This window comes from Micrasema longulum, unplaced genomic scaffold, assembly GCF_059751315.1.
Source record: "Micrasema longulum isolate JH-2025_06_02 unplaced genomic scaffold, ASM5975131v1 h1tg000883l, whole genome shotgun sequence".
NCBI lineage: Eukaryota > Metazoa > Arthropoda > Insecta > Trichoptera > Brachycentridae > Micrasema > Micrasema longulum.
The window spans coordinates 467,363-611,541 of NW_028278075.1; the positions used below are offsets into that span (position 1 = coordinate 467,363).

The 144,179-nt window shown below is 30.9% G+C and overlaps 3 protein-coding genes across 5 annotated transcripts; 1 reads left to right on the top strand and 2 right to left on the bottom strand.

Annotated features, from left to right (window-relative positions):
- The first annotated feature begins 4,276 nt into the window (after positions 1-4,276).
- Positions 4,277-12,070, top strand: LOC148278419 (uncharacterized). Its single transcript, XM_088231417.1, has 5 exons — positions 4,277-4,335; positions 5,413-5,459; positions 7,825-8,315; positions 9,551-9,754; positions 11,019-12,070. Exons 2-5 carry the CDS (start codon positions 5,426-5,428, stop codon positions 11,301-11,303), a joined length of 1,014 nt encoding a protein of 337 aa, XP_088087543.1. The 5' UTR covers positions 4,277-4,335; positions 5,413-5,425; the 3' UTR covers positions 11,304-12,070.
- A 10,982-nt stretch (positions 12,071-23,052) lies between these two features.
- mtg (mind the gap) lies at positions 23,053-116,055 on the bottom strand. Of its 3 annotated transcripts, XM_088231432.1 has the most exons (6): positions 115,592-116,015; positions 43,954-44,076; positions 35,058-35,203; positions 30,790-31,895; positions 28,185-28,371; positions 23,053-26,125 (listed from the first exon to the last, which is right to left on the bottom strand). In XM_088231432.1, the coding sequence occupies exons 1-6, from the start codon at positions 115,644-115,646 to the stop codon at positions 25,136-25,138; spliced, it is 2,607 nt and encodes an 868-aa protein (XP_088087558.1). In that variant the 5' UTR covers positions 115,647-116,015; the 3' UTR covers positions 23,053-25,135. The 3 variants fall into 3 exon arrangements, 2 of the variants coding, with proteins under 2 accessions (XP_088087558.1, XP_088087560.1); XM_088231434.1 differs by lacking the exon at positions 43,954-44,076 and having other exon boundaries at positions 115,592-116,055; XR_015823211.1 differs by lacking the exons at positions 23,053-26,125; positions 28,185-28,371 and adding an exon at positions 30,217-30,509 and having other exon boundaries at positions 30,691-31,895; positions 115,592-115,999.
- LOC148278421 (uncharacterized) lies at positions 100,062-104,141 on the bottom strand. The gene has a single exon (XM_088231414.1). It carries the CDS (start codon positions 100,833-100,835, stop codon positions 100,062-100,064), a length of 774 nt encoding a protein of 257 aa, XP_088087540.1. The 5' UTR covers positions 100,836-104,141.
- Positions 116,056-144,179: the final 28,124 nt, after the last annotated feature.

The window sequence follows — 144,179 nt, forward strand, 5'->3', positions numbered from 1 at the left end:
TCAGAATTCAGAAATTTCTGAATTTCTATGTTAATTTTGTCAATATACAGTAATTAATTATTGTTTTCATAAACAAAATAAACCTTAATGTCATGTACATTATAAAGTAAACAAAAATAATAATGTGTGCTTGAGACTGAACTACAGAAATTGATTATATCGTTAATATTATGATAATACTAACAATTGAAACGCAATTTTTTAAAAGAGTTATTCGTTTATTGACCAAAACCATTACTTTTTGTATGAGTAAAACCGAAAGGAAGGCCCACAGTCTTTAAAATAATTTTGGGTATGTGGAGGAAGTTCTTAAAACAAAGGTGACTAAAGCTTGTTCTCGAGCGGAGACCGAGGAATACAAGGCTCCAGGGACGCCCACCAATGAAATGGTAGGATTATATTTCACGCAGAAAAAGCAGAAGAGACAAGGGGAGGCATGTGCCCCGCAGTGAACCATCAAGTTCTTATTATTATGATAATTATATTATTTTACATAAAGCCTAATAATTTGTGATAACCAAGACGTTTATCAGTTACGTACTAAGAAGGTAAATACCGAAACGATTGGATAATGGAATCATTTTCATAATGCTAGCACCTGTTTACGCGTGCTGATTTATAGCATTATGTATTGCAGATTGTGCATAATAATTGTACGGTACTAATCTTATAATTGATTCTCATAAATAACTTAGTTACAAATTCGCTCGCACCCAAGCAAATGAAGAATGCAGTTTTTCGTGTTAAATCACGAAAAATTTATAATTATAATTATAATCCAGAGTGTTTTTGACTCGATGGCTCTATTTAGGTAACAATCGTGAAAAAATCTATGAAATGGTGACGAGTCCACTTCGTTTCACCTAGCAAAGGAAGCATGCCTTCATGGAAGCATCGTTTACTACTTTAGTCTCCTACTGACGATTGCAATCAACCATAATTAATAAATTCAGATCTGAGTGGACAATGTTCTGGCAGGATTCTTCAACTGGGTTGTTTTATAGAAGTATCAAACGCTTCCCGGTTTAGAATTGAAAAGCAATCAAAATTTTATATCAAGATTGAGAATTGGGCATTGTCATGTTGCCTCACACTTATCGAGAATACGTGTCTTTACTTCAGCAATGTGCCTTTGTGAAAATGAAGATTAGACATTAGATCGACTGTTTTTAGAATGTCCCCTCAACGACAGAAGCGAATTCCTTCTTTAAAAAATATTTGTGAAGAATACAATATGTTTCCTCTTAACGTTAAATTTTTAATCGCCTAGGATGATTTAAATACTTATTTACTTCTGACTCAATTCTTAAGGATAAATAATAAAAATTTGTTCAATCTTATTCAAAGGAGATCACCCAGATTAGGCAAATTTTTATTTTGCCGGCAACAAATATAAACGCATTATTAAAATATAACTCATTATTATAAACATTTTTTATTACTTAACCAAAGTCAATTCTCTGATATTATATTTAGGATTGAATATTAAGCCTCAAAGTATCACTCGGCATAGATGTCAAGCAGTTTTTTTTTGTTTAAAGTATTATATAAAGTGGTGTAATAGTAGTTAATTGCGTTTAGGTCTCGCTCGTGTATAAAAAAGCTCTGGGGGAAAATAAAAATAATCATTGTATTGAATATTTCAATGTTATCCTCTACAATTCTCCTGATCTAACTAATATATCTACTAACCCTTCATCAGGAATGTTTATGACAGGCAGGTGCCTCCCATACCCCGTGTACCATACCATACACATCACATGGTAGCAGCAGCCGATAGTTCTTTTGCTATTATGGCAGGAGCAATAATAGTGCGCGATAGCTTGTCTGCCTGTGAAAGCTTTACACATTACATGTTCGTAAATGGACATGCCGGTACTGGATTTTAGTTCGAAGTATATAGAGATCCCCTTCAGAATATATGTTTTGAATTTGAATGTTATCTCACAGAACTTAGACTTAGAACTTTAGGGACATACTTATTAGATTAGGTTTATATTAAGAAATAACTTTACCCGGTTTAACTATTTATAACCGATTTATAAAAAATATTTATTACCTAGAATAACAATTCACAGGTTATGCCATGCTTAATTTTTTTAAACAGTCAACACGAATATGTGCGCGTGCGCAGTAACTTTTATAACAACACAAACAAACGTCAAAGTCAAATCGAGACTACTGTCAGTGTAAGAAGGAACATGGAAAAAACCGTTAGAAAAATAAATCAAATTTAGGAAAAAGAGGAGAAGTTAAAAACGAATTCTATGGTTTATTTGTGTTTCTTATTTTATCACAATTAATGAAAACACATACAAACATATAACATTTCAGATATTATTAAAATAAATTATTAAAAATCGCATTAAGAAGGTCGCAGGACTTCGAAATTGTTTAAAAATATTAAAAAATCTGATAAACTATACATTTTTATTACCGAAAAATACGACTTTTGACAGATCGCGTGCTTATTCCAGCGTCATACCACATAATGTGCAGGTTTAAGTTTCTATGGTCGTTATCCCAGATGTGATTTTTCTCAAGCCTGGTTGTTCTGTAATGTAATTTACCACTTTAATTGGGCCTCCTGGCCTGTTGTGGTGCAAAAAAAATGAAATGAAAATGAAAAATTTAAACCGAGTTTAACTCTATGCGAGGTTTACAAATAATATTTTTTGCTATATCATCATTATTCTACCGCTATTTCCAAGCTTAACTTTATACCCGATTATAAGTAAGGCCCCATGTCTCATAATAAAAAGGGTTTATTTTGTTTTACTCTATTATAATATTTAATTTAATTTAGATGGCCGGCACTTTCAAAATTAGCCCAAAAATGTATGGAGGCTGGTGATTTCTTTTGATTTGCCAAATCTAAATAAGACTAATTGAACGTCCCCATTTCCTTTGAGCCCATAATGTCATGTGATGTTTACGTTTAATTAAGGCGGTAATAATATTTTATTTTCACATAACTTTTTTATATTAATTTTAAACATCTTACATTATATGTTTTTTTTCGGAATAACCTTTTTTTTTGTCGTTTCATTAAAGCGTATATTTTTTACTTTTTATTCTTGTTTTAGATGGCTAAAATCACTGGCAAACGAGTGGAGGCGTATAAAAAAAAAGTCCACCTCGAAGGACTGTGACTATTATTTGAAGGTCCCAGTTTCGGTACCTGAGTATTGCCAAATTGTAAATTGTTACAGATACCCCCTAGTCTGTGCTGGACCTCTTTGTGCTTTTTGAAATACATCATGCGAACAATGAGCGAAGAATAATCTGTGTTCTTTATAGTTTGCTCCCATGTATGCAAAACGAAGCATCGTTTTATTGTGTTGGTGATAAAATTAAATTGTTAATAATTTTATAAATGCTTTAAATATATTACAACAAAGATGAAGAACATTAAATAGCAAGAAATATGTAAGTTCCTATGTATTATCAAGGTTTTGGGTGTTTTTCTTAAAAATGCATTGCCCTCTAATTGGGCGGTTTAAGTGGCCACTTTACAAATTGTGTAAAATTCATCATTCTGCATGTGTTGAAAATTTTACATTTCCTCAACTCTTCCATCTGTTGACTAACTTACTGAGTAAAATAGCTAAAACCTTTATCATGTGCTATCATATAACCATTCTTCATATTTTTTTGTTTTTTTTATTTTGTTTCTAAATAAAAGACTGTGATCTCTGTTTTAGAAGCTTTTTTTATTTTTTTCTGTAGTAAATATGTAAATTACACACATTAACATCATTGTCATTTATTGCTTGTAAAAGTATCATGTTATTTCATAGTGAGTTTTTTTTTTGCTAAAGAAATATTTGCGTTCTTATGATTTACCCAAATATTTTATTTTAAAGAGGAATTATCAACGAGTTGTAAATAACTCACTATTACAAATGGGAATCAAGTTGGAGTAGAGTGGGCTTCGAACCATAGACCTTTGATCCGTGCGACTGAGATACTAGCCACAGGACCACAACCCGACTCGTGTCTAGACGTTAAAAGCATCATTATGACAATCGCAGTTTACATGAAAAAATCTTTACCGTCCACTCGCAGACAACGGATTTAATTTACCAACACCAGTAAGCGCTGGTCAATGAATGACTAATACAGTGAAAAGTGTAGTGATAGTCTAACTACATAAATTGGACAAAGAAATTTCTTATCGCTCTAGGTGGGGGAGATTGTTTCCACTGGGGGTAGTAGACTTACGATTCATATAAATACTCAAGACACGGTCAAAATACTATCTTGTTCCGTCGTTCAATCAGCGAAGGTGTTTAGTGCCTTCAGTATTTTAAGCACAAGTGAACATTTTGGAAGGTTTAAATATTTATTTTTAATAGTGATTTCAATAGCATATTCGTAAAAAGTGATACAACTCATAGGCTACCATATCCTTTATAAAGGGGGTTCTCTATATTAGTTGAAATATCCATACAAACTCATTTTCTCTTCGTTTTCAAAATAATATACCACATGCAGTAAAGAACTAATAAAAAGACATAATATTTTTTGAGACACCGACATATTTGTTTTTCAATATTATAAAAAAACTACAATGAACTTCCTACAAGAAATTTGTAGAAATCATTTGAACGAATCATAAAATACTTATAAAATTTACATAGACAGCTTTTTAAAAATGAAAATGAAACACATTTAATCCATAAAATTACTAACGCATTTCCATCGGTTTTCATTTGAATCCCTCCTTCTTAAAAATAATTTTTAGCTGACTTATAACTACAACAATTTCTGTTTAATTTACAAAGCAGCATTTTTGTGAACATTATTTAAAATGCGCTGTACGTTTGTGATTTTAATTAATCAAAGAAAATAATTTTTAATGGTGGCAATAAATCAAAAATCCTAAAACAGGATAAACCATTTACGCATTTTTTTAATGCTCTCTTTCGATTTTTGTGTTATTAGGTTTTTTTATCTGAAATAAGACGGGTTGAATTGAAATCTGTAAATTAAAATAAAGTTAGATTAAACTTTTCGCCTCGTGGTGTAATAGTCAGCGCGTTTGCCTACCATGCAAGGGGTCTCAGGTTCCATTACCGATATGGTTGAAGTGAAATATTTTTTTAAAACGGTCTTTTTACACTAGAATACTTCATAGTCCCTGGACTGGTACTTGAAACCTGAGACTGATCATCTTACCTTCATAGCGCAAAAATGATCAATATACGCTGCAAATGATGTACCTTTGGGTACGAAAAGGGGTTGATAAATGTTATAAATGCAACTTAAAATATGGGTAATAATCCAACATTTTTTTGTATTTTTAACAGAAAAAAACCTTGCTCTAAAAATAATCATATTATCTAAAATAAACATGTAATTATATACTTTTTTTTTGTATTTATATTAAATATTTTTTAATTATTCTAGCTTGACAGTCATCATGAAGTTATTCATTGTAATATTCGTATGTTTAAGTAAGTAAAATTTACGTTATTATTAGTAATTAAAAATTGTTTTGAATGAATCGTTTTAAGGTCGTATTTAATTAAATTATTCACATTTTTATCCTACCGATGTATCATTTCCATTTTACGCATACGCAAGAATGATTAATCGATTTTTGAATATCTGTATCAAATTATACAATTTGATTCAATTTAATAAGCCACTTTCATTTTGGTAGTGTTTAATGATAAAGCATCGCCTATCGCAATTACTATAGACTTTCTGTTATTAATATGTCGGTTTAAGATTGACTAGCTTTCAATGATTCGTAAAATAATTTTAAATTACTGTTACATTTAATCACATAACAAGTTGAGTGTTAAAAAAAAATGTGACCTCTCGATTTCGATAGAATTGACATAATTTTCGTTCTAAAAAATACATTAGTAATAAAAAGTGCGTTTAGTTTTTTTTTTTAATTTATTTAACTTTTTGTAAGTAATGTTAATTGTACATTAGCGGAATTATTGCCAAACGGCTATTTCTTCCAACCAACCAATAAAATAAAAGTTTTACTTTTATAATTCAATTTGCAAAACATATTTAATGGAAAATAAAAGAAAAATCTCAAGACAGAAATAATCGTACTTGTTAATATAGTACGTAAAAGAGCTTTTGGGGAAAGATATAACTTTTACAAGTTTCTACTATTTGTTGAAAGCAGAAGAATATATTTACCCCAAATGTATTATCAAATTGGAGAATTGTAGTGTACTAACGGACCTGACAGACGTTTTCCTGCCATAACGTTGGCTTACCTGCTATAAGCTGGTTAACCAATCCTATTTTTGATATTCGAATTTTTTATAAACTATATTTTTGATATATTCGGCATTAAGTTCGACATTTCAATCTTTTCGTTTCGTCATTAGGTGATTTGCTGTTGCCCAAAGCAAAATAAAAAAAAAAGTGGAATATCACCAGTCGTATACATATTTTTTCTTTACGTGTGATGAATTATTAATATTCAAAAATTGAATTTAAGTAGGTACCTAGGTACTTGTTTATGGTTGAATTCCAAAACATAAAATAAATCTTTTTTAGATATGGAATTCTTTTTGCAAATGTCAAACTCCGCTCTTCTCGCCAACAGGGGTGCAATTATGTAGGAATACGATTTTCAAAATGTTTTAAATGCCAGTTAATTTTTTTTAGTATTACCAAAAATCCAGTAAAAATTATAAAAATGGGGAGAAATTATAACGAATTTAAGGAAACAATCTGATTGAGATCCAGAAAAAACTAATGCTGTTTGTAAACATTCAAAACCAAACCTTTTTTTTATACACAAAAAAACAACATCCTTCCATTTTTTTGTCCATGCATTCTCCTCGAACGTAACCCTGGTATATCGATGAATAAAACATTTATACTCCTAACTTCTTTTTTTACATATTAGATTAAAGATTTTAATATTTACGAACACGCGTTGCGCAAAGATCTACATTTCTCTGAAAACCCCACTTAAATCGGTTAAGTCGTTTAGGAGGAGTTCAGTGACATCACACGTGAAGAAGAATTGTGTATATAAAGATGGCATAAAAAAATCCGTGAGCTGTCGATATAAGTTAATCCCGTACTATAGTTCCTCAGTAAGGAAAGCGTGGTGTATACAAATAGCCTAATCATTGTATTTGGACTACGTAGATGTTATTATAAATAAGAAGGCTCTCTTAAAACAATTCATTCCAATTTATTTAAGATTCTTTAGATTTAATTTAGTTACAATGCTAATATGGCAAAAAGTAAGACGTATTTTGTTTTTGGGTGATTCTTTTTTTTCCATTTTTAAAAAATACATAATAATGATATAAACTTCTAATTTACTAGTTTACGCAATTCAGTAGTCAGATGGCAGAAGGGACCATCTGTAATTTTTAAAATTGTTCAGGAGAGCTGAAATATGTCTCAATTTCAAGACTATTTACAAACCAAAATATTTCAATAATAAATTACCATTTTAAATGACGCAGATTTAAAAAAAATAAATCTGCGTGTATTTACTGAAATATTAATTAAAACGTTAGAAAACTGAAACATAGACAAAAATACAGATGGTCCCTTCTGCTATCTGACTACCGAATTATTCTATCATAATTTAGTGTCCTCTATCGTCCAGAATATTTTTTATCTTAAAAAAGATCATTAAAAAAAAAGCTGGCTTCATTTATCGTAAAACAGAAAAAAGACCTATTTATCATTACTTATTTTAACATAATAAGTTAAATTCATTGTACGAGTAAGAAGGTATTTTGGTCACATTTTTTTGCACTCAATCAAACTTAACCTCAGCATTTTTCTTGTTTTTAATACTATTCCGTATGCTCCTCGAAGATGTGGTGGCGTTCGCCAAACCTCCTCCCAAGAGATCCAGCGGGAGCTCTTCCAAGGCAGCGCAGACCAAGGACAACGACTACGAATACGAGTTCGGATCCCCCGTGGCCCAGGCTTCCATCAACCACTTCGACTCCTTCATTCACTCAGCGGGAGGAAACGTCGGAAGCGGAAAGAAAGGCTACAGCGCTGGAAGTGGGCTGAGGTCCATCGCTCAGGGCTCTGCAGACCAAGCCAATACCGCTGTAGCCAATCAGCATGCTGCTGCTAAACAAGCCGCCTATGTGGCAAAGAACACCTTGGCTCAATCGGCCGCTCAGGCTTCTGCCACTGCTCAAGCCGCCCTGGCTGGAAAGCAGGTTATTCTCGGCGGGTTGGAACAGCAAGTAAGAGACGCCAAGGTTGGTCTAGATGGTGAAACCATGCAACTCCAGTCAGCCCAGAGAGCAGCCAACGCTGCGGCGGCGTCAGCTCAACAAGCTGCTCACCAGGTAACGCATTTTTAAACTTTACGCGTTTTCACCTTAAATTTGTTACCATCGTTTCCTCACTTATTATCGATTTTTGTTCTTCACGTTTTCCAACTTAAGATAACATTTCATAAATTCTTCCCACCCCAACTTAAAATTTGACTAAAAGTAATTAAAATAACAATTTTATCGACTATAACCAAAAAACACATTTTTATTTTATGATCGTGTGTCATGATTTATCAAATCTCATCATACACTTCAATTTAAAATGGTGAATTTAAGTTCACATTTTGAACATTATTTTATTTCACACAAAAAATCTACTACAATAAAAGTCAAGAGCCTTTGCGTTTGAATTTTTGAGCTGTTGCTAAAAAGCTCTTTTTATCCTGCGTGTATTTTCTGTGCCGTGCGTCCAATTATTGTCGACGTTTTTGGTACGCATTGCATGTCCAATTCATTTATCATATTACTGCGCTTTATCAATTACGCAGTGAGAAATTTTAAAGATAAGGAAGAAAGATCATGTAATGCGTTTACTTCTAAAAAATCTTGCGGCTTGTTCCGCTTTCGATTGCTACAGAAATTTTGTCTGCATGAATAGTTCCATAGCAACTAAACCATGACTCCTTTAAATCTTCATCAATTATTCAATTTATTCGTTCCGTTTTATTTAACCGCTGCGCTGTAAGTCACATAATATATTTGTTCTCAACCTAATTTGTTAATGACATAATAACGGTTGAATCAAATTATTTTGAAAAAAGTGGATTGTAATATTCCAGCGCTATTTATCTTTTTCAATAAATAAAACGCTTTTGTTACCATTTTTGTTTTGATTCATCACTTACATTGTTTTCTTTCATATTCTATTTCAAATCGCAAATTTTACAGATTTCAATAAACCAAGCTCAATAAACATTTCCATATATGCTGAATCTGCATTATTTTTACTACTCTAAAAAAAACTACTCATAGCCATTTCGTTCTTGCAGCCGCTTTTTATCATCTGTATCTATTTTATGATATTATTTATTGTTTTGTTTTTTGTTTCACCATCTCTCCCTGCTATTTTGAGTATTTTGGGTTCATTTTTTTATTGGCATATCCCATTTTCGCTAGTTGTTTTCATTTGACTATTTCTTAGTCATATAGTTTAATTTTTCATCACCCTGTATATTTTGCTATTTTTTTAGTTCTTACTTTGGTTCTCATTAGCGCTAGGGTATTCAGCTCATTTTTCTCTTCCGCAGGTGAACGTGATCCAAGCTGCCTTGAACGCCGCTCAAGCGACCCAGGAGAATGCTCAGAATGCAGCTAGTGAAGCCGCAGGAGAACTCGCCGCGCAACAAGCCATGGTTGGAGCTGCCAAGCAGAGATTAGCTACCCTGACAGAACAGCTTCATGGAGCAAGAATCGACTTCGAAGCTACTCAGGCTGCTGCCCTCAACGCTCAGGTAAAACAAACTAAACATTTAAGTAAAATACCTTTTTTATATCTTCATATGAAATCAAACTCATAATTATATTGTGCCTGGTAGCCAAATCCGCTAAATACACACACAAACCATATGACTAAAAAAATGAAAGAAAAGAAACAAATCCAATTTTCTGTAGTACGACGCATGTCGGCGTTTTTTCTAACTAGTTTTCATCAAAAATGTTCTTAGAAAATCGTACACAACAATCCTACCACTTTACATAGACATTTGATAAAGATCTCACATTGAAACGCATAAAATTATTTTTAATCGGCTATGTTACATAATGATTATGATATAATCAACGATAACAATCAATTTCACCAATCAAATTGATGTTGTATTTTAAAATTTGCACATTAATCGATTAATTTCTAATAATACTTCGGTAATCCATTTGTTCGCCAAGCCGTGACGAATCGGAAACTATAATGGTGACAAAAACGATTTTTACTCTCAATTTGATAAACAAAAGCTTCGAAAATATGAACTCATTGTAGCGAGTATCATTTACCAATTAGCCATAAAAATAGCTGTTAAAAGCAAGCAATTATATTTAACACACATTTTGTCTTCGTACATTTTTAACAAAGTTAATTATTTTGGCCAAGGCAACTTTAACAGTTCCAATATTTTTTCAGTAAATATCGGAATTTAATTAAAATGTAATGCATTCTCGTACATATACTGTGCACTTGCTTTGTCTATTTTTATTCTAAATAAACAAGTGATATGAAGTACTCGTAAAACGTACACGTTTTCAATTGCTTGTTCAAAACTCGTTGTAAAGTCCTAAGACAATTGAAAACATATTATGCTGCGATCTAGTATAATATTTTTAATGGTCTAATAACTATTAAAAAAACGTTTTCTTCAGACGAAAAAGTTTTATTGTTTCAGCGCACTCACAAAACATAATGACAAATTTATAAAAACATTTATCCGTTGTATGTACGATTGTAAATACCTCTTTAAAAAATTCTGTTAAATCCAGTGCATAATTAATCCACACTTGTCTTTATTAAAGTGTTTTTAATACCGTGTATTTTTTCGTAGACTTTTGATATTTTTTCACAAAAATATTAATATGGCTCTAATATATCCAATCTAGCATTCAAAATTTACACATTTAACCTACATTTTTTGTCTGTAAAAATGCAAGCAGAATTAGTGTACACCAGATGTTAGTCAATAAAATTAAGGTATTTTATGTGTGACAATTTTGTTATTTGTTTCGTAGCTCTCTGCTCAACAAGCCCAATCTAACGCTGCTGAAGCCGCCGCTAAGGCTGCCGCTGCCGCCGCCGCTGTCGATGCTGCGCAGGCGGCTAAGGGCGCCGGCCACGGCCACAGCGGAGGCGGAGGTGGCGGCGGACACGGAGGCCACGGGGGCCACGGGGGCCACGGCGGACACTCCGGACACTCCGGCCACCACGCCCCCCCGCAGTACGACGACTACAGCGCCCTGGCCGGCGATGACGCCAGAGACTATGGATACAAACTTCAGACAAGCTTCCACTATTGATCACCTTGGAAGGAACTAGGTCTTAGTAACACGAGCAAGATATCCATTAGAGGTTTCCTATTCATTTAGTGGACTGCGGTTTCCACACCGAATCAATCGAAACTTGCAACAGATTGCATAAATCCCTCAAAAAACAACTTAAATATGTCGCAGATATAATTTACACTCGCGTAAAAACCTGCCTCGGATTATTGCAAAACTCTGTGAAACAATATTTTTTCTAGGCTAACTTTCGTACTTGCCGATCTTAAGCCTGGTAGCAATTTAACGCCAGCTCAATCAATTGGTTATATAGAAATTAGATCTGTTTTTCAGGAATAATTTTTATTTGCAACAGTTATTCTCGATTGCACGGTGCAATAACTACGTTTTAGTTCCGCATGCCCAAACTAAACGAATCAGGAAACTTGAACGGATGTCGAAACATTGCTCTTATTAAAATATGTTTATTGTTTAAGTATTGTTTTAGATTTTTTGTTACCAATCGCCCTGTTATTAGCCATTTAAAGAGTTGTATAAGTTGTTATAAAAAGGAAATATTTATTTACCTGATTTACTGAATTTCGGAACCAAATTATCTAAAATGCAACTTCTTGTATTTTTTGTTATTGCTTTATATTATATCACTAAGGTTTTTGTTATTTTTATGGCTCCGCTAAGTTGAATTATTTTTTTGTAAAATATAAAAATATGCCATAATATTGTTATATAATGTATATTCTTAGAGCTTCATTAACTTCAGCACATCTCATTGTTATTTTCGTGTTATCATAACAAATTGTTGTTTTTGTAATTAATCTGTCTTTTTGTTGATTATTTTTGTGCTAAGTTTGTGAAACCTTTGTGAAATTTACTGTTTTTTTTATTAAAATATTTTTTTCAAAATACGTTTTATATTTTATCATCATCATCATCATCATCATCATCATTCCCTTTCCACACCCAATGGTGCATAGGGCACTGCATTGGTACACCAATCGCAGCGTATGTTGATCATTTTTGTTACATAAAGGTAAGATGGTCAGTCTTACGCTTAAGGTACCAGTCTAGGGACTATGAAATATTCTAGTGAAAAACACCTTTTTAAATAATATTTCATATCAACCATGTCGGGAATTGAAACTGAGACCCGTTGCATGGTAGGCAAATTCGCTGACCATTACACCACGAGGCGACAATTTTATATTTTTTATACCAAATGTTAACCAAATATCATAATTAATTTATATTTTATACAAAATGTTTACTAAATATTAAAACATATTACTTTGTTTATTTTTGTATATTAATGATAAGTATTTTACTACATTTTATTTTCAATACATTTATACAACTATTCTAATCACTTTTAATATTTAATTTATTGAAGAATTTATCCAGCAAACGTGCCAATACACATTTTGTGTTTTTAATCTTAAACCAATGTAAAGTATTAAAACTCAGAATAAAAAAATACAATAAAACTAAAAATAAAAATATTTATGAGATATTGATTAACAAAATAAAACAAATAATAGTGGTTCAGCTGATGGAAGTACAGAACATAAATATTTTCATACTAATAAATTTTGATTAAAATTATAAATAATTCTTAAGTTACAAAACTATGCGGTTGGCAGACTTTGTTCTAAGCTATAAACGTAGGTACACAAATTATTTATTTCGTATGCGTATTTCAATTTCAATATCGTTTTATGCATCTACTGATTTGCATTTTAAAATAGTAACTAACAAAAAGGTACCCACGTACAATGAGAACAATAAAATTTGATTTGTTTTTGTTTACCTACTTTTTTATGAAGAAACGCTGCACTTCATTATTCAACAAATGTAATAGTTCTAAACAGAAAAATGCTTTTAAAACAACATAAAAATTATGGTTGTTTCATGTAAGTATTTAAAAAAAGCCTAGAAACCCTCTCGAGAGTTTCAAGAAATCTAGAATAATAATTATTTTTACAGAAGTAGAGATCCATATTATATTATATAAAGAATCCTTGACGTATGCAGAATGGCGTAAAGTGAAACGGAATAAGGCTATTTCTGTTTATCCTCGTCGGTATCTCCAGTTGGTGACAACCTCAGAGTAATAATGCGTAACCTAGAGAGGAACCCAAACGTAGGAAAACCATTCTATGACTATTGGGTATTAAGTTAGCTACAGTTTGCAGCAAAACAATGGGCCGTACTCAGGTCGAGAGTTGCCAAATGGATATTAATTTGCATTGTAATTATTTTTAAATATGTACCTGTGTATTTATCATTGCAGGGTTATTCCAATCTATTTTCTATAATTCGCCTATAAACTCTCTATTTTATAAAACTGAAAATACATGTTTGTGTTTTTTTTCAAATTTTATTTATTTATTTATTTTATTCACGATATATTTATGTTAATTTATTAATACATAAATCCCAACTCCATTGAACCAAAGTCCTGTGTTGAGTTTTTTTTTTCAATTCAATTAATTTATTTTTAATATAACATATTCATTATAAACATATATTTAATACGTACATATTATAAAAAGAAAATAAAAATACACGAATCAGACTCATGTCAAAGTAGAAGGAGAATCCTGCTCCGAAAAACCCCTTCGTATACATGGAACAGATCAATATCCAGAGAGATGTTGTTCAGCATAACGGTAGCCCTTCCAACAGGCATAACCATAGGCAGGTTGGCCCTGAATATCGGAATATGAAACAATCTATGATGGCGCTGTCTTAGGTACAAACATACAAACCAATGCTCATCATACTCTCAGAATTATCGATTATACTGCGCATTTGTTTGTTTGTCCGTCACATCTCCGAAATGGCGAGTCGTATTTTCTAGGTTAACGTTGCTATTTTCGAGTAAAATTTTAATCGACCACTACTCGATAAAAACTCAAACTTTATATGGATGCCTAGTGCGGCCCTAACATATTGCCCATAATCAACTGTCATTATCAACAGTAAACATACTTCAATTTACAAATTTATCTCCCAAATTGAGAAAAAATAGTATCTGAAGTAAATATGTTGATATGATGAAAGTTTTTAAGCAACATGTCGGGACAATAAATGCCAAAAATCAATGTTAATCATGGGAAAATATTCGGAATCAATTACCTGTGAAAAGTGACTCCTTTAACTCCTTTGACTGCTGCAAAACAAACATACTGTACATTTCACCATAGTCGATTTTTATTTATTATAACGTAAATTTCCAATTTATTTACAAACAAAGCCAAGCACAACTACAAAAGCATCCGATCGAACTGTTATGTTTATGTTGTCAAATAAAACAAAATAACCACCAATTGATTGCTAGCCAACAAACCAACATTGCTTGCGTTCTATGAAACATAGTGATAGGGCTTCTCTCTAGGTTACGCATTATTACTCTGAGGTGACAACTTTTTTGGTTATGCTGGAATTCGGGACCATAAAGAAACGTTTGAATAAAGACTATGTGGAATTATATATCCATCCCTACCTCCGCATCCATGACAAAGCTCAGTTCGACTGGCAAAATCCTTTGGTCCCAGGTTGGTGTGTGGGAACAATAGCGCTGATGACTTCGTCAAAAAATAATAATTGTTAAACAATATTTTGAGTTTGTCCAAATTTTTGTAGACAAGGACTGGATTCAACTCCCTGGGAAGCTGTTAATATTAACATATTACAACAGAGATGAAGAACATTTAAGAGAAGGTAATATAGAAGTCTAGGCATCTATTGACAGGTCATAAGCCCTGTAGATGCCTAGACTTCTATATTACCTTCTCTTAAATGTTCTTCATCTCTGTTGTAATATGTTAATAATTGTTAATAATAAGTTGATTTTCAAGACCTCCTCCAAACATCAAATGAAACACAAGCCTTCAATTACCCGAATTTATTGTTTGTCATTGCCATTCCTTTTCCGCAACTAATGGTGCATAGGGCACTGCATTGGTACACCAATCACCATCAACCAAGTATCTTGATCATTTTTGTTACATGAAGGTGAGATGATCAGTCTTACGCTTCAGAACTATGAAATATTCCAGTGTGAAAACACCAGTTTATAAATATTTCATATCAACCATGTCGGGAATCGAACCCGAGACCTCTTGCATACCTACCATGGTAGGCTAACGAGCTGATATTTATTGTTACAAAAGTAAATTTGAACAAGCCGTTATGGTGCAATTAATATGTACAATTTCGAACAATAGATAGTAAAGTGGTAATGTGATCATTTATCTGTAAAAAATATTATACAGTTGTTATGCATTTACAGTTGTATTGATTTCTATATCTACCTAGATGAGTTACTATTGTTGTTCATAGTGAACATCATTACATAATCTTAGTTTAAGATATAAGAAATTGACAACAAATTTAAGTAGGATGGGATAACCTCTGGAATAAAAATAACCGAAATGATACTTTATGAGATTGCATAATTCTAAACGTAAGTTCAAATAATTTAAGAATACTGTATTGTATTGTATTGTGATTTTTTCATAATTTTCTTCGTATTTCCTTATAGGCGTTGATGTTATTAAATTAAATACCCGTCTTCTAGTTATATGCTTGTTATCTTTTTGTTGAATCGCAAAAAAGGTGGGTAATAATAAATCCTAATTTAATTTTCAAATTATAATATATTTTCAGCATAAATGTTGTTAGTTTTTTATATTTCTGCACCTCTTAATTCTTTTTTTGCTATAAGGACCGGATGAGTTGGGAAAAGTTTTTAATGAATTTCGGTAAAAAATTGTTCATTCTAAAATATTCAGTAGTTAAGTAAGGGAAATTCAATACATTAAGTCTACTTAAACAAAAATAAATAAACTAGTTCAATTATTTTTAGGTCTAAAGACTACTAAAATAAAAAAAATATGTAAAAGGTTTTTTAAAAAGTGCGGGTAGATCTGAAATGGAATAAAACTAGTTGTGTGTGTTTATTTGCATAGACCTGTGACTTCAAGATACTCCACAAGAAAAACTCTAGCGGGGTCAAATCGCATGACCTTGGTGGCCAATTCAGATCACCCCTGCGAGAGATAACCTTACCCTCAAATTGTTTATCGGAATGTCAATCGTGGCGTCCGCTGTATGGCACGTAGCGCCATCTTGCTGAAACCACATGTCGTCTAGGTCTATATGGTTCAATTTGGAACATAAGCAATTGGTTATCATCGTTCTGTAGCGCTCGCCGTTGACGGAGACCGCCTCACCAACGTCGTTTTCGAAGAAGTACGGACCAATGACGCTGCCGGCCCAAAATTCACGCCAAACGGTAACTTTTTGAGGATGCATTAGCACTTGGTGAACTTTGCACGCACCCACGGGTTGGTTTATTAACACAGCCATTCATCCAAAAATGCACCTCTTCGTTAAAAAATATTTTTCGTTAAAAATTGGGGTCGTCTTCCAAACGATTCAAGGCCCAGTCAGCGAACAAACGGCGTTGTCTATGGTCATGAACTTTAAGCTCCTGGGTTAGTTGGATCTTTTACAGGTGCAGTTCCGACGCAATATTCACCTAGTTGAAGTCTGCGAAAGGCCGAGTTCTTGTGCACGGCGAGAAATCGATTGCTTTGGGTTTCGCTGTACACTTTCACTGACAGCGGCGATTTTCTCCACACCGGTTTTGCGTTCCTTGAACGTAAGAAAGTTGACTTATTGATTATTGAACCAGCCGTCTCAAAATCGGTCAACAAACGTTAAAGAGTTGACTGTGAAGGGCCACCACGTCCACCGTGAAATGCAACGCATGCGCAACGTTTGCACTAACGAACACTCATTTTGATAATAAAATTTTATTATTTGAACGTGCTGTTCAATTGTGTAACTTGCCGTGGTGATTTGACATAAGTAACTGAATAATAATAAAAATATTTGACAGATGTCATCAAAAGAAAATGGCCTCCAAGGGCCATCAAAATCTACCCGCGGTAATTGAAAAACCTTTTTTAAAAAAACAACACTAATATCTGGACATAAAAAAACATAAGTTAACTAAACACACCTTTAACAATCGATTTAATCTTTGTGTTTTTTGATTTTCGTTAGGTTAGTAAACCTTGAGAAAGAAGGTTGTTTAGTTTTGAAACCGGTCGGTGGAAAAAAAGGTAGTGGTTAAAAACAAAGTTGTTACATTTATTTTATTATTTGTTTTTCATTTAAATTACTTATAATTTTTTTTTAAAACTTTAGTAATGCACGTTCAATTCGGAGATATTTTCAACTAAGCATACAGCAAAGAAAAAGGTCGAATTAAAACTGTCGCTAGGAAACAGGGAGGTGTCTAAAGTCATAAAAATCAACGGGGCTCAATAGCCAGGTAATCAATTGTTTAAAGCGTATTCCCAAAAAAAATATTTTTCGAATCCACGTTGGGCACTTATGGCCGAGAAATTGGCTAGAAAATCCGTAGTGCGACGTGCAGTCGCCGAGATAAAAATAAAACAATTGGTGACAAGCAACCACAAATAACGCGAGAACAACTAATGATTTTAAAGGTCCTTTAAAGCGTTCTAATATTGAAATGTATTATTTGGTTTAATTTAGCGACGAATGTGCGAAACTATCACTTTCCGCTAATTAGAAAAAGTCAACCATCAGGCTGTGCTGGTACTAGAGCGATTACGCGACGAATGCACCACTTAAGCGTTACCGAAACTAAATCTGTTTAATATAATTCTGTTTTAAACCAATCAATAGGCTCTTATTCTGTAATATTGTGAAACGCAATACTTTGTATATATTTATTTAAAACTTTTTCTACAGTACTTCTTCTTACACTGACAGGTTAACAGCTATTTAGCAACTGTTTCAAACGAATAAAATTTATGTTTTTTTTTTTTTGGAACAATAAATAACACTTGAACCTCTTTTTATACCGGGAATACGTTCCACGCAGTGCTGTGTGAAAAAAACATTGAAAAAAAGAATGATAGATGTTTCATTGTATAAAAATCATTTTATGATTATGGTTTCCTTCTATCAAAATCATTTGATGATTTAAAACAAAAATCTTAGTGCAATCGGACAACAAATCAGTAGTCGCATATATCTCCAAGAAAAGAGGCACCAAATCCATAACACTCTTAAATCTGACCCAAGACCTCCTGACCCTTGCAGACGAGTGGGATATCTCGCTGACAGCGCAGTTTCTTCCCGGAAAATACAACGGCGACGCAGATCACCTGTCTCGGGGAAAAACATCTCCGGAATGGCACCTTTTACCAGCAGCAACCGAACTAATTTTCAATCACTTCGGACAACCCGATATAGACCTGTTCGCTTCCAAAACGGCACACGTGACTTCAACATATGTTTCAAGAGATTGCACAGACTCGTGCGCAATCTTTCAGAACGCTTTCAGTCAATGTTGGGATTACAATCTTGCCTGGATTTTTCCCCCGCCAAACTTAATACCACGAATTCTAGCACACCTGAACAAGGCAACCGGAACCTTTCTCCTTGCAGTCCCGAGGTGGCCGAGGGCGTTCTGGCGACCAGACTTAATACGCCGATCATTAGCACCGCCATTGAAAATAGCCAACTTGGAATCTGTACTAATTGACACATCAACCAGCAAACCTCCACCCAAAATCCAAGAACTGGAAATAGAAGTATGGAAAATTGGGGGTGGGACAGCGTTTTGAACAGATGGAATCCAGAAGAGAAGAATTTACTTCTATCAGGATGGCGAACTTCGACAATAAATACTTATAAGCCAGCTTGGGACAGATGGTGCCGCTGGGCATCAAAGAACAATTTCCATCCTAACAAACCTACTGCAAACCAGGTGGCCAGGTACTTGGCACAGTTGTTTATTGAGGAGAAATTGTCATATAACACTATACTAGTGCATAAGTCAGCAATAGCAACGTTCTGTAACCCAACGGCTGAAGAAAGTCTTAGTTCAATTTTTTTAGTAAAACATACCCTGAAAGCGATAGCTATGGCAAAATCTACTCTTCCAAAATCTCCAATCTGGAATCCACAGATTGTAAAAGACTGGCTATGTAAAAATAGTCCTAAATTAAACTCCCTATACGAGATCTCCTGTAGAGTGGCAACACTATTACTGCTCTCATCGGGACGGAGAGTACACGACTTGATGTTGCTAAATATCTCGGAAGGGAACCTGCAGGACGAAGGTACTTCCATTATCCTACATCCGTCTTTCGGATCAAAGACAGACACCCGGTCACACCAGCAATCCAGCTGGAAACTTTTAGAATCACCGGAACCCAACATAAACCCGGTCTTTTGGATAAGAAAACTAGTAGAATTGTCAAAGGATCGGAGATCGGAAGCAGATAACCTCAAAAGCCTGTTTATAAGCACTAGGGGCCCCGTAAAAGCTGCTACAAGAACCATTATAGGAGGATGGATAAAGACCACACTGAAAATGGCTGGAGTGGAAGCTACTCCCGGCAGTACACGTTCAGCGGTCGCATCCCTCAATTGGTTAGAAAACTACCCAATTGATAATATATTAGAGAGAGGAAACTGGAAAACTGAAAATACCTTCAGAAAATATTATCAAAGAGAGTTGCTAAATCATACAGTCTCAAAAGGTTCCTCTCTAGCAAGCCTGTTTCAACCGGTTAATATCAAATAAAGGCGTCACCCGGTCACCAGGAGATAACAGACAGATCTCTCATAATATGGACTCCAGAAATCAATTCAGAACACATAATATTGGAGTTTTACCTACCATTAAAACTCTTATTATGTTTCTATTGATTTCTGGAGTCCAGGTAACACCTACCTGGTGCATTATGAGCTTTATGAAAAAACAAAATCCATGGATGACCGGGATACCAAATTGGCGGAAACGGACAGAGCGACCATAGATTAAGACATTGACCCAGGAATAGACGATACGAAACCACAGACAACGGGAAAGAAAATGAACGCTTCTCCCTGTAAATGCCTAGACTTCCATATTCCCTTCTCGAAAACTTTTTCCCTCTCTGTTGAAATAAATTTAAATATAAAACAAAAATGTTTAACATTTATTTATTTTATTTTACAATTTTTATTTTATTTTGTTTAGCCTTAAAATAGCACAAACATAGTACGAGTACATGAATGTCCTAATATTAACTTATATCTAATTATACTTAGTTTTTCACCTACTAATTATTAACATTTCTAAACACTGTATACTTGAAAACTATAACAAAAAATATTGAAGAGAACAAAACATTTTCAATTTCTATTTTTAGGAAGAACCAGAAGATTTGTTCATATGTGATCATGTAAAACCGCCTACAGCACAATTACTAAACTACACACCGCAGCAGCACATTATCCTATTAAACCACAACAAATTTGAAAAAATTTCACCATATTACAAAACAAAGCTCCAAGAATAATCCCGAGAAAAGTACAAAAGGGTAGTCGATGCTAAATGACTTAATTAAAGTATTTACTCATTGTTAACTGAGAAAATCCTTCAATTCAATGTATTGAATACCAGGAAATTAATATAAAACTAGTGAATTAGAAAATTAATACAAAGCATTCTCTGGTTAGGATAGTCTCCACCTATCATCACTTAGCCTATTCTAAGATGCAGATTCTTTAAATATTTTAAAGTATTAGTAGTTCTTAATTTGGTAATGTATCCGAAATAAAACAAGTTTATTGGATTATAATTCTACTTTATTTTTTATAAAATATACAAAGGGTAAGTTAGTTTGTTTGAAAATGTCCTAACAAGACAAAACGCGTCACAATGTACCCTTTGTATATTTTATAAAAAATAAAGTAAAATTATTATCCAATAAACTTGTTTTATTTTGGATACATTACCAAATTAAATATGGAATTCTACCAATTGTCTGCATACACAATAAATAAGTAGTTCTATACAAATATAACAATAACGAAAAAAACTACTTAATTATAAATGCGTAGCTAACTAAATATAAGAATTTAGTAATTATTTTATTTTTTTACTTATTCTTTTATTATTTTTATTTTTATTTTGAATCTTGAAATAGGGCACACATAAACATATTCTTACATAAGAATGCAAACATGTGCTCTAATAAAAACAATGTATTTTTTCATTTCAATTATTTATGAAGATGCCCATTAGAGGGTGAAAGCGCTAATTGGTCAAAATAAATAAGTGGAAGTGTACCAAGTATTTTTTTGATTAATAACTTATATGTAAATATAAGTTATTAAATTATTACAAAAAACAATGTACAAATATATTTAATTTAAAAGTTATTTTACGCATATTTGTTAACCTTCTGTTTAATTTCTTTTTTTTCATTATAAAGGTTTTTTCTGCCGTATATCAAATATAATTGTGTGAATTTTTGACGGTCATTTATAAAAAAGGCATCCACATTTTTTGAGATTTTAATAATCCGTTTTATTGAAATCATTCAGGAGAAAAAAGTGGGAATAATATCTCGATTATCAAATTGGCAGTCAAAACAATGAGGAACTTCAGCCCTACGAGAAATTGGATACATAAAATGCTTTCTTTCGCGCGGTAAAAATTAGAGCATTAAATAGAGGAAAAATATTTATATAAAAACGAACTACTTTGAACGACGTCACTAGTTCTTCCAAATCAACCAATGATTTAGAGTCATGAAAGATTTCCGGCTTACGAAAAGGACCAATCGGCAGAACTGGTAGAGAAGAAGCGAAAGAGAACTTGAGATGTCACACGCGAAGTAATTTAAAAAAAAAAACTGAACTTTGGAAGTTCATAGCGCCGATAATACGATGCCCAAAAAAAATATTTTTAAATATTGGCCTAGTTGGCCTAGTGGCCTAGCCTTACAACAAATTCAGTAGTTAATAAAAACCCCTGACTTTTTTTACTGCCTATTGCTATGCATTAGTAATCGTGTAAAGACTTAACTTTTTCCACTTGGTCTGCGTACTGCGTGTAATAATCATTATTCCACAATTCTGCGGTGCACATAGTGGGAAGAATATTTACTATCTAACGGTAAACGCATAAATCTCTTTACAATGAAATTAACAAAGAAAAGTGCTTTTACGCTTTATGTTGTAAAACTTAGTATGTTCTGTCACAGATGGCGCTAGTGTAATTATTTTTATTTCGTATTTTGTTTTATAACAATTATTACTTGGAACTGTTTCATTTTCTCGTTGACTAGTTAAAACATGGTGCTAAAAGTACGAACTGAATCTAGAATGTTAGAGAATTAAAAGATACTACTATACTTATTTTATATTAACATATTATCTTATATATGATATATTTTGTTACATTTCACTCGCACTGAATGTTTTTTTAGTGCTTTAAAAACATTTATTACACTTTTGACAGAACACGTGCGAGAACTGGAATTTTAATTCAAATTTTATTCAACAATTTTACCCTGGTGGATAATTTTGAAATAAATTATGAATAACAGTACGTATTGACTAGTCGCGGAGTGATAAAAATGTTTGAAATCTCTTTTGTGCTCCGATTATTATTAATTTTAAAAACATCATTGTATTTAGTTTGTATATCACTTATAATGTGTTTGAATATGCACTTTTTTTTTATTTTTACATATTTAAATAATGTATTATATATGTTGTGGTGTTTTTTTAAAAATATGATCACTTACCATTTATGTTTTATGAGTGTTATTTTTGTAAATATACATTTTTCTTTTTACATAACAAAAAAAAAAACTTTTTGTTGAAATCGCATGTTTCATTCAAATAAACCTACTTCAAACATTAAAATAATAAAATAGTATTTATTTCAAAGTATATTTATTTTTTCACAATATTATTATGTATATACATTATAAATGAGCAAATAATTAGGTGTGTTATCCTTTCTTATGTCAAAATCAATGAATTGAGATTAGTGATTCAAATAATAACTATATTTTGGGCAAGAGGAAAGACGATGCATCACTTACATTACAATTCAATATAAAGTAGATTTTGTTGAGAAAAAAAACAATTTATTTTCGGGTACAATAATAATGTATTTTCACTTTGAGTTAACAATTCTGCAACTCGGGTCTGAAAGGGCCAAAGCCGTGAATCACAACATTACAGGATAGTAATTTTACATTTGTTTTGTGACGTAATAATAAACTTTTTTAAATTTCAATCAATAAAAAAAACCCTGACCACAAATTATATGTGTCAACATAAATTTGTTAAATTTCTATATATTTTTGATTGGCATCCACCTTCTACAAAATGTTGGTAAAAAAAAAATTACATAGGACATTGGCCCTTTTAGACCCAAGGCACATAATTTTTATTACTAAAACAGAGATGGAAAACATTTTTAACAAGGAAAATGGTTGTCTAGATTTCTTGATAATTACAGCGTTTATGACTGACTTTAGTGTTACACACTATTTAAAATTAACCATTCAGCCTATGTTTTAATAAATATTATTTCCATTTAATAATACAAACATGTAGTCAAAATATTGATTATATATATTAAATAATAAGTACACAAATTAATTTGCGTTTTCAGGCTTTAGCTTGTAAATGAAATAATTTGGATAAATAAATTCAGGTTTCGGCTCTTTTACTTCACAAAAAAAAACAAATGGATATTGATAAACTCCCTACTAAAGTACAAAATTTGTTTGATTTGTTTTTGACGAAAGGAAATAGATAAAAAAAACATAAAGGAGTCTTCAATAAAAAAAATCTGGCTTTCGAACCTTGCCGTCCTTACCCACATTTAAATTAATATATATAAATAAACTTATTGATAAATTAAAAAAGTGGATTAATCCAAATGAAAAGTTATTAATTAAGAAATGGCAAAAAAATATTTACAGTGTTAAAACTAGGAGATATAAATAATACGTAAGTTTTGTTTCCTAATTACATACAGTCCATTGAAATCTTCAAAAACCTTTGATTACATGAGTTATAAATATGTGCGTAGCAAAAAGTTTTACACCCAAATCATTTCAATGTGCTTGCTTACACGAGCAACAAGTATATGTTTGTTTGGTTCACCGACAGGCACTAAAACATTTAATTACATTAGCTTTCTAAGAATTCGAAATCTCTGTACATTTTACATGCATAGTTTTTTTCCTACGTGACAGTTCAATTCGTATATCGTATTATTGATTCTACTTTAATTATTTGGAAGAATATTTTTTTTATTTTTTAATTGTTTTTTTATAAATACGTTATAAACAATAACTGGTGTTGCGCAAAAACTGATTATAAAAATATGTTTATGTACTAGGTGTTTAAAAAATAACAGAAACGAATTAGGAAAAATAACCACGATGGAGATTTAATTTTTATTGCTCGACTTTTGCGAAGCTACTTAGATCTATGAATGTTAAATGTAATATTTTAATTACAAGAAATTGATTTTAAAAATCGGTTTTAAACTAAATTGCTTGTATTTTTTATCTCAGTTTACCATTTTGTTTAAGAAATATAAAGGTAATATTTATTATTTATTCCCTACCTAACCAAATCTATCAATATATTTACATAACGAAACTGTGCCAATTTGATTAGCCAAACCTCTAACATTCACTCAGAAACTACAACATAAGAACATCACTTATTATAGAAATAAATATTTACAAAGTTTCAGTGATAATCAATAATGATAGTAATTAAGATCCTGGTTATTTTCAAATTGTCCAGTTTTATTACGACATAATTATATCACTGAGTTTAGAGTCCATCACCGAAGTATCAATAAACCAACAGTTGATCAAATCAGTATTTAAATAATTATTTCACGGCTGACTTCACAAATTTTGTGTCCTTGATACACTGATTTAATGGACTAAAAACAATAATCATTTATTTATGTTTCCTTTTTTATTTCACGTGAAATCTTGTTTTTTCTGTCCTATGATAGCTTCATCCATTTTAGCTATAGTAACATCTGCAGCTTCTCGACTTGGTGTTATAATGTGACTGTTTGATTTCCCTACTGGCCCTTCAACATTTAACTTTTTATTTAGTTTAAATGTCTGTCTGCTGTCCTTGCTGTCCACGACTTCTTCACTCGCTCTTTCTGAGCGGTGTCTTTGCAGATTTAAATCAGTTGATTCGACTGATTCCTTATTATCTTTGTTTGAGTCTGACACTATAATAATAGGTCTTTTGGTTGAATAATTTATTCTTTTTCTTGTTGTGTTTCTTGCTTTTGGTGTTTGTATAGTGGGTTTTTCTGTACTTGGGGTATTTTCCGCAGCTGCCATGTTGTTTGTTTTTTCGGCATTTGCACTTGTAGTTAACTGAGGCGATCCTCGCTTATTCTCGTTTGAACTTTGTCTTCTATGATTAGCAATCACCTGTCTATGCTTTCTGTCTGCTTCAGCCTTCTCTACCTTTTCCGCACCATTGTTATCAGTCTCGGGTATATCACTGGAAAGTGAGTTTATTTCGACAACATCCACGGGAGTAAATCGTTTACTGTTTCTTTGCGCTTGGTCCACGTTTGAGCGATTCGATTTACTTTCAATAATCTCAACCTTCGGTAATTCCATATGCGACTGGGTCTGCAAAATTTTGACTGCGTTGCGAACGCCTTCTTTATTTTCGGTTATTTGAGATGACCTTTGCAAGGTGTTGCTTTGTTCATCTCCTTGTACCTCTTTTTTGTAAGAAGAGAAAAATGTTAAAGCTTTCATTAGTTGATAGCTTTTCGAGATTGGAATGTTCGAGTCGTAAAGTTGTTTAGAACTTTTGCAATCTACGTAGAACCACCAGTTGCACTTCAAAATGGTTTGATCAAAAAGCGTTGACTCTGGGCAGAGGAAAGATTTCATAATAAGGCCTTCATCTGTCAAAGCGCACACATGGAAGACCTGAAAAAAAAATATAAATTAATAAATAAATCACTCTTAACCACAATAAAGAATTTAAAGGTATCAGTTTACTAGCACAAAAGCAATAAAAATATATATATGGGCAGTGTTTCTGTCATCATTACTTCGTCATAAAAATTTCATAAATTGAAATCGTATCTATCGTCTTCAAAAAGCATAAACAAAACTTCGCTTTCTCTATCAATAAAACATGAAGCCATCTGTAAAATATACTTTATTATCTAACCTCTAGATCATTAATAACATGTCAGATTTATTTTAGATGTTACATAGTTCGTGACATCAAAGATGAAGAAGCGCTTTTGGATATATACTATTAGATCTACGTTTGAGTGATGACCCGGTTTCGACACTTTCTATTTGGACATCAAATATGGACGCATGTACAAATTACTCGTGTAAATAGACCCAAGTATGGGTGAACAATGTAAACTCTGCTAATTGTTTACAGTTAGCAAGATTTTATTAAAATATGTATGTAAATTATTTAAAAACAAATTGATTTTTTATTTAACCGATTTTGAAGTAAAACTATTTCATCATATTTAATTGGTGTGAGAGCAAATAATATTGATTCTCCAACATAATACAACAGAGATGAAGAACATTTTTTTTATTTTTTTTTTTTATACGCCTCCACGAAGAACATTTTAGATAAGGAAATATAGAAGTCTTAGAATCTACAGGGCTTATGACCTGTCGTTGGCTGGTTTAAGTGGCCACTTTACGCCTATATTTGAACATTTATATTCCTTCAATTCTTTCGTCTGTTGACGAGTAGTCACTTAAACCAACCAATGACAGGTCATTGGCCCTGTAGATGCCTAGACTTCTACATCCTTTCTCTAAAATGTTCTCAATCTCTGTTGTATTATGTTAATATTAACAGCCCCCTAGGGGGTTGAATCCAGTCCTTGTCCTACTGTATACGTTCATTAAAACTACTCAAATATATGAACCTTTGAACAGTAAAAGGTTTGGACAATCATCATATCTCTGGCAATAAAAAATATGAAAATTACCTAAAAATACATTTTGTTTAGATTTTTATCAGCTGGCTACACATTTCTGTCAAACTTGTAATTACTCATAAAACGTGTTTGTTATTGTGAATTGAATTTATTTGTAACATTAAGTAAGTTTTAATGCTATTTTTTAACGACGTGATTAAGTCTGGCTTTTACTATTTATACAAATATATGTTACATATGTACGGTTGAAAGAGTTATTTATTTGTTTAAGCATCTGCTTGTTGCAAAAGATTGTTGAAATTTAAATTACAGATTTTTAGTATACTAATGGACTGATTCTTGAGAGTAGAAAGAAGACGTAGATAGTTTTCAATATTACAATTGGTATGCCATTACAGAGGAATCCAATTCATTAGATCCTAAAGAATTTTATCTGCATCCAAAACAAAAGTTCTAAATAATTAATTTTATCACCTACCGACTTACCAATGTTTTTTTTTTATTTGTATTCTCTAATGACAATGCATAATTATTGATACTATTGTATTATTTCTTTTAAGCTAGAATCTGCTTTTATTTCCACCTGTCTATAGATACACTACAATAGCTTTAAAATAAAATGGGTGATATTACCGATATTTCTAGCATTGTAAAAAATAGTGAGCTATAACAGAAATAAAAAATATTTATCTCTAACGTAAAAAAGATATAAGTACTTAAGGGTACACCGCATGCCCCTACTCAATATACTCCATCATTAGGTGCAGATAAACTGTTTGAGAAAAAATGATTATTTGAAAAATAAAAACCGCTAATTTAATCATTCATCTCTTGGCTGCCATCTGAAGCGTAAGACTGATCATCTTAATTTCCATTTATCAAAAATAATTCAGATACGCACCAATGCAGTACCCTGTGAACCACTGGGTGTGACAGGAGTATGAATCATCAGGAGGATGATGATTTCATTTGATTTCATTTAAATATAAAAGAAATGTTAGTGTTCCTTTATTTTAATTTATTACATATATTTAAAACCCGCTTTTTAATTAGGTAAATAAAATTACCATGCAACCCAAGTCTTCGTCACCATATAACCCTGGGAAGTGTTTCTGGTCACCACAATAGAAAGATGTCTCTGGGAGTTCGACTTTCGATACGAAGTTGTCATCAAAGTTTTTATCATATCCAACAGGATAATATTCCTTGGGAGCGTTCATCACCTTTTGGGCAGGATCCTGGTACTTGTTATGTCTGTAATACATATTCAAAAAGTCAACAAAATAGTGCATGCATTAATTTTCGTAATGACACACCAGTCAAATAAAACATGGTTTATTAAGAAATCAATATAAGTTGAGCCAATTCATAAATTCACATTTAATTTTTTTAAATCACGAAATGCTAAGATCTGATATAAATAAAATTTCTTAAATAATGACCTTACGCATTGTTCAATAAATTTATTTTATTTATTTATTTAACACTTTAAATACATGTACAATATATATCCATATAAGGGCGGGCATATTGCCTTAAGGCAATTTCTTCCTACCTATCCAATATAATATTGTCCTAATATGTATAGTCGAATAAGAAAACAAGGGTTACTCATACAAGCATTACTACTACCCATTCTATGACTGATTTAACCTGTGAACAACTCGATAAACTTGAACTACTTCAGAATACGTGCATAAGGTTTATTTTTGGTCTTAAGAAATATGACCACATGATCGAAGGCAACTGAAATGGCTTAAAATTAGACAGCGGAGAAACTATCACTCCCTCTCACTTCTATTCAATGTACTTCATAGTCCTAACGCTCCTTATAGGAGGTATATTACCTCCGCGAAAAATTTCAACGCTTATCAGTTCATAGTTTACCTCTTCGTTCTAATTCTCAAGGCACTCTCTTAGTACCCATCCACAATTCCTCTTTCTCCTCTAACTCATATAGTGTGCGGCTCGACTGTGGAATCATCTCCCATCCAACACCAAAGATGTTACAGTATCTCTGTTTAAATCACGTCTGAAGAATCATATTGCTCTTCCTTAATCTCTTCTTCTTTCCTGTTTTCTCTTTTTTCCTTTTACCCATTGAGTAAAGGTATCGATGTAAGATATTTTTTTATAAATACATTTACTTCTATTTTTATATACGTACCTTCATCTTTTTTTTATTATTAAATATACGAGTTTTGCAACCTGACTTAAAAAAAAGAAACTTTTATTTTATTGGTTGGTTGGAAAAAATTGCCATTTGGCAATAAGCCCGCCAATGTACAATTCATATTATGTAAAAAAAGTTTAATAAATAAAATTACAAATAAAATAAATTCGGTCTTTATACCAGTCTAAAAATAAAATTTACCAAAATGCAAACTAACGCGAAAATTCAGTGATTTCTTTTCATTTGTTAATAGACTATCAAACTAACTCGACTTTAAAAAAAATATGGATCATCGAATTATCTTATGATTTTTTTAAGTTTTCCTATTTCAAATTAACTCCGCCTGTGACGTCACAAGTTATGTTCTCTACGGCGAGTTCTGGTGATTGGTGAATTGGCTTTCCGTAAACCGGAAATCTATCAAAACACTATCATCGGTTGATTCACAAGAACTCGTGACGTCATTAAAAGTAGTCTATTTTTATTAAAACCATTTTAAGAATTTTTTTCATACATTTTCTAGAAACTTCGCAGTACAATTAAAAGTTCTATTTTTTTTCGCTTGAGAGAAAACATTTTTTTATATCTAATTTCCCGTAACACTAAACTTCCTCGTTACAGACAATGTAAAGTCTCGGAGCCCAAGTGGATTAGGATTCAACGTTAAAAAATTAAATTAAATACTGATGTATCAAATTACAATACCTAAACAAAAATTCAAAAGATATATGATATGGAAAACTGTAAATAAATGGGATTCTTGGTTAACGATTTTAGAAGCTGCCTCCATGTTACGATGGAAATTAAAAATGTGATGTTCGACCAGCATTGGAAAAATTATTAATAGGAATGAAGACTTAAAAAGACTAAGTTATCTGAAAGTTTAGGTAAACGATACAATATAAGGTATCTTTTCCTATCCTAGCTTTATTTTTTTTATTTCCAGGATCACTAAAACAAGCAACGGCAGGTTTCTCTTTTTAGATTACAATTTAGTGACAATATATTGCACGTTTATGCTCATGAATAATAATAGCTATTAAATTATAATACTAAATGGTGTTCTACCAATATCTGTTAAAACTTTTGAATTTGTTGAAATATACCTTATATTAACTGTAATTTATTCAGAATGAATACCACTTTCACGAAAAAAATACTGATCGACAGTTTTTGATGTTTTATTTATATTTATTATGTAAATAGAACACGAGTGATACTTTAATCCACAAATTTGGAATATCCAGTGACCGGTTTCATCGCTTTCGCGACATCTTCGAGACTGGTATCTTTATTAAAGAGTTAAATGTATTTAAGCGATGAAAAAGGTCACTGGATATTCCAAATTTGTGGATTAAAGTATCACTCGTGTTTTATTTATATAATAAATAACAATGAACTTCCATCAAGAATTTTCACTTACAAACATAAATGTTTTATTTATATGTTTTTTATGCCTAGAATAATATTTTAATGTAAAAAAACTGTTCAAAACCTACCTTTTTGGCGGTGGTGGTGGTGGTGGTGGTGGGGGTGGTGGAGGAAGGGGTGTCGTAGAAGTGGTCGAAGTAGAAGTTGTACTCGGAGGAGTGTTTAGCATTTGGCTAATGAGCTGTTGTTGCCTCAGCTTGATTGCCGCCTCGATTGCTTCAACTGACAAGTTTGTAGCTTTAGAAATGGCCAATATTTTTTCATATAGTGTGCCTTGCGCTGGATAGTCAGACACGGAATTTTGATTTCCCACTGTATTATATTGCACCATATGATCAATCTTGGGTGTCAGTTTGGTAGCTTGGTTATAAGATAGATGGTTTTGAAGCTGAGCGTAATTATTGGACTGATACTGAGCAGGGAAAGCAAATGCGGGTCCTTGGTCTTTATGTAGAGAAATAGAATTTTGAGAAAATGAAGCTGCAGTTGGATATCTGTTCATCATCGAAGGCCCCATCGGAATCTGAACGGAATTTTTATACGACTGAGGTGATACAACGGACACACTACCAATTGATTGAGGAGAATCATCAACCCGAATCGAAGTACCAGTGGATAATCTTGAAATAGATGATGGCATCGCTTGGAATGATGGATACTGTGGTGATGTACCAACAATAACCGGTGCTTGAATAGTTCTCAAACCTTGATCAGAGGAACTAGAATATCCATTATTTTTGACTGGCTGTCCGATATTAACAACTCTCATCGGTGCAGCTGATACGTTGACGAAATTCGATTTTGGAACTTGTCCCATTCTGTTCAGATTCTGTTTTGGTTTCTGATCATAAGTGATAGATGATGTCTTGACAATGCCTTGAGATGCAATTGGATACTGTGCGTATATATTTTTTGATGCGACAGTTGGTACTGGGGCCATCATATCCTGAGCTGGTGGAATTGGTTTGAATGGAGGCACAGCTAATGGTGCTGGATTGCTTAGTGACAGTTGGCGCATTGAATGTGAGCGGCCCGTTTGTATAGCATTATCTTCAATTGCTACCACTACGGCTGGTGAAGTGTCTGCTACGCTTATTGTCGTTGATGGAGCTGTCGTTGTTGAAGATGATGGTATGCGTACAGTCAGGCGATTCTTTGGTTTTTGCACTTTTTCCTGGAAACAAACAATAAGAATGATCCTTTTGATCGGTAAAAATAGTAAATATTTATTTTTATTTTGTCACTAGCTATTATTTTTAAGACTTTCATTGCTCATTTAGTTCTTGTATTATTGATATTTAAAATCTCCGTCAACCAAATGACTTAGGTAGAATTTAGTTTTTAATTTTTTTTTTTTTAATGGTTATTTTTTGCCCAAGAGGCCAAGAGGCCCTATTACAGTGGTGAATTAAAGCACAAAACACTCAGTCTTGTAAAAATATTTTTTTGTTCTGACTGGGAATCGTACCCAGAACTTTCTGTGCGTGAGTCAAACGTCTTAACCACTACACCACGGAAACCACCTCAAAAAACTCTACTCCCGTATCTGCTTTTATAAAATAAAAAAATACAAAAATAAAAAAATACCAAAAGCAGTTATTTTAAAAATAGCGTTGACCGTATTTTGCGGACAATAAGACGCATCGGACCATAAGACAGATCCTAATTCTTGGTTCAGTTTTCAGAGTAAAAAAGTGCATCTTATGGTCCGAAAAATACGGTAGAATGTTTATCAAATACGAGAAGGTACGTCTTAATACATTTTTCCTCACCAGTTTAAGGTCAACGTAGTCATAATGTTCTTTGTACATAAAGTATTCACTTTCTTTATTTGGTTTTAAAATAATACAAACAAAATTATGAATTAACTTAAATCTAACTATCCATAAAGAATTTATTATTAATATTGGTAATTTTTTCACAATTAACTCCATTTTAAAATATAAATTAAAACATAAGAACTTTATTTTTTTATGTTACACGATAGAAAACACTTTGCGATGTCATTGCGACAGTCAAATGTTAACTGTTTTAATGTACAAGTGCTAATTTTTAAAATGATTAATGGATTAGGAGAGCGAAGATCATTTTAACACAATAAGAAATGCCTTATTTTGTTCGGTAATTATATTCCCTTTCATATGTTTAAACCATTCAGGTTAAAAGCTAATCAAAAAGAGAAACTTGTGAGATGTATCAGTCTGAGCAATAAACAGCGACATTGTTGTAAACCATTCATGAATATTTCGAAATGCTAAAACGATTTCCGTCATATCTCTTCATTCAAACGTGTACATTATATAGGTGGTAACTATGCTATTCACGACAATCAAATGTCATAGCATAAATTGGTTGCTAAATCATCTTTGACAATTGGGAATGTCTACCAGTACCCATTAAAAATGACAAGGCGAAGAAGTAATTAACGACTTTTAATTTTTTGATTAATGACCTGACATCATGTCATGAAAAATCTGCACAGATTTCGAATTGATGACAGCATATTGAATCTTCATCCATAAGTTCATTTTTAAAAATGATTTGTTAATTGTCTTTTGTAAAAAAATATTTACTAGTGTTGTATATATTGCTCATGCATATTAAACTATTTCCGAGAAAGTGGAAGTGACATATTTTAAAAATTATAAATAAATAGTGGCCAATCGGACATAAGACAATTTATAAATATACATAAATTAAAAACTTTGTTATTAGTGTCATAAGCATTAATTATATTAAAAGAAAACTACTAAAGTTCACGTCCATGGCTGATAGTTCATTGACAGCTCACGTCTGAACTATGAGACGTGAATCAGATCATTTCGCATGTCTTGTTCTTTTTTCGTAGGTTCGTTCGTGTATTACTTCGCTCTCGTCTCCGCTGCATAATATCATCTGACTAACTTGCAAAACTCCAATCTCCAAAAAAAAAAATTTACAGGAGGGTGAAAAAACAGCGTACTTTGTTGAAATTATACTGTTTTTCCGCCTTCCGATTTTTTTTTTTTGAAAATCGGAGTTTTGTAAGTTAGTCAGACGATATGAACGATCACTTCGTAACTTCTATGCTAACTATCCTGACATGGGGGACACACGGGAGTTAGCCGCAGACAGAGAGGCTTGTTAAAGTTATCTGTCATAGTACGTTTTTTTTTTTAAATATTTATTGAAATCTAAAGTCATATACACAATGATGCAGTTATAATATAATAATATTTACTTAATACTATACTGAAATTGATTTCCATCATTAACAATGTGTCATAAGTTATATTATAGAATAATCTAAATTGAACAATAAATTTGAACATCATTTGTATTATTAAGGATAATTTATGTAGCGCCATTTTAGTAATGCGCTTCACAAACTGATAATTTAAATAAATTAATTCATTTTTTTACTTTTTAAATTTGTAATTCAAGTAAAACAATTTGCTTTGTTATCACAAGATGGATGGATACGGATTTATCCAAATGATTTAAAGAACAAGTGGGTTTTAAGGTTTTTCCGAAACATCATTTGGCTCTCACAGTTTCGCACTTCTGCTGGGAGAGCATTCCACGTTATAGGGCCTGCGAGCGCAAATGCGCGTTCACCGAGCTTAGTGCGCTGTTTGCGTAGAGGTATAATAACTTTTCCTCTCGACGTATGTAGCTGATCTAAGCGCAAGGTGTCTGTCAGCTTGTTCATCTGGAATCCAAAGTTCCCTTAGATATTCCGGAGCAGAGTTATGCAGTGACTTATACATAAGATAACAGAGTTTGTACTCCATCCTCTGTGGAAAACGTAGCCAGTGTAATTCATTCAATGCAGGCTGTAGGCGAGTCATTTTATTCATTGGTAGACCTGCGTAGTATATACATATACCTGCGTACAAAATACAAATGCCTTTGTAAATTTAAAATAAAAATATTCAGCATTGTTCTTACGTTTGTCCAACATTTTTTTAAACTTTGTCTAAGGATTCTGAATTAAAAAAAACCTTTTTTTTCATTTGAATTAGAACTCTTAAAGAGGTATCTTTTAATAAATACAACTCCGTGAAAATGGCCTTCAAAATTGAAAAAAAATTGTTGATCATGAAAACGCAAATATGGCGGCCTCCGTGGTGTTCCGGGTTCGATTTCCGGTGAGAATTCAAAAATTTAATGTGCTTTTTCTCAAGCCAGGGTGTTCTGTGCTGTAATTCACCACTGTGATTAGGCCTCCTGGCTTGTTATGGTGCAAAAAATGTTTTGGAAAAATCCTTATCTTATTTCTGAGCTCTTCCGACATGTATTAAGTATGTAAATAATCTTATTTCAGGCGTTAATACAAAATAAATAACACGCTTACTCGTTGTTGCTGTTGCGGTACCATTAAGGTACCAAGGCTGTTTGCTGGCACAGGTACTCCATTTCTAGAAGCGACAGACCTTCGTTTGCTGGTGTCCAAGTTAGTCAGTGACTGACCAAATCCAAGCTCATCGCCCACGCTGAAACCTACAATAGAAAAAGGAAGTCAACATTAGTCATAGTGTTATATATACCGGTATTTTGCATAAAACACCATATGAATATCTAAATGGCTTCTTGGTGCTATGTATTTTTTATTTTGCTATTTTCATAAGGAAAATCCATGTTAGCTTTCCTTTATTCCATGGTATTCACTTTTACCTCAGATTTACCTAAAACCAACATTTTTTTATCCTTATAGATTGAAAATGGATTATAAGTTTTCTGCAAGAAAGCTTAACAGAATAATGATGCGATTGTTATCGAATGCATAAAACGATCAATCAAACACTTGATAGTCGATAAGCAAAAAGTAATAAAATATAGTTTTCTTCATAGATTATATCTTAATGACAAGTATAATGAAGAAGTTCAATGCTACAGGAAATTTTCTAATTTCTAATCAGAGATAGAAAATATTTTCTTTTAATTAGCATTTTATTTTACGGCGAAGTTTCTCTTAAATTTATGAGAATGATTTTAATACAAAACTACTTTAAATGACGTGACAAGTTCTTCTAAATCAACCAATGCTGGAGTGTTGTAATAGATTTCTGATTTTCGGGAAGCCTACCCACCAATCAGGACCACTTACTAAAATACTAGTGACGTCACGCACGGAGTAATCAAATAAAATATTTTTGGTTTAGTTTGAAAGTTTATTAACAAACATGTTTTTTAAAACCAGTGAATTTTCTCATTACGTATTTGCCTTACCTTCTGTTCATTTCTGTGTAATCCATTTTATTATTTTGTAAATTTGATTATGTTTACTACAATATATATTTTTTGTGTTTTTTTCATATTAAGTATTATTATGTTATGTTCCAACACAGACACAACCTAAAGAACTTTAATGAGTTCATAAATATAATTTGTATACCGTGCGCCCGAAGACAGCAAATAAAAATAGCAATTTGTGGTTTTTTTATGGTTCTAATTCCCATAATAAACAGTTTATCAACAAAAAAACAGTAAGGACACGCAAATGTAAAATAACTAGGCTGAGAAAAAAAAATCCTGGCTCATGCCATAATCTGAGGAGAAAATGTGGGAATACGTTTGTATGAAAAAAAATCAGACTGTGTTTCCTCTTAAGCCAAAACATTATTTAGTATACCTACTTACAAAACTTTTCTTCATAATGCTTTTACACAACCATAAAACAGGTTTAGTTTTCTTAAATAAAACAATATTGACCTATTAATACACATAATGGACCTTAAGCCCTCTAAAATTATATCACTCGACTTATGCCCAAACGATCAGTCAAGTCCAACGCGTATTTACTCGTTTTTTGACCACCAGCTGAGTTTTGACCTGAGCTTGACATTGAAACCAAAACGCCTGATTGCATCTTGAAAGCGTGTAAAAATCGTTCAAATAAACGTAAAAAATATGTTGTAACTTTTAATTTGTAAGTAGGTACCTAGGTTCTTGTTTTTGATTGAATTCTATAACTTACAAAAATAAATATTAAGTATTTAATTATTTTTTCAAATGTAATGTTAAAGTTAAAATGACAATAGGGGTGAAGTAAGTGTACAAATACGGTTTTCAAAAATGTATTAAATGTCAGTTAATATACTTTTAGTATAACCAAAAATCCAATAAGAGGAAAAAAATGGGTAGAAATTGTAACCAATTTATGGAAATAATCTTATGGAATCCATTAGAAATGAATTTTAACATTCAAATACAATTTTTTTATATTAAAAAATACATTCTCCCATTTTTTTAGTATTAAGAATGCACCTCTGGTTGTTCTATAAATAAAATATTTACGCTGCTAACTTTTTTCTGTACATTAAATCGAAGATTTTAAGAGCTATAAAAATGTCTAACGTAAAGCCCTTAATTTACAAAAAACTCTCCGAACGTAAATTGGTCCACTAGTTACCTAGTCTATTGAGAACACACATACGTACGTTGCCTTTTTTACATATATATATGCAAAATGAAACTTAATTTGAAATAAATAAATTAGTATATAGAAAGAGAGATATGTTTGTAAAATAAACAGGGTTGTGGTGTTCTATCTACTCGTACCAATGCCGTTCAAAGATGGTGTTTTGTTTTTGTTGCAAAGTAATTTATATTTTCATCATTACTTTATTCGTCACCTGTGTGTTGTTTTTTTTAAATAATATATTCTTTTTCGTGTATTTTATTAAGTGAGAATTGCATTTTTTCTTGACACTAATATATTATTCTATGCTATCCTGTAATCAAACTAAATAAAAATACATATGTGTATGAAAGTAAGAGTTTTGCAATCATTAAACCATAATCGTGATATTCTTTTTCTTTCATGTGTCTCATTATGAACTCTTGAAAAATTTTAGAGTGCGTGCTATCATCACAAAAATACAAGCACGTCGTGAAACTGAAACCAATATTACGAATGTTTAAGTTAGACAATGATTATGTAAGAAATGATCATAATTCCGTTATCACCTAATACCTTAAAGAGCAATCATGTGTAATATCTATCAAGGCAAAATGATTAGTGTAACGCTTAAGGCGCTGGTACAGGGACTATGAAATATTGCAAATTATCAAATAAATTCAACTCATTAGCTATTCCATGAATCGAGCGTGGATCTTAGACATTGTATGCAAACCCACAAACCAGTACAAGGCGAACTGTTCTTCATTCATTTTCCTATTTCATGAATTTTATCGAAAAATTGTCATTGAGTCGAAAACACACTTTCACGGTAATTAATTTAAAGGGTATTTTTACACTGCAATATTTCTCAGACTCTTATCCTGATGCGTTTTTTTTTTCAATTTAATTTATTTAACTTGTTGTACATACGTTGTACATACGTATTTATACATTAATGGACTTATTACCAAATGACAATTTCTTCCAACTAATTAATAATAAATCGTATAATATGGAAATATCATATACTTCGAATACCAATAAAAATATTTAAGGTGGATTTAGAAAAATTCATTGTATTTTCAGAATCAATATGGGTATTATGGATAACTTTTGATTTAAAAAATAAAATTGTTTGAAAATGTGTCTCCGCAATATCACGACATGCTTATCCTTGACAATTGTCGACGTCCTATTTAAATTAAAACGGTCACAAACAAAGGTAAAAATTTGACCGAATCGTGACGTACTGAAGGCAAAGCCATGCAATGAACCGTTTTCGCGGGAATCTAAAAATATTGGCGAAAGCGTTTGGAATACTGACCCAGGACGCGAAGTAGCGTGCAAGAACTTTCATCCCGCCTTGGTACTAGCGATATGGATATATATGTTTTAATAAATGTAAAGAGATATCCGTTATCGTTAATTGCATTAAAACTGCAAATGCACTAATGACAGCTGCATCAGCTTACATTAAATAATCGCCTTTAATGGAATGCCGTATGCACCACACGACCTCATCTAGTTCGTGAGCAAGGACAAGTCCCTTTCTATTCGCATCAATAATAAATCGCGTATTATACAATATAAACAATTATGCAATCAATTAACTTGTAATTGAATGCAGAATATGTAATACACAATATACACATACAATGTTTTCTATAAATTAAAGCAAAAATCTATTTTACACAACTAAATTATTATATAACCGCTAAAAATTTGAATGTCTTATAATTTTTTTACATAAATTCAACAGTGTTAAATTATTTTTATACCTTTAATTTAATATAGGTTAGCAATAAAAATATTTACTTCATCACGAATAATTTATTATAAATAATAAACTATAAATACGTATTGGTCGGTGTAAAATCGCAAAAAAAATGTTGCATGCCGACTGACGAACCGACCTTATCAAGATTTTCAGCATAAAAAATATTTTCAAATTTGTACTTTTGAATTCCCGCAAAAACGGTCATTTCATTGGTCACGCTCATGAAAAATACGTCATGATTCATGTTCATTTGTTTCTGACCATTCAAATTTGATTAAAACATTGTCACGAATTTTGACATCACGTTTTTCTAGTGAAGTATTTAAAAAAATATATATATGATAACATTTCTCCACAATATTCATTTTGCTTTCGAAAATACAATTAATTATTCTAAATCCATTTCATATATTTTTATAGGTATTCGGAGTATGTGATATTTCTCAATTTGAGAACAAAATTAAAATGGAAAACGAAAATAAAGCAAAACGCTGTTCAGAAAAATAACATTTCATTTTTGTGTTCTCGCCAGGAAGCGAAACCGGAATCTTTCGTACTTGGGTCAAGCGTCTTAGCTATTACACTACGGAGGCCGCCAATTGCTAGAAATCGAACCCAGGTGGTAAACAAACGAGCCAACTACTGCAGTAGTTATATATTAAACATTTACATACGAAACACTATTTTTGTATATTTGTTCATTTGGAAGTAAAAAGAGATATATTTTAAATAACTTGTTACTTTTATGTCAAAATGGTTACTTTCTTTGTTGATTATTTTTGTTTTTTTTTATAAAAAATACATAGCAAAAGTTTACCTCCACTAAAATTTTTTTAAATGTCTCGTTTTCCTAAGCTAACGGGTAGTTTTTACTAATGGCCTTTAATTCAATTTTAATATTGCTTTCTTATTTCACTTTACACACCTAATTAGAGTCAAAGGTTCATTTAAGAAACTTATTACGTACGCATTTCAACGTTACTTTTATTGAATAAATTGACTGACACATCAATTAAGGTTTTAAAAAAATACAGAATACAAAATGAATTGTAATATTCAGAAACCCCATAAGTCAACAAAGACGTTTTTGAGGTATCGACTAAAAACTGTTCACTGGCTGTTTTATGTATGCTTTCTTTTTTTAAAATTTCGTAAAAAAATATGTGCATTATTTTTTTTATAAAAACTTGTTTGACCAAAAAAAGTGGTTTGACTTGTGGCATTTAGTTGATAAAAATTACCATTAAAATATACGTTGGGATTGTATACAATAAATACAATCGGGCCGTCGATAGGTTGTTTTAAATCTAGCTCATGAAAACTGCACTTTCGAAAATAAAATTAAAATATGTGATCACATAATTCAGTTCCAACAATTTTATGAGGCGCGAGACTTTTTCTTTTCATATGTACCTACTTAAAAAATATTTACTTTTTTTTTTTAAATTAAAATTTCTTGTGCATAACGGTAAAAGTAACGATGCTTCAATATTTTAGTCATTATATTTTTAATAAATATTTACAAATACTCACATTAAAAATGCTTATAATAATGTAAACCAAAAAAATGATTTGATGTTTGTTTGATATTGTTGTTTTGTAATTTTGCTGAATATATTTTCCACCCACCGAATTAACGGCGATATTCTTTTTAATATTTGTATGACCTTAAAATTTAAAAAGGCAGTAAAGTACAATACGTTTTTTTTCACGTAAATTCAAGAAATAATTGTGGCATAATTTTAGTTATGCTATTGTGTTACTTGAATTACTTCAAACTTGATAGCTCAAGTAAATGAATTTTAAGTTGTGTCTTTGTTTTCGTGGATGTTAGTTTACAGAGCAGGTGTGTGTGTAACTGCTCTCCTGCAAAATTTAGTTTTTTGATTTGTGGCATTATTATCTTTAGGGTGCGATGTGTAAAAAACATTATTTTTTATTGGTATGTTATGTTTGCTGAAGTAAAGCTTGGATTTATTTGAAAGCTATATATTTGCTTCCTAAATAACAGATTTTAACATTTGTTGAAACAGATGTGTATCAATCATTTTTTTACTTTATTTTATGGTTGAGTAATCATGGAAAATTATATTGGACAATAAATAAAATAAAATAAATGTTTCGCATAAATAAACCTGTGAAATTTAAATTAAACATCATTTAATAAATTACTCTATGTTCATATAATATAAAATATATAAATGATTTTTTTTTTTCAAAAATAAATCCACTAGATATAACGATATACTCATATCTAGTAGATTTCTTTTATTTTACATAGTAAAATTCAGTAGATTCCGACGTAAAAAATGAACCAAAATATTAAGAGTTTATCCAAATGTTTACAGTCAAGAATCAAATTAAAATATTTTCAACTGTTGTCTAGCAGGCAAATTTATTCAGGAAAACGAATGTCAACCGCATTTTTAAGGTTTCAGATCTTAAGCGTCACAAAAATTAACAAGTGGAATAATTAAGATATGTGGATGTTTACAAAAAAGCAGAATGATAAATTATACCAGACAGTGTGTTTAATGGCAACTTAAAATAGGCAATGACAATTCATAAGTCTTGTAAATGCCTAGATGTCTATATTTCTTAGTCTTAAATATTCTTCATATCTGTTGTAATATGTTTAAAAGAAAAAAATTATAAAAGATTGGGTTACCGTTTTTTTATTTATTTTATTCAAATAACTTCATTCAGTAGAAAATGCGTAAATTTATTGCGTACATACAATATACTCGTATAGTTATTTATTACCAGGGAATATTTATTATACTCAAGCACTTGAACATTAACACAGATGTCTTCTGGTTAGGTTAAAAGGTGTTGCAACAGAGAGGGAAAACATTTTCGAGAAGGTAATATGGAAGTCTAGGCATTTACAAGGCTCGTGACCTGTCATTGGCTGGTTTAAGTGTCCACTTTACACACTGTACAACATTCACCATTCTGGTGAGTCAGTTTCCATCTAATACGGCTTATTCTATTAAAGTTTTTGTGTTTTGAATTCTAAGTAATTCTATACCAATATTCAAAGACTTATTAAATAGTACAGAGGATATTACAACAATCAAAATAACAAGCTTCATCGACCTGTTTTTTTACAACTGAAGAACTGAAAAGAAATGCATTTTTCTATAAGATATATCGATGGCTCCATTCCATAAAGCGGTAACTAGAAATTACACATGAAATATAATATAGACAATGGTTACTAGTTCTAGGAGAAAAGTTATTTATGAATATTATCAGATAGACAATTTTTTATTTTTTTATTTAAATAATATAATTATACATTTTTACAGTTTTAAAAATTTTAATTGTTATATTTTTACTAGAACAAAAATCCTAGCAAGTCACTTTCTGTAGCCTGTTGGTATTTTAAATATGTCCAAATGCTTGCAGACTGGCTGGACTTCCTCCTTAGGGAGTTTTTCATATTTAAATTTGTTGCAACTGAGAGAGAAAATATTTTTGAGAAGGGAATATGGAAGGAAATCCAGCCAGTCTGCAAGCATTTGGACATACTCAAAACATTATTGAATTAACTACCCGGTAAAAGGAGACGTATAAAAATTGTAAAATTGTTTTCAGGCGTTGCCTAGTAGGTGAATTGGTTCAGCCAGATGAATCTCACCCACATGATAAATGTTTCAGCTCTTTTACTTCACAAAATTCAACAGATCGAAGAGTTGAGAAAATGTGGATGAACAAACATAGTGAATGTGAATGTTATTCAGTGTGTGAAGTGGCCACTAAAACCAGCCAATGACAGGTCATTAGCACTGTAATAGCTTAGACTTCCATATTCTTTTCTCAAAAATGTTTTCCCTCTCTGTTGCAACAGCTAACAACAGCTAACTGACTGTAATGTTTATTTACATATTTCCATAAGAAAATATATTTTGTCTAACAGGAGAAAACCAATAATTTTTAAGAGTTATACTTTTGTAAAATAAAAATAAAAGTGAAAAAAAATTATAATGTGAAATACAAATTAAATTTCACCTTTTTGACTAGTCGTGGAACTGAGCCATCGATATATACAATCATGTAAAGTAATAAAATAAATGAAGTAAAAAAATCACCTTCAGAAATAAAAAAGGATAAAATATTTTTAATACATACCTTTTTAAAACCACCACCCCGATAATTATTATAATACTGTAGAAACCACTTATCTTCAGAGTGCATTGTTAGATACTAGATTTTGTTAGTTATAAAGGAAAAAGTATATATATGCTTTAGTATCCTTATAGTATTTTCTTTAAATCAATATTAATTCATTATTTACACTATTTGTGTTTTAAAAATTGCATGCTTAAAATTGTTTCACTGATTAAAAAGGTTAACCATTTTTTAAAGTTATAATTGCACTGTAACAGATTATCAATGAATTAAAGTCCTCAATTGATCATATGTAATATTTGTATTTGTTTTCGTTTTACTAATTAATAAAAAATATATTACCAAACTATGATTGCATCGTAATTGATTTGAGAGACGCACTTTTCAACAAACTAGTTATGGCCCAGTGGGTCGCTAAAAAATATAAATGTGAAATTTTTATAAATCAAAAATAAGTTTATTTTTTGTAGTTGGATTATGAAATGATTCTTTACATTTAAAATTTTAGTTAAAATCATAATCACATAAGTCCCGTTACAAAATGTTTATTTTACTAATGTTTGTAATTATTACATAGATTAACATAATACAAAAGAGATGAAGAACATTTAAGAGAAGGTAATATAGAAGTCTAGGCATCTACAGGGCTTATGACCAGTCCTTGTCTACAAAAATTTGGACAAACTCAAAATATTGTTATTATATAGATGTTTTCATTTTATAAATATTTGTTTATTTTTACAAAACATAAGTTTGTTATTACAGTTTTTACATTACCTTCTTAGATTTCTAAACACATAACTTAGTATTAAATAAATAAGTATCTCTATTTTTTTTCAAATTAGAATTTATGGCTCGCACTCCTCATTGTTGTTGGTATAACTTAATTAGGCAATGAATTTGGTTAATTTAAACTATTTTGAAAATATGGTTTACCTAAACCTACGTGTGCCTTGATTCCACCCAAGTTTCGGACCCTGAACAGGCCGGATTTTTTGAAAGCACAATCCAATGTAAATCCGAAGTCCGAGTTTAGCACACAAGTCGCCTTCACGCGACCTGGAACAACAAACGCGTCTTTTAGTATCCCACATTGTATAACAAACTTAATATCCCGAAGCTTTTAAGCCACGCGATAACTGATTTAAAATGAATGCATTGAGTTTATTGCAAATGACGAAATGATGGTTGTGATTGTGATTTTGTGGGGAAATTTTGCATGAAAATGGATACGATATTAATGTTAACACTATTATTTATTATTTTCTAATTAAAACTGCGAGCAAACCTTTACAGATTATTAAAAAGGTGCTTATTTACTTTATTTTTCCGTGTCCTTATTATATTCAACCAATTACGAATATTTGTAGCTTTTCAGAAAATTGATTCTAAATTACATTCAACGTACTTGCAAACGGAGAAATTAAAATGTGATTTTAAATTTAGGGTTTAGTAGAATAAGTTATATTAGGCGCTACTAATGTCAATTATTATTTTGATTAATAAGTCAATTATTTTGTTCAAAATCACTTGATTTCTAAAGGAACTATTCCATTGTCCAGAAATACAAATAAACGCACTAAATAAATTTATTTTATTGGTCTAAAATTGCTCACACCGTGTGTTATGTGCCAATGAAGTAGCAAACAAAGAAGGATTAATCGATGCCCACTAGATCAATTAACAAGACATGAAGATGGCATTATTATTTTTTTTATTCAAAAGACATTTTATTTAAACTAAGTATTACGCCAGAGTGACGTAGTAAAAACGTGAGGTTTAATTCTAATTGCCTCTCGAGGGACAGCGTTTGGGTTTATAGAATGAAATTTTTGGTCCAATGGAGGGGTAGGTTAATGCAAAAAATATTTGATTTTATTCTTCCCACGCGACATCCTGAGATTCAAGCAAAATTCTATTTCTCATGCACTGTTTTTCAGATGAATACCATTAGCGACCCTTTTTATATAAAAATACACGATTTTCTTAAGTGGTTTAACCTGATGGCTAAACGCAAAATGCATCTGAATTCTGGGTATATTACATCCTGTGTAGTACGTAATTTCTACCATCAGCTAACTAAATACAATATGTACTATGTAAGTACATGACACGTGTTCAGTATCTATATGTGAACAAAATATACATGCAGGTATTTATTATATGTATAAATTATATTTAAAATGTGAAATCACGTAGGTGATTTAAATATACATTGTTTGATTCTATGCAGAACATTTGTCATTTTTTTACTTATTTAAAAACAGTATATTTATACTCCTAAACATAAATTTTAAATTGCTTAAAAGATATGTTTAGAATTCAGTAACTGAAATTTTTTTGTAAAACTGAATTTTTTTTATCAAGCTACAAATATATTCTTATAGATTTCATTACTTTCCATGTACATTAATAATAATAAAAAATAAAACAGAATATGGAAATAATAAAAAAATAGACAAAAAAGGAAATACCGCATAGAGACAGCTCTTCAAATGTAATTGCGAATTTTTTTTTTCGCTGCTAAGAGACACCTGATTTTTATTTTTTTTCTTCAATGAGTACCTTTACTAGATTCCACTTTATAAAAGACTAAATTGTAAAAACTTCTCAACATGTTTTTCCATATTAAAAAGTTTTTTTTAAACGGTATTAACTCAATATTTTCCTGAACTCAACTAATTTATGTTATGGTGTAATGAGAACAACATTCATCACCTGTTAAAACTAATTGAAAGGTTAAATTTTAAATATTTTTCCATGATTGAATATTATAGCTGATCTCACGTCCGGTATTATTGTAAGCCGCAGAAATTACCCGTTTGTTCATCTGGTTATTACGGGTTCAATTCTCGGCGTTTAATTATAGGAGTAATCAAGTAATAATTAGAATCACTGTTGTAAATATTATTATAAGCAAAGTGCCAGAGATGCAATTTAAAGATCAAAGCTTAGGATTAAGTAGAACGAAGATCAACGATGAAACAAAGATCAAAATAGGGGGTTTAGATTTAATGTACGTTTTTAATGAGGTGTTGTTTTAATGCGCTGTCTTTTAAAAATATTTCATCAAAGCTTTATTTACCTTTTAATGGATCAAAAGCTTTTAAAAAATTAGAAGAAATGCCAAAGTCATAAACTTGGACCTGTTTAATTTTTTATTGAAAATTATTGAATTGAATCCTTAAACACTACTGGCAATCACAACTGATAGGTTCGATAAATACTTAGTAGTTTTATAATGAAAACTCCGATACTTCGTACAGCAATTGTATTAGAGAGTTTAATATAATTAAAATAATGTTATGTGCCGATGTAGTAGCCCACAGAGAAGGATTATTTTAAGTCAATTGACAAGACACGAAGATGTTGTATATTAATTTTATTATTTAAAAGACCTTACGAAAAGCCATTATACTGTTACACTTAAAAGCTACCGTATTTATCAAAACTAAGTATTACGTCAGAGAGACGTAATAACCACTAGAGATTACATTTCTAATTCCTCTACAAAGGACTGTGTATGTATTTATATAATGCAAGTTTTGTTCCTATGGAGGGGTAGGTTTGATACAAAAAATTGGTACATTTATTCTTCCCACGAGACATCCTAAGATTTCCTTTTAAATAAAAATACATGAGTTCTGCATTGCGTAAGATGTTTATATTGGTCCCAGAGGGCTTTACCAGATGGTTAAGTGCCAAATGCATCAGAACTCTGGGTATACTACTTCCTGTAGGGAACATAATTTATACCACCAGCTAACTAAATACATCACATACTATGTAAGTACATAACAATAGCAAGGACTTGTGACCGATTAGGAAGGCAAAACCCGAATGAATAGAACCGGCCACCTCGCGTCATGGTACCGATCGCAACATAAACATATATAATATACCCATACATTACTATGTCAGGGCCAGTTCACTAACATATAATGCATGGACACGACACTATGTATATATTTATTTTTTTAGTGTTATTGTTTATCATTAAAGAGTCGTTAGTTCACATAGTTAGTATGTGGAAAATGGCACTTATAATTTGATTGATTCCCTTGCCAGCTCTGGATATTCTTATTTTCTCTATATCCGGAAGACGTCAATCTTATGCAAATTAAATTCCATTCAAAGCATTTCGTAAGAATTTTATAAATCTGACGCTTTTTTGTGCTCTCAAAAAGGAAAAAAAACTTTAGTGACGAAGCGAAACAAAATTTTGAGTCAAAACCGAAAATGAAACTTATTTAAATAAGTTAAAAGAGACTTTATAACGCCTAACATTGGGCGTTTTTATTATAAAACCATATGAACTAATTATAAATTAAATAAATGGCATAAATTAAATCACTAATATTCGTGACCTTTTTGGGTCGTTTTTATAAAGCTAACAACATTCATTGGCCAAAAGCCGAATCAAACTAAAGGTCACGGGTCACAAGTGACATGGTCGAGTCACAAGCCGGTAAAGGGATCAGTTCTACATTAAATATATAGGTCCGGGAACAATTAAATATTGAGTGCAAATAAACATTAAAATCAATATTTCAAATCCACCCTGCCAAGAAATGAACACAGGACTTCAAGAATGGTCGACGAACACGCAAACCACTATACAACGAGGTGGACTTATCTCCACTCGATTTCTTAATTGAGGATGTTTACGTGAAAGTAGCCATCGAGTCAAAAATGCTCATACGGCATTCTTGTTCATCTTTCATTCTTATCAGAACTCTATTTTTTATCCGCCCGGACACAGATTACTAACGATTGAACTTGAGTTCTTATAGAAATTTTAAGTACCTATATCCAAATGGTTTTAGCTAAGTAAGTAGTTTAGTGAAATATTACACAATGTGTAAAGTAATCCTTCAAACAGGTCGTAAGCTCTGTAAATGCCTATATTTCCATATCCCTACCTAAATTTTTTCTCCGTCTCTGTTATAACAGCCTGAATATCTATTACTATATAACAAAAGAGCATTTCGGGTGGTAAATTAAAAATTATTAAATATTGCTGTAAAAACGTAAAGACCATTTATCTGATGATGATTGAAATATATTGCAGATGAAAAAGAAAAACATTTTATAGAGGGGAATATGTAAGTTTAGGTATTTACAGGATTTAGGACATGTAATTGGCTGGTTTATATAACAGGTGGGCGTTTCGGTTATTTAAATGAAGATGCAGTAACTGCAGGTTTATTCTATCACAATTTCGTTTCGTAAATTCGTTTGTTCGTCATATATCCATCTTATTCAAACGCAATTACAACCATATTTCGCTCTCGTTCCTTCTTATTCGATACGAATGAATTTACGAAACGAATTATAACTGAAACCAGTATAAGGCCACAGTTACCGTTTCACAAATTAAACTGATTTGATTAGAATGTTCGGCATCCAACTTAATAATTTTTCTGCTTACTGATAAATTACTAAAATCACTACCAAGTACTTTTTATTAATTACTTTACATGTACACACCCTATTTGCCTAATAAAAAAAGCGGTAAATTGGAAAAGAAATTAAACATATATTTATATAATTATACAAAAAATATCTGTACAAATTTGTTCGACCAGTCTGTTTTTTTTTTATTTGCATTAAGATATTGTTTTTAGCAACAAGCATGACAAAGTGCATATGTTTTTTAATTTAAAGTTTAATAAATAAATATACAAAAATAACAATTTAAATCTCAGCAAATTAATTCATATTCATAATTCTTATTTCCGAACTTCACGGTGCATAAGGCACTGCACTGGTAAATCAACTGCAGCGTATCTTGATCATTTTTGTTACAAGGTAAGATGATAAACCTTACGCTTCAGGTACTATTCGAATATAAAACACGGCTGTAAATAAATATTTAAGTCTCGAATTTAAACACCAATCACATGCATGCATCGTAAAACCAATACCTCGCATGTTTCACTTGATTTAATGTTGGTCAAATCGATAATATCAAAAGCAATCTAAATAAAAAACATCAATTCAACGGACGGTTAATGAATCATTTAAACGATGTTCCAGTTTGGTTTACGTGTTTTTTCGTATCCCCATAATGCATGTTCGATCGATCGTTATCGAAAAGATATCGGATGCAATTTCGGAATGGTCTACCACAAATTATACGTTATAAAGATATGTGCCTCTGGCAAAATATGGTTACTCTGAGTAGGGCCGTAGCTGTAACTAGGGGGAAAACTAAACGAAAATACCATATTACTGTATTCACGTAGTAATCGGAGAAACGCAGGAATGTAGAGAAAGCAAGGTCTGTATGCCAAGAGTCAAGATAGATTAGAGTGTTGTTCGACTCTTTCTGCCTACCCCTATGGAGAAACAGCGTAATGGTTTTGTGTCTGTGGGTCTGTCTATATTATTAAGTATCAGCCTTTTTTACAATAAGTACATTTTGTTATTTGTGTATATAATCAGACATCCAGAAACTACGAAATAATTATATTAAAACTAATTTTTTAAATTTTTTTTTTTTTATTTAAATTTTATTGATAAACACACGTTTAACAAAATGTTTTCACTTTTAAAATTCACATTCTACTGTTAATAATAATATTTTTAACATCTTTTGTAAAGGTTGTCTGAGTCTTTTGTTTAGTTTTGTCTGATAGTTTATTGTATAATTTCAGTCCATGGTTTATAAGTCTCGATTGTCCTTTTCTCGTTTTAAAAGATTTTATATGATAATTTTCTGATATTTTCGTATTGTGTTCATGTTTACTGCAGTTTTTTTCAAGTTTTAATTCTTCGTCTACAATTACATCAGTGGCTAATTTATGAATAAATTTTAAAGATTCTAGTTTAAAGAGTTCAGTTACGTTTAATTGTTTAGTTTGTTCAAAAAGTTCTTTAGTTGCTGTTAGATAGGGAAGGTCATATACTAACTTTAACAATTTATTTTGCTGTCTTTGTAGTCTGTTTATGTCATTTTGATTTCCTGTTCCCCATAGTAGTTGCATATAACATATTTTAGTTTTTACATATGCTTCATACATTTTTTTTTCCTTTATTGGAACAAAGTTTTTGATTTAAAAAATAGACTCGATATATATCGTGTCGTCCTTTCCAAGAATCTAGTACGGTGCCTTAAAAAAATATGAGATGCCAGCCAATTTTGATAAATAGGTTTTTTTTTATTAATTAAAAAAGTTGTTGATAAATGTGTCTAAAATTACAAATGGTTTGTACAAACATAATTAATAATGACGTTTATACCTATCTAATAGAGTGAAAACTCGTGTTTGGAGAGGGAATTTTTTTTATTTTTATACATTATAAAGTAAACAAAGTTTTCAAATATATTTTGTCCCGATAAACTATCCAATAATAGTTTGTCATCGGGTGCTCAGACATTCGATTTACATTTATTATTATCTGTATATATGTATGTATGTTATGTTTTGTAATATATTTATTTTAGATAGATTTACAAATAAAATTTAAACACCTTAACAAAAAAACAATATGCATACAAAAATTATTTCAAAAACACAACATTATTATAAAATCTAGACGCTTTCCAATGACACTCTATCTACCTATAATATGGATGTTTGTTTTTAACAAAAATCATCGTCATCCCACGAAACGATGCGATAGACCCAGCATCCTAATCCCTTTGGTAACTCATTAAACATCTTAGGTCCTTTATGATACAGATTGTTTTGAGTTGCCTGGAATCTTGTTTTGGGGAATCTGAAACCTTCACCTCCCCTCGTAGGATACCGATGAATTTTGTTATTAAGCCGATCATTACAAAACATTTTATTCTTATATATATATATATATATATATATATATATATATAAATATATATATAAATATATATATAAATATATATATAAATATATATAAATATATATATATATATATATATATATATATATATATATATATATATATGGGGTTCAAACTGTCAGTAGGGTCACAGTGAGTCACATCTAGCTGGATGGTGTGATTCTATAAAATGCTGCAAACGCCCAGTTGCATTCCACCGGTAACACTACTGACTAGTCCTACTCGTTAGCGTCCACGTCGCGAACCCCGGACAATGGGATCACACTCATAACGGTGTGATCGCAGCAAATAACGAGAGGATAAAAGGCGAGTTTCTGGCGCCTGCAAACCAGAACCAACCAGCTAAGGGAAGGTAACCCCGACAGAAATATCCACCAGAGAAGGCAACGGGAAACCACTCTGGTCATCTTTTCCCAGGAATCACTATGGCGAATACATACAATAAGCAGTTTTCCTGGCTGCGGAGTAGCGCAGGACCGAGATGCTATCGCTGTAGTGATCGCCAACGTCGGGGAATCTGACAAGGCACCTCAAGAAGAAGATATATATATATGTATTCTATTTTATTTTCGTTTAATTTTTACTATCTAAAACAGATTCCTTAAAATAAAAAATGATTTTCTAAAAATACACAATTTTCTACTATATTGAGTTAAAGATAGGGTTAGTCTCAGGTGGTTTTTTTATTTTTATTTAGAATGAAACGTTTTTATACTAGCTATTGATTTTGAGATTTCTGGAAGATTGTTAAAGTTTTTTTCACAAAATATGGATATTGATTTAAAACGCAATTGTATTGCATCTGTGTAAAGTTAAATTATTTGGAAATTTAGAGTTTCGAGAAGATGAGCTTTGTTTTTCTGTCAGCCAGAAAAAAAACTGCACGTCGGACTACTTTTGCCCAACTAAAGTCAACAAAATGACCTTTCGCTGTCCTGTTTTCCGCAACCCAAAAATAAACCGATTTAGTTACTTTTTTAAGAAGAATATCAGAATAAAATATTCAGTGTTGGTATTTTTTCCGTTTGCCAAAAAAAAGTATTTCCTGTTATGAGAAAGACTTACTTTTTTTTGTACATATTTTACATGTCATAAATTTATATATTTCGGAAGAATATTAAACACAGAAAAATAATTCCTTCACCTTTGACAATGACACTATTTCTTGCCCTTGTTATATATTCATGTCCCTTAGCAGAGGGCCAAACCAAATTATTTTTCTTGTTTATTTATATAAAGCCTGTAATTCAACTTTTGTGTGTACTTTTATGCTACATTTGATTTATTAATAACCTGTGTCTTCGTAAATAAATAAACGTATATCTGTTTCAAATACGATTCAGAAAAAATATTTTACGTTATTATTAGTTCAAAAAAAAATCGATAATTAAAAAAAAAATATTTTTATGATAGCTCTTTTGATCCCAATTAAGAACAAAATTATCGTATAAGTATAAATAGCTCGAGAATCGATAATTAAGGAGAAAAAACATTTTTGAGAGGGGAATATGGAGTTCTAGGCATTATGACCTGGCATTGGCTTGTTAAAGTGACCACTTTATACACCATGTAACATTGACTATTCTGCCTATATTTGAAGATCCATTTTTCCTTTACTCTTCCTTCTGTTAATCTATATAAAGTGGGTCAGATTCATCAGGCTGAACTATTTCACCTACTTAACAATGCCTGAAAATACTTTTTGAATATTAAACTTCTTGTGCCGCTTTTCTGCAAACATTTGGACATACTCAAAATATCGTAGATTAAACTCCAGATTTTTTTTTTGACCTAAATTAAAAAACAAATTTATTTTACAAATGCGATTTTAAACACAATTTGGAAAAAAACTTTCCTTATATAAATTGAAATAAAAATTGTATTTTTTAATATTAAATTACTATTTAAATCGAATAAATTTTGAAAAAAATGTATATTCAATTTTTATTTATTTATATAACTTTTTGTACATAAAGTTATTTATACATTGGCGGGCTTATTGCCAAATGGCAATTCCTTCAAACCAACCAATTTACTTATTTAATTTACTGTCGGTCTTGTGGTGTAGTGATTAACGCGTTTGCTTACCATGCAAGAGGTCTCGGGTTCGGTTCCCGACATAGTTGTCAAAAAATATTTATTTAAAAGGGTGTTTTTACACTAGAATATTTCATTGACCCTGGACTGGTACCTGAAGCGTAAGACCGATCATCTTACCTTCATGTAACAAAATGATCAAGATACACTGCAATTGGGGAACCAATGCAATGCCCTGTGCACCATTAGGTGCGAAAAGGGAATGATGACGATGATGAATCTCAGTTAATTAAGAGTCAACTTTAAAGTATTACAATTTTGTATTTTTTTTTTTATATATAAGTATACATTACTACTAAATACATTTTTTATATGAATTCACTACGTATATTTACATTTACGTTTCCCATTAAGTAAAAGAATCAACAATAATTCTTGTGTACATAATGGGAAGTGACGTCTTACCATAATTTGAATATTTTATTTTTAATTATTAATATTTTTAAGATAACATTTAAAATGTTTCTAATCAAAGCTACACAAATAACAATTATAAATATATACTGTTACTTCTTCTTTTAATATATTGTATTCCTGACTGCACTTTTTATTTTCTTTATTCATTTCATTAAAGAAAAATATTCCTTTGTAAATATAATATAATGATGTGCTGTTGTTGCGCTTTATTTTGGCATTAAGTTGTTACCACTTGTTCTAGATCGCGTACTTACGTTTTGTGACGTAGAAATACTACTCTTTATTTTGTCTAATGGATTTGAAGCAAACAATTCTTGTTATAGCTCATAGCTCATGTGTCTGTGTCATATAATTGCTCGTCCCATCTCAACACAGGGCTTTAAGTCCCATGGAGTTGGGACTTATTGTCTCAAATAATGCACAATAAACTTATGTATGTAAATAAATAAATAAACGATTTTATATTTAAGAACCTAAATTATTTAAATAATAGAACAGTGGAAAAAGTAGTGGGTTTTTAAAAAATAACTTAGATAATAAATTTTTCAATTATTTCGACGGGTAAAATATTTATTTTAAAAGCATCACTTCATCCGATTTTTCCATACTGCAATATGGATTGGGCTAATGCAAAGTAAATTGATCTTCATTTTTCGATAGTTAATATATTTCAATCTAATAAATACACATGTAAGTTTTCTCATTCTATTTCCAATATTATTTATTTGCTCCTTTTATTTCATATTTTTATCAATTATAATGCCTAAAAAAAATTTCAGTGTTTTTTTAAAATATTTTTTATTTATTAATTACATTATACATACATTTGTTAAGGACAGAGACACAGTTTTTAGCGACACAATCAGGAACGATCCATGTCTGTGAACTTGCTCCAACTCGCTAGAAAATCCGTGCTGAGTCGGGGCACTTGTAATGCATTCATAACCATACATTCACACACATATATACATATATATTCGCACATACATATTTATATTATATTTTATACATACATATACATATACATATAGTTTTGAACGAATAAACTCCAAAATCTTTTATCTACATCAAATCACAAAATATTTTAATGAAAGCTGTTTTGATTACAGTTCATAAAAAAGCTTTCTTGATATAACTAGCCCGAAAACCTTGTTTCGGTGTTAATTGAAGAAGTATGAATTTTTCGATAGTTGTTTTGAAGCCAATATCGGCATACTTGTGTGACCCAGGTCTGATGGCTTCCGGCTCCGTCTGCGGATTCCACAACTGACCCACATAGCATCATGTCGCTGGTCAATGTGACTATACACCAGTGGCTCTGAACTTGTTCCGTGAGCTCAGAGATTACTATTTCTTAAAAGCCACAAAATATTACGGAATATACAGGGCCGGTGCCCTTATCATGTCCCAGTTTCGTTTCGTAAGTTCATTCGTTTCTCATATATCCATCTCACTCCAACGCGTCAAACTGGTATTTTGCTCTTGTTCCCTCTCACAAGATACAAATTTATTTATGAATCGAATAAGTTACTGAATATTTATTTAAATATTTATATCTGATGATTATTCTACGTTGTCTTCTTCGGAATTTTATTATTAATTATTTATATTTTGTTTTTCTGGATTTTTATTCTATTGCATCACATGCTATTGTAGTTTTATTAATTTTACTATGTTTTTTTAAACACGGACACAGCCTAAAAAGCTTAAATAAATTCATGAATTTGTAAATGAGTGTAATTTTTAATGAATAAAGAAATAAGACCCCAGTTGTATTTATTATTATGAATTAATTGTTACGTTTTGCTATCTCTATTGTAATCGTTTTTTTTTCTTTATTCCCAACCGTATTACTACAAGTTTAAATTTGCTATTTATCAAATATTCTAAGAGCATCTATCGTTTCAATGTCCATAATATGTAGATTACTCAATCAGCAGCACAACTTGAATTATTTGTGTACATTCTTTGCTATAAATTGTTCTGCTTTTCGTAGATCTCTTCATCGATAAACACAGTTTGGGATAAAGAAGGATGGCATGGCTTCGCTTGAAGTCTTATACTTAGATAATGTTTTTTAAATAGTGTAAAGCATTCTTTCATTCTCCTTGTTTGTCTTTGCTACATGTACATATGAATGCTTTGTTTGTTCAGTTTCATGTATATATTCTTCTTCGTGTAAGTGTTACTTTAAATTTTCAAACATATGTATGCATATTTTCGTACGAATGTATGGATTTTACTTTATTCCGTCTCGATATGTACCGATGAAGATAGAAGATAGCGTTTGTAATATCACCCAGGTATTTTAACTTTCCGATTTCAGTTTTTAATAAAAAGTGTTGCTTTTAGTAGCTTTACGTACCAACAGTTTAGAACCACTGCTCAACTCTTTTTATATGCGTACCCATATTACCTGCTTGTCTGGTATCTCTAGCCTGTATCGGACTGACCCAAAGAAATAATGTTATCATTTTTTTATTGTATGGGTCGTTAAATGAACAATGAATCTCCCAAAGACATCAAAAGCAATATTGAATTGACAGCGCGTAATAAAAACTTTTTTCAATAGATGAAAAATAATCATTATCAAGCCTTAATACTACTGTTTTTTGTACTTATTCATTGATCATAGATACATTTTAATACGAAACATCAACTTCAGAGCGCTTCAAGGCGTAAATAAAGACTCTCTCACTAATATTGGCTATACCTTCAATTGTGACGTCCACCAGTATAATACGCGACAGAGTCAAAATATTCACGTACCTGGATCACGCACGACAAGGTATGGTCTAAGGTCTCTGCTGTACCTTGCTTGTAGTGAGTACAACAGGCTACCAGAATCCTATAGAATGTCAAAAAATGACTATATTCATAAAAAAAAATAGTACTTGAGGAGGTACGTGGAAGGTGAAATTTAGTTTTAAGTTCTTCTTTTTCCTTGAATATTCCTTTCTTACTGTGTGTAAATGTTTAATATTAATTTTTACTTTGTTTTTTTTAATTTTATTTGTATTATATACTTAACTTGCTATCTTATTTCAGTTTTGTGTACATATTATTACTTGTTACCATATTATTATTATTACCATACCTATATGTAAAGATTATTATGTCCCAAAATGAGTTCGTTGTAACTCCTGGGGGTACAAAAAAAAATTGTGTGGTTTAATAAAAAAAAAAAACAAAAAACAATTATTTTCTGACCATTTTCGCCAAGCAGGCTTAGCACTTAACGCTTTATACATTGTGTACATTACAAAAATATCACTTTTCTCAAACATTTTTGAAGTAAATAAAATATATGAAATACAGTCCAGTAAAAAATATTGCTAAGTATTTCAGTACGTTTGATTGATTTTTTATTCTGTTTCAATAATCCAACACCAACAAAAAAAGTACTTTTCAATATTTTATTTTTGATTTTTTTTTTAAAATTATTAAAAATATACGAAACTTAAATTATCTACGGTTTTAAATACTTTTTCACAACTCACTTTAATTTACTAGTCCTATAATTATGAATAACCTAAAAGTGGCAATCGAAATGCTGACCATTTCTCTAAAAACAAACAATAACTTCACTTTTAGAATACCTAGGTTTTTTATAGGTATACTTAATTCCGTTGAACTTACTACTATAATAAGCTGATAAAACACACCCCTAAACTTAAAGTATTTGTATATTTATAAATATTAGTATCCAAATTACATATAGACTGTCTGATATTTTCTATATTCCTAACATTAAAAGTGATCATCGGAAACATTCTACCATCCAAGATAAGAATTTTAATAGTCATCATCCAAGGCAAGAATTTTAAAAGTCATAATCCAAGACAAGAATGTTGATATTAATATATTTAACACCCCACACAATAAGTACAGAAGAGAACTTACATGCTTGATTTAGAAAAACAGAGAATAGACGTTTTGTCTCTTTATTTCTCGTCATCAAATCAAATGTAATTTTCCACTCTTACTTTCCTTCATTTATCCTTTACCACTCCGCATCAATTTATTTTTTTCCTTACCACTATCTTCTTGTTTTGTCCATATTTCATTTATTTTAATGTATAGTAAATTTATTCTTTATATGGCTTACCCACCACATACCGCACACCGCATCTGAGGACATAAGTCTCTTATGGCGGTGCCCACATACACGGAAAATTTGCTCGTTGTCAAACGAGAAAAGCTGCCCGAAGGAGCTCTCTGAAATCTGGTAGCCTTAGCATCTTTGTGCTGAAAGAAAGTAACCCAGAAGTACATAATATGTACTTCATTGGATTGAAAAGAGAGGGAAGTGAATTCTTCACTGACTGGGATTAAATTGATTGGACATGATCAATTCGCCGAAATGATTACAAAACTTTTTAAAAGCCTTAAAATTATTTTTAGAAGCCACCAGATCTGCATATCCGACAAGACCTATAACAGGGCCACGGATAGTGGCGAGAAGCTCCATTCGGTAATCATAGAGAAGGGGAAAGGGACAAGACCACTTTTATTCTTTATATAGTTTAAACCGTCGTCGTTTTATTTTTGTATAATTAAGTGAATACATGTTACTGGATGGTAGGATTTTTTATAGTTTTTGTTTATAACCATGTAACCTGTACATCTTTTTGTATTCTAAATAAATAAAATTACAATTCAACAATATTTTGGCTATGTCTAAATGCTCATTCCATATTACCTTCTCAAAAATGTTTTTTACCTCTGTTGAAATATACACATATAGGTATATCCATATTTAAAATTATTCCTTTCCATATTTTTTTTTAAATATTACTATTCAACTGGATTTTTTAATAATTTGATGTTTTATTCCAATATATTGTACATCTTATAAGTATTTATATTCTATTGTGTCATGGATAAATTACTATTGGGCAAGTTGGTACTCAATTGTATGTAGTAGCATAAAAACCAGAAAACAAAAAGTGAAAAAACGTATCTTTCTTCTTAGGCAACCGTTCTGAGCAAAAAGACAATACACTTGTACACAGATCGAGTTTCCGTCAATTTATGAAATAGTACTCGTACATTAACTAAATTGCGTTGTTAAGCATTTTCCGGATGCAGAAACTATTTTAAAAGTTACTTATCGTATTACGTATATGCTATTTATGCTACTTATGGATGTGGATATAGCATGATTATTATATTTTTTATTTGGCATTTTATGACAAAATCAAGTTGTATGTGTAAGTGGTATCAGTAGGGTATCCCCCCCGCAGGCAGCACAGCAAAAAGCGACAGCAAGGTGATCCACGATAACTCACTCGAATATTTTTATATTCACCCGAATGACAGCGGACCACCTCGCTATCACCGCTCACCATATCTCTTACAAGTATATATACATATACATAAAATATATACGTATCAACAGTAAAAAATAATGATGCATAAATAATATACTATGTTTCAGGGGCATTGCGCCTTGTTTTATATATCTAATTGATAAAGGTAGTTTAATATAGTTTTATTCCACTGCTTTTCTATTTTATGTATTCTTGTTTATTTATACTTTATAGAACTTACCCAACCAACTAATTATTTCATATTTAATATAAACCTTTAATTCTTTTATTTTTTTAGTATACCCAGATAAAAAAAAAATAGTACACAATTTTACTACTAAATACAATTTTTTATATAAATTTAATACAAATATTTACATAAACGTTCCCCATTTATTTTATTTCTTCAGGTTGCTCATTGTACATTTTGAAACCCTTATACAGTTTCACCACATACCGCATACCGCATCGGAGTACATAAGTTTCTTGGCGGTGCTCACTTACAAGCAAAAATATTGCTCGTTGCCAAACGATAAAAACGCTGCCCGAAGGAACTCTCTGCAATCCGGTAGCCTTAGAGTCAAACCTCACTATGGCGTCGCTCTACTTCAGTGGCGCTGCGCGACAAATTATTATATTAAGAGCCGCGCGTGTAGCGCAGCTGTAGTACGGTTTGTTTAATCCAAAACAGTGAAAGTAATATTTCGTGTTGCTGCGACGTGCTGCGCAGTGCCACTCTAGTACGATTTTACACCAGTGGTCCTGAAATAGGGTTATCCAGAACTACATAATATATGTGCTTCATTGGATTGAGGAAAAGAGGGAAACTTAATTGCCGCTGACTGTTAAATTGATTGGAAAAAAATATTTCACAGAAATAATTACATAACTTTTTAAAAGCTTTGAAATTCTTTTTGGAAGCCACCAAGGGACATTTTTTCACACATTTGACAATTTTCGAGTGTTCATGTCGATTGCTTTGTCAAATTGCTATTCTTGAAACAATCCAATTACAAAAAAAAAATGAAAAAGAGGCAACACTTACAAATACGTATTTATAGCTCGTCTGCTATTTTTTTTTATTCTGGTCAAACTTCTTCCTTTGGATATTTTGTGCTTGAAATATAATACAGTAACAATAGAAAATGTTTTACTGGGACACTGCAATATTCATAATTATCATTAGCCTTTGACATAACACTCATCTTCATGTTATACGAAATATTCCATATTTATTTAATAGATTTTAAAAGCATATTAATAGATTTTAAAAGCATATTACCTGATATATATAAAATATTTAAATATTTATCGATATGGTCTCCTAATTACGTATTTTGTCATTGACGTGCAATAAAATAATTTTAGAATCATTTTTAGTAAAACTTCATTTGATAAGCGATTGAAAATAAGTACAATTATATTTGTTGCACATTTTTTGATACACCAACATTAATTAATCAGTGTTTAAAATTTTAAGTTAAAATACGATAAAAATACTCATCCTTCAAACATGAATGGCAAGCGTTATACACGAAGAAAGTTTGGTAGCTGAAGTTATGATTTCGCATTCGTTTGTCAATGTCGAATGCTTTGGGGCACTCGAGATAAAGCCGTTTGGTTTTTGATCCACTTCATTTGCATGGATGATAAAAAATACAGTTGTTCGCCAATTTCTGGAAGTCGGATACGATTCTTAATACGAATGAGTTCAACATAAGGCTCCTGATCTGAATATCAGACAGAATTTATGAGCTCTTGAGCAATGACTTATGATACTCTTTTTCTCTTCATTGAGTAACCTTATCTTATTTTACCATTCATCATCAAATCTTAATCCTAGCTCGGTGGTGCATAGGACTCTGTATTGTATAGTACATTCAGAGTTTCTTGATTACGTATTACAGAAAGTAAAGGTAATCAGTCTCGCGCTTCAGGTGCTAATGCAGTGCTAGTGCCAGGGACATTGAAATATTGCAGTGTAAAACCATATTCATAACAAATATTTTATATTAACCCTTCCAGGTGTTGAATCCAGGATCTCAAGCATGGTAAGTGAACACTTCAACCACTACGAGGCTTTCATTTTTAGCTTGATTTCCTTTTCGGGATTTTTACCTGAGAGTAGCCATTGAGTGGAAAATACTCGTCCAGAATTTTCATCTGTAGTTTCATATTTTCATGGTAATGTAAGTTAAATTTTATTTGATTGAACTCCATAATTATTCGTTTTATTTATTGTGTATTCATAACTCTACTACACAAAGTTAATGCCGTATTAACAAATGAAAAAAAAGAATTCTAAATAAATCATCATTTTGTAGCAAAAAAAAGACAGATACATTTATTATGTGTAATACGATTACAATCTTACGGAAACTTTTTTTTTAAATGTCAATGATTTTTTTTATATTTAATAGACGAAGCTTAATTGTGTTACCTAATATCCTTTTTTCAATTAATATTCTGTTTGTGCTAATATAAAATACGAATCTTATGTTAATTCACTGAATCGCGTTGTTATTTCAAAATTATGCGGTTTGCCGTTCTATTTTCTAAATGTGAAATTTGCACATCTTTCATAAATAAAAATGACAACAGCGAAAACATTACAATTTTTATTAATTATTCGTTAAAATAAGAAATTATTACATCATATGCCAACACATATTATTTCCATTAAAAAAGTATTCATAGTTCTAACCCTGATGAGAAAAATCACTACAAAAGCCTACACTATCTTTTACCTTAATAATATTAAAGGTGTATCCAAAAGTTTGTAGATAAATTCTGGAATTCTCGCTGATGGAATTGATATCACTGTTTAATATTTTTTCAACAGTGGTGAAGCTTTTGAGAATAAGAAAGTCTTAGCATTTAAAAACCTTCAATCTGTCATCGGTTTGGTTAACTTTGCACACTGTAAAATTCGCCATTCTGCCTATAGTATGTTGGCTTTTAAACTAATGCATCCCCCTTTCTAACAATAGATGTCACTAGTTTTCTCCATACTCTCACCCCACAGTTAACCAACACGCACGAGAATGTAATTTTTAAACCGAAACAGAAATTCAACAAAAGTTTTTTCAAAAATATTTACAAAATAGTCTTAAATTAAAGTCTTGCTGAGTCGCATACATGCAACTCGTCAGCAGGTTCTTATAAATTACATCGATTATTTACACTTAACCTACATTAACAATAATTTTACTTGAAAAACAATTACATATTACATTATGAAAAATTAAAAACTATCACTAATACAAAAATACTATAGAAATCTTCTTCCTATGGGAATAATTATAAATATTAAACAATGTATAGAGTGAGTGTAACGATACCGATGACTTATTATGAGCTTCATGAATGCCTACAATTTAACGGTTTAATCTCTTACTATCTTACTTACGAAAAAATATCTTAAATCATATTAAAAATAGGCATAGTAAAAACAGTTAAGCCTTTTTTTAAAAACGTTATTTCTCCTTAACAGGTATTTGAAATGAAAGAACGAATACGGTATTGAATGTTTTGTGTCTAACTTTTGTTATTTAAACTATCGAAAAAATTTGAAAAGATTTCTAGTATAAATAGCCTTTCTAGGTTAAATACACTTACCAATATAATAATAGTTTTAGAAAACGTACTTTTCTTCTCATGTATTTGTGAATTTATCATTCAAAAGATGTGCCAAAGTACGAAGCTTTCTTATCACTAATACTCGTAGTTTTTTTTATCGCTTTCTCAATATGTGTATGACAATTGAAATAAATTTAATGGACGTGTTAACGAAGGTATAAAATATGACATAATTATCACAGTGATTAATTAGTAACGTTAACACCCTGGGCTTGAGAAAAATCACCTTTTGATTATACATAATGAAACCTAGATAAATAACACTTTTAAGAAGGGAATATCCTCTTTTCCTCTGTCTATATTCCCTTTTCCCATCAAAGGCTTGTACCGATAATGATTCATTTAAATATGTATATTTTTATACTCTATTTAAAAAAATAACCTATTTTTGCGGTGCCTAACCAGGTCTCCCCGACGTTGGCGAACACTACATCGAAATCATCTCGGTCCTGCGCTACTTCAAGGCCAAGAAAATTTCTTGTTGGATTTACTCGCTATAATGATTCCTGGAAAAGATGATCAGAGTGGTTTTCCACTGCCTTCTCTGGTGTATTTTTTTCTGTCGGGGTTACCTTCCCCTAGCTGGTTGGTTCTAGTTTGGAGGCGCCAGAAACTCGCCTTTCATCCTCTTGTTATTTGCTGTGATCACACCGTTATGAGTGTGATCCCGTTGCCCGGAGTTCGTGACGTGGACGCTAACGAGTTGGACTAGTCAGTAATGTTGCCGGTGGAATGCAACTGGGCATTTGCAGCATTTAACAAAAGCACACCCTCCAGCAAGATGTGACTCACTGCGACCCTTCTTCCCTAATGACAGTTCGAAACCTATACCAAATTAATTTAAGAGTCCTCTTCACTAGTGAAATCTATTCCAAGGAGGTTTGTACAGTGTTCAAAATTTTATTTACAGTGTTCACATGTCAGGCAAATATTTTTTTATTTTTTCTTTGCTAATTTGTTTCAGCCAAATTTTGATTTATTTTTGTGAATAATTTTTGTTATCCGTTAACTTATTTTTACGGGGAAGCATATTAAACACTTCGTATCATTAGTTTTGCTTTTATTATATTTTTTCTCACATACGCATACGTTTTAAAACTAAAATTATATGAATATACTAATTCATTTTATTGATTGGTTGAAAGAAATTGGCATTTGTCAAGAAGCCCACTAATGTACAAATATATGTAAACAAAAATGGTAATAAATAAAATATAAGTGTCTGGGCATTTACAGACATTACGACCAGTCATTAGCTTATTAAGTTATCATTTTACACACCGTGTAACATTAGTTACGATATATTTATGTGTACATTTTACAACTTGATTATTTAAAGTAATATAAAACTATAAAAGGCTCGTACAAATATATAAACATGACAAGATATTCGTATCCCGTATCCCGTATAAGTCAGCAGACTTATAATGTTACAATTTTGTTTCGTAAGTTCGGTCATTCATCATACATCCTACTCACTTTAACGCAATCGAAATCGTTTTTCGCTCTTGAATGAATTTACGAAACAAATTAGTTACAGAATAAGGCCTCAAGGGCGAATCGTCCATAAAAGTGATTATGCCCAGCTTAGCATTATATTTGACTATCCGTTATAATGTTTTAACATGTTTATAGTAACTTTATTTACAGAAGAACAAACAAATAATCGTTTTTTTTATTAAATCATTGCGACCGTTTATACTTTCCTCCAAAAAATAAATAAGGCCTGCCAGCAGCGAGCCAAGAAACTAGCTTATTATTCCAGCTTATTTCTTCATGCAAATAAATATGATGTATTTATTAACATCCTAAATTACGGTTGTTTCTTCTGAAAGTAAGCTTGAGGATTTTAAAATTCGCGATTTGAAAAACAGTATTTCGAACATCGTTTCTTAAGGGCAATTTTTCATTTAGTTGATACAGTTGACATATGATCACCATTACACGCCGTTTTTTGGATTATTATTTTAGAACAAATCAGCCAGTTAATATTTCGATCGTTGAAAATATAAGTACAGAATTCGTTATGGTATTATTATGGAGTTTTGTATTGAAATAATGGGAAATCTACAAATAATATATTGCGAAGTTAATAATAATCGTCGTTTGAGTTGATTTCATAGATGAGATATGTTGTTGTATCACAAAGAACCACAGAAAAAAGTAGCAATTATATATTACTTGCATATTATTGACTGTGATAGACATGAACATTTTTTGTAGCTTACCTATAAACAAAATTACCATTCGCTACTGGTACATCTATATCATTCTAATCCGATATTTTTTTTAATAATTCAAATATAGATTCACGTGAGTGTTTGAATTCTTATTTAGTTCCTTAATAATGTTTGTAGTTCAGTTTATGTATTTTTTCTGGCATCCCACGCTACAGAATAAACACTATTTGTGAATGAATAGTGAATACTTGACTTGGTGTCCTACTAAGGCCAGTTTAAGTAACCCCAATATTAAACCGTAAAGGTATAACAGGTCGTGCCATATCTGTATTACGAATATTAAAAATTAATTTATCTTTGTCGTAGGTACGTTAGACTTTCTTTATACTCGACTAGGAACATTGATGAAATATCAAATTATTAAAAAATACAGGTGTTCAAAATTGCTTAAGACTATTAACCATATTAGAGAGGTTTATTCAGAAAGCTTTACATTTATTACTTACGTGAGTAATAGTAATTTCTGAATCGTTAATTTTTCATTTTTACTGTCAAGAATAGATCGATAAGTTATTTTAATAATCCTACGTAGTTATTACGCGAAGGTTTTAAACGTTTTCTGGTCAAGAAATAAGATTTTTTTATTTTCTTAATGTTGAAAGAGGTACTAAACAAAAATTTTTTTTTCGTGGTCTATATTATGAATATTCTCAAAAGGTTGTGACGCAGATTAAAACAAATTATATTATAATTAGAAAGTTTTGTACTTGTATTATACTAACTTTATTAAACTAAGCATTCTTGTGTTTAGTTGGTGTATTTAATGCGAGAATGTGCTATTTAGGAATCAATCCTTTATCCTTTTTCAGTATTTTTGGAAAATATTAATTTATTTGGAGTTCATTTCGTAAAACAGATAAGTGATAATTTTAATAATAAAAAACAAACACTGATTTGCCTGTACTAATTAAGTTTTTCTTTTAATAATATAAATGAATAAAGAAGACTCAAATCTTTGATTGATTTTAAAAAGAAATATCTCTAAAAAAAATTACAAAGATGAAGGGAATGTTTTTTTTACCCACTTCGGCGAGTTATAGTGAACAAAATATATTTCAAATGGTTTATTTTTGAAAATCAAAACCACCTTACAAAAAGTATACAAATAAATGGGTATTTTAGGCGTTGCCTTGTCGATGAATTAATTCAGCCAGATGAATCTCACTACATCAATAAAAGTTTTCGGTTCTTTAACATCACAAAAACCAACGGATGGTGAATGGTAAATGTTAGGCGGTGTGCAAAGTGACCACTTAAACCAGTTTATCACAGATCATAAGCTCTCTGAATGCCTAGACTTCTATATTCCGTTCTCAAAAATATTTTCCTTCTCTGTTGCAATAAATTTGAATTTGAATGGTTTGGTCATCTAGACCGAATGGAAGACGAAAAAATTGTAAAATAGATATATATGGCGAGAATGAATGGTATCGTGAGACGAGGATGGCCCAAGAAGACGTGACATGATCAGATTAACCAAAATCTTTAGTCTGGTAATATCAAAAGCAGACAGAATAGACATGTGTGGCAGTTCATCCTTTCTGACTACTCTTACAGGAAAAATCGGGATAGTATTATTAGTAGTAGTAGTAGGTGAAATATGATAATATTAAAAATCAATAAAATACACGTAAGATATGAATTAATAATATGACGAAAATAAAATGGCCTATTGATCATATCATTTTGTAACTGCTTAATGAAATGAATTATTTTATTCATTATAATATGTGTAGTAGATTATTTAATCTGTCGTATTCTTTGAAGAATCAAAATAATTGTGATGTAAGATGTTATAAAATATATACATTTATATTCATCTATTAATTTCATCACAATTTTTTTAACATGTTTGTCTTTTAAGCAAATTCGTGAGACTTTTTGTTGACTAAAGAAATTACTTTCCTGTATCCAAAAATGCAGTTAATGGTGCCACTAAACATCTCGCATACAAATGCCTTATTAAGATTTCGATGAATTATTGGAGAGAAATGTCTTAGAATTTAAAAGTCAACATGTCCTCAATTGAGTTCTAACGCAAGGCGATTGTGATTTCTATTTGGGTTTTTGGAAGGCGTTTTCCTTTTACAGATTTGATAACGGTAATAATAGAGACTATATTTTTATTGCAATCTCATCCAAAATAAAACAAATTTGGTAAATATTTTATCGTGTTCAACATCGCCATGTTCGATGTCTACTAAAACCAACAATATTATATTGTGCAACTTTCCTGGAAATAAAAACATATTTTTGAAGGCAAAAGTAATGCGGTCTTTAAATATGGCATGAAACTTTTTTAGAAGTTTAATACCAAGGTGTTTTTAGCAATAGCCGTCATTTAAACTAAGTGCTTGGCCATAGTAGTAAGCGGTTTGCGGGATCGGTATGGGTCATTATGGACACCATACTTGTTACCATATGTTTGAGTTCACCGCGCCCGCGCCGCGTCGCAAAACGCTCGCCACTATGACTAAGCACTAAAGCTAGGGTTTCCTAGGACAGCGGTACCCGTATCTTAACGGCCGTAGTGAACGGTGATGCGGTGGACTGCCGTTTTAACGGTGACTAGAGTGTGGTTTCCTAGGAAAACAGTGTTAAACGGTGTTGATAACACCGTTTACATAGGAAACCACTCTCTCGGCACCGTTACGACGGCTATCCACCGCATCACCGTTCACTACGGCCGTTAAGATACGGGCACCGCTGTCCTAGGAAACCCTAGCTTAAGAGTTGTTTTTTACTTTGTTTTTTTGCAATTTATTAATAATTCCAGGTTAAACTAAAGAAATTATTTTAGTTAAATGTTAATTAGTAAACTAACTAATGTAATAAGAAGTATAACAATTATTATGTATTTTAAGACGTCGCTAAGTAGGTTTCTTAGAAAACTTGGATTATCTTACAGTGATTCAAGGAAGTTTTTCCATAAAGTGTGTAAAAGATTTAAGATAAATAATATCACGGAAGCAATAAAACTGGTCACTGGTTGTACCAATTTCCTGGATTTAAGTATTACTCCTTTATTTCTTCAGTAAATTCCATTGAACTTCCATTAAGATTTTTTTTTTCAAACTTTATCAGTCATCATCATTTATCAATCCGCATCTGATGGTGCATAGGGCGCTGCATTAGAAAAGTACATGCAATGTATCTCGATCATGTTTTACAGGAAGGCAAGATGATCATTCTTACACTGCAGGTGGCAATCCAGGGAAGTAAAAATTGTGCTTTGTAAAAACACCATAAAAACAAGTATTTCATTTTGACTCTACCACCAATCGGACCCAGGATCTCAAGCGTGGTAGATAAACACGCTAACCGCTACTTTTTTTTCTTTTTCTTTTTTGTACTCTATTTCCTTTTTTAGGATTTCAACCTGAGAGTAGCCGAGAATAATTTCCGCCTCGTAGTGTAGTGGTAGACGATTTTGCCTACCGTGCTTTAAACCATCGGTTCGATTCCTGAGAAGATCGACAAGAAATATAAATTTAATAGGTGGTTCTACACGGCAATATTTTATGTTCTTGGGGCATCTGAAGCGTAAGGACTTACCATACCTTCATGAAACAAATTATTAATATACGTTGCATATGAGTATACCAATGCGGTGGCCTATGCACTATTGGGTGAGGACAGGGGTATGATGATGTTGAAGGCATTTTTGTTAATTTCATTATATTTTGTTTTAGTTTATTAAGTTAATATTTATTTCTGTTTTCTGTATTATGAAAATATAAATTTAATTTATATGTTTCGAAAATGTTTTATTTATTTTTATGCTGATTTTTTTCGACGAGTTATTTTACCCCTCGCACCACAGTTGTTTCAAAACAACGCAAATATCTTGTATTATTTGTAAAAAAGACATTCGGAATTTTTTATAATAATGCCAGTACCTACACATAATAAAATAATAGGAATGTAATTATTTTCTTTAGTGAAAAAAAAAACAAATCGAATAAAAAAATGTTTCATAATGAGGACGGAGAAATTTTAAATAATCTCTAAAATTCTGTTTATCAATTTTGTATTTAGATTAAAAATTCATTACCCACCTCCTAGTCACGAGAAATTTTCAAATTAATTGTAATAGTATAAAATAAATGATTTTGTTTTGTGTACTATCAGATCTAAGGTCTTGTGAATTATTTTAATTAACCGAAACGATAAAACTCGTACGTCTTGATCGGGCCACAAAAATAATTAAAATTATCACGTGTGTTATATCTTTCTTGACTATGTTCATAATGATCATTACAATTAGTTATCTATACATTAAGTCAGCGGCTTCCAACCTTTCCGCGACTACTCTTCCTTGAAAAAAAATATTTTAAACGCCTCCCTACTTTTTATTTCATTTAAATATACAATCGAGCCATGACGGCTAAAATATATCGATAGCCAAATGTTACAATGTTGCAAAAAAAACATATTTTATATGTGAGTATCTCTTCTTATTAATTATTTAGAAAATTATTTTTTAGATAATCAAATTTTGCTCGCTATAATATGCATAAAAAATCCTTTTATACTCACGAATGTTATGAAATTTCATTTTTATAATTTTTGTTACTGCAATTTCATGTCAGTGCTATTTTGGGTAAAAATTTTTTTGTCTCAATTTTCATCAACTTAACTCTTTTTTGTATTTTTATTAATTATTTTATTTGTTTTTTTTTTGTTATATTAAAATGTAACATTTTTTGATAGGGTGTAAAAAATATATTTAAAAAAAACATGTTGTAATTCACTGTTTTTTATTGTTGCGTAACGATATGAGGTTCTAATTATTTGTAGGTAGATATAGGGACGAGGTTGTCAATTTTTTTAAAGTTCGAGATTAGCAATTAGCAAAAATTGGCAAATTTGCTTTCCTTCCATACTTTTACTTTTATTTGCTTTATAAATTATCTGTATATTTTTATTTTTAAATAATGCTTAAATTTTTATTTGTTTTTTTCATTATAAGTTTTTGTATTATTTAATTTAGTACTCAATCTTATTCGGCATATTATTTATTACTCATATTTCTTACTACAGTGTAGAGTGAGTTTATAGAAACAATATCTCAATTATCATTTTAATTTATAAATTTATTATTTTTCTATTGATTTCAATGATACTATTATTTTGTTTTTTTCAATACTTCCGTATTTTACTATTATACTTTTATTTTTTTTATTTCAATTAAACTGTTATTTTGTAAATTTGATTATGTATGAATCTTAATTTATGTAATGTATAATTTACATTTCAATATTTATTTATGATCATCTTTTCAAAATTGTATTCTTTGGAATTTTATTATCTATTACTTATTCCTTTTTTTCTGGATTGTTATTATATTGCATCACATGTCATTATATTTCAATCTAATGAATTTTACTATGTATTTTTTATTGTTAATTATTATGTCTTGACACGGGCACTGCCTAAAAAGCCTTAATAAGTTCACTTATATTTAAACGAATCTAATTTTGAATGAATAAATAAATAAACATATGAGAAAAAATTGTGTCCCTCCTGGTGACAGTCCGCACCTACCAGGGCCAGTATTACAATAGGAAGTTAACATTAAATTTTAATTTTATTTACAAAGTAAAATTAAGTTTTTTCCATGAAAAATAGAATATGTCTACAATGTTTTTAAATATTTACAATTATAGATTACTGATACTTACAATTTTCATACGAATACACAAATTGTTGTACATTTTATCGGTTTTGCTTTATACCGTCTCGACGTGTGCCGATGAAGATGGCGTTTGTTATCACCGCGACCGCCCAGGGACCTTATACTGGACTCATTCGTCTTTGGAATCATATGCAACTTCCGTAATTCGACGAGTGACAACATTCTTGAACCATCCATACGAATACAGTCGATTGAAAACCAATCGACTGACAATCGAATGCGACATCGTAACTTCAGCTGTCAAACTTCCTTCTTGTAAATAGCTCGGCATTTATGTTTGAATGACGAGTATGTATTTATGCTGTATTAAGCTTAAAATTTACAACACTGATCAATATTGTAATGATGACGTATAAACAAATGTGCAACAAATACAACTGTACTTATTTTCAATCCATTATCAAATAAAGTTTCACTAGAAACGTGGTTTTAAAATTATTTTATCTATTATAGAGATATATTCGTATAGTACTTTTACAATATGTTTTTAAAATCCATTAAATGCATATGAAATATTTATAATAACATTTAGATGTGTGTTAGATCAAAGGCTAATAATAATCATAAATGTTGCAGTGTCTCAGTAAAACATCTTCTTATATTTTTTCATAATATTCCATACACAAAATATGCAACGGAAGAAGTCTGACAAGAAACAATAAAAGTTTGCGTGTGGCAGGAGAGCCATAGACCATAGATAAATACGGATTTGTTAGTATTGTCACTTTCTCAGTCGTCTTAATAAGGCATAAGGCTCCAGGTTGGAAGCCGCTGCATCTTGTTTTTCTCCCCACGATTAAGATCATGGTTCTAATACGCAACTATAAAACGTAATGGGACAGAAAAAATAATGATTTGTTTTAATTGCTGTTTGTTTATCTTTTATGACTTAACGGCAGTTTCTATGGAGCCTTGGGTCAGGGGTCCAAGTCATCTGTGACAATGTGCTATGTAATACAAGAAACTAATTGTTTTACTATGGCGAATAACTATAATTATGTATAGAAATCGTATTTCGAAATATGTAACGTACTACATATAGCACTTTCTTATTTAAATTACTAAGTATCCAAAAAAAACAGTTTATTGGATTTTATTCCGATTGATTTTTTTTAAATATACAAGAGGATATATTGTGACGCGTTTTGTCTTGTTAGGACATTTTAAAACTAACTTAAATGTTAACAAAGTTTCCTTTTGTACTAAAAATAATTGCTATTTAATAATTGAGGATTTCTATACAAGCTATGGGATTTGCATAATTTATTTATTTATTTATTTATTTATTTATTTATTTATTTATTTACGGACAAAGTCCATTATAAACATTACAATTAAAAGAAATTTTTACAAAGGAATAAAAAAATATAAGGAACAGAAATAAGCAGCAAAGACAGATGATAGATTTTTTAGATTAAGTAAAAAGCATAGGCTAACTATACAGATTCTTTAGCTGATTTGTAAAGAAAGACATCCTTACACCATAATAATCAAGATCTTGATGATCGTTCACCCGCCTGATCATTCTGGGCAAAGGCGACTGTGCACCATAATTGGTCCTGTAGTGACCGAGGAAAAGCATTTCATTATTTCTTAGTCTACGGGTGGGAACGTTAAAAAGAATCTTTTGCAAAATTTCAGGGGCATCAATGAGACAGTTCATAATTTTATACATGCAGATTATATCTGCAATGCATCTGCGTTTTTCAAGACTTGATATGCTTAAAAACCTCTCCATATCAGAATATGAATAGTCTCCTCTTTCCAATCCCATCTTCCATGCAATTTTTCTTATAAAACGATGTTGAACTGATTCAAGGCGCTTGATATGAACAGCATAATGAGGGGACCAGATTACAGATGCATATTCAAGAATAGGGCGAACTAAAGAGCAATAAAGTGTTTTAAGTGTAAGCATACTTTGGAAATCAGACGTAGTTCTATTAATAAAGCCTAAAATTTTTAAGGATCTGTTTACTATATTATCAAAGTGTTCCAGAAAAGTTAGTTTATTATCTAGGATCACTCCAAGATCTCTTATAGAGGTGACAATCGAAAGAACTTGGCCATTAAGTTTATAATCAAAAATAAAAGGATGTTTACATTTATGGTATGAAATAATTTTGCATTTATCGATGTTAAGTTCCATGTTATTAGTTTTGCACCAAGTATGAAATGCATTTATGTCTTCTTGGAGTCTGACACAGTCATCAATATTTTTAATTAGCTTAAGTATCTTGTTATCGTCAGCAAAAAGCCAGAATTTTGTAAAAGAAAAAACATTAGCAGCATCATTAACAAACAGATTAATGGAAGGCCTTCCCCAATATACCCATAATGTACCTAATAAAATATACTCAGTATACCTTAATTAATTTACTTACATTGGCTTGTATAGAAATCCTCAATCATTAAACAGCAATTATTTTTAGTAAATAAGAAAACTTTGTAAATATTTCTATTAGTTTGAAAACGTCCCTATAATACATACATGATTTTAAAAATGAAATCGAATTGAAAGCCAATAAACGTGTTTTATTTTGGATCCATAACCAAATTTCAAATGTAATTCTACCAATTATCTGCATACATAATAAATAAACTTTCATACTTGTCATCTGTCTTGTCGATTGCTCTATTTAAATTACAAGTTAAAAAATCTTTTTTTACTTATCTTCTTTAATTAATAATTTTAATGAATGTCATATTTAACCATATAATTTTTATTTCAAATGTTTGTATACAGGCTTAGGAGTTATTTAAATCGAAATCGGTAGCGAAAGAGAAATTCAAATTACTTCTAGGGAGGAAATCCAGTCTGTCTACAAACATTTCGACCTGCTCAAAACATTGTTGATTAAAGCAGTATAAAAATTGAAAACTTGTTTTCAGGCGTTGCCTAGAAGGTGAAATTTTTCAGCCGGATGAATCTCACCCACATGATAAAGTTTTAGCTATTTTATTTCATAAATGTCAACGGATGGAAGAGTTGGGGAAATGTAGATTATTCAACATAGGCAGAATGATTTATGTTACACAGTATGTAAGGTGGCTGGTTAAACCAGCCAATGACAGGTCATAAACCCGGTTAATTCCAAGACTCTAGACTACCATATCCCTTCTCAAAAACGTTTTCTCTTTCTGTTGCAATATTTTTTATTAGTTCAACTAGCTACTTGTCTGAAAATTAGTATCATTTATTGTTTTTTATTTATTTATAACGATGATGTTTATTTTGTATGACTTCATATTATCATCGTAATATTTCAATCAAACACTTCCGTCCTTATTTTTTTAACGTAATTATAACCTATGAACAAGTTTTGTTTTTAAGCGTAACTTTTCACTTACAGGAGATCTTTTTTAATTTGTTATCAATATATATGTTTTTAATGTTTTCATATCCAACGACCGGTCGTTTGAGCCCAGGACACATTTTATAAGGATCTTTAGTCTACTTAATCTTCACATTCGTTTGAAAATACCCTAAATAGTAAAACATTTTAATTGTTTAAATATAAAGATATACCTTTACATACAAACGTGTTATTTAATTTAGATTTTGTATTAAAAAAATAAACCTTTGTAATAATAAATATTTTGCATGCTAAAAATCTATTTATATTTTTAATGTAAGTATACATACAATATTATGTACAAATAAATACAAATTTATGTGAATTTAATACATATATTTATATTGACATTTCCCATTAGGTAAAAGAAAAAACAATTCTTGTTTACATAAAAGGTAGTTTAGTATAACAATAATAGATTTATTTTTTTTAATAAGTAGATATTTTCAGTATAAAATATATGGTAAATTACAATTTTTAACTATGTTTTTTATTAAATACTCATACTTAAGATAAATGTTGGCAGCATGAATATTTCTATCTAACGTGTTTTCAAACTTTCAACTTATAAATTAGAAAGTTTTAATAAAAACATAATATTTTTTAACAAAGTTTTATTCACCGGTATTATTTTTAAATAAATTTATATCTAAAGGTCAGCTACCGCGCCTTTATTGTAATACAATTTTATCACCATTGACCATTCCCATTCCGCACCTAATGTAAGATGATCAGACTTACGCTTCGGGTGCCAGTCCGGGGACGATGAAATATTTTATTGTAAAAAAATGTTTTTAAATAAATATTTCATGTCAACCATGTCGAAAATCGAACCCGAGATTACTTGCATGATAAGCAAACTCGCTGACCAATACACCACGAGACCGACATTATGACATGATTTTATTCATGACTTTAACAATGCTTAAAATTAATAAAACCACGATAAGGGATTTCTAAAAACCTTTAAAAACCGATTTATAAAGACAAGTTAATATATCAATGTAAGCACATAGATGTGTGAATATAGACAGGAAATCATATTTAAAACACGAGTGAACCAATTACTGAATTCGAGGAAAAGCTTATTTTAATGCGATCGCAGCGAGACATTAATAGATATGCATTTTTTTAATGGTTGCATTCCGACATGAGCGGTTACTTAAAAAAACAAGGTAAATGAATTACTCAACGAAATACCATCAAATCAATATTTGAATGTTGTAAAATAATATAGATTTGAATAAAAAGAAAGCGAGGCCGATGAAAAAATTTGCTTAAATAAATCAAAAGAATAAAAAAGCTTTTAAGTTTTTCAATAAAGATTTTAACTTATCGTTTCGTAAGGTTGTTCGTATCTTAAATTTATATTCATCTTACTCCTGAAACTTTTGATACTACATTATTAAGCATTTATTTTCTTCATCATTATAATTTTTAAATTATTAAATTAATTTACGTTCTTCCTGGGGAAATCTGTAAAGGGTGTTTAGTGACCTGTCTAGGACTCAAAAGTGCTCAAAATGTAATTGACACTGTTTACGTGTATCTCGAATATATTATTTTTATTTCTCCTATCCTAATTCGCTTCTGACAGATTTGGATTCATTTTTAAAATATATTTTTCATTATCTGTTAACTCAATTTTGTGAGGTTGCATACTAAAAAAAATGACAGAAAAATAATCCTTGCACCTTACCCCAAAAATTATGTTAAAGGGAGGAATGTTGTCAATGATATTATGTCTTGCCCTTATAAATGTTATATGATACTAGCGGACGTTGGCTTGCCTGCTATTAGATTGGATTTTTTTTAAATAGACAAGTAGGTACCTAGGAACCTAGACACTTGCTTATGATTGAATTCCAAAACTGAAAATTATTCATATTCAAATATTGAATTTAAGTAGGTACCTAGGTACTTGTTTATGGTTGAATTCCAAAACATAAAATAATTATTTTTCAAATATGGAATTCTTTTCACAAATGTCAAACTTTGTTCTTCTCACCAACAAAGGTGCACTTTATTCATGAATTCCATTTTCAAAATTGTATTGAATATTAGTTAATATTATTTTAGTATTACCAAAAATCCAGTAAAAATAAATAAATAGGAATCAATTATAAGAAATGAATCTGATTGGGATTCATAAAAAGCGAATGTTGTTAGTTAACATTCAAAAGCCAGCTTTTTTTAAACACAAAAAAACAACATCCTTCAATTTTTTTGTATATGCATTCTCGTCGAATGCAACCCTGGTAGGTTGATAAAAAAAAAAAAATTCCTTCCAACTTTCTTTTGACAGATTCGATTGAAAATTAGAATATTTACGAAAAATATTTTCGCTGAAAACCGCACTTAAATCGGTAAAACTGTTTAGGAGGAATTCAGTGACATCACATGTACATAAGAATCATATAAATAAAGATAAATTATTTATGTTACTGCGTATAAGGGAGGGTGATGTCCATTTCCAAATATGTCTAGCAGAATTTTAGCGTATATTAAGCGTGCCTCGGGCAGATCATAGGCTTCATTTTTTTTTATATAGACGGAGTACTTACCATTATTGCATTATTGAAAGCTAGTGATTTAAAGGGCTTTTTTTATTTTTGAGCGTGTTGTTGAAGTTAAGTGCTACGGTAAGTTAGATATAAAAATGTTTTCTTGGACGTGTTAAAAATTAGAGCATTTAATTGGATCGCGAATATTCTATAAAATGTATGAAAAAAATAATCAAAGTGAACAACATTAAATAACGTCATAAATTCTTTTAAATCAACCAATGATAGTGTTGTAATAGATTTCCGGTTTCCAGGAAGCCAACTCACCAATCAAGACAACTCGCCAAATAGAACTAGTGACGTCACTCGTAAAGTAATTAAAATATCACGAAACTACAAAAAAGTTGCGATGATTATACAGAAAACGTAAACATTTTTTACGGAATATTTTTTTTTTTAATTCGCTGAGTTTGACATTCTATTACAGTTTTTAAAAACCCCGAACTTCCTCATTATTATATCAGAGTAGTTAGCTCAAGAGTCACAAGAAGTCATTTATTTATTTATTAAAACACTTTATTTATATATACACAGTACAACCCACAGTTTACATATATATGCATAAAGGCGGGCATGTTGTCTTACAAACCGTTCAATTTAAGAAAATCAGTCAAATGTGAATACAATTTTGATTACGTTAGGCCCATTTCTTGGAATAGTCTCCCTCGTGGTGCACTGATTATGGCGTTTGCCTGGTATTAAATAAAAAATAGTGATTTAAAAATAATTACAATACAATAATCATGAATCTACTTTGTGTTATATTATCGCACCGTCTGGATTTATACAATGGTGTGCAATGGGCTTTAGAGTGAGATATGTGATACGAACTAACTTACGAAACGAAGGCGTGACATGCTAAGGGATCTGTGTGAAAATGTTTTATGATCCTTCCCAGACAAACTAGGTTTCACAACTGGGTAAGACAGGATTAAAGATCAATGTGATTAACTCGCCATATTTGTATATACTCTAAGTTTGTATTATATTTATTTATTTAACTTTTTGTACATAATGTAATTTGTACATTGGCGGGCTTATTGCCAAATGGCAATTTCTTCCAACCAATTTATAACCAACAATTATAGACCTAGTAAAGAATCTATTCTAAATATGTTTACAAATCCGAGAAAATCTAAAACACGAGTACTTAAGGCCAGTTTAATTACAAAAAGTTTCGATGAAATGATTGTCTGGATTTTTTTATATATTTTTTTATTTAAATAATATAATTATATATTTTTACAATATTTGTAAAATTTCAATTGTTATTTTTTTACGAAAACTAAAATCCCACCAAGCCACTTCCGGTAGCTTGTTGGTGGAGATTATATTTTGACTAACTTAAATAACATTAATCATAAAAACAATCATCAACAGATATTTTAGTTTATAAGTGAAAATTCTTGATGGAAGTTCATTGTAATTTATTATATAAATAAAACACGAGTGATACTTTAATCCACAAATTTGGAATATCCAGTGACCGGTTTCATCGCTTTCGCGACATCTTCTAGACTGGTATCTTTATTAAAAAGTTAAATGTATTTATACAGAACAGAGGTAAGTAAATTAAATAAAGTTATTTTTATCTTAAGGATCATTATCGTCAAATTTTATATGGGTTAACTAATGAATGGATATAATGCTATTTTAATGAGTTTAAGTAAAAAAAAAAAAAAAATTAAATAAAATAAAATACTTAAACTTATTAAAATAGCACTATATCCATTCATTAGTTAACCCATAGAAAATTAGTCGATAATGATCTTTAAGATAAAAATAACTTTATTTAATTTACTTACCTCTGTTCTGTATAAATACATTTAACTTTTTAATAAAGATACCAGTCTAGAAGATGTCGCGAAAGCGATGAAACCGGTCACTAGATATTCCAAATTTGTGGATTAAAGTATCACTTGTGTTTTATTTATATAATAAATTAACAGATATAAATTAACAACCGGAAAGATCAGAATATACATGTATATACAAATAATAAAATGTTATTTATTTTTTTTAATACAAGATAATATATGAAAAATAAAAATATTTACACATAAGCTACTATTCATGTATGAACTTTTGATCGAGTAGCCACTTTCTTATTTTGCTCTCGTTACAATGTTAGTTAAGTTTAAGTTATTTTGGCAATAAATTAAAAATGCTAGGAACTTAATATTTGAGAGTTCTATTACCATACTTATTACATACTTTTGGTACGACTAAACCATCATTATACGTGAAGCGTGTATTACGATTATGTTTAAGAGGAAATTTGAATGTATTACTATTAAATTGTTATTAAATAATGCAAAGCCACAGTAATTCTCGAACAGGCAGAGTTTTGATTGTTTTGTACAGGAGATCATTATTACTTCTTTGTGCGTAAATCTCTGCTGGTAAAATTCTCCTAACTATAGAGTACTGTAGACCCTGGATCATTTTAATATTATTTTTAGTCGAATGTCCCTACGACTTTATACCATATCTTATTATTGATTCTACTAAAGAATAATATATATTTTTTAGAGTGATTTTAGGCAAAATTAAAGATAACTTATAAAAAGTACTCGCAATTGATCACAAAGTTTAAATATATGACGATCCCATTTAAAATTATGATCTATAAAAATACCCAAATATTTAACATTGATTAAATGAGTTGCATTTACAAAGTAATAGAAAACAGTCCATTTAATATCATAATTTATTTCATTACAAAAACGCAACAATGAAGAAACACAGTTGTTTAAAAAAACCAAAATATTTTTTATTTATTTATTTATTTAACTTTTTGTACATAATGTTATTTGTACATTGGCGGGCTTATTGCCAAATGGCAATTTCTTCCAACCAACCAAATATTAATTTACTTAGCAAACTAAGCCAATAAAAAAAATATGCATCGTTTTGTCAGCACTATGCTTTCTTAATGTTTGAAATTTTGAAATTACTCCCCCAGTGATTGGTGAGTTGTAAAAATGAATACACGGCGGCGTTGATTACAATCAAATTCATGCAAAATATTTTTCATTTTATACATAGGTGTATTAGAATCGTAAAAGACCAAAATAAATGGTAAAAAGGAACGTTTTCTGCCGCTATTAAAAAAAAACGTCCACTTGCGATTATGGGGGTAATCATTTTTCCGCGGAGATAGCCTGCTCGTCTATCTCGGTGGCAATGTCTCGGGAAAATGTTTTGTCCTACAAGATGCTGTTTACGCGTGGACAATAGCTGAGTCTAAGGACAAAACAATATTGTTCAGTCTACGTGTAAACAGCCAATCAATGTACGCACTCACAAAACATACCTACACAAAAAAATATTAATCCCAACAGTAATGGCATTTAGCATGAATAAATAAATTTAAATTCATTATTTAATACATTCGAAATGCTAAAAAAATATAATTTGGCCCCTAGCAAGGAATCGAATGCATGTAGAGCTTCCTAACATGGCGTGTTAAGTACTGCTTAACGAAGGCTGACAAATTTAAGTACAAATACTTAAGCTAAGTACAAAATTTAAGTCAGTACTTTAATGACCCACTGAATAATGTAAACATCCATACATGCAGTCTCGCACTAATTATTTTATACTCTCAGTCGCATGATCTTAGTCATAACATAATATGTATCATGCATATATGAATATGCTTTTAGTTATTCATTATTTCCGGTAGCAAACTTGGCTTTTAGATTCTCTAGCATAGCAAATGACCACGCAAGCGTATCATCAACTTTCGACTTCAGCCTATTTCGAATTGATTACAAGGCGATAACATAATATTATATTGTATCGGAATACTTGGGGAAAAATCAAATGAATAAGCTGATGATTTCGATTATGGATGCACGAATATTTGCATGCATGTTGATAAAAACGAGAACGACAACAGCTTCGATAATTTTAATTGTTTCCTAAACTAATAAACAATAGATTCTTCCTTGATTCATTTAAAAGGATGTGCGATGACAGGGAATTTCGATGAATAGTTATAACAAATCGTTTTTCTGTAACTCTCTCGCAGACGCCCCCCGTATGTGGTGCTAACTAAAATCGACGAAATCGAGGTTTCGTTGTCCCGTTTTCGCACCTCAAAACTGAACATATTTTCTTATTTATTTTAGAAAGAGTATCACAATGACATTTTCTACTTCATACCTTGCGTCTAAAGACAACAGATAAAACTGAATGTGTAAGGGGTTTTTGAATGGTTTTAATTCTCATAATGAATCGTTTATCTATATAAAAAAAAACCATAAGGAAACGCCAATTGTAAATATCTATATTGCATAAAAAAATCATTACTCTCGTGCCAAAATACAAGGAAAAAATACGGAATACGTTTGTATATAAAAAAGTGAGACTGCGTACCCTCTTGAGCTCATTAAGGATCCCAAATATACTTTAACATTGTTTGCACATTTAGGCAGCAAACAATTTTTATAGAAGAACTTTGGTTGCATTTTCGATTAGCTCAAATGCATTTATCACGATGTTTTTTCACACCTAGTTATTAAACTATCATAGAAAATAGCAGCAGTACAAAAAATGACATCCACAAAAAAGTGTTTATTCAATATTAATTTTTAACCTTACCGAACGTTTCTCATACATTTTTTAAATACATTTTGAAACGTATTTTACAAACCTTTTTATGCATTAAAAGAATTTTACTTTTGTTGCCTAGAAAAAATCCTTCATATCCATTTTTGTTGAGTCCAAAGCACAGCATAACAATCAAAATAAATCATTTGACATTTCTACTACAGTCGTCGTACGCTTTTTTCCCTTGGGTTAATTGGGCCCGCAGCACACGTGATTCATGTCACACACAGCTCATACGATGCAAATTTTGCGAGAAACTTTCCCTTCCAAATAATGTCAAAAGGTGGTGATATCGACTGACCCTGCGATCCCCTGATATTTGAGGGGAAATCCAAAAAGAAATTGCCAAAATAATACCAAAAGTCTGCAAAAAGTTCGTTAAAAATATACTTGAAAGAACTAGCATTTTCTCCATGGCACTCTTGCAACCGACACCGTATTTCAAACATAATGTTTTTTTTTTTTTTTTTACTAAAAGAAATATTTGCGTTCTTATGATTTACCCAAATATTTAATTTTGAGGGCCATTCTCAACGAGTTGTAAATAACTCACTATTAGAAAATAGAATCAAGTAGGGGTAGAGTGGGATTCGAACCACGGACCTTTGGTCTGTGAGTCCGAGACACTAGCCACGGGACCACAACCCGACTTAAAAAATGTTAAAACCGTGTAATGAATAAATAAATTACAAACTTAAAAATTGTGTTTGACAACAAAGGTCTGAAACATAAAATGCACCCTATATGTATATTATGAAATGTAAGATGATAAAAAAAAAGTATCGTGTTAAATCTGGAATAGGTTTATAAAATTCTTGGCTAAGTATTGTGTATATTGCTTAAGTTTACATATAGACGTACGACATTTCTCTTTCAATCCTATGCGGTAAGTAATTAAAATAGCATTCACCTTAACCACTAATTATAATCTATATCAACTCTGCAATGTGGCGTTAGAAGTATCTTACTTGATTGTGGAAAGTTGGAGAACTTTCCAAAACGGATGTCAATAATCCCTTGCTCGCCATATGACTACGCATTTAATAATTGTGAATTATAAATCTAATTAAAATGACGAACACGCGCGTATCTGGAATAAGCATTGAAACATACGCATTAAGTGAAAATACAAGTGACTTTTTGCACAGCTTTCAGTTTCTGCATTGTTTAAGTTAGAGAGAATCAAATATAATCTTTGCTGCACAGTATTCAAATTCCTTCATTAAATGACTCCAAGATATCTATCGGACCTTTGTATTAGGGAAAATATATATCAAAGAAAATCTACTCTTAAGTCGCCATTTGATTTAGGCAGAGGAAAACTTGTCGAAATTCGGCGATCCTGAAACACTAGATTCGCTTATCGGTCTTTTGTCGATGCCAGCCCCTATGCTTGGAACCAATTGCCTTCAAACTTATGAATCATCGACAGTCCCAGTCAGTTCAGATCCTAAATAAAATCTCACTTCTTTAGAGTATCATACCCTCAATTTCAAATCAGAAAATATAATACGTCACTTAGTTAGAATGTAAGTTTGGGTATAAAATTGTTAAGCGCCCTTGAGGCGATTTTCACAGAAATGGCGCTATATAAATCAGCCAAATATTATTAAAAATACTTATTCATTATAATTTAAAACAGTAACTTTTTGGAGAAACGCTTCAATAAACGTTAATTAATATTCGTACATTACCATTTAGCGACTTTACTATGTCTACCAGTTTCATCAGGACATTAATAACACTGGCATGCAAATCTCTCTATACACCTTTACCATAGTAGTTGCACAAAAATACAAAACCAGCGTGCTGATATGACATATGCTATTAGAAACTAACACCTAATGTTTATCTGGAATAATAAAATGAATAAAATAAAATAAAATGTAAGAAAAAAGAGGAAACAGAAGAAAGGGAACAGGAAAGGGGGAAGAGTGTAAATTTATAGTAAAGTATAAGGTGACGATAACAATGGAACAGCGTTTAATGGGCTTTATTGATTAGTTATTTGATAATTCAATTAAAAGATACGTCTTTTCAAAGACTTTTTAATTAGAAAAATTCCATGTTATTTATTTTTAAGTAATGTATTTATCATATAATACATATAAAACTATGCATGCATTTAAAGTTGCTTCGACTGTCTAACTAGAGTAAATAACCTCCGTTCTAAAGCAGTCAAAATATATAAACAATAATAAAAACAAACCGAAAAATTAATAAAAAACATTATTTTTTACACAAAATTTAAACTTCTGCATTTTAATGTAACAAAATTTTATAAAAAAAGTCGCACGGATGACAAAACGAAAAAAAACAAAGTTTTATTAAACTTTTTTTTTAATCACTTAAAGAAAACATATAGAAACTTAAATAAAATCAAGATTACGAAATCGTTTGCTTATTATTTAGCAAAATAGGCCTTTGGACATGTTAAGGCATTTAACGCCTAGCCAAATTATAATTTTAGTAGCAAAATTACCGGCCACTGAAAAAACTCTTTCACTCTGTGTAGAAGTTTGTTTCACAGAAAACAACGGGATTCTCGGCTAAAATTTCGAAAAAAGAAAACCTTCGTTTTCCCATTTTTTCCCTCAAAACTTCTCGTTGCGGGTAATAGGGAAATATAACTTTTTTTGCATTTATGAAATAATAAAAGTCTATAAAATACTGTCGAGTAAAAAAAATAATTTTTTTAACTTATTAGTAGCATTACAAAAAAATGTTTTGATTTGAAAATTTTGAATTCACGCGAAAACGGTTATTCCATTGGCCATCCCCCTTATACGTTACGATCCATGTTAATTTGTTCCTGACCATTTAATTTTTTTTAGTACATTGTTACGAATCTTGACGTCACAACTATTAAAATCAAGCATGTCGCGTTTTTCTAAAGACGTGTTTTTCTTTTTGCTATTTAAATATGAAAACATTTCTCCACAAAAGCCGTATTGATTTTGAAAATAAAATTTATTATTCTAAATCTATTTTATATATTTTTATCCATATTCGTAGTATGTGATATTTCCCTATTCAAAATATGCGTATTTCAAACCTTTGTAGAAAATTTATCCCATGTCGTTCAAAAAAAATACTAATATCGTTATCATCGTAATATTTGCTTACTTAAAAAAATAATAAGAATAAAAAGTATGAAGCCCCTGTATTACACGGGAAATAAAAATAACCTTGTTTTTAAACTAAATTTGTAAAATAATACCTCGCTTAAATATAATATGAAAAAAAATTTACGTGGATATAAATCGTCGCCGTTAAGGCTAAAGTCACTTAATCTAAAAATGTCGATTATGATTAAATATGCCATTCGAAGCTTTAAACTATGTACTTTAAGAGGAAAACATCATAATAATTATCTCTAATATTCCCATCCTTTTAGTAACCTTTATAGCTTGCCTTGTCTAGATTATAAACAAGCAAAAGTCCCTTAACCAAATTTAAGGCACCTTGACTCATTAAAAACATTCCAGATATTTGTTGGATGTATCAGAAGGAAAAAAATACCAATTTAATGTATTAAAAAGACATAAATGATTATATTGTGTACAAAAAACAGAAAACCTTATTTTTATTGGTCTCTAAGCTATCAAACTGCGATTTCTCAAAATCATTTTTTTTGGATTAGTGACTTGCTTAAACGCTGACGAAATATAATTTTAATGTATGTGTGTACCATACCTTTGTATGTGCATGCCTATGTACACATATCTTTGTATGAATGTGCATTGATTATCATCAAACTCTAATCCGCATCTGATGGTGCACTACATTGTAAAAGCACATATAATGTATCTCGATCATGAGATCTAAGAAGGTAAGGTGATCGGTCTTACGCTTCGGGGCCAACCCAGAGACAGTGAAAAACTGCAGTGCAAAACCTTCCCGGGAATGAAACTCGGGACCTCAAGAATGGTTAGCGAACGCGTCAACAACTATGAAGCAGACTTATTTCCTCTCGATTTTCTTCAAGATTTTTTGAACTGAAAGCAACCATCGATTTGAAAGCACTCGTTTGGGATTCTAATTTTATTTCATACACAGAACTGTTATCTTTATCCGCTCGGACACAGAAAAATAAGAAACTGGTTATCTCAGTAAGAATAATTTTTCTAGTAACGAGAGAACCTTTTCAATACCCATTCACCGCTTTGTTGTTTTTGCATGCTCTTTCACAGTAGTAGCTGCTCGTTTACGGAATAATCTTCCTACTAATGTCAGAGACGACCATTCTTTTTTTCATTCAAATCACGTATGAAATGTCACTTTCTGAATATTTCAGTTTTTTTTTATTCTTCTCTCTCTTTCCTCCCTTCTCTTCCCTTTCCTCTTTTCATAGTATAGTGTAGTAAACTTTTCTTTCTTAAAAAATATGCATATTTATACATGAAAATATTATAATATAGCAACAATATGTTCTATGTTCACACACCACTGATTTTATCAAACTGAACGGTTTGGGTAGGCCTTAAGGCAATTTCTTCCTATGCCCGCCCTTGTGCATATATATTTAAAGTGTTTAAATAAAGAAATAAGAATTTTCTAATGAAACAGTGTAAATAGTGTTGTTAACGAAAAGGCGGACTGTAAATAAAAATCTAATTTCATTCAGTTTTGTGATTGGCAAATATTTGAGAAAGGATAGGAACATGGAATGGATACCTACCTTTAATATGATCTGAATGTTCTTCAATTTCTGGCACTGGATGACAAAATGAACTATAAAATATAACAATGTTTTCCACGACGCGCGACGATTTCAACCACTTTTTATCCAATTTTATGTGAAGTCAAAAATTTGTTTTGTTTTTGTTCCAAATCCGAATCCTCTAATTTTGAATATTTTATAACTTGATGTTAGGTAGGTACCATAAGAATAAGTCAAAGGAAGGATGGGAACGAAAGGTAATCGGCCAGGAATAGTATCGATAAATGCTGTTATTTACTTAACAAGTGTAACATTTGTTACATTATTTCACCAAGAGAATTTCATTGCAATCGGATACACTTGCTCTTATTTTACGAGTATACATGTAATCACGCGAATATCATAGATATTTTAGTTTTCACCACAGATGTTCACTATACTATTATTATATTAAATTAAATTTAATATAATAATAGTATAGTAATTAAATTTTCATAAAATTCCAAATCTCGCAACTCGGCGTATCATGTTGGATATGAGCTTTCTCTGTAAAATTGTTAATGACCTTATCGATAGTCCAGAAATGGTTAGAAGTATTTCATATCGAGTCCCTGTCCGTAGAACTCGTCATTCTGTAATGTAATTATATGAAAAATAGCACTCTTCGAGGAATACAGACTTCAATGTCCAGATTAATCTTTGACATTTACTTTTACATACACCTGGGAATTATTACTGTACCTAGTGAATTATTGTTGGTTGTGAATTTTAAGTAATACATATAAATGTTCATGGAAGCAGAGAGAGAGAGGGGAGGAAATAAGAGCTGGGACTATACCATGCCTTTTCTCTTTTATGTACTTTTTATTTCATTTTTACAAATAATTTTTTTATTGAATTTTTTAAGTTTTTTTTTTTTAAGTATTTATTTTTTTCCCCTCTCCTTCAGTATTCATAATAAATTAATGTGAAATCTGTTATTGGTCTTACTTTTTCTAATTGTTTTCTTGTACTTTGTGTTTATTAAAAAGACTATGATTTCCTTAATAAATAAAAAAATATTCTGCCCTTCCCAATCGCTTTTATAGAAGAACTAATGGATAGATAAATTTTGGCTATATTGATTAACCCGTCCGGGCCTAAGGGGGGTATTTAGGATCCCCCGTAAAGCATTTTAATTTATCTTTAACTTTTTTGTTTATCATCATATTGATTAAAATTTTTGCCCAATTTTACCCCATTAATTCAAAAATGTTTCAAAATTCTTAAAATATTTCTCCGCTTAATTTTCCTTCTGTCTTTGCTTTCGCCCCGTGCAAATCATCAGAATGCGACTTTTTGGCATAAAGGGCATAAAGTTATTAATATTTTAAATAAATACTTTATTAAAAAACACTGTATTTTTCCAACTTCGTCCATACACAGAAGTGTTATTTTCGGTTTAGTTTTTTTTTTAAAATAGTTTTTATCGATTTTCTCAGAATGTGCTCCAAGTCACATGGCCTATATTTAATGTGGATCGACAAAATATTACAGTGTGCCTACTAAATAAAAAGATTTATTTATATGTACTTATTTCACCGACAAAAGCTACTAAAACATTAACATTGGATTATTAAACATTCGAATACACCGTATCTAGTTTTTAACCGATACATATATATTGTACAGTCCATTCAAATTTTTAATAACCATTGTTTATGAGCGTAACAGAAAGTTTTCTTATTAAATACAAATAAAAACTGTGTTTACTTGATTCACTAACAGATTAACACAGTTGAAATATTCAAACGAATTGTACATATTATCGGTAAGTGGTTATATACAAATATTTAATAACATTTATTAAAATGTTTGACCACAAAGTTAATGCTTTAAATATTAATAATATGTACCTATTTCGTTTAATTGAGAATAATTTAATAAAAATATTTGGATTAACTCGCTTTGCTTCTTAAACAATATCGTACATTCTATTAGATTATTTTCTGACATTCCAATGAAAGTTAAACGTAATTTAATCCGTGAAGAGATTTAAATATAATCCATTTTATTCCGTGATGTTCCGAGGAAATCGTGACAGCCTGAAGAATCGAGTCGTGTCAGTCAAATGAGGACCTCGTAGTCAAAAGGAGCGCCCCGTTTAAACTTTTGTTATCTAATTAATATAGGTAGCATTCGTCACTTTGCGCTAATATTTTTCGGTCCCAGAAGTGACAAGTGTCCGTTGGTATCCGGTCAGCAGGCAAAACTGAACTGGGTCAATGGCAAAGAAAGTTGAAGGCCAAAGACATTGAACGGACGAGCACGGTTTTTCAATTTGAGTCTTTATAAAACATTACAGAATTTAAAAAAACTACATTTTAATTAAAGATTTTTTTTAAATATACACTGTTGAATGGATAAGGCATAACATGATTTGAAAATATTCCTATTCATTCTAGTAAAAACAGATAAACCGCCGTTTTAGCATTATTAGTATTAGGAGATGTACCCAATATGGCATACGTCCCTAATTTGAGATGACTGTGTTTCTCAAAATCTAAACACTTCTCACCGAACGAACAAAACATGTTAGTACACGCCCGGATGCCAGACGCACTACAAGCGTCACAGACAGTGATTACGTTTTTGTGCCTCTCCAATTTGATATTTACGTACGTTTCACTTTATTACTTTGCAATATTTTTCTCTACAAAATTATCGATCTTTTACTGATCGACAATTTTTGTGTGTTTATAATGTTTTGAAGTTATTTTCTCTGTAAACATATGTTTATACTGGTCGTGTTCCTAATATGGAATACTTATGCGATACTTAAGATACCCTAATATGGAGTACTCTCTGAAATTAGAAACATCGTGTTTAATGTGGAATTCTGGTGTAACTTTACATTTTAAAAACAAAATTGAACTGGAAGACTTGCAAAAGGAAAGGGTCATTTTGAAAAAGACACTTAATCAAAGGCAAGGAGTGAATCCAGTGCAAAGCCTGCCATTATTAGTGCCATATTGAGTGTTCGGAGGGCGATAATATCGATTGTATATGTAATTATTGCATGCAAAATTTAATATCCGAGTATCACGTATTATTGTTTATTTATTTGAAAAAAAAACAAAAAGTTATTAATCAAGTGTACACATTAAAATAACCCATTAATGTAATAAAATTAATCGAAAATTTAAGAAATGTTCGTAATTTAGAAACTGCAAATGAAATATGTTAATACAATAAATAATTAAAATAAAGTTTTAACAATAAAATAAAAATGATAATAAATATAAATAATTCATGCATACAATAAATAAGTACATTTATAAATTTGTTTTTTTTCAAATAAGAAAGTCAAATTTTAAAAAACACAACTTATGTAATAAAATTGAAGAAGGTACAAAATAAATATAGGTAGCATGAGCACTTTCTTGAAAATCCGTTTTATCTATTTTTTCAAATTATAAAAATTGTATTTTTTTTTTTTTAATATTCTGATGATAATTTATGTTACATAATTACGTTTCCAAAGATTTCAATGTAAAGTACTTAATAATAAATAAATGTAAAACAATTTTGTTCTTAATAACCTTTTTTCTACCGACCGGTTTCAAAGCTGCAAAGCTTTTTTATCAAGGTAAACTTTGCAAATGGATTCTATCCTGTTTTATTTTTTACAATAATTTCCAAATTTTACAAAAAAATTAAAAGTAGCTAAAAACAAAGTTGTTTTATATTTATTGTATTATAATAAATAACCACGAATATTATTTTTATCTATGTCTATTATATATTTATTATTATATTAAACTTAATTTTGACTAACATTTTTTTCTTGAGCTATACCATACATCTCTTCTACAGTTTTAAATTTGAATTAAATACATTAGAGGATATTATGTGTACTCAGGCTTCAGCAAAACGTTAATATCTCACTGGTAATATTAAATATCTAACCCGAAATCCTAGTTCGCGAGGCCTAGCTTTTTATCGTATTCATTCTTTAATTTTTAACCTATGATTTTAGGTGTGTATTTTATATATTCAAGTTCCCGTGTGATAAAACACCTCAAGATGTCCCCCACCTGTTGATGCTTTATTCGGCGGAACTAAGGGGCGCTGGATTGACATAGGAGGAGGCGAGAGTAATGGCTGGCGATAGGTTCTCCTGGACGTAACTGGTGATATCAACATTCTTTACGTAGGAGTGGATGAGGAAAAGAAGAAGAATATGAGAGAATTAAAATGATTTGAATTGTAACTTGTAACACATAAACACACAAAACACCTACCCAAACACATAGACCTTTTCTCATCCATTAGTACAAACCTATTTTATATAATTAATTTGTCGAGACACCTGTTATTGATATGAGTATTTTTGTCATATTACTTTATTGCGTTCACTATTTTGTACACTTAATAAATACGAAAATTACTTTAGTTGTTTGACTGCAACAATTTTCATATATTTTTAAGATAATTAACATACCTATTTTTGCAATAGTAAAATATTAAACACAAATAAAAATTTAAACAATAATATTATACCTGTACGCTTGAAACCATCTCATCGGAATGCATTTAAATGTAATTTGAGTGCAGTATGACTACGCTGAAGTAATATGACTAGAATTAATGCGATCTTATCTCATTTTTCCCTGAAGCATACTTTCTACTCTAGTCTGAAGATCGGATTGATAAAAGTGCCCTAAGCCGCGTGGATCAACGCAATGAAACGACGATATGTTAATTTCAGAACAATATGAATTGACTACCATTAAGATTTATGACTAATGATTCTCATAACTTGAGGAGGAATTCTGTATTTTCTAATTCTATTAGTTACTGGCCAAACAGTAATAAATAAGACGTATTTAAATTAAGAGAAAATAGGCATATTTCACCATTCTTTTACCCCTGCAGTTTATTTACATATATATGTCAAATAGATTGACAGATATTTACATGTTCATTAATAATAAAAACAGTTTTTAAAGGTTTAAATATTCAATGAATGTGCAAAGATTAGTTGACATAGTATATTACGCAGTTGTATTTTAGTTTAGGAGAGGGTAGGCTAGCGATCACGCGTGAGTTAGGTATTTTCTACGATACACAAAAACACGTTTTTCGTAAGTATATGTTTCAACAATACGTCAAGCGATGCGACGTCTGTCCGGCTTCAATTTTCATCTCAAACTGAATTTTTATGGACTCAGTTGCGTTAGACAGTATATAAATAATTTTTCACTCGGTTTACTTCTTACTAATATATATAAAAATCACGCAATGCAAAATGAATGAAAATGAAAAATGTTGAATAAAATGACAACAAATAAATACGTTTAATTTTTTTATTGGCTTTATTATATTTTTAAGTACTAAGGAAAAAAATATCAAAAACAATAAAAAGTTATCGTGCTTGTCAAACTTAAATCTGTGTTTGCATATTATTATCCATATAACTAGCTTTTACCCGCGGCTTTGCTTGCCCGCGGTATTAGGGAGAATTTAGTTAGATAATTAGTTTGTTTTGTCGTCTAGCGATAAGAGTTTTCCCGATGGAATGACATATTTTTTCGGAATAAAAAGAGCGTGTATCGATTATAGGTTCTCCAACTATCGCCATGATAAAAATACGACTAGAAAAACGCGACATGTTTGGCATTGATAATTGTGACGTCAAGATTCGTGATGAAGTTCCAAAAAAAATTGAACGGTCAGGAACAAAATTGAATATGAACATAAATCGTGACGTGTAAGGGGCGTGGCCAATGTAATGACCGTTTTTAAGGACATCCTAAACTTATTTATTTATTCATTCAGAATTACACTAGTTTAAATATAAATGAACTTAATAAGGCTTTTTAGGCTATGCCCGTGTCAAACCACAATAAACAACAATAAAAATACATTGTAAAATTAATAAGATTAAATTATAATGACATGTGATGCAATAGAATAACAATTAAAAAAAATGGTAAAAGTTATAAACAATAAAATTTCAAAGAATACAATGCAAAAAAGATAATCAGAAATTATTTTAAAATATAAATTATACAAATTAAGAATCACACATAATCAAATAGACGAAATAATGGTATCATTAAAATTAACAAAATAGTAGTAAAATATAGTAGTATCAAAAAAAAAACAAAATAAGAGTATCATTGAAATCAACAGAAAAATAATATATATTTAAAAATTACAAATTACAAATTTAAACATTTTTTTTATGCTACTTAGTAGTGAATTTTTTTTTCTCTATACAGTATTTCATATACCCTTATTACTATAAAAATGTTTTTTGAAAAGTGATATTTATAGAATTAATTTCAAACTGATTATATTTGACATCATACCCTACCACCTACTCATTTTCAAGTAATATTGCTCATTGTTGAGATATTTTTTTTCTGTTTATTGTAAATCTTACTCTTTTTGCTAAGAGTACGCATTTCAAAAATATTTTAAAACTTATAATTACGCCAACATAATATTCTGTTTGCCTATTTTGCGCCCTTAATTATTTCACGTATTAGGAAACCAGTTTGTTTTATCAACAGTAATTTGAATATAAATATTTAAGAAATCCTCATTAAACGCTGCTCTCTACTAGATACGAAGAACCAAATGATTGGAGGCGTATCATACATCTAATCCCTGACATCCCCGGAGACAACGACACTCATTATTGAGCAAGACGAGGAAGAAAAAGTAATAAGAGTTTTAATTAGTTTTTTAAAAAACTTTTATTTTTATAATGCCACTTATCGATATAAATAATTCCGACGCTTGGAGAACGATAGTATTTATTAACCTCGCGTGTCTTCAAATGAATATACTTACCTACTAACATCAGTACAATCACTTATTTAATTTGAAGTAATAATCACTTTTAAACGGCCTTGTGATTTGATACACATTTTATTTGCCAATAAAAAAGAACATTCAAAATATTTCAGATAGGCACATGATTTTAAATTGTTTTAATAATGTTTTCGGAGAAACGTGTATATTGAACAACTGTATAGGTTAATATCAAAATATTATTTCAAAATCATTTTACTACCTTGTTAATTTACGTAGGATCAAACATAAAATGTTGAAGCTAGACAGCCTTACGCATTTGGAAGTATTTTTTTATTATTGTGTTGTAATGCGCTGTTTATATTATTGTGTGTGTCATTTTTCACAACAAATCATGATATCAATTCAAATGTTAGTAAAATTCATATGTTTTATTATTAATATTTTCAATGAGGTTACTAACGTTTGTTACTAACTAACTAACACTAACTCCAGTAAATCTAAACAGTCAATAAATGAGCTGATTACTTTATAAAGGAGTAAAGGGGGTGCCAGATTTTTTTTTATCAAAATGTTTCAAAGGATTTGACAAGGACGATAATTTATTGAAACAAAATACAGCGGAGGTAATATGAAGTTTAAAAGAAACACACTTTGGACATTTCTTCTAGACGTTTGTAACTGTTTTATATTAAAAATATATTAAATGGGGGAAAAACGTTATCAAATAATTATTTCAATTTAAACGACAATAAAAAAATTGAATAAATTTTACCTAACCTATATGTACTTTCTGCGTTTCTCATTTTTTATATATTGAATATATATTGAAGTGCAAATTCCTCCATTACAGTGAAAAAGACTTATCGTTTTGCAGTACCTACACGAGTGATTTCCATTTTCTTGACGTGCATTCAATAATGTGAAACATGAAAGTGGCTATTCTTCGATTCACTTTGATTGTTTGCACGAACTTGGTAATGAACGAGTATCGTGATCACCTGAAAAAGCATTGAAACTTTTTAATTATATTTATAAATCAGTATAAAACTTTTTTACTTAATGTTTTGTAAATCAACACCAAACTTTATGTTATTTTTCACCCAGATTCCACGTCAAGCATTATTTTTGAAATTTTTTCTTCTTTATCTTCGTTTTTCGTTGCTCCTATCGAAGGTTGGTGACTATCATTCTGAATCCATCAGATCCTGGGACATTCTAATCAGCGCTGCTGCATTCGGCACACCGATTTTTTTTATTCAATGTAAGTCCTGGTTCAGGGCAGCTGCTAATTGACGATTTCTAACCTCCATCGGGGAGAGAAACCATAAGAAGTAAAAGAAATGTAAGTATACATAATACTCTTATTTCAAGTACTCTTAATGTAAATACAACGCCAAAATCTCAAAATTAAGTTGAAATAACTGAACATTGAAAACAAAAACATAATAATTAATAAATATACACGATTTGTCAGGGCCAGACCGCGAAACTTTAGAGGAACATTTCTCGCGGTAAGCTTTTAATTATAATAAAATTATTCCAAAATCATTTTTAAAAATAAATAAACTATAATCTCAAAATATAGTAAATCTTTAATTTCTCCAACTAGCATCCCTTCCGTAAACCCCAACCCCTAATCAACAAAAAAATTGAGGTAAAGACGTATTTGACCAACGAAACGATACGCACCAGACGCGAACAAGTGAAGCGGCTGAGTAGGATTTACTACATTTTGAGATATTTTTTTTTCTTTTTTTTTAAATTGCTTTTTGGAAATGTTTTATTATGATTTTTTAAAAACTAACTATAAGGAATATTCCTCTAAAGTTTTAAAGAAATCTAAAGGACGGATTCTAATCGCAAAAAATGCCATGACACTAAAATTTGGCAAGATCGGGGCATCTCGAAGAAAACTGAAATGTTCATGGTGCGTACGCTGGTGTTTCCAATACTCTTATATTGCGCAGAAACGTGGACAATTAAAACAGAGAAGGAGACAATAGATGCCTTCGAGATGTGGTGTTGGCGTCAAATGCTGAGAATACCATGGACAGCCAGAAGAACAAATGTCTCTATACTGCAGGAACTCAACGTAAAAGTTCGCCCATCGTCTTCATGCTGCCAACGTATTCTGCAGTTCTTTGAACACATAGCTAGACGTGACCCAGAAAATCTGGAGAAACTAATAATCACGGGCAGTGTGCCAGGACGAAGAAGCAGACGCATAGCAGCAACTCGATGGACTACCCTATATGGAGCTGTGGAGAGCAGTGACGAATGGTGATTTTATTTACAGGTAAGCTATAAAAAAATATCATATATTTGTACCTACATAGGAGGTACATAATATAATGTAAGTAATATATACTACGTATAAATTGATATTTTTTGTGGTTCTGTGTGATACAACAACTCTCATCCATGAAATCAATTCAAACGATGTAACTTTGTGATATACTATATTATATGGATATATTATCCATTACTTTTATTATTCATTAAAAAATAAATAAAAAATACCATTATCAATTCAGTCGATATTAGGTATTCAATTGAAATGTCAACTGGCCGAACTGTTCTAGTAATTAATAGTGCTAAAAACGGCCGCGTGGAGCGCTATATGTCCTGCAATATGACGCATGAAAGTAAATATGGTCTTATGTCAAAAGTACCATCTCAAAGAAAAATAGTCTTTAAGAAACAATGTTTGAAATACTGTTTTCCAAATTAAGAAGCTTCAAATAATTTGTGTAATCTGCAAGTTTATTCTAGGAGAAAAAACCCGCACTGGGGTTAAGACATTTAAAATATAGTATATTTATTTGTATGAAAAAATTAGCGGGAATAATCGGCTAGTTTTTTGGCTGACCTCGGGCGCTGGGCGCGCTTTACTAAAATTCATATTTATATTAGGATAAAAATACAAACGGTGGAAATGATTTAAAATAAATGGTAATTATTTATTTGTTTTCCTGTAAATAAAGTTTCAAAAAAACGTTATTATGGTTAGTCAAATATAATGGTAAGCTGCGCATAATCGCTTCTATACACTGTTCGCCCCTGGTGGAGAGGGCGCAGAGCCGTGAAGGGTGGAGACGCATTGTCAACGGAATGGCTGGAGAGAGTACCAACGATCACGACCCTCAGAACTAAGAAACGACAGAGAACATTAATTGAGAAAAAAACTGTACTTTTATCTCACGAAGTTGAGGTATTGAGAGTTAGTAAAATGAAAACATAAATGCAATCAATTTACTTACAATAATAGGAACGAGGAACCCACATATAATATTACACAGTTTCCTCATTTTCATTCTGTAAACATTGTCTGTTTTTTTCTACGTTGGTTTTGTTACAGTTCAACTGATTTCAATATATCACAACTTATACAAAAAATAACATTGTCGGCGATGTCGATAACGTAATTTTTCGTATTACAATCCGTGAATGTAACGTAGCCATAATATTGTACAAACTTCGGATAATTTTATTAAGGCGGTAACCAAACTGGTTTTTTGCTTTGTGATTCTTAAGGCCAATGGTAGTATAAAACTAGAGCTGTAATCAGAAAACTTCGGTACACCATTGAAATGTATAATTTTGCAAATAAATCAATAATATAATCAAAATGATTTTAAAACGTCTTGTACTTAACCACTTATTGTTTATTTAAAAAACCGACCGGCTTATTTTCTACAACGTGCTCCTTTATCAAGTTGTAATTTAGACATATCGTTGTTAAATAAATAATTAGTAGTGTTAGCGTACGATTCCACTTTTTTAAGAACAATCTCGTTCCTTGAAGTATTCCTGCATACCTAACTAAGTAAGTAAATAATGAGCAAAGTGATGTTATTGTAATTTAATTTCACAATGTTTTTCTTAATGCGTCTACTAAATATTCTTAATTTAAAAGAGTAGGCTGCAGGCCATAAACCGGTCGGAAATTTAATAAATAACTCACGGTTAAAGGCAAAGCGTTCTTTTAAATAAATATTATAGAAAAAATGAGGGTATTGGTAGCAAACTTAGAAATTAATTTATTTTAATTGACAGATTTCTAATTTAACTCAATGGAGTGTGCTGAATTTGCGGTGTCAAGTTGTATAGTTAAAATCTGTTTTTGCAAGATTTAGAGATGGTTTTGAATTACGCTATTATTTAGGTAGGTGGGTTTCAACGTATAGTTTATTTTGGTATCAATAACTAATTTTCCGTTTTTGGTTGAGATTTCTAAGCTTGCCTGTAATACCCTCAAATAATCATAAAGTTAGTGCATCAAATATACATTTATAAAAAAAGTCGTTAGTTTTGGAAATTGTCTTTACAGACGGAGACAAGACATAAGTCTTATGAAATTTAAAAAATTGTGTTGTTAACATTTAATCGTTTTATTAACACATTTCTAATATTTAAAAATACGAATGTGTCAATATACACAAAAAGTACATTATAAAGCGGTCTCGGTGCTGTCTTATTCTTATTGTTAATATATTATTTTATTTTATTTTATTTTATTTTATTTCATTGGAAAGCCAACAGACATTTATACATTTATAAGAATCAGTTATACCATAAATACATATCATAAAGTCCAATTAGAGGCTTCCACATAATATTGTTATTATAAATGTTGTCACATAAAAATTATACATAACATAAAATAACTAATCATACAAAACTTATAATATTACTAGAAATGTAAATGAATATTGGTCACACAGTTGCACATTACAATAAATAATACAACTATAGTTGACCATACAGTGTTCATTTATTATGTGCCTACATACAGAACTGCACATCACCTGCATAATATAGGCTGCGGATTCAAGGCGCAACATCATAACTTGAATTATTTTTGGAGATTTCACTTTTAAAGGAAGTTAAAGATATATTATTAATATCAATACAATTTAATTTTTGATTACACATATGGCAGGTTCTATTTACAAATGAATTTTGAAAAGATTTAGTTTTACATTTAGAAATTTTAAAAAGAGATTGGTTTCTGGTCTGCGTTACTGGGACTCTAAAATTAATAAGTGACAGAATCTTAGGGCAATCTATCATGTTATTCAAAGTTTTATACATAAAAATGGCATCAGCAATGTTCCTTCGAGTTTGGAGAGTTTGGAGTTTAGGTAAGTTTATAGACTCATCTGGACCTGTATTCTGAGTCAACCGTCTAAAATTGCAATACGATAAAAATTTTGATTGTATAGATTCAATTCGGTTAATGTATTTTTTGTATTGAGGGCTCCAAGCGGGAGATGCGAATTCTAATTGACTTCGAACAAATGTGAAATAAAGAGTTCTAAGAGTGCGCGCATGATTGAATTCTCTCCCTATACGGAAGAGGAAACCTAACATTTGGTATGATTTTTTCACAATTGAGTTGACATGTGCCTCAAACGTTAACTTATTGTCAAGTAGAACCCCGAGATCCCGCATCTCATTAACTTTAGTAAGTACTTGATAGTCAAGGCAATAATTATGGATGATTTTAAAGTTGTTCCTTGAAAATGTGAGCACAGAGCATTTTTTAATATTCAATTTTAGTAAGTTTTGTTTACAATATAAATTTAATCTATCGAGATCTTCTTGGAGTTTGACACAGTCTAAATTAGATTTTATTTTTAAATATATTTTCATGTCATCAGCAAAAAGTAAAAAATTTGCAAATTTAAAGCACTTACCAATGTCATTGATAAAAATTATAAATAGTAATGGCCCCAAATGCGATCCTTGTGGAACGCCTGAGGGTACATTTACAACATCGGAACTAAACCCGTTTACGACTACTGATTGTAGTCTATTATTAAGGTAAGACGTCAGCCACCTATGTAGATTACCGTGGATACCCAAATTCCATAATTTATTGAGTAATATACTATGCGTAACAGTGTCAAAAGCCTTTGAATAATCAGTATACACTACGTCTACCTGAGTTCTTTCGTCCATTGCTTTTAAAACAGATTCCAAAAATACAACAAGATTAGAAGTGACGGATCTAAATTTTACAAAACCATGTTGGTTCTCGATGATAGTGTTTTTGACAGCATTATAAAGTTGACTGTAGACTATTTTTTCAAAAAGTTTGCTGATAATAGTTAATTTTGAGATTGGACGATAATTTTTTATATCATTTTTTGAACCAGATTTATATATGGGTGTTATAAGGGCGCTTTTCCACATATCAGGAAATATGCCTTCACTTAATGATAATTGAAATAATAAAAATAATGGTTTGGCGATTTCATAACAACACATTTTAATGAAATATGAAGATATGTTATCACTACCCCCGCTTGTACTATTTGACAAACTTTTAATATGACCAATAATCATCTTTTTTGAAATTGAAATAGAAGATATGTTGACATGATCATCAGTTTGTATGTTTGTATAAGGTAATTGTGTGTTGGGGGTGCAATGATTGAAGGAAGTAACAAAATGCTTTGAAAATAACTCACAAATATCACTGGGATTGTCCGCTGTAATATCATCAAGAACCATAGATTGCGGCAAACCATGATTTTTGTTTTTACTCTTAACAAAATTCCAAAATTGCTTTGGATCTTTACTAATTTTAATCTCAGAGTCATTTACAAAACTTTTAAGGCAATCTTTAGCCATTTGTTTTTGTCTTGCGCGCAGAATATTAAACTCAATCTTATCAAGGGGGTTATTAAATTTCTTCCATTTTTTGAAAATTTTGTATTTTTCTTTAGTGAGTTTAATTAATGCTGGACTATACCATACAGGATACGAGTTATTTGCTTTGCATTCTCTCGTGGGAATATTTACAGATATAATTTCCCTTAAGATGTGATAGAATCTATCCACAGCAGTGTTACAAGAAAGATTAAAAAATTCGCTATCCCAGTTGATATTCTGAAGGGAGTTATTAATTGTATTATAATTTGCCTTTTTAAATAATGTTATAGTACGGGAGTGATTAGGCATCGGTGTAAAAACGGATAATTCAAGTTTAATACATAGAGCGATATGGTGCCGACACTCAGGGATGAGAGGCTGGCTAATCTTGGAGACTTCCAAATTATGAGAACTTACGACTAGATCGAGATATTTGTTGTTATTATTTGGTATACTGCAATACTGTGATAGACTAGTAAACGATAATACATCTGAAAATTTAGCTGTAGTAACAGTTTGATTACTATTTGCCATATACATGGTCCCATCGATACTCTTATGCCAAGAGGCTTGGGGCAGATTAAAATCACCTATTACAATAAATTCATCATTGGGATGTTTAGTTCTAATATCACATAATTTGTCGAGAAAGATTACAGAATGAGATAAATGGTTAACGCCTGGTGGAATATAGACACAGCATAAGTTAATTTTAAAATTATTATTAATAGTTAATGTTACCCATATGTCTTCAACTGATGATTCCCATACAAGTTGATGAAAAGCTTTGTATTCTTTTTTCAATCCAATCATCACACCACCACCACGTCTGTCACCTTCTCTATCATGCCTGTAAACCTGATAACGGTCATCAAATAGTTCAGAATTGTGAATATTAGGGAGTAGCCACGTTTCTGTTATAAATATAGCATCATAGTCGTTATTAGTCACATTAAGATAAAAGTCATTCGTCTTTGAACGCAAACCAGTTACATTCTGATAATATATACTTATTTGAGCTTTGGCCCTGAATTTGTATCTATAGAAAACCAACAACATGGGCAGAAATTGCATGAAAGATAGTTAATAATTAAAGTATGGAAAAAGCAGTTACAAAACAAAGTAAAGAATAAAATATAAAAAATTATTATAAAAAAATATCTTGCAGCACAAATTCAGAAGTCACTTGAAGTACCGGACTGGCTTCACTCTTTCGGACAAATATTTGGCCATATTTTATCCAAACAAACTTGAAGTTCTTTTCCTTACACATTGTGCGGGCTCGGCTAAAAAGGGATCGGGTTACTGTTGTTAAGTGTTCATTTATAAAAATTTTATTATTCCCCGGAAGGTTAAGGCGTTCGGTAGTTAAGTCTTTATTTTTCTTCGCAGCTGCCAACATTTGATCCCTGACTTTAGATGATGCAAATTTAACAATGATCGGTCTCGTAAAATGCGGACGGTTTTTCGGAAGTTCTTTAACTCGCACTCTGGTAACGACATTAACATCTGATTGTGCAAGTTGGACTCCTAGTAAATCTCCAAGAGATTTGATTACGTGTGGTAACTGTTCGCTTTTTTTTTCAGGTATGCCTATAATTTCTAAGTTTTTACATAAGTTTTGCTGTTCACTTCTATTGAGTTTACTTTGAATGTTCACTACAGTTTTTTCAAGTAAATTTACTCTTTCTTTGACATTTTCAAAGCTCTTACATTTTTCGTCCAAGGTTGAGATTTTGTTAGAGAGATCTTCAATTTTTGAATGACAAAATTCTATACTGCTTTTGATATCTTTAACTTCTTCATAAATTTTATTCATTTCTCCTAAGAGGACTTTTTTCATATCATTAAGTGCTTCATTAAAGTTATGTTGGTTTGTCTCCGAGCCTTCGGGACGGCGGGTACTGCGTGTGGAACTCATATTGCAACAATAATAATAATGGCAATAGAATTCAGTGTTGATGTTTTCGTGTGAAATTTTATTTGATAGATTTAAATCAGTAACTTACTGCGACAATCGAAGATAATAATTTTACACAGAACACTGATAAAAATGAGTCTATTTAACTTGTGCAGTCGAGATGACAAGGCGAAATAACACTTTTTAATAGATTTATTTGGATTACAAGTTTATGTACAGCCTAAGTTAATAAATGACAGGTGAGTGATTATATTTTATGAAAAGCAAATGAAAAACATAGTATATACTTTTTTAATTTATATGTTTTATTCGTCATCAAAATCATTTATTTATCCGCATGCGATAGCGCGTAGAGCACTGTATTGTAATTCCAATTGGAAATTATTTGATGATTATGATAAAATTATAAATAAACTTTTTAATAAAACTTCTTGGTTTAGTTTTACTTTTTATTATTTTGATCAACGAGCGCTTTCACCTTAATAGGCATCTTCGAGACTGGTGAATTGTTTACAACGTTTACAGTTTTTATACTATTCATATCATATTTTGGAGATAAGATCAAATAAGTATTTTAACAGGGGACAAAAGACATAAATATTTTCAACTAGTTTGCGAAACAATTCATTTTTGGTAGTTTTTGAACCGAAATTGGGATTAAACTTTTATTATTTAAAAGTTGGGAAAAAAAACACATGGCGAAATACAACAGAGTGGGAAATACATATTTTAACAGATAAAGTTAGCACAATACTTTGATTTTTTGACAGGGAAGTTTTTATTCCTCTTCTAAACCAAGAAGTCTCATTGCTAAGTTTATTTATAATTTTATCATAATCATTAACTATGGATAACTATTGATATCAAGAAATATCAACAAAACACATCAATATTAGTCAATTATTTGGATATTTGTTAATGTAATATAAAATTTAAAATGTAATATTCCGCTAACGAGAGTTAATAAACAAAAATATATTTTTAAAAGTTCTTTTCATTATTATTGTTTTATTTTCTTTTTTTAACAAGAGAATTATACGGAGTGGCTTTTCACGGGTACGCTTTTTTTTCTTTTTTTTGCATAATATTTACTTATTCACAGAAAACTGTAATTGACCCATAATTTTGGTATATTTGTAAATATTGCTTGGATGTTACTTTCTGTTTTTGTTACTGTTCTTTTTATAAATAAAGTAAAAAATATAAAATGTACACTTTCCATTCTTTGCCCCATTCGATGCGTAAGGATGACGATTGTTTTTGTTTTATCATTTTATCAATAATGAGCTAGTTAGCTAGTAGCAGTTCTCTGATTGTGGTTTCAGCAGCCATGCATTTCCAGTATTTAGAATAAAGAAGCAGGTTTACGCACAAAAAACCAGTTTTGCAATGATTTTCGCCACAAATTTCTATACTACTACAGCTTATGAATAATAATATGAAAGTGGAATATCCGAAACGACATCCGCAAAGGTATGATACATATTAGGTGAATGACATTACATACATACGTACTACTAATAATATTTTACCGTACAACGGCCCACATAGTATGGAATACAAAAATATCTTATTTTTCAGTACCGTTTTAAGTATAATTTATAGATAATAGTTTTTAAATATTTTCTTCTTACCTTGATACTCCAATATAGAGGTTGGCTATCATGATGGCAATTTTCATTTAGTCTACATCCACTCTAAATAAGTATTTGGAGCAACAGTAAAAACGACTCTCATAAAAAATATCTTACAGCATCGAACAATATTTTAATAAGAAGACGTTGAAAAAAGTACACATGCCGAGGTTTATTATTTTCTTAAGTTTAGGTGGCTTAATAAGCTTGCAATTTTACTGCAACCTACGTGGATCTATCGTGACTAGTCGCCGTAGGTCTCCCAATCTAAGTCCAGGTCTTTAAAGACCCGGACTATTGAGTGGAGGGCATATGTCCTTATATCTATTACTAAATCTTCTCCTCTTAGCCCAGGTCTCAAGCATTGGGTAATTAGGTAGGGGCGAACACTCTCACATTCTCAAATGCTCAAATTTAACCAGTGGTAGACATTTGAACGCTGAAATTAAAACTAGCATATCCGCTTCTCGAAAAAAATATCTTGAGATATCTAACTGTATTTTTATTGGTCTTTTCACTTGTTTCGTATTGCTTTATTTAACAGTGAGTTGGGTTTGTAAACTCTTGTTGAATATAATTTATTGTTGATGCGTCAAATAAAATAATCAAAATTAAATAAGGTAAAAAGCAAAGCAAACATGTCAAAACTCCATGTAAGAATATAACATGAAATTCTTACGAGGCAACCTCTCTTAAAAATTGCGGTTATTTCAATGTTATCAGAGTAATTAAACATTGCCACACCGACTGTAATAAACTGCACAGAGTTTGTCATTAAAATCAATTATATAATATTTATGCCTTAGAAATACCCAGATATTAAATATTACATTTGCTTGTAATAAAAGTCTATACAATCAAAGTGCACGTCTAGCAATAAATATTATATAAATTGAAATGGGTTGTCTTCAAGCACGCGAGTGGTTTTTTTGTTGTTTGCCTACCCTTCAGGGAAAAGGCGAAAAACTGAAAGTTGAATATTTTACACAATTATTCCCTAAGATTTATTATCTAAGTTGCAGTTTGTTAGAAAATAACGCGTACATTGACTGTCGCTACGTGTGCTATCGAATCTGCATTTTGCGAGGTTTACAGAAGAGCAAAAACAATGCTTGATGTTTTTTTTAAGAAGCCATCAGATACTGTAGTATTACTAAATATGTATATACTGAAATGCAAATTCATAGTAAGCGCATGGCAATAAATCTTTAATCTTTTTCTTTGGAGAAATCGGATTGTTTTCAAATATGCGTGTGGTTTTTCATCTTATCTGCCTACACTTTGGGTAAAACTTTTCTTAAATGCATTTTTGTAGTTAATTACCTGAAATGCGGTTTGTAAGGAAATAAAGCGTATATCGACATTGTCTACGCTTATTATCGAATCTGCATTTTGCGAGGTTTACTGAAGAGCAAAACAAAGCTGGATATTTTTAACGGAACAATCAGGGCCGCGATTATGAACGGCTACCTTCATCGGTATATTCTGAGATGGCATAAACTAATATCGATATTTATGTACGAAAGTGTGTATATTTGTATGAAAATTCAAATATCTTCGTCAGTAACCAGTAATTTAACATGTTTAGAAAAAAAAAAGGCGACATTTTCCACTTTTCAAACAGAAAACTTAATTTTACTTTGTAGATAAAAATGAAGACAAATCTAAACTTCCCATCAGAATACGTGCCCTGATACTGTAGATTTGCCAAACATGTGTCTATTGAAGTACAATTAACACATCTTTGGCTAACAATGTTTTAAGTATGTCCAAGTGCTTGCAGACTGGCTGGATTTTCACCCTAGGAAAGTGTTCATATTTAAATTTGTTGCAACAGAGAGAGAAAACACTTTTGACTAGGAAATATGGTATTCTAGGCATTTACAGGGCTTTTGACCTTCTCAAAACGGTTTTCCCTCTCTGTTGCAACAAATTTAAATATGAACACCCTAGGGTAGAGAGAAAATCCAGCCACTCTGCAAGCATTTAGACATACTCAAAACATTGTTGAATTAACTACCTGGTAAAAGAAAAAGTATAAAAAATTGGAAAATTATTTTCAGGCGTTGCCTAGTAAGTGAATTTTTTTTTTTCAATTTAAAAAAAATTAAAATTAAAATTCTTATTGTTTACCTAAATATTTTAATTTTGGCGGTCATTTTCAACAAGTTCAAGTTGGGGTTAAGTGGGGATCGAATCTCGGACCTCTGATCCGTGAGTCCGCAACACTAGCCACTGGACCACAACCCGATTCATTGGTTCAGCCGGATGAATCTCACCCATATGATAAAGGTTTCAGCTCTTCTACTTCACAAAAGTCAACAGTCAAGGAAGGGTTGAGGAAATGTGGATGTTCAAACATAGGCAGAATACTGAATGTTACACAGTGTAATCACTAGATGGTCACTTAAACCAGCCAATGACAGGTCATAAACCCTGTAAAAAATGCCTAGGGTCCCATATTCCCTTCTCAAAAGTGTTTTCCCTCTCTGTTACAATAAATTAAAGCATCGTTGGCTATTTTATAGTATCTGATAACTCCTTAAAAAACGATCAAGCTTTGATTTTGATTTTCTGTAAACTTAGCAAAATGCAGATTCGATAGTATACGTAGGGATCGTTGATATTTATTATAGGTCAGTGCTGCTAACATACGACTGATAAATAAACTTTTTAATATAAAATAACAAGTGTGCATATTTAGTGTACCACAATAATTTGTTTATGTCATTTGGATGCTTAATCCTAATTATTTACAGTTAAATTAAACATTCACTTGCATGTACACAAATCATCAAGCTGAATGAAAGAAGTAGGCGTAAGCAAGGTTAAACAAGAACTTTGTAGCAGTGGAGAATATTCAGTTTGGTTGACCAGTTTATCCGAGGTCGAGGCTTGAACTAATTCAGTTTTTTACCGTACTCGCGCGTTGATGTCTTTTCGTGGAAAACGCAACATGACCTGGATGGTGTTATGCAAAAATGTGTCAAGCCACAAAATCGAAAAATTGCGTTAGTGTCAGAATTGTGATTCTAAAGTAATATTAAACAGTGTCGTGAGTTTAAAACATATAAATTCTCTGTAATACCAATATACGGAGTAGAATCAATGTATATTTTAACTAAGTTCTCAGTTAGTACTAAATGTTTTATATTAAAATCGTTTATTACACTAAGTATTTTCTATCATTATTATATATTACTATTATAATACTGATTTTTTAGTGTAACAATATTACATAGTTTTTTTTTGTTCTATTTTACCTTTCTGATTCTTGAAAATTTTTCATATTTAAAGATTATTTATATACCAATTTTTATATATACATATATATATATATATATATTTAACTTATTTATTTTATATGAACTTCATTATTGATGTTCGAAAATAATCATCCTAAATATTTACATATAAAGGTACATACATAATCGTAATCATTATATATATCTGTGTATGTAAGTGCTTAATCTTATTCTCATTCTTAGAGGTGGGGGTTGGTGCTATTCAAGCTCCCGACGTCACTGCGACCTGTGAATATCTCTTATGACAGATCCCTGTGAATAATGAGTACTTACATATATATATGTGTGTATATAAATATATATATTGTTTTTTATTACTTTTTAACTTTTTTTTCACATATTTTTAAGTTTGGATTTTAGGCTGGTGCGTTCTTAACAATCTTAACAATTTTACATCGATCAATAAGGTGATTGATAGGTTTCCTCATTAAAGTTTAAAAAAACAGATATTTTTTATAATCTTTGTTCAATAAGTCCCACTTATATTCACTTCACACTCTCGGATACATACAATACTCACACACCCATACACATATACACACACCCTCACACAATATAAATATATATACTCGCCCTCACTAACATGTACAATAATAAAACTTTTTGTGGCTAAAACAAGTACTTAGCATGATTATTATTATTTTAAAATAAATGTTATCCTTATAATGTAATTGAGACACATTTAATAAATATATTTCTACCGACATATTGAAACCATTGTATAAATTCCACAATTTGTTTTGTTTTTTATGAGTTAAATAAAATAAAAATATTTTGTAATTATAGGTTTATATAATATTTTGTTTCTTCTTTTTGTTACATTCTCTAATTGAATTTTTTTTTTGTATATCTTATAAATGTACGAAATACAATATTACGTAGAAAAAATATGTATGAAAGGTACCTGTACCGTGAACTTTAGAAAAATAATACCTCGATGTGTTGATCAAAAACCATTCAACTGGACTAAAAATAATGAAACTCTGATTCAAGATACTTAACGTATTGTTGCAAATGAAGATCAATTTGTAGCTAACGTGATAACAACATTTTGAAAAAAAAAATATCCCGCAAAAGACGCTTTCTTTGCCAAAATTGCAGACAAGTTTTGTTTTTTGCAAACGGCAGCATTGTAATTTGGAGATTTATTTTTGAAGTAAATAATCCTCAATATATTTTTAACGTATGGTTTAGAACAAAAGGTTTTATTTCAATTGAACTTATTTTTATACCACAATATAACATGTACAATCGATAATTTTACGTTTAAAAAAATATTTATTTTTTTTACATTTTTTTTTGTTGATAGTTACATTGTTTAAAGCATTTTTTGCGTTTTTGTTTTTACAAAGCTTTTAAGATGTTCTGTTTAAATGTATTATCTCACTTTTTGTTCAATTTTTATTTAAATATATATATGAAGATTTTATCACCTTTTTTTGTTCCATTAAGTACTTTTTAAATACTTAATTTAACTGCCAAGCTAAATAATTAATCATATTTTTGAAAAATGCGCATGATGTTAAACATAAATTATCTCCGTTTGAGGTTGGTGTGGCTTAACAAATTTTTACATAACACCATCCATCTAAGGTTTGGTTGTTTATTTTGTAATCACATGAATCTTATTCGTGGTTTATTGTTCATTTTTATTTATTCTTCTAAAACAATATTAAAATACCACAATTTAATGTAAATTATGATTTTTTTTGTAAAATGAAACATTCATTAAACTAAGCTGTTTAAAAAACATTAACCATTGTATGGGTAGAAATACAGTTTAAAAAAAGCATTCGTAATCAATTAAGCAATATTTGTACCACATCAAGCATTGAAACTAGCTTTCAATGTTTTATAAAAAAGGTCTGAGACAAGTGTTGATAATGTTTATTTCTTAATACATTAACATATAACGGATACTATGAAATTAAATATTTTTATTGTTAACCTTGATTATACCCTAAGGGGTGAAATCTAATCCATGCTTCCAAACATTTGGACAAACTACAAATATAGTTTATTATACCAACAAATCCAAAAAGTAGGTAGTTTTTTGGTAAAATAATTCAGTCAGATGAATCTCATCCACTTTAATAAAGGTTTCAGCTATTTAACTTTACCAAAATCAATATGTAGATAAATTAAAAAAATATTCATCTTTTAACTCAGCATCGCAAATACCTTGGCTTCTATGCCTTCTATATTCCTCTCTCAAATATGTTCTCTGTCTCTGCTGCAATACGATAAATTTTATTTTTCTCACTTTAATAAATTTACGGAAAGGGTCCACTGCAATCACACAGTGTATTTACTTTACAACAAAATAAAACTAATACAAATTAAATTAAAAGCAGACAAATAAATATACAAATAAAAGACATTGTGCGATCCTGATTGATTACAAGTGCAAGTTGATGTTGATGTTTTAAATGTTGATTTTATTTATTTATTCAAAGGATTAGAAAATGTATTTTATTTACACCCAAAATTATTCAGAGCCTGATGTTAGTTTACTAATCTGATGATTCTTGATTAAGGTGCCTGGAGACAATAATTTGTTTCTTGAATTTCTATTTATTTATTTATTCATTCAAAATTAATTAAGGAATTTATTAAAGCTTTTTAGTATGTGCTTGTGTTGAGCCATAATAATTCACAAAAAAAATACACAGTTAAATGAATAAAATTAAATTCGCAAGTGATGCAATAAAATTATAATCCAGAAAAACAAAGTATTAGTGATAAGTAATAAAAAATCATTATCATTCCCTTTCCGCACATAATGGTGCATAGCGCACTGTATCGGTACACCAATTTCAGCGTATCTTGATCTTTTTTTTTTTACATAAAGGTAAGGTGATCAGTCTTACGCCTCGTGCACCAGTCCAGGGACTATGAAATATTCTAGTGTAAAAACACCCTTTCAAATGAATATTTCAAATCGACCATGTCGGAAATCAAACCCGAGACCTCTCGCAGATCATCCCAAGGCAAACGCACTGACTTAAGTAGTAATTATTGCTATTTTATCTGAAATGTTAATATACTGGATACTAGGTTCGCTTTATTGAAGTTTGCATTCGTTCTAATAAAAACGTAATATAACCGGCCAAAAAGAAAAGTTAAATTATTATTTTTTACAAAGATACCGAACTTTTCCAATAAATTATATGGAATTAAAATAAATGCCGAGTTTCTCCTCAAAAGAAATTAAATGACAGAGATTTTAAACCAAACCCTATTTTCAGAAACTTGTGCATACTTAAATATACATAGTATGCTTATTCATGCATATAATAGGAAAATTGATAGGCTCGAATATATGTACATAAATGCGTATATCACAAGCGAAAATAACAGTACCTGAACAAGAAAACAGTTTTAAGGAAACATTACTAATAAAAATTATTAATATCATGTAAAAATATGTTTTTACGAACAATTACAGTTTACTTTGTGTGTAGTAGTTGGCACATGTGGCTACTAATTATAGAGTCACGGGCTTGATTTTTGACTGTCAACATTAACCTCTAAATAAAAAAAAGTAATTTCAACTTTATTTATTTCTTTCTGTATCTTGGTTAAATATGGAATACAGTTTTATTTAAATTTAATGTTGTGTGCTCAGTGCTTTGCTGATATAACATGTCAAAAAGATTTTTAATACATTTATTTACAATATCAATTACGTACACAACACAATATGAAATCAAAATTTTAGGACAGCAAGATGTACCTAATGATAAAACAGATAATATTATTTCTGCTGTTTAGTATATTCATAAAATGTTGTCTGTGTATTATATATGTTATGGGATTAGATTTAGTCTAGTCAAAAAAGGCTTATTATTTTTCACATCAATCAAACTCAGCTTCCATTTGCAGTTGAGAGTTGAGTCGTCTGAAAAAAAAGTACAACCCTGAACGAGTGTTTTAACTCGATGGCAGCTTTCAAATTCATGGCAATCAAAACAATCTGTATCATAAAGGACTTAAGATGTTTGATGAGTTGCCAAAAGAGATTAGGAATGCTGGGTCTATAGCATCGTTTCGTTTGATGGCGATGATTTTTGTTAAAAACAAACATCCATATAGGTATTTATTTATTTAAACACTTTAAATACATAAATGGTTTACATTTGCGTAAAGGCGGGCAAACTGCCTTAAGGTAATTTCTTTTATCTACCCAAACCGGATGCAGAGTGTCATCGGAAAGCGTCTGGATTTTATAACAGTGATTTGTTTTTGATTTTTTTTTTTGTGTATGTATTTTTTATTAGTTAAGGTATAACAAGGTGTTCAAATTTTATTTGTGCAACTATCTCAAATAAATACATCACAAGTAAAAATCCTGAGACGAAAAATTAAGCAGAAATAATTCCATGTCGCGGAGTATTAGTTATTTACAGAGGTAGATTTGAAATTTTTATCAAATGGGTGTTTTGTAATGTAAAATAGCGACTGAAACGTGAGACCAGAGTTTATTGGTGGAACTTTGCAATTAAAGTACTAATATACATAGAGCCTTATGCATCATTAGGTGTGAAATAGGAATTTATAATAATTAATATGTATTCAATATGACTTTTTGTTACCATTTATTAATATTTTCTTCAATTATGTAACAACACAGTACACTCTGCACTATTACGTGCAGGTCAAAGTTTTACGATGGTGCAAGAATTACGTATTTGGCTGTGAAATCATAGATCTTAAAAATCTCCACGGCATGATGACAAACATAAGCACTAACCAGTACAGCAAGAGGTTGAATTGGCTCTACTCGATTTCCTTTTGCAAGAGTTCAATTCAATTCAATTCATTTATTTATCATAACATATATATTACAAAAATAAATTCAATACGTACATATTATAAAAAATAAAAAATAAATACACGAAAGAAACTCATGTCAAAGTAGTAGAAGAATCCTGCTCCGGAAAACCCCTTCGGATACATGGAACTGATCAACATCCAGAGCGATATTGTTCAGCATAGCGGTAGCCCTTCCTACAGGCATAACCATAGGCAGGTTGATCCTGAATATTGGAATATGAAACAATCTATGCTGACGCTGTTTTAGGTAATAATCAGGAACATACAAACCAATTCTCATCATAATTTCAGAATTATCGATCATTCCGCGCAACAATGGATAAAAATGTGTAGTCAAAAACACATTTCTTCTAATCTCTTAACTGTTGTAGCCAAGCATACCCTGGAGAAACTCGGTCGGGTAGAGCCAAGGATAATACCCGCACTCTCTCATGTAGAGATATCTCAGAAACTTTTTTTGGATTTTCTCTATCATAGGAGAGTACTTCAGTTCATGTAGCCCCCAAATCATCGAGCCACTCTCGAGTCTACTTCGCACCAAGGAGTTGTAAAGAGTTCTCAGTACGCGGGTATTTTCGAAAACCCTGGCAGTACGCAGATCAAATCCTAACATCTTCAATGCATTACCATTACATTGAGTTTACCCTAGCCGCGTTGTCGTCCCGTGGCTTACGTCAGGACTCACGGTTCAGGAGTCCAAGGTTGGAACTCCGCTCTACTACGACGTGGTTCCGATTTTATAATAGCGACTTACTTGCATTGCATTAAAAATGATCCTCAACGTCGAATCATTTGGCAAATCATAAGAATGCAAATATTTCTTGAAATTTATTGCAACGGAGAGGGAAAACGTTTTTGAGAGGCAATTTGAAAGTCTATGCATCATAGGCAGAATGGTGAATGGTACTCAGTCTTAAAAGTGGCCACTTAAACCAGCCAATGACAAACAATAAAAAACATGAATGTTTATGAATATCATCAAAACCATAAATTTGGTAACCACTATAAATCAGATTTTTGTATTTAAATAATTCCTGATCTAAAATATTTGTCACATCATTATTATATGAGTTTTCGGAGTTATAATGATCGTTTTGAAATAATTTTATCGGCACATAAAATAATGAGAAAAATAATAATTGCGTAAAATGTTTGATGAGCTAAATCAAAACTATTTCGTCAATCGCCTACTAACGATATGGAAATGATGATGGTTAATAAGGACATGTAGTCATCATAGGCAGAATGGCGAATGTTATACAGTCTGTAATGTGGCCTCTTAAATCAGCCAACGACAAATAAAAAAAACGTAAATCTTCTCAAAAACGTTTTCCCTCTCTACTGCAATATTTTTTTAGATAAACAACTTCCCGGAAATTCAACCCTGTTTTCAAACATTTTGACGGACTAAAAATATTGCAAATATTTGTCTTTCCAAAAATTTATTATATTCAAATGAAAATAAAAATGAAAATAAGAAAAACTGACCAACTGTAATTTTACCTTAGGGTTGGATTTGTACGACCTTTGTAAAATCACCCATATAGATTTTTCGGCAGTTTAAAAATACAAAATATTTTTTTTTGCCGAAGCGATTTTAGAAACATGATACGGTATTTAAATTTCTTTTGATAACATTTTTGATCATTTTAATTCGGTTATAACAATTAAAGCAATATAAACAAAACAAGGTAGTTCTTGTATGCTTAAATTAGGAAAAACTCGAAACATTGTTGTTTCAACCAACTGGTCCAAAAAAGTGTAAATATCTATAGATAATTTCAGGCGCTGCCTAGAAATCGTATATAGGTGAAATATATCAGTCAAATAAATCTCCCTCGCATTAGTAACATAACAAAAAAAAACAAGAAACTGATGAAATATCGATTTTCGAACATAGGCAAAAAGGTGAATATTACAGTGGCCACTTATGAATAAAATCGTCTCACATTTGTTAATTGTTTTTAAATTAATTTGTGTAGTCGATAGTTATTTGTATTTATTATGACATACCTACATAAAACGTGTTTGAATCTAGGTCTTATAATTTTACATCAAACGAATTTTACTGAGTACATTACTTGAATGCCTGGGTATTTTTATTGTCTATTGTCTCAATGAGCAATAAATTGTAATAGTAATTTCATATTATTTGTAATCAAGTTTAAAAACCAACAAAAATCACAGATATTTTAATGTAGTGCATTCAATCGAACGAGCATTATTTTATTTGTACATAATTAAATACTTTAATTTTACGCTTAAGTACTGTAAAATTTTATGACTATTATTTACAACAAATTCACGATTTTGATTTTTTTACACATGTTCAGATTTGTTAGAAATAAAATCTGTGTAAGACCGGACTTACAGATGAGTTCAAAAATGTAGTTATCGACAATAGACTGACTTGGGCTGACAGGTAAAACATATAATTAAAAAGTTAAACAATTAACGATAATTAATACGTAAGAAAATGGTGTGTTAAAGAAACGGATAAAATAATTTTACGGTCCCGTGGCTAGTGTCGCGAACTCTGGATCAGGGTTTCCGAGGTTCGAACACCGCTTTCGTTTAAAATAATATTTCATAAAAAATAAAGGACAGTATCGATATGACAAAAAGCTATTTTGTACCATGTTCTGTTTGTTTGCCTCTTAGTATATTAGTCAGCGCGTTTGCCTACCATACAAGATGTCATGGGTTCAATCTCTGATATGGTTTAAATGTAATACTTATTTCAAAAGTGTTTTTATACTATGATATGCATAGTCCCTTGACTGGCACCAGGGCCTCGATTATGATGGGAAGATAAGGACGTCATACCTTCACCATGACGTTATAAATGAATATAAATTCTCTCAATCGATTACGAAGATACACAATTGACCCCCGATCATCAAGTTTTGGGTAGGTACATCGATATGAAACAAGGGGAAGCGTACGTCACGGTTTACATATATACGCACTAAAATGACATAGCTTCATTATGAGGTCACAGTTGAAGATAAAATTCTTCCGACCGATGACAAAGATACACTACCGATCCTCCCGCCATGGTTTTGAAGTTTTCATGTAAGTACGTTGGTTTGTATCGACGGGTCTAGAACCCTTTGATACGTTTATCTACGCATTAAAAGTGACAAAAATTTTGTTCCATCGAGCAATTTTTCCTTTAACTACGATTTTGTTTTTTTTTAAAAAGGCGCTTTTTTTCTTAAAAGCCTATTAAAAATATGAAAGCAGAATAATTTAATTTTGAGGTCGGATTAAATTCCAACACAACTATCAGTTTTGAAAACGAGGGCTAGATGCAGTGGCTAGGCTGGCTAGATGCTGCCCTATTAACATACATGAGCCTAGCCAAGAGCCGTAAAATGTTACCACTTTTTATAAATATTCTTTCCATCTGTTTTACTATATTTCTGAGTGTACGTATCGAGAGTGGCCTTGTAATCGCTTAGAAGACAAATACAGACGATCGTTAAGTATACCGTATTGGTAATTGTCAAAAGTCATATAAAAGTTGTGTTCGTGGTAGTATTTTTTGCTTGAATTAAGATTTATTTGAGTTTGAAGAATCGCACCAAAGCCTACATAAAATATAAATGAGAAATTTTTTACACGTTGATGAAGTAAAGAACAATAGAAAGATACAGAAAGTACAGAAGTTAGTATTCGTCTCGAAATGTTTATATGAAGATATCGTTCATAATTGAGGCTCTTAAACGCATAACTGATCATTTTAACTTCAGATAACAAAAAATGATCGAAATACACTCCTATGATATACCACCGCAGTGCCTTATGTACTATGGAGTGCAAAAAGGCTATGTATTATTTAATAGCAACATTTAAATGAAACCCTTTTTGAATTATTCATACAACATTTGAGCATAAAATATCCCTGGATAATTTCTTTTTTTATTGTTGTTTTCGGAGTTGCTACTTTTTCTAATAGATAATTTAATTGATTAACGTAATGTTTTACAAGACTATTTGAATCTGGTCCCTTTGTGTTATTAAAGATCAATATAAAATTATAAATTGTGTTTAAATTTCAACACCCTACAGCCCATAAATAAACATAATAAAAAGTAGGTAATAATTTATACATTTGAAATTGACAGAAACAAATTAAAATCTTCTGTATACTTACAGTAGGTTTATCTTATTTTACTGATTTTTGATTGAAAAATTATTTCATTATTAAATTGATAGTTTACCAAAAGGTTTAGACGTTTAACGCAATTCTTAAGAAACGTTAAAAATAAAAATATTATTCACAGAACGCATTTCAATATTTGATCGAAATACTTGTGTTTATTTTATATTTGTATAACCGGTTTTAACCTGATTTCTGTAAATATCGCTGTTTCCCATAAAAATTACAAATTCGGTAAACAATAAATCCGAAACTTTAATTTGAATATTTATTCCTTATCTCGAATATTTATTATGGGTCTCTTTTACGAGTTTTCGGTGTTATAACGATCGTTTTGAAATAATTTAATAGGCATTAAAAATAATGAGAAAAATAATCATCGTGTTAAATGTTTGATGAGCTGAATCAAAACTATTTCGTCAATCTATTACCTACTAATGGTATGGAAAAAATGAAGGTTAATAAAGATATGTCTAGTGAAAATGAATGTGCGAAGGGTGAAAGTATATGGAAATGATACAATGTTGAAGAATTTATCACCAAATAAAGTTATGAAAGTAGAAATTCTGAAAGAGAAATAGAATATTATTACAATTCAGTGTTACTTGGGTCTTAATTGAATACAGTGTAGAAAAAGAACATTTATGATTTAAATTCTGTACAAATTCGAGAAAATGTAAGTTATCAGCAATTATTAAAAAAGGAGCCTTTGTACAACCATCCACGAAGAATAAGGTTTTGCATTTTAGAATATTAAATACTATAATAGGAATACTAATTCAAACTATTTTATTTAAAATAATGCTTGTTACTTACTTAATGATATCAAAATCAATATTGCACTTCCTGCGAGTATCTTCAATGCGCCCATTTTAAACAGTTTTTTATTTCAAATGTTTTGAGTGTTTTGATCAAATGTTCTTTTTAGGGTTGTTTTACTGCATTTTACACGACTTTCACAAATAAACAAGTCTCCCTCATACTTGCTAATTTCACACTTCACTGTCAGATTTTTTAATAACAAACTACGTTTTATTGATAAAGAATAATTGAATTTCTCCCAAGAACTGAATTTAATTGTTGAATATTTTATTGTGTTTTTATTTGATGGCGAACTGTTGACGCGATCTACGGGAGATTTGATTCCAATAAAACTCGTTTACGATGTTTACGTCTCGCTCGGGCGAGAACAACTTTCATACTGATGTGTTGAGATTGGTATTCAGTAAAGTGGACTATAGTATGGACTGGGGCATTTAGTGAGTTCTTAGTACATATGCGAAGTAAACAAGTAGTCACTGAAGTTCAATTTTACAGTTTCACGGAAAAACATTAGAACTCTTAAAATTGCATATTAGTAACCATTATTTTATTTTATTTAATTTCATGTCGCTTTAAAAAAAAACAATTTATTGTATTTATTTTTATTTTTTATTTTTTTTATTTTCTATTTTCTTTTTTTCTCTATTATTTCTTTTTTTTATTTTATTTTAGTTCACTTCATTTCATGTCATTCTATTTTATTTTATTTTAATTAATTTTTTTTTTTTTAGTTTTTTCAATTTGCTTTATTTTATTAATCACTTTTCTTTTTTCTTCTTTGAATTTATTTTATTTTAAGCTAATAAGGTTTTTACCTCTTCAATCGTGTGTCCTTAGAGCGGTCTCTTAAGCTTAGGGAATAGTTAGTAGTCGCACGGTGCTAAATTAGCCGCATACGATGATTCTGGAACGATTCGAGTTGAATTTTTAGCCAAATGGTCTCGGAGCACTAATGCAATGTGAGATGGTGCATTATCGCGGTGCAAAAACCAAGAATTGTCTCTTTTTGAGAATAGCTTCACGTAAACGTTACATAACATAATAATGTTCCTTGTTGACAGTTCGGCCCGGCGCACATTAGTTCGATTAGAACATGCTAGCTAGACAAAATTATTTTTTGCGATTTTTTGTTTTCTTGTAACCTGTTACGGTTACCTGATGCACCTTTAGGGTAATGAGAGGAAGTGTGGTCATTGGGTAAATAAAAAAATATTTTTACTCAAATTCTATAATAAAATATTAAAAACACACGACAAAAAACAACAACTAACCAGAATTAGGTAGGTAGGTATTAAACAGGTGTTAAAACATGACAAATATTACAAAAAGTCTAACTGGTAGAAAACACGTTAAAACGATAGGTACATGAAAAGAAGAAGGAAAAGGTCTAATATGCAGTAGGTACGTGAAAACTCTTACAAAAAAGTATAACAGGTATAAAACAATAGACACAGGACAAGAATTACAAAACAGGTCGACATGTAAAAACAGGTAAACTACCTTCTGATATGCTAGACCTACTTACGCCTTTCTGAAATTATCGATAGGAAAGGATTAGTAATTGTAACTCATCTTCGTCATCGCTATTTTTCTCATCTGATGAATCATTAACAACATAGTCCTGCATGCCAACATTACGATTAGTTATCATTGTACTTTCAGAAGTATTTACATAAGGTGGTTTTGTTTATTTTAATACCTCAGAAGGGAGTCTACCTGTGTTTTTTTTCAACCTCTCGTAGGCTGTTTATTAATGGGTCAGGTGTGATTAATAACATATTCGACATCAAGTCTATGTAATATGCCAAAACTTCTTCTCTCGATAAACACCTTTGACTACTGTTTTCACTACTAATGACACTATTTTTCATAGATTTGCACTTTCGGGACTTTCATTTGCGTCTTTTATAACAACAGCAAGACTCCGGTGCCCAGACGATCGCGTTGAGAACTCTGCTGCAGCCACAGCCATTTGTGTCGCGTGTCCTGAGCGGATCTTTAACTTTGTCACTGGACTCGTAAAAAATTTTGATTGGACGTCCAGGGTTTGAGAGCTTAGTGAATGAAGATGGCTTGTAAGACGACACATTAATCACGAAGTCTTTAGACATCCACACTCCATTTTTCGTTGAAAACATCTCGCCGCACTTTTTGTGAGAATACTACTTTTTTCCAAATTAGTGGAAAATGCACTTATGGTCTTCTTCAGAGCCTTCAGAGATCTCCAGCAATACTAGAAAAAACATATTTTGACGATGTAAATGCAAACTATCCACAATTCCGGTTTTTTTCCCATGCTTCAGCCACTCTTCAAAAAGTTCCGATCTTAAGATTGAGAAGAGGTGCTCTGGAAAAAAAATCATAAAAATTAGTTTTACAGCCGTCCACAGCCTAAATGTATTATTGTTAGAAATAAAAAAAATAAAACTCGTTTTTAATAAGACTCGTTTTTGCAAATCTTTCCGAGTCCAAAATATGTGAAAATTACAGAAAAAAATGTGAAAATGAACTTTGGAATAACGTAAAAAAAAACAAGCAGCAATTTGTGTATTTGTTTTACAACAAAAAATAGAAAATACCTTAAGCCTTAAATATCGTCACTAAAGCTAGGGTTTCCTAGGACAGCGGTGCCCGTATCTTAACGGCCGTAGTGAACGGTGATGCGGTAGACAGCCGTCGTAGTGGTGACTAGAGAGTGGTTTTATTTTTTAACGGTGTTATCAACACCATTTTTATAGGAAACCACTCTCTAGTCACCGTTACGACGGCTGTCAACCGCATAAATGTTCACTACGGCCGTTAAAATACGGGCACCGCTGTCCTAGGAAACCCGAGCTTAAGACAAACAAATACTACTAACAAAGTCAGTGTAATAAGTATACGCATCAAATGAAAAATTACTAATGAATTTTCGTTCATTTATTTCTTTTCTTATATACTTACCTGGTACCCTCATCTACCGCGGCCCTTAGGGCAATAAAATTCTTGGAATCCGAAGCTCGTGGGTTTTGTTTATCATATTAAGAATGTATTTATGGGAAGTTCGATAGTGAATTTTGTCTAGCTAGCATGTTCTAGACGAACCATAGTGCGGCGGTGGCGGAAGGAATAACAATAATCAAAGAAAACTGTTGACGGGAAAAAACTGTTTCTTAAAAGGAATAAAACTGTTAACATGATCTTGATTTTTGGACGACTTTGGCGCGATCTTTTCTGTCTTGACTCACCATGGTATTCGCTTGATTGGTCGGTTTTATCCGGATTGTATGCATAGATCCAAGTTGCATCTCGAGTTATCATGAATTTCATCTTATCCTAATGATAGTCAGAAAGTTTATTTTTCAAAAAAATGGAGTCGTTTTGGCACCAAACGAGATTTCTTTCTTTTCAGGCACAAAACGTCTGTCAAAATAGTCTTCAATTTAAAATGTAAACGGTATCAACGAGGTCTCTAATTGTCAATCGACGATTTTTGAGAACCAAATCTTTGATTTCCTTAACGTGTTGTTCATCAGTTGATGTTGATGGTCGTCCAGAGTGATTTTTTTCTTCCTTCTTTAAAATTTTATACCACCGGTAAACATCTTTTGAGGCATAACCTGGTCACCAAAGGCCATCTGCAATAGTTTCAATATTTCTGCAGCGGAAATTTCATTCCGCAAACAAAATTTACAAGCACGTACGTAACTGTTATACAAATGTAAATATTGGCATGCAATTTGACACAAATGTCAGTGACAGTACCTTCAATCTAAAAAAAATAATTTGCCAGAATCGAACAGCCCGAGTATTTAAAATTTAAAATATCACATAATTTTTTTTTATCACACTACTATATACGAAAAATTCTATCTTTTCCTCATTTTTCCTTTTCTTTCTCGGGTCTTCTTCCAGTCTCCTTCCGAATTTCTTACCTAATCCCACATCCACATCCACGTCGTATAATATGTATCACGAAAGTATTTTTATTAATAGATTTATATGGGCAAACACTATTTGCCCACTTGGACCACCTGAAATTCGTATATTTACATATTTATTTATTAAAACTTCAAGTACAAATATTAAGTAGTTTGGCGGACTTATTGCTAAAATCAATGTCTTCCGGCTTTATGCGTATACGCTTAATTGAGATATTTACTAATTTTGACCAATCTTTCACCCATTCTGTTTTTGGTTTACAGTAAAATATTGCTTTTAGTAATATTTTACGCCCTTGTGCATACACTTTTGTACATGCAGTTTAAATAAATACACATTTTTCGCTTCAAATTTATCTAGGAAGATCCTGAATATTTTTATATAATATTATTCACAAAAACTAGGTTTTAAAACCGCGGCCAGTTGCATGTAAAAATAATAAAATTAAGATGAATAATAGTTGTTTTCGTTTAAATCTGCTAAATAATTTCCATAGATAAAATATCAAAGCAAACGGTTTAGTCCATTTTGAAGAAAATGTAACAATGACTGAAATTTTACTTTTTTTGGTGCGATTGGCCTTAAATATTATTATTCACATTATTTTATACATTTTGTAAGACATCAAGAGGCTTAACAAAGTCTTTGAAAATGTATGAAATTAGAACTTTGAACACTATTGACAAATTAACGATTGTAAGCACCTTATAATACTTTCATTTTTACCTTTTAAAAAAAGAATTTCAATAATACAATACAAAGTTATTTCTTACATAATAGCTTGTTCCAAGGAGTTTGTTTTTCAATAAAAAATCAATATTTTTATTTAAATTTTATCAAGAATAACTGATTATATAACATCACTTATAATAAAAAGTGCTTAATTTCTTTATTTCACAAGAGGAAGATAAGTATACTAATTATATTACAAAAAAACTTGTTAAAACTATTTCACAAAAAAAAAACTTCAATTCATTAACTTTTTAATTCAAAATGTACTTTAATAGAATAAAAACCTACCCAATATTTCATGTTTCTCCCACACCACTAAAATTCCTAACGCCAATACATGTATTCTTTAACATTATCTCTTTTTTTATTGGAAATATAATTGTTTCACTTAGGACACGTTTTTAAAAATTTACATTTTCTCCATCAGGGTGGACATGAATACAGTTCTTTGTGTGAAATAGAACCAGAACCCCGAAATAAGTATTGTCTCGATAGCTACATCATTACCATACCCTTTTTCCTACCCAGTAGTGCATTGGGCACTGCATTTGTCAACCAAATGCAGATAGTCTGATCGTTAATAACTTGAAAGTAAGGTGATCAATCTTATGCTTCAGTTGCTTGTCCAATAACAATGAAATATTGCTATTTGAGAAACCTTTTAAATCAATATTTCATGTCCACCCTGCGAGGAATCGAACCCAATGGCTCTAGAATTATACGTGAACGCGTCAACCACTACACAAGGAGGCGGATTTATCTCCACTCGATTTCCTTGTTCAGGATTTTCATTATAGAGCAGCCACCAAATCGAAACCACTCGTCCAGGATTCTGGTTTTATTTCACACACAAAACGGTATTCTTTATTCACCTGGACACGAAGAAATAACTACTCTCAGGTAACAACTCTGTAAAAGGAAATCGAGTGGAGATAACTCCGCGTCGCAGTATAGTTGTTTCGTCCTTCCACAACATTACCTTCTTTAACACTTCAGTCCGGTGAAAATTCATTTGAAAAGATAATCATCCTATACCCGAGCAATGCAAGAGAAAATACAATCACAATTATTTCCAGAATTGATGCAATTTGAATATTTATATCTTCTTCTTCTCTAAGTGCCCTGTCAGGTATTCCCAACGTTGGCAATCACTCTGGCAAAAGTCTCTTGTGTCCTGTGCTGCCCGGAAAATCTGCTCCACAGTCCTGAAGCCAGTCCAGTCTCGTATATTTCGCAGCCAGGACATCTATCTTCTCCCAGCCTCTCTGTGACCCTCAATCTTGCCTTTCAAAATGAAATGAAGCAAGTGGTACTTTTCTCCGCACATTATTCAAATTCAAATTCAAATTTATTTATTCACAAAGTAACATAACAAATAACAAAGGATTTAAGACGTCAAATTGGAACTTTATTTTAAACCAAGAACCCTTGAGCAATGGTTTGACATTATTAAGGTGTAATACTCTCTAATAGCAAGAGTATTTGCCTATATATCTGTATTTCAGCAAACTGTAAACCAAAATCAAGTAGCAAGAAGTTTTAAGAACGATCTGGAGACATCAGCGTCAAACCATTACAAAGAGAAAAGAACTGATGACGTTCATATTGATCTTCCTATACAAATTAACTACTGGCAATAAATTCGCTATTCTTCCAGCAAAATTGCTGCTCCAAAATAAATTCCTGTTAAGGAACAGATAAGAATCTTTCGGAAAGAGTTAATAGAGATTGTAATAAAAATAAAAAATACGTTTCACACTATTTTTTCAGTTTCAATATTATTTTTTGTTGATTTTTAAGCTTCCACTGTTTTTGGATATAAAAAATGTTATGCTTTAGATACCGGGTTCGATTTCTGCCAGGGTCGTGGTCAGCGTGAATGTATTTTATGTGGGTGTGCATAGAAAAAGACGACGATAAAATTAAGAAAAAATAATGTTAAACAAATAAAAAGGCCATTTTAATCCGAAATTTCAAAAATTGTGATAAAAAATTTATTATATTTATAAATGTTATTATATTATGTTATACAAATAATGTATGTACTATTTAATGTGTTTATGTTATTATCATAATTAAAATATCAACAATATGGGCAGAATGGTGAATGTTACACAGTGTAAGGTAGCCACTTAAACCAGCCAATGACATGTTATAAGCCCTGCAGATGCCTAGACTTCTATATAACCTTCTCTAAAATGTTCTTCATCTCTGTTAAAATGTATTGATAATCAAATTAGTTCTTTATTTTTCTTTTCTTTCATTATATATTATTTGATATTTCCTGCTTAGTTTCTAACACGTTCTTTATATAATATTTGTTTATTTTTTTTATTTATCTAGATTTTTCATGGTTAGTAATTTCTAAAATTATTGCTGTTTTTTATAACGAAAATATAATTAATGAAAAATATTTATTCAGAACTTAATTGATTAAATATTTTTCAATTTGGTTTTAAGGCCTCCAGAGTTTTGATAGTATTTTTTTGTTAAAATAAGACGCGACACAAAATGCAGACTCTTAGATGCAGATGTGGGTGTAAAGGCTCTCTCTTTAAGTTTGTACAAAGCAAAACCAGGTTAAGAAAATACTTGACTAGATCTCAAAAGTACCTTACAGAAAATTATGTCAGAACATTGAATACAGAGGAAGCTGCGATAATGTGTCAAGATGGTGTGTTACATACCAAATAGGTATTGTATCCGTGTCAACCTTTTAAAATAACCTTCTGAGTGTCCAGGCGGATGAAAAATACAATTATGCACATAAAAAAGAACAACTAGAATCCTGGACGAGTTTTGTCAAATTAATATTTTACGTCTTCTCTGCCAAGAATTGAACCCAGAACCTCATGCGTGGTAGATGAACGCGTTTACAACTTTACTACAAGATGGACTTATATGCACTTGAATTCCTTTTCAGAATTTTCACCTGATAGAAGCCGTCAAGCCGACAACACTCGTTCATAATTCAGGTTCTATTTCACACACATAACTGTATTATTCATCCGCCCGAAAACGAAAAATACCGTAGCAAAATATCGATGAATTTTATTGTATCTATTTCTTTCAATATTATATTAATACATTCAGGCATCTTGTCAAACAATTTGAACCTGTGTTTGGATGAACACACACGGACGCTGGGTCCACAAGAGAAAAGGCAAGAATGCTAAATAGGGTCTCCCGAAAGAGAGTCTGATGATGTGCAAATACAAATGTGAACAAGAAAAAGAAGATCATCAAATTACAACAGAGATGGAGAATATTTATGAGAAGGGAATATGGAAGTCAAGGTATTTGCAGGGCTTATGACCTGTCATTGGCTGGTTTAAGTGGCCATTTTACACACTGTGTATCATTCACCATTTTCCTATGTTTGAACATCCCTATATCTTCGATTCTTCCACTCAATTCAATGACTCTTGTTGATTTTAGTAAAGTTAAAGAGCTGAAACCTTTATTGTTGTGAAGAGATTAATGACTCAATTCAATGACTCCCTAAGCGGTTAAATCCAGTATTTTATCTACAAACATTTGAACAAACTCAAAATATTGTCAACCAACTAGTCCAAGAAGAAGTTTAAAAATTGGAAAATTGTTTTCCGGCGTTGCCAGATAATAATTCGATCAACTGAATCTCACAATAAAGGTTTTAGCTCTGTAACTTCATTAAAATCAACAGAAAGAAGAATCGAAGAAATATGGATGTTCAAACATAGGAAAAATGATGAATGTTGCACAGTGTGTAAAATGGCCTCTTAAACCAGCTAATGTCTGGTCGTAATTCCTGTAAATGCCTAGACTTCCATATTCACTTCTCTAAAATGTTTTTTAATTCTGTTGTAATTTGTTAATCTTAATGACTCCCTAGGTGGTAAAATCCACTATTTTGTCTACAAACATTTGTACAAACCCAAAATAAAATAAAAAGAAGACCAGCTCATGGACTAATAAGTAAATGATTTTGATTATTTTATTTATTTTAATTTTTTTTTAAACAATTAGGGCAACATAATGAACGGAGCACTAAGCACAGTAATTTCTAATAAAAATATGTCAATCGAAGCTAAACTGGCAGTGGACAACGGAGTTTTAGTCTCAACACATATGGATGGAAGTGAAACATGGAACTGGCAGAGGAAGGATGAAAGCCGAGTGAACGCGGTTGAAATGCGATTGAAAATGCGATCTCTTAGACGAATGTGTAGGAAATCAATGTGTGACAGGGTTACGAATGATGAAATCAGACGAGAGTGTAAATCTGAGTCAAACATAATTGATAAGATTAATAAAGGGTCTCTGAGATGGTTTGGTCACGTAGATCGAATGGGTGACAACAGAATGGTAAATCAAATATATATGGCGAAAATGAACGGCAACGTGAGACGAGGACGACCAAGGAAGACGTGGCATGATCAGATAAACCAAAATCTTAAGTCTGGTCATGTCAAAAACAGACAGAACCGAAGGGCAAGTATGACAAGATGGATGAATGTGGAAGAAGCTAGGAATGTATGTCAGGATAGACGTGTGTGGCGGTCCATTCTCTCTGCCTACCCCTACGGGGAAATAGCGTGATGGTAGTAGTAGTAGTAGTAGTATTAGTAGCAGATTATGTAAACAAATTACTGTCCTCTTCACCTTTCTAATAATGCGCATTATCCGCAAAGTATATTGCAAATAACAAACTGCTCTAAGACAAGGTGATCAGTCATACGCATCTGTCGGTTCAGGGTTATCTTCAAGAACAAAAACGTTCACTAAAATACGTAAATTATACCTATTTTACACTTTTCATTCATTCACTCGATTTTTTTGAAGAAGACTGACATAAAGTGGACACTTCAAGATTATATTATGGTATGTGGGTTCTTCAGTCAATACGGCGATGTGCTTAAAGTATAATAGGGTCAATATGACACTAGTAAAATAAAATACGCAGGCCGTACATTATTGTATAAAACCACTGGCGGCCTCTATGGTGTTGTGGTCAAGACGCTTGACTCACACACGGAAAGTTCCGGGTTCGATTCCCGGTGAGAACACAAAAAATGAAAATGATTTTTCTCAAGCCTGGGTGTTCTGTGATGTAATTCACCACTGTCCTTGGGCCTCCTGGCTTGTTGTGGTGAAAAAATAAAATTTAAAAAAAATTCCAACCGATTTTTTTACGTATACCGGTTTTAAGACGTACCAGTCTCTTCGTGCATTCATGCACATCTTACTTTGTTACTATGGTAAAGGTGTATAGTGAGGTTTGCAGATAAGTGTAATTATTTTCCTGACGAAGAGACGGGTACGTCTCGGAACTGGTAGACGTAACTAAGTCGGTAAGTATACAATTATTTGCTTACATTAAATATAATGTTTGACACCTTAGTTCAGGCTTAAAATATAAATAGTAAACAATTTACGTATTAATTTACAATGTTTTGGGTATGTCCAAATGTTTCCAAACAGGTTTGATTTCCTCGCTAGGGAGTTATTGAGATATACTGTTGATTGAACTTCAATGTATAAGAAAAAGTATAAATTGAATAACTGAATTCCGGCGTTGCCTACTAGGTGAAATAGTTCAACCAGATTAATCTCTCCTCCGACAATAAAAGTTTCAGTTCTTTTACTTCACAAAAGTCAACAGATAGAAGAGTTGAGGAAATTTGTAGTTGGAAAATTGTTGAAATAGTTGTGGTCTTGTGGATAGTGTTGCGGACGGATCAGAGGGCCGAGTTCGAACCCCACTCTACTCCAACTTGATTTCCATTTTCTAATAGTGAGTTATTTACAACTCGTTGAAAATGATCACCAAAATTTAAATATTTGGGTAAATTATAAGAACACCTTTACTATTTTTTTTTTTTTTTTTATGTAGACGTTTAAACATATGCAGAATGATGAATATTGCACAGTATGTAATGTGGCCACTCAAACCAATCAATGACAGATCATAAGCCCTGTAAACGTCTAGATATTCATATTTTCTTCTCAAAAACTTTTTTCCTCCTGTTGCATTAATATTTACATAATATTTAGATAAAAAAAACATTGACAGTTTCATTTTTGTTCTCAAAAACATAATGAAAACATATCTAATATTTATTTTTAAGCTTGGGTATTTTTATTAATCAATCAGATTTTTTTTTCAAGTCAAACAATGCGTAATTCAAATGATTTTTTCTATTGATTTTTCAAACTAACCTCTGTTCCTATTTATATCAAGTTCACATTCGTATTTAAAAAAAAAAATCAACCTCGTATCAAAACTTTGGTTTCTTGGATCTTAAATGATTATTTTTTATTTTATTTTCATATAAGTAGAAACCTCATAGCTGGGCACTGCGTTAAATAAATGATTTGAATCATTTCTCTTTTGCACCTTTAAGATTTTTATTTTCCTTAGTCAAATTTAAAAACGTAAAACATGATTTCGTTTTATATTTGACCACAACATCCTTCATTGCCTTATTTTTCCAAATACTTATTTTACGAGTATATCAATGTCCCTTTCATTATTAAATCTTGAGCATATTGAGCGTAAGTACCTTGAACTCTGCATTAGAGGAACCTCATTTCATAATACGGAGATGTCTCAATGTATGATGGTACCTGTATCCATTTATTTTCACAGAAGTAAGCTCGTTAGTGGTTACAAGGTGTATTATAATTTTATTGAGAATATCTGTTGTATGTACATTAGCTAATGAATCTTTTGATATAAATCTGAATAGTTTTCGCAACTCTCAAGTCCGATAAAAAGATTTTATTTACGATCACATGAAAATTAGCTTGAAATTATATTACAAATCTAATTCAATGATTTCCATAATTGTGTATTAATATTTTGACTAGATAAAAGGTAGGTATGTTTTATATTTTCAAAAATGTTTTTTTATTTTTACTTCTGTTAGAAATGCCCATCTGTACCCATGTTTCATTGTCTTGATATCACAAGCAATCAGACCCGAAACTCCTATGTGTGAGGCGAGCATCTTACACATGTTTTTCTTCATAATTTTACTACCTTTTTAGGTATAAAATTTTAGTGTATTTATTCTTCATTTTTGTACTAAAAATAATAAAAAATACAAAATCAATATATCTGACCCCTGTGTCCTAGTGTCTAAATTTTTAATTTCCTCTGAACTGTCTAGAGCGGCGGTTCCTGAAAGGTGTTCTGCGGAACCCTGGAGTTCCATTGAAGGGTCACAGGAGTTAAGGCGTATTGTCTTAGGGTTTTACTTATTAGATTTCCTTATACCAGGTTTACATTAAGAAATAACTACACCCGATTTAATTATTTATAACCGATATAAAAAAAATTATTGCCTGGTATAACAATTCACAGAATACTTTATGCTTCATTTTTTTAAACAGTCAACACTGGTATGTGCGCGTGCGCAGTAACTTTTATAACAATACAAACAAACGTCAAAGTCAAATCGAGACTACTGTCATCGTAATGGAGAACATGGAGAAAACCGTTAAAAAAATAAATCGATCCGAAGAAATAACATGCCTCATATTTTCTTTAGAAAAACGATATTTCATTTTAAATTCTCTCTCCGAATAATCCTTAATAGGGCTGAGTCGGTTATTTTTAAAAATACTTCTTGTGCACGAGAAGGTCGCAAAACTTCTAAATTGTTTAAAATTGAAAAAAAATCTGATAAACTCTCCATTATTCTACCACTGTTCTCAAGCTTAACTTTATACCCAATTTATAAGTAAGGCCCTTAGAAAATAGGGAGTCGACGTCGAAAAAAATTGCAGTTGCAAAAATTGATGCACAATAAATTCTGTCCAATACGTCACAACCCTTAAAAAGCTTAGAGCACGTTTTCAACAAGTTCGCCCAATAAAAACTGTGGCGGATGTTCTTCTTTTGCATGACAATGCAAGACCACACACCAGTTGTCACACCACTGAAGAAATTGTGAAAGTTCGATGGGTAGTTTCGCCTTATCCTCCATACAGCCCTGACCTGGTGCCATCGAATTTCCATCTGTTCGAACCACTAAAAGAAACACATCATGGAATTCACTCTGAAGATGAGCACGTTGTGAAAACGTATGTGCGTTAATGGTTTAGGAAGCAGGACCGTGCTTTTTACCACAATGGAATTAGAAAGACAGTAAAAATGGACGGAGATTATATGTAAAAGTAAACGTTAGTAAAAGTAAGTACGTAGATTATATTGAATTTCAATTGTGTTGTTTTCAACATATTTAATTGCATTTCATTTCTTGACAATTAAAAGGAGAAAAAAAATACGAGGCATTACTTTTTGACTGACCCTCGTAATTATATGTCTGTCATTAACCCTAATATCAAATTCTATTTTTTCTCATGCGTACAAAACTGAAAACTGTTTCAGTAAATATTATAATTGGTCATTATTTGTACATTATTTTGTAAAAATTTAAATGCTACCAAGACGGTGTTTCGCGAACGTACCTAACTAATGGCAGCTGGAAAGTGCCTCTCTCCATAACTTACTATTTTTATTCGATTCCGTTGCTCTACTTAAGGTTAAATTTGTATATCGAGATACAATTATTGATTTCTGATTCATTTCGTGTACATTTAAAGTATCCTGTTTAAATAAAATAAATCGGTATTATAAATAATTCATTCTGATATTTCATTGCCACACAAAATATCCATTAAAAATGGCATATTTAAATATTTTTTCACTCGCCCGCATAAAATATCTACATATTAAAAATGATATGTTCTTAACGTTATCGATAACTCATTTTAAGAAATAATATCATTTTCTGGAGATAATCTTTTAGATATTCCGATTGTATTTTTTAAACGACCCTATAACCTAAATTTGTTACATTTTAACCATTTATTTCCAGAATTATGAACACTAAAAAAGTTTTTATAGGTTAAACCGATCAGTTATAAAAAATGGTTTGATGGATTTTAGGTTAAGTCAGTGTTATGCTTTGTATAACGTTTTTTATTTATTTTTAAATCAAAAATTTTTATCTTGATTTTTCTCATTTGTAAAAAAAAAGTGATGGTTAATTTTTTTTTTTAATTTTCAGAATTACGGTATCAAAAAAAATAATATTTTCCTATGTATTCTAGTAAGATGGTGCTGATCCAAATAAAAAATACAATTAAATAAAATTTCAAATGATAATTTTTTTTATTTACGGTGTAGAATATTTTAATAAATGAATTATACGCATTACAGTTGTTATTAATTTAATCTTCTGACTCCAAACAGGATACACATCTTGCTCCTCTACTTTTCTGAATACCTAAATAAATTATCACAGTTTACGTGCATCCCTATTGGAGTTACTATTTTACTCAATTATATTATGCAGGTGCTATAATCACATAAATATCTATGAAACATTTATAGAAAATATTCCAGTTATGTTGAATTAAAGAGTTGGCATGTTCATTCATATTTAAATGAATACTGATCAATTTAGATTCAGTGAATGAGTTATTGAGTAGCTATTTAATTCTTCCAATTTACTTGAAGTTTTAAATCGAATCTTAAATATCTATTTCTCACAAAACACAATTTTTATCACAAGTTTTACTATGGTATGCTAGTAATTTGTTAAACGCACTAAAATAACATATTATCCTACACTACTAGAAATCAATCCATAGGAGGGCATGGGGTTTACCACGAACACAAATTCGGGCAAAGAAATTTCAGGTTTTTGGGCCCCAAGATGTTACCCGAACATTACAAAACCATGATCCCGATTTGTGAAAATTTGAAAAAAAAATGTTACTGGGTCAAAATGTGTAGAAAAATCAGAAAATTTACTGAAACATATTCACAAATAATAAATTGTATAATTAAACATTCTCTAAATTTTAAATAAATTTAATGGTCGGTAGTCATGTTTTCGTTTATTTTGCATAAAATGTCTGCCTTAAAAAAAATGTACCTAGTTAGACATACTACACATAATCCAGAGAAATTAATTACTTAAAGCTTGTAGTAAGTAAGGAAATTGTATTTTTTGTTAATAAATCGTGATCATCATTATTATTGTTAATAAGAAATAACAAGGAGTATATCGACATTTTGCAACTTAATCCACATAATATTAGGTTTAACCTGAATGGACTTTTTTGGATATGGATTGGATTTTTTTTAATAGCTTAAATGATTCCTTAACTCTAATGCTCTCCTTAAACCCTTTTCTTCCACTGGTTCTATTCTCTCCCTCCCTGCTATTCTAAAATATGTTTGCAATACAGCTGTATTGTTCCTGGATAGGCACATGTAATAAAAAATATTGAGATATGTGGCAATAAGAAAACCATGGCCTTGTCCGTGGGTGGGGAAATAATGGTATAGTGCCTCGGAAATATATATGGCTAGACAAATAAACTCCTTCAATTCCAAGAGAGTTTTCAACTTACGACAGTTATTATTGATCTTACACTTATCCTTTTAGCAGAACAAAATAATTAAAAACAGTAAAAAAAATGTTTTGTTTTGATCTATGCATTATAAAATACATAGATTTAAACAAAAAACTTAATAACAGCTTTAACATACAAAAAAAGAAGCAGAATCTTGTAGGAAATGTTTATTTACGAGTAGTAAATATTAAAGTCATCTGTTTATTAAGTTTGTAGAAAATTAGTGTTTGTTGTTTTTATTAAATAAATGTATACTAGATTTAAGATATTTATGCCACTGGTTGACCTGCATTCGATTAAGTAATATATGAGTCATATTGTAATGACCATTTTTACTCTGATTTTCGTATCTATTACGGAAGCAATATTTCAAAACACGCTGCCAAACTTTCTTAATTCAACTGAATAGCCTGTATATGAAAATTTAAACTAAAATATACTTTTTTTCCTACAATGAATTTGTTTTATAAACATTTTTTTTTTTATATAAACCTACGTTTTGAATTTATGTTATAATTTATAAATGAACAAATAATTTTTGGGAATAAACATTTTTTAAGATACTCGTAGATAGAAAAAAAAATGTAATTGTTCGAGTACTAGCCATAAAACTGTAATGCAATTAAATTTTTTAGCGTGTTTTTTTTATTTTTTATTAATATTTTTTTTAAACTAAGCTCCATATGTTTTAAGGTCAAGTCATGTTGATCGCTTTTTAATGTTGATTTTAAATTTATCTCCGATATAATTTTTCAACTAGTCATGTTGAAGTCAATTATATGGTATTTTTGACTGTCCTGCTTTTGTCATTGCTTTTTTAATATGGTAGTATTGTTATTGTCAGGTATTATATTTGTGTATGACAGCGTTTTTGGTAACCATTATATCATCGTCTTGTATGTACATTGCAATTTTTCGTACAATCTTTACCATCTCAATGTTCGTGTATTTTATGTCTTACTGGCGTGTTTTTATAAACAATTCAGTAGCAGAGTTCAGGGGGGTTAAGGCTTATTAGATACGACAAAAATACTCAATTTTGTTAAATTTTGATATATACAATGACATACATTCTTAATAGGTACCTACTTAGAGAATTGTTAGAGAAAATTGAACTTTCACACATCTCTTAGGAAACTTTTATAGAACGTGACTCTTTTGTAATTCAAGAAATGATCATATAATTGCATAATTTCGTAAAATATGGTTTTGTAATTTGAGAACAAAAAATGCGGATGTTTTCGTATGACGATTCAAAGTTCGCGGTGAACTATGGATAATTATATGTCTCAATGTACTGACTGTCCTACAATGCCTAGTAATTGTTCACAATTATTAACATATTACAACAGAGGTGAAGAACAATTAAGAGAAGGTAATATAGAAGTCTAGGCATCTACAGGGCTTATGATCTGTCATTGGCTGGTTTAAGTAGCCACTTTACACACTGTGTAACATTCACCATTCTGCCCATATTTGAACATCTATATTCCTTCAATTCTTTCATCTGTTGATGTTTGTGAAGTTAAAGAGCTGAAACCTTTATTTATGCGGGTGAGATTCATCTAATTGAATTATTTCACCTACATACTAGGCAACGCCTGAAAATGTTATTTTTTCAATTTATATACTTCTTCATGGACCAGGTGGATTTATCAACAATATTTTGAGTTTGTCCAAATTTTTGTAGACAAGGACTGGATTCAACTCCCTGGGGAGCTGTTTATATTAACATATTACAACAGAGGTGAAGAACAATTAAGAGAAGGTAATATAGAAGTCTAGGCATCTACAGGGCTTATGATCTGTCATTGGCTGGTTTAAGTGGCCACTTTACACACTGTGTAACATTCACCATTCTGCCCATATTTGAACATCTATATTCCTTCAATTCTTTCATCTGTTGATGTTTGTGAAGTTAAAGAGCTGAAACCTTTATTTATGCGGGTGAGATTCATCTAATTGAATTATTTCACCTACATACTAGGCAACGCCTGAAAATGTTATTTTTTCAATTTATATACTTCTTCATGGACCAGGTGGATTTATCAACAATATTTTGAGTGTAAAGTGGCCACTTAAACCAGCCAATGACAGATCATAAGCCCTGTAGATGCCTAGACTTCTATATTACCTTCTCTTAATTGTTCTTCACCTCTGTTGTAATATGTTAATATAAACAGCTCCCCAGGGAGTTGAATCCAGTCCTTGTCTACAAAAATTTGGACAAACTCAAAATATTGTTCACAATTATGTTTTATGAAAATCACGTACATATGTTTATACAAGAGAAACTGTTAAAAAAATAAAGATGTACTCTTATTTTTAATTACATAGGCCGCTTCTGCGGAGCTTTATAAAAAATACTGTTATGTTTTGCAATTAACTTTTAATCTTAATTTTTGGCTATTTCAATAGTTGCTCGTCTTACTAAAAGCTCCAACAATTTAACTCCTGTCCGAGAAATAGCTGCAAACGCTGAGACCACTATAAGGACATAATGTAAGAGAATTCATTTTATTTTATCTTATTTATGCAAAAATTCAATTAGTTTTTATTAATTTATATTTTGTTTTTCAGTTTTCATTTTTTATGTTTTTTTTTTATATGTATTAATATATATTTCGTACATATTACACTAATATTATGTAAGTTTTCTCTACATTGTTGTACGAAAATGAAAGTTTTATATGATGCTCTATACTATTTAACCATTTTACTTGAATAAAAATATTTTTGTATTTATTATTCATTCAATCCTGTTACATATATTAGAATTTAACTTGTATAAGACGTTTTGGAACACAATTTCTTGGACAAAATAATCAGTTAACGCTTCAAATGATACCAGTAAAAAAATGTTAACGGAAAAAATATACCAATATTTATTTATCAAAACTTCAACTGCAAAAATATGTGACTTTGGTCGACTAATTGAGAGAAAAGTAATATCTGACAGCCAACCATAAAACAGACTGGTGAAAATTTTGACAAAATTAGTATTTAGGAAAACACGTATTACAAAACTCGAAGTACAGCTATTTTTTTAGGGGGCAGATCTGTACATATATTAATAAAATCTTTATACTTACACAATTTGTTATAGAATTTGAAATAAATTAACGAGACGAAGGAAACAAATGAATGATTGGAAAAAATATGATGAAATCTACTAAGATTTGAACTTACTGAAAATATTGTAAAAAAATTTTTTTTTACATAATTTTTCCATGTCAGAAATCAACTGGGGGACCTCTCTTGTGGAAGCCATGTGCTACCTGTACACGAGACGGGCATTATAACTTTCCAATTTTTTTTTTTTTCAAATGAAATATTTTTGCGTTCTAATAATTTACCTAAATATTTCATTTTGGGGGTCATTTTCAACGAGTTGTACTTTTACTTTTGGAAAAGTAGGGTTCGTACCTCGGACTTCTGATCTGTTAGTCCGCGACACTATCCACAGGACCGCAGACCGTTTCTGTCTTTTCTTTTGATCTAGTCGTTCCCCAAATTTTTTTTTCATATTTTTATTAATTTATGTTCCTAATGTATTTAAAACATTACGTATATTAAACTTTCATAGATAAATATGATTTGCTGATAATTTATTTTAAGTTTGTCACAGTTTCGTGTCTACTTTCTCGGCGTAATTGTATATATTTTATATTTAAAGTAGCCGCTGTATAACGTGTGAGATTAAGGACACGGTCGTATTTGTATGTGCCCCAGAAAACGTCCGTGAAAAGTTTTACCCCAATTAACAATTTTAGTAAACCATCCGGTTATTCTAGAAGACTCAGTTGTACATTTGAAAGCCTGCCCTTATCTTTATAACGATACAACTTTTGAATTTATGCAGATAAAGAGAAATCTCATAAGTAGTCCGTTTGTTAATGCCAAAAGTTAAGATATTAAACTTTTCAGGTAAACTGAGGTTCCTAAGTATGGCAGTGTGTTTGTGACTTAGAGCGACTAAAAACGACTCCGATTTTTTTTTAAATTGCATGCAACATTTTTTATCGAAGATTTTGTGCTATGATACCATGAGTCTACAAAACCCATGTGTGGCTATGACGTCACATAAGTCTACAAAACCCATGTGTGACTATGACGTCACATAAGTCTAAGTATATTCAATATTTTCTAATAATATTCTTTAATAATTTTCTGTAAAAGGTTTTGTGCTATGACGTCATGAGTCTACAAAACCCATGTGTGGCTATAACGTCACATAAGTCTACGTATATTCCATATATTCTGATGATATTCTTTAATCATTTTTTGTAAAAGTTTTGCGCCATGATGTCATGAGTCTCCAAAATCCATGTGTGGCTATGATGTCACATAAGTCTACGTATATTCCATATATTCTAATGATATTCTTAAAACATTTTTTGTAAAAGGTTTTGTGCTATGATGTCATATGAGTCTACAAATCCCATGTTGTGGCTATGATGTCACATGAGTCTACGTATGCAAGACTTGATATATTATGTCTCTTATTTTTTTTTAGTAAAAAGGTGTATTCTGCTATAACTGACCTAAGTTATACGACTGCTCATACAAATTATTAAAAAAAATATTTGTATTTAACAGAACATTACATAATGTGCAATTTTTTCGTTTTTAAACACGGGTATTTAAAAACATGTCATATTTTGCTTAATGTATAACACGACGTTACAGCACGGTCTCCGCGGGAATTTTTTAGCACAGTCTTTTAAGAATCAACTCTAACTATTACGATTTATTGCCTATTACATATTCGCTAAAGTTTTAATAAATAATAATTCTTACATTTTTACCTTTATTCCATTTTTTTCACTTAAATGTACCTACGAGTATTAATAGGCTTACGGAAATAAGTTGATACAAATAAATCAATACCTTGAGCCGTCTGTAAAATAAACATACAATCAAATAAAATCTTTTAACCAACCACAACAGCATCCTCATTAAAAAATGGTGCGCGCGCTTCTTGAGAACACAACTTTTGTACATCCTGATCACTTATCACGGGAAGGAAAACAAGACAGTCAGTATAAAAAAAATGTTTCGTCAACCTTACGGAAAATCGATCCAAAACCTCATACACTTTACCCAAACACGCGAACTACCACGAAACGAGGCAGGTATGCTTCAAGCGGCCGCGGACTTATTACCTTGACCTCACATTATACTCGAACTAAAAAACATGGCGGAAATTATGCTTTTGTACTTGACAAAGCATGAACTTTAGTCGATAATTGACTAAAGCTTCCGACAAAAATTTAAATTAATGATTTTTGGAATAAATAATAAAAACAGTCAGTAATACATTAAGCGTTTTCCCCATAGAAACCAAAAGCTATTAATTAATTGGAATTGTTAAAAAGAAAAATCACGTTAAAGAAAAAAAAACACAATTATAGTTATATTTTTCAAGAATATTTTAATGGTTACAAATGCATGTTTTTAAAATTTTGTTTTATGTTAAGCATGGTATGTCAGTAAGGACTATTTATAATATCAAAATAAATGTTTACTTAACTTCAAATCATTGTAATTAATACAAATACTATACACATCAGGGCCCCGATTACAATGGGAAGTTAACAGAGTTATATTTGACTGTCTATAAAGAAAAACCGATATTTGTTTACGAAAATGAGTATATTTGCATGAATATTTAAAGTAACTTTGCCGGTAACCTATAATTCAACATGTTTAGAAGAAAAAAATGTATGCATATTCTGCTTTTCATACAGAAAACTTAATTTTACTTTGTAAGTAGAATTGAAGATTAATGTTTAATTCCCATTATAATCAGGCTTAGAACTTAAAGGGAACGTATGCAAATATTTACATACCTGTAAATGTATTTTTAATATACTGTACTCATCGCCAACATTCCTTTATTTGCACCTATTATTGCATGGGGCACTGGATTGGTCAGAGCGTACTGGCGATAATTTTATTAGTTATTGCACCGAGAGCGTATAGTTAGCTGGACAATTTAAAAAAAATCATGAACAGTTTCAATATGTTTAAGGTCATCGTAACGATTTGGATTGCTGCACAGGGCTACAGAAAGGTTTATGACTTACTCCGGGATGCGAAGGGAACCAAATATTTAATTTTATTCAATGTTACTAAATATTAGTATTTAACCACTTACAGACTTTTTATGTCTACCGGTTTCGAGACGTACCCGTCTCTTCGTCAGGACACTCACTGCATCAAAATGCAAATGTTAAAATCCTTTGATCATCCGCCACATTAAGACCTCGTGTAGTAAATATCGCGTTTATTTTGTTGAACGTGTGTCGCTTCATAGACTATGTTTCCACCAACCACCAGTGTTCAGCTCCAGATCGGGAGCCTGTCTTAGTGTTGGTGCCGCTCTCAATTAACCAGTCGGACCACCGCAATTCCATCAAGAACGAACCAGGATAGTGGCATCCATTCCTAAGTCATCTCGTTAGGGTTGTGCGCGATTGACACTACATACCCTATATCGAGGATATTCAAAATAAAAATACAGTCCACTCCACTAAATAATATCGTAGACGTCGTAGGGCTTCACCCCCCGCAAGTTCTCGACCCGCAATCCTGTGGGAATTCGTTTTCCCCACCATTATGGTCAGTTATGCCGAGGTAAAGGGATGCAAACACCACCATGTCAGTACATGTACTAAAATTAGGTTAGGTATTTTTAAAAAATACATTTGAGAAATAACCCGCTAAGCCTCTATTCTGCGGCTTGTTAGCAGGTGGGATAGGGGGGAAAGATAGGAGAATTAGGTAATGAAAAATACACAACACGCAGGCCAATTGAAAAAAAGTCTTGGATTTTTTTCTTGCAACTAGCAGGAATCGAACCCGTGACGCCAGTTTCACAGTTGGCCGTCTAACCAATTGCGCCACTGCGCCTGTCATAATACAACATTTTAATTTTTTAAATCCTTTATTTGATGTTTAATATTATTTGTAAATCTACATGTTCTATCAATTTTGTAACCAGTAAATCAAAACTCAGAACAGGCTCTTGTCTAGTTAGAAGGCGAAACGGGGATTGTAAATATATAAAAAAAACAAATATTTACACAATGTTTTTCATGTTTGTATTTCTCTTAAATATATGTGTATGTAAATTGTAAGTTAAAATAACAAATATTAATAATTCGTCTAGGGTCTATAAAATATCACACTAAAAAACATGTGAAATTAATATTTCAAGTCGACATTTATATCTTAATTTGTTTAATATTCCTTTACCAAACAGATTCCAGAAATCTCCTGAGAATATTGCTCATATTCCTCTCTTGCTTAGTTTGTCCTCCAGAAACAATAGTCGTGTTCACCGGCCCCTATTTTGCGGGTCCCTGCAGTACCTCGACCCTCTTGATTTAAATTCTACCATTTCAATAATAAAGCTCTACAGATGGGTAACGTATTTTTATTCAATTCACAGATACAATAATATGAGAATGAACCTTTACGAAAGTTTTTCATCTTATAATTCGTTATTTTAATTTTATCTTTAATATCAACACCTTAGAGGAGACTTAGATAATTTATTATTCCGCGGTGATAAGGTTTTAAAAAATATATGTGAATACTCAAATTGAAGTAGTACCTACATTTGATTTGTTAAGCGTTTTTCTATTCCTCTACATCAAAGTTTTGGCCTCCTTAGCGAGGGTCACCTTCGGGGTGAAGTTTACTCATATTAATCGTGAGAATGTATGTATATCATGTATTGGAGAAGATTTAACAAACTATGACAATTAACCGTTTCTAATAATTATTAAGACATTACTTGTTATTTCTAAATTAACACTTATGATTCGAATCTTTAATAACAACAATTTGATGCGATGGCTAACGTTTCACTTGAGTTCAATATCTTCAACTCAAACCTGTTGACTTCATTACTTCAATAAAATATTGAATTTCCTAGCAATAATAATATTTCAATGTTTATATAAGGTGGCGCAAAAGTCATAACCCTATCGGAAGATGCCATTACTTTTGCAAATGGTGGCAAATGTTAGTTCTGCTTTGACATTTGTGAAGTAAACAGATTCAAAATACACTTCAACAAGACATGACATGAAACATGAATGACATGAACCGCTATACTATTCTAAGAACCTGGAAAAATTGTTTCAATTTTTTGCGGAATAATTCGTCGGTGGTGTTGGTGCAGCGTGAATTTAGGCGCAGATTTCCCGGTCGTCCGACACCAACTGGATAAGCACTACGGTGTAAAGCCGCTCGCCTAGAAGTGTATGGGACAACACGAGATGCTGCCAGGTCTGACCGGCCCCGGAGCAGCCGTTCTGCTGAGAATATCCCGGCTGTGGCTGAAAATGTCACAGAGGATCCCGGAGTATCGACCAGACCACGTAATTGGGCATCAATCGGCGGTCTTTACAGTAAATTTTGGGATTGAAAAACATGTGGTTCCAACAGGATGGATCAACGGCACATACTGCACGAGCCACAACCAATATTCTGAGGGCTGTATTTCCGGGTCGCTTAATCTCTCGTTTTAGTGATTTGCACAGGCCGGCAAGATCACCCGATTTTACCTTTCCTGACTTTTTTTGTGGGGTTTCTTGAATTCAAGAGTCTATGTTAACAAGCGTCAGACTCTTGAAGCCCTCAAATAGAATATTCGTCAAGAATGCGAGAACCTAGCGCGGGAAGTTCTGGAAAGAGTGAAGAAAAATGCCATAAATCGGGCCCGTATGTTCATCAATTCTGGCGGCGGCCCCTTGGCCGATATCATTTTCTCGACTCAATGGAAAAAAGTTAAAATATCAAATAAACACAATCCAAAGGCAGAATCAAAATTTTTCATTGATAAAAAATACTTATAGAACATCGGGTGACATCTTTTGCACCACCTTGTATATATGCTTATAAGGAAAACCAATGTAACTTCCTTTTAGAAATGATCGTTTTCTATCTTAATAAAAACGTGCAATACGTACTCAAATTCTCGCCTTTATTTGTATAATAAATAACAATGAGCTTCTATTGAGAAATTTCACGGACGAATTTGACGGTTATTGAAAATTATAATCATATTTTTATGCTTATTCGAACCCAATGTTGCATAAGGTACTGCATTGGAACACCAAATGCAGAGTATATCGATCATCTGTTACGTAAAGGCACTTCAGGTACCAGCCCAGGGACAGTGAAATATTGCAAAATAAAACCACCTTGAAAACAAATATTTTACATTGACCCTGCCAGGAATCAAAACCGGAATCTCAAGCAAGGTAGGCGAATGAACTAACGACTCCACTGCGAGTAGGACTTATCCCCAGTCTTGCTTTAGAGTAGCCATCGTGCCAAAGACCCTCAACTAGAATTCTGGTTCTTTTTCATGTACACAGAAAAATATTATCTATCCGCCCGGACCCAAACCCTTATAATAGCTGCTCCTTAAGTAAAAAACGTTTATTTCATTAAATTACTTATTGCATTTTTGAGTCACAAATAGTAAACATTCTTTAATGTCTGTATTGTTTTAGTTTTTTTCGTAACTCGGTTCGTATGAATCTAAACAATAAAATCCTGAAAAAGTACTAAAATCCCAATTAAAAAATATTTTTTCCTGTACGAATTTGGGAAACAATCGACACAAATCAATTTTTCAAATAAATTAATAATTTTACATTTTTTTTTTTTCAAAAATATTTACAAAATAGTCTTAAATTAAAGTCCTGCTGAGTTGCATACATACAACTCGTCAGCAGGTTCTTATAAATTACATAGATTATTTACACTTAACCTACATTGAAAATAATTTTACTTGAAAAACAATTACATATTACATTATGAAAAATTAAAAACTATCACTAATCCAAAAAACTTTTTCTAATAACCATAATTTGAACAAACGTCTCACTCCTGTATTTAACTCAGCATTTTTAATATTGTTTGGTAACATGTTAAATATTTTAGGCATACTGTATTGCAGTGTTTGAAGCACTAACTTTGGGGACATTAATTGTAATAAAATTAAGTTAAGTTTACCTTAATAAAGGAGTTTGTATAGCTTTGAAACCGGTCGATAGAAAAAAAAAAATAATAAATGGTTAAAAACAATCTTATTATATTTATTTTATTGAATTAATAATTAATGTCTGAGAATCGATTTTTAAAACGTTTTATTTGAAATGTACGTGGAGATTAGTGTATTTTTAAAACTGAATTTACGAATAATGTCAAATTTATTTTCTCGTTATACATATTTTTTAAATGAAATAATATTATGAGCCAACTGAAATAAAAAACCTAGTTATTTAATACTGTTTTTTTTAATTAAAAATTAAGTTATTGTAGTGTACTTGGTGAACTTCAATTAATTTATAATATCTTAGTCTCAAAAAAATTGCTTGCTCTCTCCATCAATGCACTTATCAGACATCAAGTTTTTGCTTAACCGGTGATCGAAACCAATAAACCGCTTTGATTTTTTGTACCGATGCTTGTATATAAGTATATAAAATTTAACGCTTGACCCCCCTGATACAAAATATTGAGGTCTGTGTGATACTTACATACTTGTCTGCATATGAACAAATAGGTACATCAATTATATCTATGTGTGACAAATATTGAAATTAAAGGTCATGCGCACGATTTTTTTTTTCAACGATTTTTTTGCGAAAACAATACTATTATTGATGAAGAAATAATTTCTGTTTAGCAAAAAAACATGTTTTTATGAAGAAATGAAATTAATGTTTTATAAAATAATTATTAGAAGGTTAAAAATATGAATTAAATTAACAGAAACAAAATAATGTGTAAATATTAATTAGTTCTGTTATTGATCAAGTATATTGTGTATGTAGATTATATTTAGGAAGGAGAAAAAAACCTACAGTATTAATTCAAATCACACAAAAAAGGAGAAAACTGCCCTCTCTCTAAAGCTACTCGTATATAATAAAATCATCTTTTTGATATTTTCTCGGTTAGGCTTCAGGTATTTGCAAATAACTTTGTAAATTATTTTTTAATTATCATCTTAGTTTCTTGTGTTAAATCAGACGTTTACAACTTTTTTATTTTAAATATAAGACTATTGTTTTAGTCCGTATAATGCCTATTTAATGGTTAAACAATATCAAAAAATTTAAATATTTACAAAATGCATCGTTATTAACAAGCATTTTAGACTGGTTCAACAACCGATCAATATTTTTTTTATTATTTAAAAAAATACATTGTGTTCCTTCTATCAGCTTGTCAATCAATACAATGTGTTCCCTCCATCAGCTTTCAGAATCTTTTGAAACTTTTAGATACAAGCGTTCTTACACACATGTTATATTTGTACAAAGTATAACTCTTTTTTTATTTATAAATCATAAAACACAAAGCATTTTATAAAGTTAAATATATATATATAAATTTCATTCCCAGGAGTAACTACAACTCAGTTCAGGACATAAATATTATTAGAATTTTTTAAAGCAAAAAACATATTAAGAACTGCCTTTTTGTTTTGTCAGTTCTAGAACCAACTAACACATGTGATGAGTATAAGGATAGGACGGATATATTTGGTTCTGGACTTGACTTCATTTTTCGTAAATCGGGTTTGACTTCATTTTTCTAGTTGAAATATAATTCTATGTTAAAAAAAGTTACAATATATATATATTTTCAAACAACTAATGTGTTTCGCAATTTCATATTTTTTGTATATTTTTAGATTTTTTGTGTTTATTATATTAATTTATGCGTTTAAGTTAACTAAATAAATCAAAATCACTCTTAATTTTTTTTTATTTTCTTTAGTAGAATCAATAAAAGACTAAAACTAATATTAAAATGATCCAGGGTCTACAGTACTCTATAGTTAAGCGAATTGTACCTGCAGAGATTTACGAACAAAGAAATAATAATGATCTCCTGTACAAAACAATTAAAACACTGCCTGTTCGGGGACTACTGTGGCTTTGCATCATTTTGGAACAATTTAATAGTAATACATTCAAGTGTCCTCTCAAACATAACCATAATACACGCTTCATGTATAATGATGGCTTGGTAGTACCAAAAGTATGGAAATAGAACTCTTAAATATTTAGTACCTAGAATTTTTAATTTATAACCAAAAGAACTTAAATTTAACTCACATTGTAACAAGAGCAAAATAAGAAAGTGGCTACTCGACCAAAAGTTTATAAATGAATAATAGCTTAGGTGTAAATATTTTAATTTTTCATGTATTTTCTTGTATTTAAAAAATAAATTTATTTATTATTATTTGTATAAACATGTTTATTCTGATCTTTCCGGCTGTTAATTTTTATCTGTTATTCATTGTTTTTATAAATGTAAATAATATTATTAAGTTAGTATAAATATAATCTTCACCAAAAAGCTACAGAAAGTGGCTTGATGGGATTTTAGTTTTAGTAAAAATAAAACAATATATTTTTTTTTTTATTGTAAAAATGTATAATTATACTATTAAATAAAATAAATTACACTTAGCATTTACTTTCTTTCGAATCATTAAGTGGGTACCCATTGTAGAGTTTCCTTCATTTACTTGGAAGAAACACATATTTGGGTAATTTTCTTGCAACAACTAACAGCAGCAAGCTAACAGCAGTAGTATAATAAGAGCAGTAGTGAAAAAATTATTAAATTTTAAAAACATTTAAAAAAATGAAAAAAGTAACGAAATGTGTTAACAAGGTCATTACATAATAATGAATCTGTAAGTAGAACGTGCACGGTGCGAAATGACTTTATTTGAGAGGTACAGAAAATTACTGAAATGATGGCCAAATATCAATATTTAAGTAGTGTTTTTATAGTAAATTGTTAGCATAGCCGTGACACATTTTGACAAAGAGCATCAAAATCTTGCGGATGATAAATAATTATTATTATAATAAAATTGGCATAATACTATTTTATTGCATCTAAACTGTACTGCACGTTGAAGGTTTTGCATTGTGAAATTGTTAATCTGTTATAAAGTCAAATACCTTATCACCATTATCAAACCTGTTAAGATTTAGTGTTCTTCCGCGAGTATATTCGAGAGAAGAGGGAACAAAGGCTGCTCTTCCTTTTCCTGCTCTTGCCTTGCTTGCCTAGCTCCCGAAACAACAGTCGTGTCCCTGCAGTACCAAAGCCTTCCTGAGTAACTTTTAATCTTCCAGTAATAAATCTCTACAGAAAAGCAACGCCTTTCATTAGACAGTCCAGAGACACGGAAATATAAGAAGGAACCTTTACAAAACCTTAATCCGCACCGGTACATAGTTTTGAAGAAGAAATTATTGTATTTTGAATTTAATGAAAAGAAATGGTTATTAACTTAGAAGTCAAAATGTCAAACGAAACAACACACATGACAATTTTTAAAAACATGATCGATACTTACTAAGTTTAACCTTATGGTTTTACTGTCATAAAAAACCATTTTTTTTCTCTCAGGAAAATTTCCCGAGAATAGGATGAAAATCTAATATGTCTC

Coding starts and splice junctions, on each gene's coding strand:
- LOC148278419 (XM_088231417.1), top strand. CDS start 5,426: ATGAAGTTATTCATTGTAATATTCGTATGTTTAA. Junction 8,316..9,550: donor CTCAACAAGCTGCTCACCAG/GTAACGCATTTT, acceptor TCTCTTCCGCAG/GTGAACGTGATCCAAGCTGC. Junction 9,755..11,018: donor CTGCTGCCCTCAACGCTCAG/GTAAAACAAACT, acceptor TTTGTTTCGTAG/CTCTCTGCTCAACAAGCCCA.
- LOC148278421 (XM_088231414.1), bottom strand. CDS start 100,835: ATGAGTTCCACACGCAGTACCCGCCGTCCCGAAGGCTCGGAGACAAAC.
- mtg (XM_088231432.1), bottom strand. CDS start 115,646: ATGGGCGCATTGAAGATACTCGCAGGAAGTGCAATATTGATTTTGATA. Junction 44,077..115,591: donor ATTGATTTTGATATCATTAA/GTAAGTAACAAG, acceptor TTGTTGTTCCAG/GTCGCGTGAAGGCGACTTGT. Junction 35,204..43,953: donor CAAGGCACACGTAGGTTTAG/GTAAACCATATT, acceptor TTTCTATTGTAG/GTTTCAGCGTGGGCGATGAG.